The 144,179-nt window shown below is 39.0% G+C and overlaps 1 protein-coding gene across 1 annotated transcript; it reads left to right on the top strand.

Annotated features, from left to right (window-relative positions):
* Positions 1-33,170: 33,170 nt before the first annotated feature.
* Positions 33,171-142,264, top strand: NYAP2 (neuronal tyrosine-phosphorylated phosphoinositide-3-kinase adaptor 2). Its single transcript, XM_022567829.2, has 4 exons — positions 33,171-34,162; positions 76,344-77,438; positions 112,306-112,515; positions 140,237-142,264. The coding sequence occupies exons 1-4, from the start codon at positions 33,709-33,711 to the stop codon at positions 140,368-140,370; spliced, it is 1,893 nt and encodes a 630-aa protein (XP_022423537.2). The 5' UTR covers positions 33,171-33,708; the 3' UTR covers positions 140,371-142,264.
* The last annotated feature ends 1,915 nt before the right edge of the window (positions 142,265-144,179 follow it).

The following is a 144,179-nucleotide window of genomic DNA, read 5'->3' as shown; positions in this document are numbered from 1 at the left end:
TAAAAATGAACCTTTTCAGGTTTCATTCAGCTATTTTGTCATTGAGTAGATAGCACTGGAGAGTAAATCAGTATTTCATTTATAATTCAAATCTCCTAGTCCAGCTTTCTGGATATATTTTTCACAATACTGAACTGATTTCCCAATGAGAAACTGAAAAATACACTCATCCCAGTCTCTAATATAGTACATGTTTAGAATGTTCTCTGGCATTAACTGTCCTGGAGAACATGGTACCTTATCGAATGTAAACTCCTCTTTTACAGTGAAAGGAAAAGAAGAACCTGGAGAGGTTAGGTGATTTTCTAATAGATATGTGGGGCTAGAACCTGTTTAATGGAAAATTTCTTAATTTGGTGATTCTAGAGAAGATCAGCATAGATTCAGAGAAAATTTGAGTACAGCCTAAATGAATTGATGAAAACCTATAGGGTAGGTTACTTTAGTCTCAATAGATGTCTGAAAATGTTTTTACATAAAAATATGCCAGGTTTGTGTTCATTGTAGGAACATTCTGTTTCTAGTGTCTTTAGCCAACCACGTGCTGGTAAATGTTTAGCAGGCTTCTTTAGAAAAAGAAAATGTATGTAAGTATATATTTTATGATGTACTTTAAAAATTTTTTAAATTAAAAACATTTTTTGTTTCTGTTTTGTTTTGTTTCTTAATTTTTTATACAAAATTGAAAGGTTACATTCCATTTAGTTATTACAAAATATTGGCTATATTCCCTGTTTTGTACAATACATCCTTGTAGCCTATCTTATACCCAATAGTTTGTGCCTTCCACTCCCCTACCCCTATATTGCCCTCCCCTCCACTGGTAACCATTAGTTTGTTCTCTATATCTGTGAGTCTGCTTCTATGTTTGTTGTATGCACTAGCTTGTTTTATTTTTTAGATTTCACGTATAAGTGATATCATACGGTATTTGCCTTCCTCTCTCTGACTTATTTCACACAGCATAATGCCCTCCAAGTCCATCCATGTTGTTGCAAATGGCAAAGTTTTATTCCTTTTTTATGGCTGAGTAGTATTCCATTGTGTGTGTGTGTGTGTGTGTGTGTGTGTGTGTACACATATACCACATCTTCTTTATCCATTCATCTGTTGATGGGTATGACATACTTTTAAGTTTAATCTGCATTATTATCCTTTTCTCCATCGCTTTCCTAAATCCATACAATGAAAACAATAAACCAAGCCCCGATTTGTAGCATTTGTGGGTTTCCATGGCATAAATATTATCGTAATAACTGATATCAAGCAACCAACCAGAGGTCACTCAATGTAGAGTTGCAAAGAGATAATACACATTGCTGTAAAGTATTATACCATGCAGGCATAATAGTTCTAAATCACTTCAAGATATTAATAGTAGAATGAGTAAAATAATTGGGAAATGATGAGTGTTTAGTGTGTTACTTTTGTCCACAATATGATTTGTTTGTGAGTTTGTGTCATTTAATGTTTAAAAATGGCTGTATTTAACAACTATCTCAGAAGCTTACTAAAATTTTAATAATTGGATTTTGCTAGCCTGTATAAGCAAGCTTTAGCAATCACTGCCTAAGTCTTTGGAGGAAAGGAACTGTAAAAAAATTACACAATGTATTATGTATCATATGTCTTACACATCATATTCAATACTTGTGAGGTATATATATGTGTGCTTTTAGAAGTATAACTCTAAAGCAGCACTTCTCAAACTTTAATGTGCATATAAATCTCTTGGGGATTTCGTTAAAATGCAGACTCTGATTTGTAGGTCTGAGATTCTGTATTCTAACAAAATATATATATAGAAATTGATACAGATATATAATACATGCACATGTGTGATATGAAAGGGGCCACTCCATATGCCCAAAACAGAACAGCATGTAATTAATTGTCATTCTGTAGAGAAAACAGGGAGAAAAATGAGAATTGGAAAAGTTGGGGTTGGCCTAGTGGAAGAGGAGGAACTGCTACTGAAGACAAGTAGGATAAAAAATTCAGGAAATAATTAGAAAATAAAATTTAAAGGCCTGAAGTCAAAGCTTATCAATGCTAGTATTAAAGAAAATGTTTAAGGAAAAACCAAATCAGTTCAAACTTGATGAAATGTTAGGACCTAGGGGGATAAGAAAACCTTGAATTTCAGCCAGGGACATTTGAAATTAATCCTGTAGGCATTTATAAGAACATAAGTGATTAATAAAAAATATATATATATTATGCTCTAGGAAGTTTAGTGTGGTGCTATCCAGATTGGAGACAAAGTAAACTTGGCACAGAGAAGTTGCTTGTCATAAATTGGGGTAAGTGGTCAATGTCTGTGCCAGAGGGTGGAAGAATCTAGGAAGAATCCGGGTCCTACGATGGAGGATGTAGAGTATGACATACTAAACCAGAATGACTGGGGAAATGATAGGGCAGTGATTAAACAGTAGTGCTGGGCGGAGCAGGAGCCAGTCTTTCTTTTCTTTTTTTTCTTTTTTTTAAGTTGAGAGTAAGGCAGAAGGCATTAACTTTGCTTATTAATCCATGTTCCTCAAGGTTAAAGTGATTCAGAGGCATAAATCATGGCAGGTTTAGAAACATGATAATCAGTAAGTTCATGGTTGTAAACCTCATGAACTTGTGAGAAATCTTGTATATGTATTACTAGTTTGCCTCTTATAACAAAACAAATTTTCTGAAACAAAACTAAACGATGAGTTACAATTTTAGCCTGGAGGTGGGGATATTTATTTCTAATCATTTCATTGTTTATATTGTTTTTATTCTAAGTGATATAACCCTAAGTCTTTTTCAGGGGTAATCTGGGTATTAAAATAGATAATCATAAACTTTCATGAAAAGCAGTGGTTTTGAAAGATTCAGGAAGGAGAGAGTAGAGTAAAAGAAAAGCATATTTTAAACCCTGACATAGAAAGCATTTTTTCAAACAATATTAGAGGGAATTTCAAAATAGCTATTTTGCCTTTTTTAGTACAGAAACATGGTCTACAAATAGTAGAAGGAATGGAAGATGACTTTTCATGGGCAGTTTACAAGGAATATGTTTGAATAGTGAAGGAAAGAGTAAAGAAGTTTGACTTGAATTTAAGATGCCATCAGGGAATCCAGTTGTTGTAAAGAAACTAGAGATCCGGCATTAGGGTGACAATTTGTTTTAAAATTATGATAGCAGATTGAATATTGATTGAAAGAGATGCCTCATAGGTGATTCAGGGAACAATGGAAGAGTGGGAGCCAAAGGAGAAAACAATATGAAAATAAGGAAGAATTCATGGGAGAGATATTGAAGAAGGAGTAACTCTTCCGCAGCCAGAAGAGGAATTCAGTTAAATAAATCCACTCTTATCAAATCTATCCCTTTGAATTCAGTATCATTTGCATGGGAATTTCTAATTCTTACAAAATCAGGTTAGTTAGTCTTAATTTAAGATACAAGTTGTCCTAAATTAATACTCTACCTCGGTGCATTAGAGTATCCTGATGTGATCTACTTATTAAGTGAATCTCAGAAAGAATTCTTAATGAAAAAAATCCAGACAATTTGAACTACCCTAAATGACCCATCAGGATAGTTAAAAGCCACTGTTTCCATATGCATATCAAAAGTTCCTTAATAAAATAGCATGTCAAGACAAAGGTTCAAATGTCCATGGGTTCTGGTAATCCAGCCAAAATAATAACCTCTAATAGCTTTTTTGGATCTGTTACAATGCATTATGAAAACACTTAGATTTCCAAAGTACCATTATTTTCTTTTCCTTTTTTAATCACCAGCAATGGACAAAGGTTATTTTCTTATGCAGTCACCTTGTATCGATATATCTTGTAGTATGATCAGCATTTCCTTAAGGGCAAACTTTAGAAGAACCAGAGGTTAAATTTGGCTAGATTGTTAGAATATGAGAAGCATCTCAATTTTTCATAATATGTATTCAAATTTCATTGAATGTTTCCCTAAGTGACTTCCTTCCCCCAGTCCTGTTTTCTACAAAGAATCTTTCTTAATGCAAAACATTATTCCATCTCCATGTTCCTCTCTTCAGTTTCTAACCAATCCCAAAGGTGAACATATATTAAGAAATTCTAGCTTTTCGCCTGTCTACCGGCAGTGTCAGACTTCACCAGCCGTTCAACCTTGGTAGAAGTTAAAGCAATCAAAATATGTATGACTTTCTAAGGAAATCCAAATTACTCTCATGTAAGTTCCCAACTTAGTCATTTCTGATAGTCTGAGATAATTTTAAATTTTAGAAAATCTTTTTCTAAAAGCTATGTCCTTTTTAAGATAAATTTTTAGTTCCACAGACGTTATTGAATGTCTATTATGTATGGGTATCACGACGGTTGTTATTGAGGGAGTGGGTGCAGAGAAACTCTAGAAATTAAGAAAAGATGATATCTTCCCCCCAAAACACATAAATATACAATAGGGAAGATAGATATTCATATGGAAATTCTAATGCAAAACAAAATGTACTGTTACAAATTGGAGGCATAGTGGAAACATGGAGGAGAGGAAGGTGGTGGCCAACTAGGCAAGTTTAAGAAATATTTCTTAGATGAAAGGGCAGTTGATCTAGCCCTTGAAGAAATGTATGTTTTCAGTAGGATGGGTGAAATGTATGTTTCAGTCCACTTTATTTGAGGTGGACTTGCAGGGGAAAGGAAATAGCATGAAGGAATATTGAGGCCCAAGAATGAAGGTTTTGTAGGACAAGTAGTTTGTATAATTGGTGCATAGTACATATTGTGGTGCTGTGCATGACAAAGGTGGCCCAGAGAATATCAAGAAGGATGTTGAATGCAGAACTGAAATGAATGGCAAAATAGATCCATTGAAGATATTTAAGCAGAATTGCATACACAGGGCTGTGCTTCAGAAGATGACTTAAAACTTTCTTTGTATGATAAGAACAGTGAGAAGACAATCTGGTTTTCTCATATAGTTTATTGATTTTTTTAATTAAAAATTTGTTTTAAAAAAGAGTTGCTATAGTGTTGCTCAATAACACAGCCCAGGTAAAAAGTATCTGCATTAACAATCTTAAATTTAGAATAAACAATCTTTCTGCTTATTTATAATCACTTCGTTTGATGCAAGACTGTCTTACAATTCAAGAGACCTAAAAATGGAAATTTATCTTTTTCTTCCTATTTCTTCCCTTAAGTCGATATCTCTTTGAAATTTCAGAATCATTCTTAATTTCTGCACCATGAAATCAAAGAGAGAAATCAGGGGGAAATTGGATGATAGCTATTGATCTCTATTTTTTCTTTCTACAAGAATGCCTTTTCTACAGAAATATTTGTCAGTTAAAAAGTATTGCCTTATATATAATTCATCATCTCTCAGGAAACAATCAGGCTATCTGTATACCTCTTGTAACTTTGTTTTGTCAAGGTTTTTATCAATGGTCAGACTCTCTGCGCTAAATGGGAAAGTTATGATTATTATTTCTTTTCTCCAATTAGCTACTGTCAATTCACCGAATGTCCACTGTGTTCACTAACAACTGCTTTAGAATGAAAATGTTGCCTTAAATGTAGTGACAATAGTTTTGCTGCATTTACGTTTCTGTTCTAAACTTCAATGCTAATTTTTGGATGCAAAACTTTGTGATGTCCTAATAAAGAATTGAATGCATTAAGAACAAGAATATGGAGCACAGAGTTTTGGAGCCAGTTACTAATTTATTGATTTTTCAACCTCAGCTGACTGATTTAAATGGATAGTGTTTACTTGTGTGTCATGTCTCTCCCTGAAGGAATGATGTAAAGTAATATGTCTCAAAACTTGAAAGTCACTGAATCTTTTCTATACTGGGGATCAAATATATGAAATAGATAAAGTTTGTGATGTTCTGGTTTAGACTGGCCCTTTGGGGAGCAAGATTGCACCCTCTTAGGCATTCACTTATCACGTCTTCAATAAATATTTTTGATTCATAGTTTGGCCAAACATTGTGCCCAGTGCTGGGGATTAAAATGAGGCAAACTCAGAGCCCCTGCAGTTTGTGATTTAAATTGAAAGAGAGAGACATCGAAATAGTTACAACAAATACACACGCACAAGCAACCGATAAAAAGCAATGATACATAGAACTTGAAAGAGTCTAATAAGAATAAAATTAAATAAAGCAACAGTATACAAAAACCTCTTACCATTACATGGTAATAGTGATAATTCCTTTTCCATTTTTTCTATCTTTTTAAAATTCTGGTGGTGACAGCCTATATTTATTTCCATATTGATTTTAAAACCGTTTAATCATCACTACCTACAATTTGACAGAAAAAGATCCGTTCAAGATGTTTTCATTACAAAACATCTTTCTATCTGCTTTTGCATATAAAAGTTAGGGGCAGTTCTGTTGGGCTGCTTTTAAACTCTTTGCTTATGTATATATGGTGACTGGTCTGAAAAAGAAAAAAGACTGAAAACAGAATGCTACATGCTGGGGTAGTAGACCTTTGTTCATCCCCAACGCACGCTGGCTCTTTAGCAGAGGTTCTTCTCTTCTTGGCCTTTGTTGCTGTAATTATGTATCATATCAACTATGAAACTATTTAATTTGTTTTTCCTGCTTCACTATGTCAGAAGCAGTTTAAGGGAATTTTAAAGGAAAATGTAGCTTCTAATGATGGATAAATAAGTCATTTTAATGGAAAGGTGCTGTGGATTTTCCTGAGCGGCTGGGGAAATGCACACATATACCCCTTCTTCATTCCCCCTTTACTCAGGGGCAGCAGAAACCCAAACCTTCCAGAATGTTATTTTATGTACTTGCTACTTCATCTATCACCACACCTGTTCTCTTTATTGCCACCCCCTCCTCCCCTTCAAGGTTCATCAGTCCTTTAAAACTCAAGTTCCCTCCTCTAGGTGTCTTAGCTGAAATCCCTAAGGTGGCTCTTTTCCCCAGCTGGCCCTACCTGAGCAAATGACTTAGGTAAACAAATGTGCAGTCTTGCTGCAAATGGGAAAAATAACAGGATGAGAGAAATGGATGAAATGGTGTTTAGAGGAAGGAGGAAGCCTGTGGACTCATTTCAGGGATTCCATGGACTGTTCAGGACTTCTTCAGATAGCTGGTAAATATTTCATCTTTTTTATTGAGAAGAGACTGGCTTATGTTTTCCTTAAAAAATGTGTTGCTATAGTGCACCTGTGTGAATTTTCCATGTTGGTAATTTTTATGCAGATGTGTGTAATGTGAAATCTTTCATTTATTTTTAATTGTTTACAAATTAAGTTAATCCACCGTTATCCAACTTTCCTGCTCTGGTGTGAGCAGAGACTTTAAAAAGGAAAAGTGTTGGTTTTTATGCTTCGCTCTGTTTTCCAGAACTGGGAAACAGTGGGTGAAAACACTGGTCAAAATGCTTCTTTTTATAATTATTGGTGATTTTGACAAAAGTTACTCATAGAAAGGGTATGAAATGTACACGTACACAGATACATACACAACATACACACACTATTAAAATATTATTGAGTAAAAGTATGCCTAGGAAGAATATTGCCTCTCAGTAAATATTCAACTTAGTGCTCAAAATATTTGTTAAGATTTTAAGTTTGACGTGGAGAATGGAAATAATTTTATTAACGTTTGAGTCTCTCAAAGTTTTATATGGAAATAATTTGATAACATAATTGTTAAATAAAGAAAAATATTATAGCCATTTCTCTGTTTCAGGCTCAGGAAAATAACCCTTTTGAAAGCGTACTTTAAGCCATTTTACAAGCTATTGAGGAGCATGCCCTTTTGTTTAGGGAATCAGATAAACAATAAATACATGTAGGGAATTTAAAGTTCAATTTTAAAATAAATATATTTTAAAATAAATGCAGTTTTTAAAATCAGAGGACTCACATCTGCCATGATGTATTTTGGGACTGCAGTTTGCAGGGAAAATTTGAGGGCCTACGTTGCTGTAGATCTAGAGAAAGGATGGTCCTCCAGCATGATTTTCTCCAGTTTAAAAATTCCAAAGGAGTAACAGGACTGCACTGGGAGCATAGCCCTTCACCAGGGCTTGGCCGCTTGCTTCTGTGACTTCAGGCTCGTTGCTGAATAATAAGCCTTCTTACATCCATTCGCATCTAGTGTTATCATTTATTACTTTTAAAAAATCTCATTTAGTAGTATCCATGACACTGTGAAGTAGGTAAGGCAAGTATTTTCTCTCTTTTAAAGATGAGGGCTTGAGGGTCAGAAATTAAATGATTTCCCAAAGACTACTTAGTTCAACTAACTTGTAGTCTAAAGCACACTCATGTCTAGAATCTAGGTGTTATGATATGACATCCTTTACTCTTTCTACTGGACCCTAAGCCTCTTGCTTTATGTTGAATAACTTCATGTTGAATTCCCTCAAAGAGTTATTGCTAAGGTTAATTCCTGCTTTAAAATGCTATTTGTGAATCTTAATGTTTGAACATGAGCTTGGGAATCAAACTTGGTGCACCTAGTCCAGTGGATCTCAGTGTGTGGTCCCCAACCATCAGAGCCTTAGCACCACCTGGGAGCTGGCAAGAAATGACAGTTCTTGGGCCTCACACCAGATCTATCCAATCAAAAACCCTAAGGGTAGGGCCCATCAATTGAGGTTTCAACAATCCTCCAGGTGATTTTGAGGCTCTCTGAATGAAGTTTAGGGTCACCAGCCTGGCCTATTCAGACTCACGTTGATGCTTGCCACAGTGGGTCACTGACTCTCAAAACAGGTTAGTTATGTCTCGCCTGGTTTAGGTGTATGCTTGCTTTGGCCCAGCAGCTTTTTAAGAAAGGTTACCGGGGAGGGAAGCAGGGTGAGATGTCTCTAAGATTAAAGTGCTCTATTTAGTTTCTGGCTTCATGATATTTTCCAAAGCACTGTTTAAAAGCAACAATGGAGTGGGGAGAAGTAGATGGTATGTGGGGTATTCGCTTGGCCAGGGAAAGCACCTAGAGTACATTTGAACATAGCTCCCTCTCATTGAATCCCACAGCCCTACACTCAGGGCAACACTGGGAAGGAGAAGATGGATATTTTCCAAATTGCTGTAGTGAGGAAATGATGGGCATAAGAGGAGAGCAACATGTCATCGCCTCGAAAAGTTTCAGAACTCTGAGATTATGTTATCTCAGCAGTGGCACAATTGCTGTCTTGGACTGGATTACCTTTTGCTGTGGCAGCTGTCCTATGTACTGAAAATGTTTAACAGCAGCCCTGGCCTCTACTCACTAGACGCCAGGAGCTAACCCTGATGGCATCATGACAGACAAAAATGTCTCCTGACATTGTAACTTGGGCCCTGGGGGGCAAAATGACCTCCACTTTGGTTGAGAACTAGTGCCCTTGGCCATGCCCTCCCTCACTTTCCCCATCTCACAGTGCCAACTTTGAGCAAAGTGCATGGAACCCTGGCTGGAATAGCCATCATCTCTGAGCCTTCCTTCTTTTGGCTATTATTTCAAGAACAATGTAAAAGAGGAGAACAAGACTCTTGAGAAACTTTCTGGTTGTGCATGGAAAATAAATCAGGAGCGAGAGGTAGACAGTAAAGTCAAAAGGGTATTCGCTGTTCTTAGGCTCCTGGTAACAGCCCACTTTGAAAGCATAGCCAAGGGTGGGAGCTAAGGAAGTAGATGAGCTTGAAAACAAAACTTTTAGTGTTCCTGTAGGAAGTAAATGTTCCAGGCTTTGATGCTACAGAGAATTCTCTGAAGGCCTGTGCAAACAGCACAGTGTGTAAGCAGACACAGGCACTGAGCCTTGCCTACTGCTGAGCTGGGCTTCAGGTATTAGGGAGACTCGGTCTCCACTTTCAAATGCCACGAATTTCCTCCATGGAGACATTTGCTTCTCATGAATAACCTTTGAGATAACCTTTGGGTTTTTTTTCCACGCACTGCTCATGTAAACTCATTGTCCCCAGTCAAAGCAATCCTGGCTATTTTAAAATACAGAAGAAGGAACCCCATCAGAGCCCACTTTGGAGGTGAGTTGCCTGGAGATGACGCTCTCTTTCAGGCTCTGATATGGTATTTTCTTGCTCTCCCACCCTGTTCCTCTCTTCATCTCTACAGTGCAATCTCTCTGGCCCTTCCCCTTTGGGAAGATTATCTGACAACTCCTCCCTCGTGTACATCTGAGTTCCAGCTGTTCCTCAGAATCCCTACATTTAAAAATTTTTCGATAGGAAGGGCCTTACCAGTTAAGGGAACGATAGCCAGCTGGGACCAGTTAGGTCCACACAGCTGGAACATTAGCCAGCAGTGTGGGAGAAGAATTGTCCAGGGGTCAGGATAAACGTGACCAGCACTTCTGCAATCACACAGAGACAAAAGCATCAACTCCATCTGGTACCCAAGGCCAGCCTCTGACTTCTATCTCTTCTGTTTCCTATCCTCTTGGACACTTTCTGGGGAGGTCGACTTCTCTTTCTCTCTGGGAAGGAGCATCTTGGCATATTCTCTGTTTTGCACTGGGAACTAATAACCTTTGGCCTGGAAATGATGGGAGGGCACAAGGTACACGCTTGAGTCCCCTCAGAGGGGCTGGCCTCCAGGCCCTGGGAGAACCCTCCCAGCTCCCTTCGCCCTCTGTTTTAGCCTAGAGCCGCTTTTCTGCTTTCTCATAGGTACCCTTCAACTTGACAGAATACGATTTTTAAATTAGTTTTGATAGGCCAGTTTTATCCCACTCTTTAAGATAACCTACAGTATTTCTGGTGGTTCTGTTTATTTACAGGCATTCAGATAATTTGACAGTCCTTTATCCAGTCCTTTTTCCATCACTCTCACATAGACCTTACCCGTCCCCCCCACGCACGCCTACATCTACACTTACAGGAGCAACTGCATTGACAGCATTTTAAACAAATCCTCTTTCTCTGTGTATGGTGGCACATCTGTTGGTAGCACTGGTAGAAGCTTGGCTGACATTCTCAGCGTGCTTGGTAGAAGAGGAAAGGAAAGGCCCCGTTTGGGACTAGAAAAGAAAACATGGACTCAGCATTCAAAAAGCTCTTTTTGTTCTCCTAAGAAGTTTCTTCTGACCCATATTGATTGACCATCATAGGGTTTAAATCAAACTATATGTATTTCCATTCCATAATCCTGCTGCTGCTTGGAAAAAGGAATGACAGAGAAAAATCTTCATTGTTCTCCCACAGAACTTGAAGGAGAACAAACATGGTTGGCAGCATATGCTTAAGGAAACCATAAGTGCCAGGAAAAGAATGATAATCCTTGGCCTTTAAAAATATAATAAACAGATTTTGTGTATTTAAGAAGAAAAAATCAGACCGCTCATTTTGTAAGCCAGTCATGGAAACTTAATGGAATTTTTATTTCATCTCTTTTATATGACTTTTATTTCCCAAACTTTCTGAGCAGGCAGGTTGCTTCTTTGTTATTCTCATAAACGACATTCTTTCAGGGTAGATTTTAGCCCGTTTCCATGAGGGTGTACAGAGCCCAGGAGACAATTGTCACGAAATGAATTCCACTATGATGGTTGCTGAGTGTGAATTTGTCAGTAGTATTGAAACAAGCACTTCCCTTAAAGAACCAGCTAGCTCAAAACCACACAGTAAATAGGGAAATGTGCCATCCCGGTAAGGAAACGAATGCTTTCCAGCATAGCTTTGCTAAGGAACCCAGGGAGAAGAGGGGTTCCAGCTTCATCTACAAAACTATTTACCTCTCAACTGAAATAAAAAGTTTCACTCAGCTGCACACCCACTCCAAAGTCTGCATCATACTTAGTTTTCGTAGTTGTTTCCTCACAGACTACAAGTTCCCCTTTTGCTTTCAAACATGAGTTGTCCCATTTGCCCATAGCTGGTAATTAATCATAACGGACGATAGATTCCTGTTTTCCTTCCTTATTAAAAGTATAATAAAAAATTTATTGCCCTTTGTTAGAGATGAAATAATTACCAGTGTTTACCATGTTCTGAAATCCCCAGCTTTTATGGGGGTAATGAAAGCAACATGGGGTCAAGCAGCCAGGGTCTGGGTGTGTAAGTAAGCAGGCTTTCCTCACCTCCAAAGCATGGAGGTTGAACTCACAGAGTGCAAGGCTTCTCAACCCTAGCTGCCCATTATGAGACCCTGGGGAGCTTCTTAAATAGTAGTGCCTGGGACCTTGACCCAGACCAAATAATAAATCTCTCTGGGGATGGATCCCAACACCAGTGTTTTTTAAAGCTCCCCAGGTGGATCCCATGTGCAACCAAGATTGGAAATCACTAACTACAAGTCCATTCCCCAAAGGATGCTCATAGCTCTATGAGATTCCCAGAAAAACAGTTTGGGAAACACTGCAAAGTGTGAAAGCTTCTAGGATGGTCACAATACACATTCACATATTGTTCATCCTCATGACCTGCAGTTAAGAAAATGACTGAACTACCTTTAACTTGGCTGTTTTTAATAACTTGACTGTGAAACTCTTTTAACTCACATGTCACCCATTAGAGGAACTTCTATTTGTCAGAGCAGTTCAGGAAGCACCAGACTCTAGGGACATAGGGCAGCTTCTAGCTCTGAGGTTCAATTTCCATTCTATCCTGTTCTGTTCTACATCATTCAACGTGCAACGCTGTCCCAAAGGTATCCCTTTGATTACTTACAACATAAAACTCTTGTTTGACTCCCTTAGCAGCAAAAAGGGAGACCCATGAACATTATCCTTTGAAGAGAAATTTTCAAGGCATTTCCATGAGCAAAGTTTTGGAGCAGTGCTTTAGGATGCTTGTTGCTAAATGAAGGGGAAGATTAGTTTTGAGGAAGATTGGGGATTTTCCTTGTAGATGCAAATACCTCTCCCTGACCTGCTTTGTAAATTAAATTTTGCAAGTAGTACCTACTGTTGTGCAGTGAAGTCTCCTGGGTGACAGAAATGTCAAGGAGACTGGGGAAAGCATAATGCTTGAGAAGATTAGGTTATCTCAAACCAGGATTACCAGTCCAGAGACTAAAAGGGGAGTTTATGCAGGGCTGACTCTGAGAGGAGCCCTAGATGGTATGGGTGCTGATGAGACAGAGACAACTAATTATGTAAAGTAAAATTTTGATAGACTTTTGTCTTTTTTTCAAATGTGGACTTGCCAAATTTGTCCTACACTTTGCTATTAGCCAGGCAACCTTGAATACATCTGGGTACTTGTGTGATGAGTCACGTGACTAGCTCCTGTTAAGAGGGGTTGAGTCTCAGATTCACCCACCTGGACCATTACACTCTTGACTGCTTTTATGAGATTGCTTGTTCGGTTTGTTATTTAACCAGTACTTCTTGAAGGAGTTCGTGTTCCAAGTAATGTGCTAGTTGCTGGGGACGGAATGAGGATCAAGAGCGACAAACCTTAGGGTCTTCTGGATGCCATCTAGCCCATCAAATATCCCTCCCTAATGATGTCTGAAGAGTTCTTAACACAGGGCTTTAAAAGGGCAAAAGAAAAGTTTAAATATAATTTCCACATTACAGAAGAAGTATGGTTTATTACCAGTAGCATAAATACATAAGCAGTGAATAAACACGTTCTATGAAATACAACGCAAGAACTAAATTTCAATCAACTTGCTTTCTAGAGAGCTAGTGGTAGTGAATCCCTTAGCTGGGTTGTGCTTAAAGGAAAGGTCCTATTGCTGGTTAAACCCATCTCTGCTTCCTGAGGTACCGTGGTCCTACCATCCTTTATTATGCATGAATCCCATCTTCTGTTGAACAGTATCACCTCACTTGTCTGTGCGGAAATGTTTTCTTTCCTTCATTATGTATTTTAAATCAGAGAATTTAAGTGTCTGTCAATTTGCAATCTCTCAGCAACTTCTTGAAATTCATACTTAACTGTAGAATCTTCACCAAATGGAGTTCTATAGTTTTTACTACAATTATTTGTCTTTGGAAAGGACTTAGTAAAATTTCCCCCTCCTCCAGCATGTGTGTTGCACAGCTGTCTGCTATAGGTGGCTTCTCCCCGGTGGGTTGGGCAGGGGTCTTTTCTCTGCAGTTAGTGATGTTTCAAGCCATGAGAGAAACATGGCTTATAGCCCTGCTGACTTCTGCAGGAGACTTTTCCAGATTGGGTATGACCTCAAGGAGGCTCATCTTCACTATAAAATTCATTGATTCTATGACACTTCCTTTAATGCAATAAAAGATTTCCTAGTCTGTGAAAGCTCCTGACTTAACCCTTTATTTTTGTTATGCATTGGCTGCACATTCTCGGGTAGTAAAAGTTTGGAAACCTATATCATGTCTGGCTGTGGAACAGGAGATGATGAACAGAAATAATGGTGGGATCAGAAGGGTGTGGGTGGGAAAAACCCGAACGAACTTTTGGGCCAAGCCAGTATTTTTAAGACTCTATACTTAGATTTTTTTTTCCTTTAAAAAATCCCCATGTTCCATGAGTCACAAGCCCGTGCACAAGTTCTGGGGATAGGCAGGCCTGGTTCAAAAGCACCTTAGTTTCAAGCCGTAAGACCTTGGGCAAGTTACTTAAGCTCCTTATGACACATCTTTTCATCTGCAAAACAGGGACAATAATCGTCCTGAATTCATAGGGCTGTTTGGAGATAATTCACGTATAGGATACTGTCTTATACGTAGATGATTATAATTTTATTACCACTGTCACTATTGTTATGAGTAATTTAATCCATGCACTACGCAAACTCACTAAATGAAGTATCTGGGACCATTAATCCTCAGTTCAAACGTGAGCCATGCGACCCAGCAGAAGAGGAAGATTGTCGAAGTGGTACATTTCAGAATTGACCCTACCAGTTAATCTACCAATCACGGTGTGTTTCTTCATATTCATAAAGCAGGTATCATCATACCCTACGGCATATTCACAAGGACATTGTGACAAACATATCACTTGAGGGATAAATGTGTTTTGTATAAATGTAAAATACTCTGATAATTTAGATGTTATTTCCATGATGTATCCTGTCAGTTTGGTGCAGAGTATAAAGTAAGGTCTGCTGAAGTAGAACATTTTCATAAAAGCTTTTATGTTTTTTAAAAAGAGTATTTAAAATGCATTTTCAAAACACGTATTGGTAAAGAGTGTTGTCATTATTCCCGGTCTCAGGAAGAAGATAGTTCGGTGCAGGGTCATGAACTGGGAGATGCACAGTGATATCTGCTCATTGCCGCGTTTCTCTAGCATGTACAGGAAGGCCAACGTAAAGGTGACGAGGGATTTTACACAAAAGTACTTTTGTACTTTCCCAACGCAACTGGTAGTGTTGTTTTCTAGACAGCAGATTTGCAAGGAAACTTCTTCCTATCTCCATGGTTACCACCCTAATCTGGGTCACTGGGGGTCTCCCCTGGATTTGTGCAGTGTTCTTCCATTTGATCTCTCTTGCTCTGTTCTTACCTCCTCCCCCAATTCCCATTATTAATTCAGAACTTACTTCACATCATGTCACTCATTTTTTTAAAACAGCAAAAACTTTAACAATCACTTTTATAGGGAGAAAGAAAGAGCCTTGATTGGTGACATTTGCTAATTTCCCCTGTGTAAATATTTCCACTGTGGCCGATTTCAAGCTACCGATGTGAAGTCACCTTGGAGTTGGGAAGATAAGTGCAGGAGAGGCTCTGTCAAGTTGGTGTGATCAGCTCCACAACTAGAAAACTCCCCAATGACTGCCCCAGCCAGTCAAAGTGAGGTCCTTCCAATAACCATGAATAAACCTCACATTTCCAGTTACCTTTTTAATCTCACTTCCAACTCTACCCTCTTCTTGTTAGTTTCATTTTTTATTACTCACTTATTTAATTTGCAAAATGGGGATGCATTTGTAGGGACATATCACATGAAAAGTATGACAGCATTCAGCACTCTATAGAAGGCAAATATTTTATAAATCCAAGTTGGTGGGAACAATGGCAGTTCCCTTAATATGAGGGAATATGACACACAAATCACTGACATTCATTGAGCCAGACAAATTACTCAATGACCGTGTCTCCCCGCCAAACTGGATGTGAACCAAAGTTTCTGTCACCAGATTTTCTGTGAATAGTCTCTAGATCTCTGTGCGAAAATGGGAAGTATTAGTTTGCTCGATTTGGGGGATGACTTCAAAAGGCAGAAGTGAATCAGTTGCCATGATGCATTTAGTCACATCAAATCCTGTCCGTTGTGTAGCTTCAGTCACTAGTACTTTACTTTGAAGTGACCATTTCGGCTGGATTCACATTTTTGTCTCAGCCATTCATTTCTGCTCCAGAGCCTGCTTGTGGCTTATGAAGGAAGATATCAGAAATCAAGATACGAAATTTCACTCTTCCCAAGAAATTGGGTCCTACAGAGGGTAAAAGAGGTTTGAAAGAAATGATTTGCAAATAGGTCTTCCACATGTATCTGTCAAGGTATGATTTTGTTGTTTTTGTGTTTTATCTGAACTTGGTCATATTGTATAGGGGAATGTTATTTACTGTTTTTGTTACTGATGCTTTGGGAATTGAGGTAGAGTGGGGAAAAAAAAAAAGTTGAGGTAGAGTGGAGTAGACTGATTTCTGCTCATAGAGCTTGTATACACAATGTAATCACATTTTTACCTCCATCCTTATGGGAGGGTCTTGTTTGCCTGAATTTCACAAGAATGTTAGTTGTAAGACAAGAGAAAACTATGCAGCTTGTTTATGTCTGTGTTTCTTATACCTTTATTGGTAAAAACTAATAATACCAACGCAAAACAATGCATTAACTTTATCTAAACTCTTTAAATTTGGCTGGGAAGAAATTCAAAATACTTTATTTGCTTATTATGCAGAATTAAATTACTAGTGCTCATGTAACTTCTTCAATGCATAAAGTCTACGCATGTGCTTCTTTTGATAATTTATAAGGACGTGTTAGTAGGTCAATTTTTCTGTCAAAATAGTCTTCTAAATGTTCAGGACTGTGCTAGGGCCTTTGGGAGCTAAAAACAAACATAACAAACAGCACTGATTCTCTCTTCCCCACTTTAGGAACTTTTACTTTATTTGGCAACAAAAAAAATCAAAATTATGAAATGAATTGGAAAAAAAATCTGTTCTATTTGCACTTCTGAGGGCTTAGGAAGTAGACAAGTTTAGAGAAATCTGCTGTCAGTGAGAGTAAATTGGAGGGTGAATTGATGGTGTATTTTAAAGCATATGTAGAATTTGAAGAAATGAAAAGAATATCTTCTACAGAGAATGAATTATTCATTCATCCCCCAGTCTAAAGTAGGTCCCCTCCACTTTCCTCTTTCACATCTACTTTCACATCTATCTTTCTCTTTCACTCTATATTCTTCCTGGCATTAGTCTTAATCACCTGGCTCTGCCTCTAGTCTCTAAGTTTGGGGAAGATAAATATCTTGTTCTCTGTTGAAAAACTAGGACCTAGAACACTACCTGGCACAGATAGGTCTTCAATAATTACGGGTTTAATTAACTAATTAATTAAGTATTAATTAATCAGGGGTCTGTGTTTTTGAGGGGGTTCATCAGCAAAGAATGGATATTGGGAAATATAGAAGCAGAAAATAAGTTTGAATGTGTATGGTGTTGTCACATTAGAACATATTTTAATATCACATACTATTTGAGATATTTGAGCAAGGGAGTGTTCCCTTCAATGGATCTTCAGTAGACTGACCTAGTAATGCTATGGCAGAACCGTGAGAAGAGAAGGCTGCAGACCAAATCTGGTGTGTTGCTTGAGGTCATCTGTGCATGTGATGAAGACAGCCTCCCCTGCTAATAACTGGAATTGACTCATCATGACCTCTGCATTTGACACTCCCCTGTTCATCACATAAATACTACACCACAAAGACAAGGGTGTTGAGGGTGTTTGCCATGGAGTGATAATAATGACTGATCATGAAACGTAAGCTGCATGCAGAAAGACAAGTTTTACAACAATTGAGGAGGAACACAGAGGAGATTGCAAGACAATGCATAAGAGGTTTCAAAAAAGTGTCAAAGGTAACTTGAGATTAAGCAAACAGAGGTAGTGAGCCAAAAAGACAAGTGTCAGCAGTCAGCGATACATATGTTTAATATTAAGGTAAGGGAAGGAGTTAAGTTATTGGTAATCAAAAGGGTAGGTTCTGACTATGAGAGAGGTGGCTGAGATAGGAAGAAAAGAGGTATCTTTGAGAAGATTTCAAAAAATTGAGTGGCCAGGGAATGTGTGTATATTTCACACTGTGTCTTAACGTATTCTTAAATTAGCCTAAAACTTACCAACTTTTCATCCTCCATTTTTTTAAACTAAATGAGTTGCAATGTAAATCTCTTTTGGTGATTCCAATCTGGAATCCAAGGTTTGCAAACGCTTTAAAAAAAACTGAAACAGATGCCCATAAATGACAGTTACAAATGGGGGTAAAAATCAACCTTTGCCAAAGAATCATTAAGTTAATTGTCTTCCTTAAGTTGAACCATTCTTCAGTAAATAAGAAACTCCCTTCTCAGTAAGGCAGCGATGAAGTCACATTTCCCTGCTCCCCTTAGAAGTGTGTAAGAAAGGTTTATTTTAATAGGGTAGATCTTAAATTCAAATGTGCTCTCCATTAAACGATAAACCCTGAGGGCTATGTATCTTTCACTACTGTGTAACACAGGCAACAAATAACAGACGATAAATATTATAATGAGCCCAACTAAGATACCGCATCCATTATAACTGGAAAATTGTTTCTTTTTATTTTAAGATGAACTGTGGGCATTAAAACTGTTGCTAATCTGTTGGGATAATAGCTTCTAATTTGCTATGAATAAAGATGTGTGGGAGAGGATGAGGTTTGATCAAAGGCAAATTTTTAACACTGGACCCTGAAGCCCTTAAGGGCTGCACCTTGAAGTGAATAATCCAAGTGCATGCATTGACATGGTGTATTAGATTCAATCATTTTGTCTGAAGGAAACCAATCAGGGAAAGTGAACTGTTCCCAAAAAGTCATCCTAGAAAAACAGAGCCAAGCTTCTGGCCTCTGCGTAGGCAGTCCGTGGCATCTACATTTCAATCTTTTATGTTACTACATTCGGGTGCATTAAGCAGATGTACAACCTGTTGTGTATAAAGACAGCACATTGGCCACTCCATTTAGGGTAACTGATGCATCTGTGAATGAGCGTTTAGTTCTTAAGCAGTATCTCTAGCGATTCACATTTACATGTCACTCTGATTATATGGATGAGGGATGGAAGGTTGGATTTTGGAATTGCAGGCATTTATTTTTTAAATGGACTTCAAAAATGTCAAGGAGTGCAGTTCCCAGACTTACCGGTGTGCCAAGATAGTGTGTTCAATAGAAAAATAGTTTCTGTTGTTAAATAGGAAAAACACTTCATGAATATAACCTGACCTTGTTTTACACTCACATTTTAATGTCACAAATATCCTGAGGGATCGTTTGATGAGGTATTTCTACCCTAGTGATAGATGAATGAATCTATTTAGAAATGATTTCCCTAGAGGTCATATGATGATGTACGAGCAGAGCTAGAAACAGAATCTCCTAACTAGGGTGGAAAAAGCATGTGTTCTGTGTGTGTGTGTGTGTGTGTGTGTGTGTGTCTATCTCTGTGAGATCTATACTGTCTCTCTTTCTGTAGATGTAAAGATTATAGATTTTTTCCACTTTACCAGTACTTCCTGGAAAAAAAAATGGCTTGACTACTTGTTCAATTGTAGATCTTGAGCTCTGTCTTCTTTAGAGGTTGGGAATTTCTGGATGACATAATGTACTTATACTCTATATTTCATTTTACATCTTCACTTCCTTCCAAACCAAACTTCTATTATTATTTTTAATTTTGTCTTCCAGACATTAATTAAAGCAAGATTTCTAGACAGTTACAATCCTTTAATTTAATATATACCTAGAAATAATGAGTTAAAATAATTAACCATATATTCATTTTAATTATTGTCTAAATTTACTTTAAATCCCTGAACACTGACATGTTACTTTTTATGTGCAAGGAAGCATACCAAATGCTAAGGGAGATAAAGAAATGTACAAAATTTGATCCCCATCCTCAAAAATTCTAGAATCTCATGTTTGTGTATGATAGCTATAAGGCAGAAAGTGACAAACAATACACAAGAAATTCAAGCTAGAGGAGAGAGAGTATTGATAAAAGGTTCAGGGAGAACGTGGCTTTCAGTTTAGGTTCTGATGAACATGAAATTTATTTTTTTCAAGTGGAGGTATAGTTTGAAGAGGAAGAGACCCCAGGGAGCCAGAATTATGTGAGTGGGTGGAAAGGAGGTTGGGTCATACATACAAAGCCTGAATTGCCTTATGGAAAAAGTGGACTCTATTTTGGGTAATCCTGAAAGCTCTAAAGAAGGGAATTGAGGTAATCCTATTTCTTTTTTCAGACTATTTCTTCAGGTTAATGAATAGGGAAATTGAGATTGAGAATCCAACTAGGAATATCACTTAGTAGCCGAGACCTCGTAGATAGTTTGGAAAACAGGAGACAGATGTGATATCAAAGGAGACGAGGAAGGATTTGTTGACCAGTGTGTACATAGGAAGAATGTAGATGTCAAATTACTTGGGGGTTTCTGTTCTCTGTGACTGATAGCATGAGGATGCTATTGAAGACAAAGTTTCAATAGAGGGAAGTGGGAGACGATGCTGAGTTAGTTTTGGAACATATTGACCTTGAGTGTCAAAGGGACATCTATTCATCTTAATAGCATATTTCAAGTTTTTAGAAAGGGTGAAAGCCTTATGTTTAAGACAGAGCTGACACTAAAGCGTTTTTATTCCAGTTCTCTGATTTTGCTTGGCAAATTATGCCATCTGTCTTCTAGAAGGTAAATGAATAGGTGGCTATGTACTTGGGAGCTTTACAGATGCAAGGAAAAATCCTTTTCCTGGATATAAAATCATACCAGAAATAACTTTGTGTATACTAGTCCTTTTCTGCCAGTATTTTGGATAATACAGACTCTGAAAAATGGGATGCATATCTTGCTAGTTTTGCACACACAACAATAGCAGCAGCTTTCAAAGGTGATGTCAGTATCTAATGTGGCATCATGGATAATGGTCAGGGCTGGGAAAGTCACTAGGTACCCAACTTCTCAAAAGAGAAAATATATTGAAATGGTACTGAAGAGCATGGCATCTGCTGCTTTCTTGAATTGTTTAGTCCTTTCCTGAATTCAGGGCATTGCTTTGTATGTTATCACCACTAGGAAAATGTGTTTACTTCCAGCACCCATTTCCAAAGTGCTTTCAGAATATAATTGCTCAAATAATTTTCTGTGAGTAAATTAACATTTTACATTATTTAATTAACTGTACATAATTATACCTGAAGAAAAATTTGACTTTCTGTAGTTCAATGGCTATCTCTAAAAAACTTCCTTTGAATCAATGATCTTGGAGTCTTTGCTGATAATTTAGTGGGATTTTTTTTTTTTGTAGGAATGAAACCAACATTTTTGAGACTTATTGAGCCTCTACTGTGTGCCAGGCTCTCTGCTAGTTGATTTTTTTTTATAGAATATAAATATAGAGTATCTAGATCTAATACAGTTGGGACTGATTAAACAAAATATTTAAAAATTGGAGCAATATTAAAAAAAGAAACACATAAGCACATATAAAACTCTTTAAAACTGTAAAGTTGTAAATATGCACTGTTTACCAAATTTGGCAATAGAGTCTTTTATTTGTGTGTGTTTTCCCTAATTGGATTTCCATATAATCTTTATGCACAAAACATGTCCATTAGTTTTCACTTTTTAATTCGGTTTCAGTTTCCTTAAAGCTGAGCCCAAATTTAAAGACATTTGGAAAAACAAGCAAACAAACAAACATAGTTCAGACTCCTTTTAGATTTAACAGATTTACCGTAATCTCACCACATCCAACCAGACCATATATTTTTTTAGTAAACCTCCTTTTATTGAGTATCTTCCAAACCACTGACATAGTTTTACAACAGAGTTTTCAGAGAAATTCTCACTAATTTTTCAAACTCATGTTTCTTTGATTTATATACTATTTGATAATATGATTACAGCAACAAGTGCAATTGACATGAGCAGTTTTGAGAGCAAACTTAACTATCGTCAGCATACAATTCAGTCTTCTGAGCGTAAGTGAGGGAGCCTGCTATCAACCATGGGCATTCAGAATGCCATGGCTGTTGATCAAAATGTTTTACAAAGTTAAAGAAGAATTAGATCTAATCTGGGGATTTGTTCAATAAAAATTAGTTTAGAGGTTTCCACTGCGTTATCTCAGGCATCCAGATTGTCTATAAACATATGACAGGTAGCTATTAGAAGGCTCCATTTTGTTTCAACAGTGAAAAATAATTATTGGATACTTGAGTCACATAGTGTCATGGCAGCTTTTCTTTCTAATGGTAGTTTGAAAATGCCTAAGTCAAAGAGTTTTTAAAAAGAAAGGCTCTGAGGGGCTTCCCTGGTGGCGCAGTGGTTGAGAGTCCGCCTGCCGATGCAGGGGACACGGGTTCATGTCCCGGTCCGGGAAGATCCCACATGCCGCGGAGCGGCTGGGCCCGTGAGCCATGGCCACTGAGCCTGCGCGTCCGGAGCCTGTGCTCCGCAACGGGAGAGGCCACAACAGTGAGAGGCCCGCGTACAGCCAAAAAAAAAAAAAGAAAAGAAAGGCTCTGAAAATATCAAACAATTTTTCGTGGATCATATCTTTCCCTCCCTTCCATTATCTCTACTTACTTTCCACTTGCTGCAAATAATTCATGGTCTGTCCCTCAAGCAGCTCACAGACCAGAAGAGATCAACTCACAGATGACAACCGTAGAGTGCCATAGAGGAGGTGCTCTGATATGGAGAAGGACAGAGCCCTCTGGCAGCCCTGACAGCCAGAGGCCTGGAGATCAACCTTGAGAAAGCCTGGCTGATAATAGAAGCCTTTGTCAAGGAAACCACATCTGAATTAGATCTTTAAACATGATTTAGCCAAAGGAAGAAGCTCAAGCAGACAGAGCAGCATGACTGCTGGCTGAGGTCACAATTTAACCTGTCTGTGTCCTCAAGACTCATTGCCACCCTTTGCATACAGTCAATCTTGAACTTTATCCCTGAATCAACAATCTGGAACAAAGTTAAAGTGGGAACGTGTTATATTAGGGTAATTTTAAGTTCAAGGAGGGAGAATGTTGCAGATAAGACTTGGTATAGGATCCAAATCTGAAAAGACCATGAGTGTCACATAAAAGTTTGGATTTTTCATCTGAAGAAATAGAAAAGCTATCAAAGGATTTTAATTTAGGGAGTGACATGAGCAAATCTGCACTTACAAGGATAAATCTGGCAGCACCGTGGAGAAAGATCCGCTAAGAGGCAATTGCATTAATTTAGCCCTGAAATTATGAGCACCTAAACCCAGGCAGACCGGGGGAGATGGAGAAGAGGGGATTAAGCTGATCCCTGCATTCGGATTACTCTTATAACAAGGACAAGAATTAACAGTGCGCGAGTATTCTCAGATTTTTCCTTTCTCCTTCATCATAAACTAAGAAAATGGCAAGTGAAGGAAAGGAGGAAATTAAATAAAACTATCAACTGTCCTGGTGCTTAAGAAACCTGGGAGTTTATTCTTGAATTATGCCCAATCATATATACAGCTCTCCATTCATTTAGTTAATAAATGTTTACTGGGTACCCTCTTTGAGCCGAGTACAGTTCCAGCCACTGGAATTTACAAGACAAACAGGTCCAATGAAGTTCTACCCAAATAACTCTAATTTCTCAGTTTCTCTCGATTCCAAATGTCTGCACACACATTCTCTTCTCTCCACTTCTCTCCTTTACCTGATTAAGTCTTACTCATGCTCTGCATGAGCTGAAAAGCCACTTCCTCTCCCATGGGACTTCCCAGACCCTCAGCCGTGGTTGGGGCCCCAGGACTTGTGCTTCCATTGCACTTGCCTGGTACTTCCTCTGAGAGAACATCTGATCGCATGGCACTTAAATCATGCTGTTTCAGTAGCCTGTGAGGCCCTGAGGACACGGACCCCTCTGCTTTGGTCACTGCCCAGCAAGAGTAGGCATTCAAATACTTTGTGAATAAATGGTGAGTAAATGAATTAAATGCCTCAACACAGGGAATTGTTTCTTCCTCCATAAAAATGATACTTTTAGAAAGCCAAACTCATCACTATACTTTAAACTGGCATTAAGGTAGCCTTCTACTCAGGAAGTTCAAGGCTGTTATATGTTAACATTCTGTATTTCTAGCTTCTACTTCTAGATTGAGAAATGAGCCACATATGGTTAGCTAAACTCATTTGTGAAAACTTGGCATGTTCTCAAACCATATTCAAAGCTTATGTTAGTTTTGAAGACACAAATAAAAAAATATATTTTCCAGAACCTCCCCTTCTTTGGTTGAATTTTTGGAAAAGATCTCCCACGATGTGAACTTCTGTAAACTATATTCTAAGTTGAATCTGAATATCATTATAGGATTTGAATTTTCCATATACTGTCTCTTCTTCAAGCCATGACACTTTAAGGAGTAGAGAAGTATTATTTGTATATAGAAATGAGGAATGTTTTAATTTTAGATTCCAAAATACCATAGATAATAACATATGCTAATCTTAAAAGCACTCGACATGTTTCAAGTAAAAATAAGACTCTTAAAGATGTCCCATAGAATTTGTTCTGGCTTTAATAAACATTAGATTTCAGTTCCATCTCTCTAGAGATTAAGAAGTGAACAATAGGAACTTTGATAAAGGTTAAAAAAATCTCTCTACTCCCCACTCTAACCTCCTCACTTTATTTTATGACTAAGCATTAACTCAATGGGCTGCAATATCAACTTCAAACTCTTGGCAATAAGCACTTATGATAAATAGTGACATATTTGTTTCAAGCATAACTCTAGCCATGATTACCTTAAGCCCTAACTTTCATAAAAATCTTGAATTATCATGGAGTTTTGACAGAAAAAAACCATAAAATCCATTCAAAAATGTGCCCAACTCTATATTATACCCACAATTATGACAGAAAAGATAAATTATTTATTTTTGTTACTTTTCCTTCGTTTTCAAGCAAGATCTTTTTTCTCCCCTAATTTGGATTTGGAAGTGTATTGCCTGACAATTATTGTCAAAGCCCTCTTACAGAAATAAGCAAAATGCCCTTATACTGTTATTTTTTCTTTTATGGTGCCATAGGTTGGAAATTTATCATTAAAATGCCCTCCTTATAACTGGATACGGAAAGGTAAAAACTGTTACAAAGTTGCCTGGCAAACCAGGAAGTTAGGGAAGGCGCCTTAATATTTGTCTAGCCTCAACTTGGATTGGACACCTTCCTAGGTGTCTTTGACATTTTTTAATCTTATTTTAATTTCTTATAACAACTCTGGAAAGTATTTCCCTTATATAAAGATAAAGGTAATGGAAGCTCAGAAAGTATGTGCCTCCTACATAAAATCAGATAGCTACTCAATGCTTGATTACATATTTAATATTCTTTCTGAGACACCAAATTTTGGGCAGAGTTGAAGTATCTTAGCAAAGAGAAATAATACAGTGCTTAAGCATATCAATTTTAAATATAACATCTGGAGTTAGAAACTGAATCCCTTCTCTTCGGGACAGGTTTCTTTTTTCCCATTGTTTTGTTTTATTTAGTTTTGTTTTGCTATTATAGTTCACCACAGCAGGTAATAAAAAGATGTGTAAAGATCCCATTTTTAACACTTGTCCTTAAGATCCAAGAAGCACCAATAAATAGCCAGACGCCGGAAATTGATGTCTGGAAAAACATGAGGAAGAGTTAAGATATTAGGAGCACAAAAGTAGAAAATAGATATCATGGAGGATATGAAGTGGTGAAAATGAATGTTTGTGCCTAAGGCAAGAAATCCACAGGTTATGGCTTTGAATAAGCAAGTGGGGCTCAGGGAAGAAATTGAGGGTAATGGTGAGTGAACAATTTGGAAGAAAATATGAACACAGTTTAATGTTACTGGAGCCAAGTTTCCACATCAAAGTGTACTGCATGATCAAATATATATATATGGGGCAAACCTATTCGACACTTAATTATTTCCACTTATACTGTTAAAAAGGAAGGATATTTTCCAGCAATAAATAAGAATGATGCACTCATTTCCTGCCCTGTGTCATTCCTAGTCCTTTCCTGATATCAACTGCATTTTCTGACATGTTAGCCAATAATATTTATTTAGTAATTGCTGCATTGTATTGGCTCATTTAGGACTGTATGCCAATGTAAGTGCCAGAAAACCCAACTAAATCGGGCTTCAACAAAATGGAATTTAGTATTCGACAAAACTGAAGGGCCCTAGGATTTACCTAGCTGCAGGCACATCTAGATCCAGGTCTACGATGCCACAGACCTGGTTCCACTAGTCTCTCTTTGTAGTGGCAAGAGGGCTGGGGCATTTTGAGATGCTACCCAGTGCCAAGGTTTACTCTGATTCACCAGTTTGCCAGTCCCTACAATAGTCATGGTGGCCAGGGGGACCTAGTGATTGATTGGCTGAGTCTGTGTAACATGTTAAACTGAGAGGAAGAAGACTGATCTCCACGTAGGAATTATCATTGCCAGAATTAGGGAGAATGAATACCTTGGAAGCACAAGTGACAAGTGTCCACAAAATTCTCTAAGCCCTCTATCATCTATCTATCTATCTATCATCTATCTATCTATCTATCTATCTATCTATCTATCTATCTATGTACCTATCTATGTGTGTATGTATCTATGTATCTATGTACCTATATATATGTGTATGTATGTATCTATCTATGTATCTATCTATCTAATCTATCTCCAAAGTGGATTTACTTCCTTTCTTCATTTTTTTCCTTCATAAAACAAGTATGTTTGAGCACCTATAATGTGACAGTGTTTATAATAGTGAGCGAAAAGACAGGACTCCTGCCTGCATGAAGCTCAAGGTGAGTGGATGTGATGTGCCACTTGTACTCATCAAGGCCTAATGGGGCTGGGATGATGAATTGTATGACAATTTCCATCTGCCAAAAATCACGGAGGATGTAATGAATCACACCTCTCTCTCAACAGTCAGACTATGGGTTGAGGCATATTGCCTGTCAAAATAGGAAAAAGTGTAACATACTAATCTTTTGGCTCTTTCTATGTATAATTTTTCACAAGCACAGATTGTTTTAGCTGGAAATGATACCAAGAATAGGCCAGTGTTGAGGGGGGAAAGGGCAAGTTCTAGAGCGGGGGTCCCTCTGGTGAGTGGGCTAGCGGGACTCACAGGGCAGCATGGGGTCATCAGTGTTAGGTCTTGCGTATTTGCAGAGAAGGCAAGAGGAAGACAGCATCAAATATAAACTTTTTAAGTAGTAATTTTAATGAATAAAATCTCGATATTGATTTCCTTCTGCTCATTCATTGTAAAAAAGCCTAACATGAAAATTTTGAATACTTAGCAGATGATAGCAGATTACCCACAGGTAAATTTTATTATCTCCTTTAGAGATATAGTCTCCACCTCCCTTTCAGATTTACCCCATTTACTTTATGATTGAATAATCCCTTACCCTAATAAGAGATAAAGACATCTTCTTGAAAAATCAACAGAAATTTTCCAGGGGCTTCAGAACTTTGCAAAGGTAAAAATATACTGGGTTATGCATGAGTGTCAGAGATGGATTTTTGAGCTTAGCTTCACAGAACTGTTACAAAAAAAAAAAAAAATTCCAAGCAAGAAGCAAACTCCTAGGTAACAACACTGTTTGTATCCCAACTTCCTAGATATCCTTGAAAGAGAGTACACATATGAACCGGGATTCTGGTTTTTTTTTTCCAGTGGTTCCCAGGAATACTCTACTATGAGATATTGGTATATTTGCTTCAAAATGACACAGAGAAGCAGTGCCTCTGTCACTTTTAGAGTTGACATCTCACCTTAGCAGCTCACCCTTCTCAGGGGTTGCGTTTCCATCTCTGAAAGGAAGCATTTCTCAGAAGAAGACATAAAACATTAATGTTGATGGATTTTCAAGAAGACAGCAAGACAAGTAACAATCTCTATTGAATAGCATTGTCGAAGCAGCTCTGAAGTTCTTGTTTTGTACCTTTCTTTGTCAGTCCCGATCAATGGGTACTTAAAAAAAATCAAAGCAAGTACTGAAGAAAGTTAAGAACATGGAGACTATGTTTGCCTAGATTATCTTGAGTTAAATGTAAGATTCTGTTTTGACTTTGTGCACAGTTTTTTGAGGTTACATGGTACCATATGCCACTTTTTTTAGAGATATGGCCTTACATTGCACATTATGATCCCATAAACAGAATTCAGGAGGACAGGATTTAAAAGTAGGAATTGTAAAGCTAAAATTATTGACTGCATATGATATGTCAGATTCCATGCTAAATGCTTCATATGTAGCATTTCAGGTAAACTTGATAACAATTCCATGAGGCTAATACTACTATTTATCTCTTAAGGAAATGGTCTTTGGGATCAGCAGCTAAAGTAGAGGTGCTAAATAGTGGAGATGAGGATAGAAACCACAACTCAGTGATTCCAGAGCACAAATGTCCAGGTCTGTTCATAAGCCAATAACTTTTTTGGAGAAGTTTACAAATATTTTATCAATTACTTCTAGGAAAACAACTTACATTGATTTAAGTAGTACTTTATTTTTTTTAAATTTTATAATAGACAAACAAACCAACAGACAACTACGTCTTGCAACATTACCTTCATTGTGTGAGAAAAAGTGTACTTCTTTAAATTCAGGGTTATGAAACTTATTTTTATTTTTATAACATGAGATGTGTCAGGCTTAATCTATCTTGAGCACTAGAGTCTTACTGCAAAAAGACTCTGCTTTCTTCAGCCCACGTAATTTTCACTTCAAGCCAACTATTCCTATAGTGGAGTTAGTTCCTACTTTCCCAACCAGCATTTAAATACCCAGTCTGAAGCAAGAGACTGTCCTATTTTCACAGGCATTTCTTATTTCTGGGGTCTCACTTTTGTTATTAGACTTTCTCTTTCTTGCTTCTTTGGTTTCTGAATGTCATAGATTGTATGATCGTTCCCAAGAATGTTTGTTCATGACCTCCAGAAAGCAGATACCAAGATAGATGAAATTTAGAGGGAGAGATTTATTGAGGAGGATGCCTGGGATAAGGAGGGAGCAGGAATAGGCAGAAAAAGCCTCAGACCACAACGTAGCATGACACCTGTGGAAGGAGAAGGGGAAGGAAAAATAATTGGATAGGAAGAGCTTCAGACCATGGTGTAGCTATGGGCAAGTCTCAGCCAGCCCAACAGGGAAACTCAGACACAAGCACTCCCACACTGGGCAGAAATAGCCAGGTCCCATACCTCATATGCTCAGCTGTTAGCTAGGAGCTTTCCATGGGCAGAGTGGCCTTGACCTAAATGCTGCATCCGATTTGAAGACTCTATGGCTGGTGGCTGTCAGCTAAGTGCTGTCCTTAGAGAAGTTTCATGGCTGCTGCAATTCACCCCTTATGCTCAGCAGATGCTCTTCTGCAGGTTTGGGGACCAGCTCTTTCATGGATCCTGTTGGATGCTTCATGAGGGAAAACTTACGAGGGGACAGTTGGTGTGAGAAACTATAGCTCCTTTCACTGCAGTTCATATGGGGGTTGCAATTGATATGCATTATCTCCCTCCTCCCACACTTATTCTAAATTCACCTCACTCTCAACTAACACCTCTGCTGGTCTCAGTGGCTTGCCTGGTGGTGAGACTAATTTAACGAGAGGTTGGAACATCCGGTCAACCTTCTTGGGCCAGCTTGCTGCAGGTGACCTTTCAAACTCACAGCTGGGCAAGGGAGTAACCAGAGGGGTCCCATACATTTTTCTCTCTGAACCATCTTGTAACAGCAGCTCCGCTTCCTCCTATTGATCAGGGTCCATGATCTCTTCCACAATGGAGACCTGTCTTCTTGTCTGCTGGCCACTATACAAAGCGAGCTCAAATTACTTAGGAGGCAGCTATAGCCTTGTTGTTCAATGGGACCCTTACCGTATCTTCGAGAAAGAGTATGCCCGCTTTGGAGACCAAGACTTCTAACTAGGTAGAGACCAGAATTATGGGGGCAAGAAGCACAAAACCCCTCAATGTGTCACTAGTTGTCAGCTACCTTCATTCCTAATGTCAAGTTCCCTCCTGAAGGGACATCTCAGAGGCATATGCTACAAGTGCTGTACCTGTATTTGGTCCCCTACCTGGAAGAGGATTATGCATCCCCACATATTGTCACGTCACTTGCAGTGATTTCCTGTTGGAAGAGAATCTATCCCCACTCCATTGACATCAAACTTGGCCATAAGACTGGTTTTAGCCAATGGAATGTGAGTTCAACATTACATGCCCCATCTGAGCAGAAGCTTTAAGAGACACTGTGTGGTTCCGTGAGTGCTTTTCTCTCTCTGCCATGAGAACATATCCCAGTAGGGGCTAGATCCGAGAATGAAAAAGGCATGTGGAATACAGCCACAGCTGAGCACAGCTGACCCAAAGAATACAAGCAAGAAGTAAACCTGTGTTGTTAAAAATAACTAAGAATAGGGGATTATTTGTTACTTCAGGGTAACCTAACAAGATCTGACTAATACATTGTACCTTGTCTTATCTGTGATATTTTGCCTGGTCTCTGGTAAGTCTCCTTTGTCCCACTTTCTGATAACTCTGTTTCCCTGGCTGTTTCTAACTAACAGATGTCAGCTCATTAATGTCTCTAACTATTGTTCTTAATGTTTCTGGGGGTTTCTGGATTGACTACATCAAAAACATCTGGATAGGGGCTTCCCTGGTGGCGCAGAGGTTGAGAGTCAGCCTGCCGATGCAGGGGACACGGGTTCGTGCCCCGGTCTGGGAAGATCCCACATGCCGCGGAGCGGCTGGGCCCGTGAGCCATGGCCGCTGAGCCTGCGCGTCCGGCAACGGGAGAGGCCACAACAGTGAGAGGCCCGCGTACCGCAAAAAAACAAACAAACAAAAATCTGGATATAGTTTTTTAAGAAACTCATTAGTTACAGAGCATGGCTAACTGGCTACAGAGATCCTGATTCAACAAATATGATTAGGTATTTGTCCTTAGTATGGGTCTAGGAATTTTTAAAAACTCCACATGGTGCTATCCTAAATTCAGGAATTAGTTGTATGCTATGTTTCATAATATTCAATTTCCTTTAGATTAATCATCTTTACTGGTCTCTTGAACCTAGGTGTACCATAGCCTTTATTGCTTACCCTCAGCCTTGGATAACGGCCTTTCTATCCAACTTACCATAGCCCCACATCTTCATCCTGCATTCACAGCCTGGTCAAATTGAATTTGTACCTGAGACCTGCCATTGTTTAAAGCATACACTGAATTTCTCTTTGGAAAAAGTGTTTGTGTGTGGTGTGTGTGTGTGTGTGTGTGTGTGTGTGTGTCTATGTGTGTACACATTACATATATGAACAAAAGGATAAAGAGTTACAGGAAATTGTTTTATGCTGAAAAAATGTAATTTTGAAGCAGCAGAGCTAATTATCTGTCTGGGAAAATGTGTAGGCCCCTTTTAGGTCAAAAGTAACAGAGAAATTGCTGATACAATTATTCCTCATAACTCTCATAAATGCCTATGTGCATTAATACATGCATAAATCCCCTCACGTGGATATGTTACTGGGAATGACTGTCTAATCCTCAAAGCACCTTTTATTCAGTAATATGGCAGCAGAAATAAGGAAAAGACATGCAAAATGATTGAGGCAAATTTAGATGAGATCAAATATTTCATCTTCTATGAGAAAGATTGTCACAATCATCACCAATCAATGACAAATCTTCCCATTCCATCACACCCTGATCTCACCTCCACCACACCATTCTGCCTTAAATGCTTACTGATTTTTCACAAACCATTCCATCTGAATTTATTCTAGTTTAATTTTTTGTTGATGTTCTTGAAGAAAGCGCAGAACATGAAATAGGTGAAAACACTACATGGATTTAGGATACTGACTACTACGATGTGAAAACTTCCACTTAGACATTTGCTTGATTTCATTCATGCTTCTAGGTATCCACTGCTCCAGTTAGTGCACTGATATTTCTTCATTTTGCTTTGCAAAGATAGTATATCTAGTACCTGAATATCGACTCATAATACTCAGAAAAAAAATGAAATAAATATAAAAAGAAAACATTTGTGGTTGAATAGCAAGTTGTGATCAGAATTAAATACCAGAATCAGAGTCACATATTCTTGTTGAATCCTTTCTGGCTCTATTCACAAGGGTCATATAATTGTCATAACTCCTTCAGCGAAGGGGGAAAAACAAATATTTACCATGATTTTTCCCACTGGAATGTAAAATGTATGACAAACATTAGAGTCATGAAAGGTACAATAAAGAGCCAGCTAAAATTAAGATTTAAAAAAGGCCCACATAAATTTATATCTGGAAAGGTAGATTCAACAGGCTTCCAAAATTCATATACTCAAAGACACTTTTTTACTTCATACATGTCTAAGAAAATCAACCCAATATTTCTAACAATTCTTCTTTTTGTTTCCTTTACTGGTGAATGAGCAAAAATGGGGAAAACTCTAGAAAAACCTCTCTTAAAAATTCATATTGACATCCATTTCCTTTTTCTTCATAGAGTCACCATTACTTAATAGAATAGAAAGGTGCCCAACAGTCATTTCCTATATGATTAACTGAGCTTCAAGCTGAGAGAGTTTTCTTATATATTTTAAAATTTCTGTTCAAACTTTCCAATGTAAAACTTAAAAACCTTACATTTGGAAACCTTGCATACTCTGAATAGGACTATCCTAGGATCGGATGAGATTTTAACTCTGGATACATCTCTTTATTAGATGCTGCTATTTGATTCTGTGAGACTAATCTATTAGTAGAACTAAGTTACTAGTGTAACCAAAGGATTCTGGAAACCCGAGAGAGATTAACAATTATTCTGTTGATTTAAGCAAGTATTTTCCCCTTCCTTCCTTCCTTCCTTTTTCCTTCCCTCCTTCCCTCCTTCCCTTCCTTCCTTTACCTCCTCTTCACTTCCTATCTCTCTCTCCCCCCTTGTACTGGTAACAGAACCCCTTTTGTTGTTGTTGTTGTTTTGTTTTTCCCTCTATATTAACTAGGTAAAAGTAAAAAAAAAAAAAGAACTTGATGAAGTGGAGAAGAGTTTCAAATGCTGCCCCCTTGACCTCAGTCATGTGTCAAAAGTCTATGACATATATACACTACTATATATAAAATAGATAACTAATAAGAACCTACTGTATAGCACAGGGAACTCTACTTAATACTCTGTAATGGCTTATATGGGAAATGAATCTAAAAAAGCATGGATATATGTATATGGATAACTGATTCACTTTGCTGTACACCTGAAATTAACATTGTAGATCAACTATACTCCAATAAAAATTAAAAAAAAAAAAAAGGCAGTCTACAATTCATTGTCACAAGGAATTCTTTTTTCCTTTTTAAGCCACGGACAAGATTTACCTGAAAGTAGAGAAGAACAATTGAAGATGACATGTGCTACGTGGTGGCTTTTTTTTTTTTCCTTTAGAATACTATTTTGAGAGTATGTGGATACCAGGATACCAGAATTTCTGACTATGATTAAATTGTATTTGCTTTACTGTCATATTGAATGCAAAAGCATAGAATATTTTCATGTTATTGGAAACGTTTCTTCACCAGTGTCAAGTTAAAATGTGAACTATCAACAGTTATAGATATGCTTGTGCCCATGATCTTGCACATCCTGGCTCACTTGGCACGGGTTTCGTCTTTCTTTTACAGCATAGGTGGAGAAGTAGGGCGAGGCCACGAAGGAACTTACGCGGGCAAACACTTCCGCATGGGATTCATGACGATGCCCGCTCCTCAGGACAGGCTGCCGCATCCTTGCTCCAGTGGCTTCTCTGTGAGGTCGCAGTCGCTGCACTCGGTCGGGGGCACAGACGATGACAGCAGCTGTAGCTCCCGGAGACAACCACCCCCCAAGCCCAAGAGGGACCCCAGCACCAAGCTGAGCACGTCGTCCGAGACGGTCAACAGCACGGCGGCCAGTAAGAGCGGGAAAGGCCCCGAGCGGAACGAAGGTAAAACCCGCCAGGCCCACTTCACTTAGAAAGAAACTTCAGGTCACGTGTCTGGGTCCGCATACTAACCAGCATCTGCCTTCCTCCCTGGGTCGCATAGTCCTGTCTCCCTCCCCCTGAGTCTTAGAAAAGAGGAATCCAGGGGGGATGGCTATTTATCTGGGTGTTGTCAAGTGACACCCAGAAAAATGTATTTAATTTATAGCATCGGAAAAGGAAAGCAATATATGAGTTTTCCAGCTCCCTTTAAGCTTTGAATCATTAGAAAATTATCTTGCCTAGCAATATGTCTAAAATTTATATTTTCTTGCTTTTATTAGTATTATCTGTATGATTATAGAAGTATCGTGATCATTAGGGAGCTTTGTAATGCAGGAAAATATAAAGAAGAAAAATTGTAATCATCTTTAGAAATGATCATTTTTTTAACATTTTGCTGTACTTCCTTCCAGTGAATATGAATTTATGCATGTTTGTGTGTACGTTTGTAGTATACACACACGTGTGCACGTATACGTATTAAAGTCTCTACTTCAATCTCTATTCTATTTCTACCTATATTTATATTTTTCCTCAGCCATGAAATACATAAATCAAATATATCTTAGTCTCCTTGCTGGTCTATGATTATAAATTAGGTCCGGTTAACACTATATCTCACCAGCTCTTTAGCCTTGCTTGAATAAATGTTTCAGCTTTCCTGAGTTTTTCCTGAGAGTCCCTTGGTGGGAGAGTAGTTGCAAGTGTGTTTTGATACAGGCGCATTCAGATTTTTGTGTGTCAGTTGCGGAAAATGCTTCAGGGTGTCCAGTGCTGCCAGTGGCCAACTTGAGGGCATGGCTCTATGAGGTCCCAAGGTCTTTCTCTTACCCCGTCTGTCCCTGACATTCTCCCCAGTTGGCTTCCCTGAGCGCCCAGTGTTCCAAGTTTCCCAGTAGCTCGCAGCAGAGAGTGGAAGCCAGGTGGTCCTTTCCTCAACTGGGTAGGTTTCTTTGTCACCTGGGCTCGCCAGCCCCTCACAAAAGCTCCCTCATCTTCTGGTCTAATCCTTCTACCGAAGCTTAAACCTAGTCCATGAGACGGGTGCCCAGGAAGCATGTACCATCTTTTCTAATAGCCTCATCTCTCCTTTCTCCCATATTGGTGTCCAAGTGCCTATTTAGCCAAAAAAAAAAAAAAAAAAAAAAAGCTTCAGAGTATATTGAAGAATACAAATAAGTGCCTGGAGATGGAGCGAATCCATGCATTCTATAGGGAAAATCTCCACTTATGCTCAGTTTTTTCCTACTTCACATATATGTGAAAATACATCATGAGTGTGTGTTTGTGAGATTATATGTGTGAATAATGTGTATATGTATATTTACAAATTCGAAATCCTAGTGTATAGAGTTCTGTGTTTTATATTTTCAGTTATTTTCTTGTGACTATTTTCCATGGCATTCAGTTTGTTGGGAAACACCATTTTTAGGAGGGGCATATACATCATGATACTTTATTTAATCATTATCTCTTTGATGAAGTCTTAGGTTGGTTCCAGTTTGTTTTGCTATAATGAATATCACTGTAGTGAAGATGGGTGTGTGTCTGTGTGTCTGTTTGTTTGTGTACCTCTATTGTTCCTCTGATGTCTTGGAACAGATTAGAATTCTGAGCCTTTTTACTCATGAGTCAAGGTCATCAGTATGTCCTTCAACTTGTAACACATTGATGTTTTAGAGACAATTTAGGTGTTTCATTTACTTGTTAATAAACTAAAAGGCTCTAGAGATCTGCCTTCTGTAAATTTTAAATATTGTTCCTAAGTTTCCTCTGCTATTGATATATGGTGCCTTTCATTTCTCTTTATATCCTGTGATCTTGTTTCCAAAAATCACCCCTTTCCTACTTTTACTGCCAGAAAACTGCATAATTATTTACATTAGATTGTTTTCAAAAGCAGGTTACTGGTTTGGAACAGTGGTCTCTGAATGATGAGGGCCTAGAATGATTCAAGAATAAAGAGGAATAAAAGACCCATTGGAAGGGGAGGGGAAAATGAAACAGACAAGGCAAACAGACAGTAAGGAGTGTGTTATCAGGAGTGTAATGCTCCTGGAAACATTCCTGGAAGCAGTGTAATGTATACACTTCCGAATAGCACCCCCCAGGAAGGGGACCTGGGGCATTCAAAGTAGACACATGTGGAAAATCATGATTGTCCCACAGAAGAAACATTTGAGTGGTGATTCAATTGTCTTAAGAATAGAACTTATTATCATTCATCTGAGATGCTGTAGGTAGCTAATTCCTGAAGTAGAGAAGCTCATAATTCTTTCAGATCCCTTCACCATCTAAAGATCTAAGCCTCTAAATAGCTAGTTATCAAACAGAAGACAGCAGCTCTGTTATCTTTATTCCTTCTGAGGACAGAAGAGGAGACAGTGAGTAAATTACAGCAGCAGCAAAGACTTATCTCAGACTTGGAAAACTACTTTATGGTCAGTGAGGCTTATTAAACATTAGGTTCAAGTTCAACATCTTTCCTCAGAAGGACCTCTAAGGATGGGTTGAGAAGCCTTAAGCTGTAGTGCTTCTTTGAGGGTGGCCAGTGGACCAGATGGACTATTAAGATTCAGTGCAGAAATGGTCAACTTCTGTGGAAGAGTGATTCTCAATGCAAATTTCACCTTCTCTTCAGAACACTTAATCAAAAGACAATTGCAAAACTGGATATATTCAAATCTCTTCTACCAACTTATGACTTCAGTAACAGGAGAGAATCAGGGCTCAGTTGAGACATGGGAAAAAATTCTTGAGTCCAAATGCATGCATGCATATGTGTGTACTTAAAGCCAAAATTATATAAATATGTAGATTGCTCTTTTATGAATCCTCAATTCTTTATAATTGTGAGTTAACTGGAGTTCATTACGGAACATATGTTTCCTTTACAATTTTTCTAGCTATCAAAATTATAACAAAGATGAAAAGTGACTTTTATAAATCTTGGTCTGTCTTTTCTTTTTACATTAAATGTCAGCAAAATCAAAATATTGATTCAGTGGCATTAGAATGATTTCCATGGTAACCAGCTTCTATTTAAGTAGGGGCTTATGACTTCCTTGTGGCTAAAAGTAAAAAAGAACTGGACCTGTAGCAAAACAGCTTTTCAGAGTAGGAAAAAAATAGTTTAGTTATGAATACAACCAAAACTCACATGCCAAGAAAATTATAATTTAGCTTTTAAAAATTGTAATTCTGTCATATTGAAAATATATATTTACTATTCTATTTTAGGATCTTTTATAATAACACCTTTAAAAACATGTACAGTAGAGAAGATAAATTGATCATAAATATGTGATAAATATTTTAATTGCCCTTTGTATTGCTTCAGTGTGATGCCTGCTTAGTTTGAGGAAAGATCAGATGAAATAATGGGAGTTAACTAGAAAGGAGGAGAGGCCTGAGAAGCTGTGTCTTGTGTAGGATACAGAAAAAGCAGGAACCGTGCAAATTCTCATTCTGCGTTCCCATTGCTCAGGTCAACACGTATCCCATTTATCGGTAGCATCATCCCTAGAGATGCTCTGTGGTGCAGGCAAAAGAGGCTGTACTTAGAATCTACAGACCAACATTGACTTTGGGCCAGTGACCTAATGAGACTCTTTCTTTACCTTTAAAATGATTATAAAGCACTGAAAACTGATCATACTGCCTCCCTCACAGGCTTATGACAAGCCAGTGGGCTAATGGCCACAATGGGGCATGATAAAAAGAAATTGCTATACAAATGTAAGTTCATACAATTTTAAATGTGTACTTACTACCTATTAATAGGCTTGAATAACATGAAATTTTAGTTTAGTGTAGAATATATATTAAAAATAAATAGGAGATATAAGGCCTTTATTATGTTGAGGTTGGTTCCCTCTATGCCCACTTTCTGGAGAGTTTTTATCATAAATTGGTGTTGAATATTATCAAAAGCTTTTTCTGCATCTATTGAGATGGTCATATGGTTTTTCTTCTTCAATATGTTAATATGGTGTATCACGTTGATTGATTCACGTATATTGAAGAATCCTCGCATCCCTGGGATAAATCCCACTTGATCATGGTGTATGATCCACTTAGTGTGTTGTTGGATTCGGTTTGATAGTATTTTGCTGAGGATTTTTGCGTCTATGTTCATCAGTGATATTGGCCTTTAATTTTCTTTTTTTGTGATATTTTTGTCTGGTTTTGGTATCAGGGTGATAGTGCCCTCATAGAATGAGCTTGGGAGTGTTCTTTCCTCTGCAATTTTTTGGAAGAGTTTCAGAAGGATAGGTGTTAACTCTTCTCTAAATGTTTGATAGAATTTGCCTGTGAAGCCATCTGGTTCTGGACTTTTGTTAGTTGGAAATTTTTAAATCACTGTTTCAATTTCAGTATTTGTGACTAATCTGTTCACATTTTCTATTTCTTCCTGGTTCAGTCTTGAAAGGTTATACCCTTCTAAGAATTTATCCATTTCTTCTAGGTTGTCCATTTTTTTGACATATAGTTTACAAAACAGAAACAGACTTACAGATATCGAAAACAAATGTATGGTTACCAAAGGGGCAGCGAGGATAAATCAGGAGTTTGGAATTAACATACACACATTACTATATATAAGATAAATAACCAACCTACTGTATAGCACAGGGAACTCTACTCAATATTCTGTGATAACCTATATGAGAAAAGAATCCGAAAAAGAATGAATATATGTATATGTATCACTGAATCACTTTACTGTACACCTGAAACTAACACAACATTGTAAATCAACTATACTCCAATTAAAATAAATAGGACAGGAAAAGAAATATATTTAGTATAATGAGGAAAACATTTTTATTAAACTTCAAGTACTTCTAACACTTTAGACTCCTTTAAAAAATTTAAGTATTCTTTTTTTTTACTTTTTTAATATATTGGAGTATAGTTGATTAAGGGCATTCTTTTTTTGAAGTATAATTAAGGTATAACATTATGTTAGTTTCAGCTGTATAACACGATTCAATATTTGTATATGTTGCATAATGATCACCACAATAAGTCTAGATAACATCCGTCGCCATACATATCACCTATTTTTTGTGATGAGGACTTTTAAGATCTATTCTCTTAGCTACTTTCAAATATGCAATACAGTATTATTAACCGTATTCACCATGCTGTACATTAAACCCATAGGGCTTATTTATTTTATAACTGGAAGTTTGTTCCATTTCACCCATACCTCCCAAACTAAGTATTCTTAACTTTCATTTGTTTTAAGCCATTCTCAACTCTTAATTTATGATAACGCTTCATGATTGTCTTTACAAAACAATGAACTGGGATAGTTCTCCTGGTTTCGGAGCACAGGCTCCGGATGCGTAGGCTCAGTGGCCATGGCTCACGGGCCCAGCCGCTCCGCAGCATGTGGGATCTTCCCGGACCGGAGCACGAACCCGTGTCCCCTGCATCGGCAGTTGGACTCTCAACCACTGCGCCACCAGGGAAGCCCCTATCTCCTGGTTTCTGATTTCACCTTCTAGAGATGTTTGGTAGAGTCGTATCTATGAATTAAAAATTGGAATACCTGCAGGAACATTTGGAATCTGACTGTCCTCAAAAACTTGAACTGTGTGGTTGAGCCAGAACCAAAGCAAGGCTAAGTTCATTATAGAATCACTGCCTTAAAAACAAAACCAAACACAAATCCCTCTCTCAAGGTTACCAAACAAAGTAGATTACAGCCTTCAGCAATGTTACTTTTCATGCCGCCATTTATTCTGCCAATGCTTTGAGTGCCTACCTGGTCGTACTGGAGATCCAGTGGTGAACAGAAGTGGTCCTTTCTTTCATGTTACTTACAACCAATTTTGTTTCCAACTCGCCTGCTCGGCCTGTTTCCCTCTATCCATATCACAAAGCAAGCACTGATGTATAAGAATCTTTTCTAGAAACCAGAAAATCTGGCATGATAACTACGTGAGCATCCTCCATGTAATTAGTTGTTTAGCTCTGGAAGAAACAGCTTAACACATTTTAATAATGTGGGTTTTTTTTTTTTTCCCTACAAAGAATATTTGTTGCTCTTTCGCTGTTCAGTGCTAACAGTTTAAAGGTGCCTGAATCTGATTTTGTACCAATGTACAGCTTCGTAAGCAACCTGTGAGCATTTGAGGAGAGAGGAGGAGAAACAAGTTGATTATGCTTTTTACTGTGGGGAATTTACAGGTTTACCAGGTCAGAATTCCAGTTTGGGAACCTGAATCAGCCCTAGTCAGGGCCAGCCATAAACTTGATTTTGCTTTCTCGATGACTAGCCCAGATTTCTGACCCTTCCAAGTACTCATATAAAAATTTAACACTTCCCTTTATGACTCAGCATGACATATTAGCAAAACGTGGGCTTCAGAGGCAAACAGACGTATCAGTGCTGCCCACATTTAATACGGGGTCTCTCACAGCCTCCTTTCCCTCATCTGCACAATGAGAATAGCAATCCTGGTCTTAGGTGGTAGGTGGAATCTTGTCCAAGATGTTTATTCAGAATTCCCCATTCCTTGGTATAATTCACCCTGGATATTCCCTGGAACTGACAAACCATCAGTGGCCTGAAGATGGAAGGGGCCATGTGGCATGGAACGTGGGCACTCTCTAACAGCCGAGAGTAGTCTCTGGCTAAAAGCCAGCAAGGAAACAGGGACTTCAGTTCTATAACTACAAGGATCTGAATTCTGCCAACAAGAATGGGCTTAGAAGTGAATTTTCTTCCAGAACCTCCAGACAAGGACCTAGACTGGTTGCCACCTTGACTTCAGCCTGAGCAGAGAACCCAGCCTTCTGGGTTCTGGCCATGCCAAGACTTCTGATCGATAGAACTGTGAGCTAATAGAGTGGTATTGATTTTTAAGCTGCTCCATTTATGATAACTTGTTACACAGCAATGGAAAAGTAATCCATTTTACCAATTTGGAGGCAAAAAAAGTGGGGCAAAATCCATTAGCAGAGCACATAGCTGAGAGCCTGAAGAACAGCAGATTCTCAGCGCCCTCGCTGCCCTTCCTCTCAGCACTGGGCTGTGTTTTCGGATAGCAGAGGGCAGTTAAGACAGTGCTGGTAGCGTTCCAGATTTCCCGGACCCGACCTTGAAAGTGAATGAGACGATAGAAGCTCAGAAAATGCTGACATATTCGGCCTCTCGAGTATCTGCTTAGCTCTTTCTGAATTTGTTTGGATCTTGTCTTGAGAGGGTATGTCCTTCCTCGCCAACAGTGTTTGTTGTTTCAAAGGGCTCAGCGATGGCTTTTCAGTGGTGTTTTCAATGACCCATTTAAATGACTGCAACTTGCAGGCTTAGTGCCTTTTTTCACATAACAAGTGGCACTTGTACGTCACAGTGTGCTTTCTAGAAGTGTTCAAAGCCCCATTTAGCACCACACTAATAAAACACAAGGGAAGTGGGAACAAGCTCTCAAAATTTCCATCGTTTTGGCGTTGGGTAGTGTTCTAGTGTTTTGTTTTATGGGATGAGACATGGGGAATTGTCATCGAAGGCCCACATTCCTGGGTTTCACTTTCCAGGTTGACAGAATCAGAAGCTGCTAGGCTTCCTGGTGTAAAAGCCATCTGTCATACCAGGCTGCTCAGACGGAGACAGAGCTGTACATCTAGCGTGTGATCTTTTCCTAATGTACCCTGGGACCTATGAATAAAACCGCTTGTAAGTCAAATCATCTTTCTCTTGGTCCTGGCCATGGCTATTGATTCTAGTCCAAAGAACTCCCCTGCCTCTATATAGTCTCACTCAACACCCTTTTAGTAGCAATCTGGATTTGGCCTCATTTGTCTCAGTGTCTTAGATTCGCAAGAGAATTTTTATCCATGTTGTTTGGCACAGATGGATTCTTCCGTGAGAAACCAATAAGCTCAAACTTCCCGAGTGTCTGTTGTGATCAGGGCATTAACTGTGGAGGTATTCTATTGCTGTACAAGTTGGCACAAATCTTGTGGCTTAAAATAATACACCTTGATTATTTCACAGTCTCTGGGAGTCAGGAATCTTCTCAGGGTCTCCCAAAGCTGCAATCCAGGTGCCAGCTGGGGTTGGAGTCTTGTCTGAGGCACAGGGTCCTTTCTTGCTCATGTGGGTATTGGCAGAATTTATTTCCTTGTGGTTGTAGAACCCATGACATCTTACTTCTTCAAGGACGGAAGGAGAAAGTGTCTCTCTCCCTTCAGGGAAGGCCTACATGTTCTCTTAAAGATCTAACCCAGGATAACCTCCCTTCTGATAAAAGCAGAGACAACTGATTAGGCACCTTAATTATAGTAGGAAAATCCTTTCACCTTTTTCCATATACTGTTACTCATTCATGGGAATAAGATACCATCATATGCACAGTGCTGCTTGCACTCCAGGAGAGGGAATCATACAGGGTATAGGAGTCTTGTGGACCAGCCTAGAATTCTGCCCACTTGGGGTGATATAAAGGAAAATATGCATATATTGCTTTCCCGGGAACTATCTAACTGTCTAGTTAGATACTTAAGAAGTCAACTAGTGGAAAGTTAATTAGCAATGCGAAAAGCAAACTATAATTCAATGGAATAATGTAAATACCACAAGACATCTAAATAATTGGTAAATAAAAAGGGCAAAATATAGCTCCCTTCCCCATTTCTCTCTTTGTCTTTCCTTTTATCCAAATAAAAGAAGTCATCCCTGCTGCAAAATGCCTGAATTATTATTTTTGAGTTGAAAGTGAGAAAATCTCATTTCTCTTGGCCTCAGCCTTACCAAAGGCTCACGGAAGTCTTTCTCATGGAAGACATGAGAAAATATACTCCTCAGTCTGGCAGCTCCCAGGCCAAAGGAATTCTGGAACATAAAGATCTAAGTAAATTATTGACACCAAAATGGTGCAAATATGAAAAATTGTAGTGTGTATAAATTTCAGTCTACTTGATCCTCACTGCCGATTTTCCCAGCTGGCGAGCTCTTTTTTTGACCCAATGGTCTAGCTTGACCCAGCACAGTTACTGTCCCCTAAAACACCTGATGGATGTGGGCTAGATAATACACAGCATGTTTGATGTGGTGAGGATGCTCCCCAGGGCTTTGGCCTGTTGATTCATCCAGGACCCCAGTATTGTAGGGATTAGCGGCAGTAATTCATACTAAGTACCTTCCTGCCCTCTGTCTACCTGTTGAGTAGCATTTTGATGACAACATGAGACTATGTGTTCCTAAATTATGCAACTTCTGAATTGCAACAATATCATCAATTTCCAGTTATGGGTAAATAGACATCAGAAAGCATATGTCCTCAAATGAAGAAGAAAGTACTAAATGTAATCCTCATTGCAACTTTCCTCATGGTCCCTGTTTTTGTTGGGCCTCAAACTTGGATAGAGATTTATCTCTTCTATGCATTTATACTGAAGCATTAGAAAGTAATATAGTAAATTCTTAAATTACTAATTACTAATATTTTGTAAGGAAAGTGAAGGAAAGGAGTTGATAGCCTGCCTTTCTTAAATGGTCTCTACCTCCTTTAGCTCTCTTCTCTACAAAACTGTCACCTCTCCTCTGTTTCTCTAGACTTCAATCTGGCCACTGAATCCTGAAGCTGAGAACGTCATCCTTAGAAGGCAATTCAGAGCCTCCTTGCACTTAAATAAGCATGTTCCCTGGGAGTTAAGTCAGCCCTTTCCCTATCTTTCCAACCTCAGTCAGTACCCTTCTGAGGGTATTCCTGATAAAAACATCTTCTCCCATTTGGTTACATAAAGCATTTGATATTTTACCAAACAAGTTAAAATGTAATTTTTGTTTTTAAAATTGGCATAATCTCCTTTATATCTATACTGTCCACTTCATAGATTTAACAGTAATGGGAAGGAGTCTTTCCAGTGGGTGAACTTTCCTCAGGGCATGCTGGAAATTGGATTAGCTCATTTCAGAGGAATCCAACCTTGACTACTAATCTTACCTACTTCTAACCTCGACCCAGTGGCCTCTTCAGCCACTGTCCTGCACGTCTCCTTCCTTGTTCAGCCAGGTTCTAAAAGGCCTTCTGCATGTCCTTGCTCCACGTCCGCAATGCTCATTTGCACCAGATCCTCACTTTATTACCGACTCCATCTTCACTGTGCCACTGAATCCAGTCTTGGTTCCCATCTCAGTGGCTGCCTGCTATGCCCATCCTTTGCTGTTTCTCTTCAGCATTTTAGACTATTGATCGCTCCCATATTTCCTAAATCCTCAATTCCTCTGTTTTTCATGCACGGCTCTCTACTGGTTTTCTTTCTCTGACTGCTCTCTAAATCTCTTTGAGGGTATCTCTCTCTTTTTTTTTTTTTTCGGTACCTGGGCCTCTCACTGTTGTGGCCTCTCCCATTGCAGAGCACAGGCTCCGGACGCGCAGGCTCAGCGGCCATGGCTCACAGGCCCAGCCCCTCCACGGCATGTGGGATCTCCCCGGGCCGGGGCATGAACCCGTGTCCCCTGCATCGGCAGGCAGACTCTCAACCACTGTGCCACCAGGGAAGCCCATCTTTGAGGGTATCTCTTGTTCTGCCTGATTCTTAAATGATGATGTCTCCAGACTCTGTCCTTGGCTCTTACCTTCTACTCTATATTTGTTGAATAAGTAAGTGATGAATTCTACACACTCTCCGAATGTCTGACTGCATCTCTGGACCCACATCTGTCTGTAGATGTCACAGACTCTCCAAACTCATCATATCTACATTGACCCAGCAGTTTCCTCGATGTGTCCTATCCTGAGACTCAGTTTAGAAAAGCAAGAGCTTTATCAGATTGCTCTCCTGACATCTAATCAGTTATTAAGAGTAGCCAGTTCTGCCCCTCATACCTCTTCTGTCTGACCCTCTCCATCATTTGCACTCTTGCTCTCCTATCTCAGACCATCATCATTTCTCACCTGGACAACTGCTCGGGCACCTCATGGGTCTCCTTTCCTGCAGTGTCACCTTCTCACATCCATCCTTTTTACTACCTCCAGAGAGGATTTTCTCACATGCCTGCCTGATCATAGCACTATTCAGCTCGTGATTTCATCAGCTCATGGCCTGTTCCTTATTTACCCGATAAAAGCACAACACTTTAGCATAACCTTCATCGTCTAGCCCCCTGCCAGTCCCCAGAGCCACATCTCCCACCATTCATGCCTCTTGTAGCATTCCCAAACTATATAATTTTCTCTGAACAAGGCAAAATTATTCCTGCCTCTGTGCCCTTGTGTGTGAAATCCCGTCTTTCTGGAACGCCTTCTCCAAATTAGTTTCTATGGCAAATTTCCACTCATATATCAAGATACCAGTGTAACTGCTACCTTCTCTGTGACAATGTATATAAGCACATTTTTTCTGTGTGTACTTTGTGTATAACTCCAGTATATCTATTGTTATATGTTATTCTAAGTATTTGCCTAATTTTTGTATCCTAATGAGTCTAAACACTCCTTAGAAATGTGGACCTTTTCTTATTGTCTTTGCACCTTCAATGCCTACCACAGAGTAGGACTTAATATTAAGGTAAAGTTGAAGGAGTACATTTTTAATAACATGCTATTTCATAAATGAGTCTTCCAGGAGGCTAATTGATACGAAGAGTCGTTGTACTTTCAAGCATCTTTAACGTAGAAAGAAGTTTAGGCATTTGGAGAGCTTAGAGGAAAAGCACAGTGATTTGTGATCCTCAGGGAGCAAGTACCTCGGCCATCCATCTACACTTCAGACCCAGCTTTGTGTACGATACAGTAACCAGTCTGAATGAGTTAAAAGATGAGATGGTTCTGCTTGCTCCTAGGTTTGTAAAACCTTATAATATACTTCCTCCATTGTTTTACATTTCTGAATCTTGGTAGGTACACAAATTAATTATGGGCAGTGGCAAAGAATACTGTTGAGATATGTTATTGTCACCATGTACCCTTTAGTTTATCTTCATGTTATAAATCAAAAATGTTCTGCCTGTGCCCTTCAGATAAAGTTTAAAAAATCAAGTTTCTCAAGACGCAGTAGAGAACTGAGATTTCTTTCCCTTAAATGACTTTTGGAAGGTGTTTTCATCTTTCCTATCCTTAAATATTTTGGGATTTCCCTTAGCCATTTACGTTATAGTCTTAGAGGCCAGGTATGTTGTTCCAGATTAATTCTGTTTTTCCATTCTGTAGGCATCTATCTTCTGAGCAGTTCTTCACTCTATTGTGAGGCAGAGTATGTAAAGCCATTTTTTTAAGGCAGAGTGACTGCATGTGTGCATAAATCTTGCCTTTAATTGACCTCGACCAAGCACATACTTATTGCAGAACGAGTGCTTTGACTTTATGGCCCTGTGTCTGTACTGAAAGCTTCTATAATATGTATTGCCTTCTACATTTTTTCTTGTTAAGTGGGAGGGTAGTGATTTAAGACAAGCTCTTTTAAATTTTTTTTGCTATTAATGTGTATTAAATTAAGTTGATTATATGGAGCAGAACGTGGGAACACATTGCCCTTTGGAAATCTCTGCTTTCTGACAACTCCATCTAATGAGAACAGCTGAAACCTAAGAAGAATAAAAAAAAAAGCTTAGGAGAGCCAGACTCCTTCTCTCACTAAGGCTTGTGAGTTTTATAGCATATCAATTACAAGGCTTTGTTTTGTTTTTTTTTTTAAACTTGGTATAAATTTGTTACTAGGAGCAATGAATAAGCCTGGAAAAAGGAAAAGCAAGGACTGTTTTACTGATACTAAGGGGAGAGAAACAAAATTTAAAGAATTTATATATTTCGTATCAAGTCAAAGAGCATCAAAGGCCTTGATTATAATTAGCCTCGTTTTACTTTCAGTGTTAGTGTGAGAGCCCTGAGGATGTCATTCGTAAACAATTATTTATTGAGTATGTGCCATGTGCCAGGCGCTATGCTAGGTAATAGGGAAACAGGACAAATATGTTATCTTCCCTAAAAAAACTACAACCCAGGGAGGGCCACTGATAATTAAACAGACAGTCACAGTGAAGTGCGATCAGTTTCCTGGTGGGGGAAGTACAGGGCCCATTGTGTGAGCATAGATCAAGGGCACCTACCCCAACTGGAAGAGTCAGGGATGGATTCTCAGAGGAAGTATCATCAACTGCTGAAAATAAGGGTGCAAGATATTTTAGAAATATTCTGTATGAAAATACTTAAAATGGAAAAGTGTATTGCAACTGAATGAGAATGTTCTTCTTCCTCCAGAAAATGTGGCAAAGCAAACTGAGTTACATCCTTGTAGTTCTAAATAACCAAAGTTCTACTCTCCATATATAATCTTTATTTGGGGACTTCAGATGTTTATTTTATCTTGTAGAATCCTCCATCTCTGTGAGATGTGAAGGGCTGGGTTATCTTTAAGAGAAAGCTAAGCGTAGACAGAGATGAAATTCAAATTGAGATACTCACTTCACAGAATAAATAGACCTTGCACCCATATGTGAAATAGAAACAAGAGACATGAAAATTAGACCTGTCTTATTTTTATGTATTTCAATTTTATTTCCTTTCTCCTAACCGTGACTAGATAATTTGGCCATGATTGTTCACATGACATATAAGCTTGGGGGATAAAAGGAAATGTATGCTCTATCTATGTGCCATTAGATCAGAGAAGCCAGAGCCATGTAGCTCTGTCCCTTAGCTGGGATGCTTTATCCTATTCCTAACCAAAAATTAGATTTCAGTGGCTGCGGAAATCTTTGTTTTAGCAATGTGTGCACACCAGCTTGACAGTGAATACTGGATTAAATATAAAATTAATTGCCACATTCAAAAAATAACCAAGTAGGAAGTTGTTGATTTGGTTAAAGTGGTAAAACGAATTCGAAAGTGTTGAGACAACATTCTTATATGGTTGTAGAGGAAAAGCTGTGTCTTTAGGGCTGAACATATAGTGATGAACAACTTTTGCAATTTGTAGTCTAGGACTAGTGGAAGGATTACCGTCTCTCTCAGTCCCCAGAGGATATGGCAATGCTGTCTATAGCCACTGGAAACAAGTTAAGTTCCTCCATTATGGGCCGGTATGTTCAGAGAGGCAGCTGCTTGTGATCTGTGAGACTGTTCCTTCAACAAATATTTATTGAGTACCTACTATGTGCCAGGTACTGTTCTGTGAGTTTGAGATACATCTATGAGCAAATTTTTGAAAAAGGTACGTGACCTGTAAAGTGTTTATATTCTAGCAGGAGTAAGCAATTGATAAACATTAGACATAATAAATCCATAAATTGGCTAGTATGTTGGAATGTTATAAGTGCTATGGAAGAAAGAAAAATCTAGAGCAAGGCAAAGAGATCCAAAAGGCTCAGGCACATTTAAGAAGAGAGGGCAGAAAAGACTTCATCCTGATATTTGAGTTAAGATATTGGATCAGTCTAGATCCAATCAGGAGAGAAAAGCCATACAGTTATTTGAACAGGGAATGTTTACTGTGAAGAATCATTAACTATAACTAAAGTAATGGGTCAGGTAGTAAGAAGTCAAGAAGACTGCAAAGACTACAGGAATTGAAGATATTAGGAACAGCCACTGGTCCCAGGGCTGAGAAAGAGTACCTCCCAGCCTGCGTGAGATCCATGCCTTGTTGGGAGGCATAGTTGTGGATTATTGGATGGCAGAGGCATCGCTGTGGTGGAACAGTGCTCTTGCTGGAAATCCATCCTTTGGAACTTTCCGAAGAATCACGCTTTAAGGTGCTGTGGAAAACTACTCACAGGGTTTTCTCATCAGAGGTACTCCACTACCTGGGGTTGGGGTTACTGCCGGCAGCTGATCGTTTCTGGGTGCTTCAGGAGCCAAGTGCTCCTGAAGCTGCCTGCTTTGCAGGGCAGGAGTTAGATATGGAAAAGCCACCTGCATTGCAGGAGCTTGGCTAGTAAGCCCTGGAACCAGGAAGTAAAACCCTTTTGTGTTGTAACGTCTCTCCAGCATCCTCTACAAACAAAGCTTAACATTGTGCCAGATGGCCCAGGAGCAAATATTTAAAGGTCCCAGATCCCTTGTCACAAACAAGCAAAGAGGATGCATTTGGAAGTGAGAGACACTTAGTTGATAACTCACATGGACAGTGGGGAGGTAAGGATGTGATCTGGGGGGGAATCTTGAGACCTCCACTGTTCCGGGTGGGGAAAACAGTTGCTGCAAAGACCCAAAGGCAGGAGGTGTATAGGAAGGAAGTCAGTTGGGGATGGGGAACATTGTGGGTAAAACAGGACAAGACCAGGAAGTGAGGTCAGAAAGGAAAAGAAGGTGAGACCCTGCAGAATCTTCCTTGTAGGCCAGCTTAGGGCATGGCATCCAAGGGATCCGTTGCAGGCGATGGAGCAAAAGAGTGGCAGGGTGTATTTGTAAAGAATCTTTGTGGTGACTGTGGTGAGGATAGACTCATAGGGGGCAGATATAGAATCAGGAAGACCAGGCAGGTGGCTACTGTAGTCATACAGATGAGAGAGGATAAGTGATTAGACCAAGGTAGAAGTGGAACTGGTGAGAAATAGAAAAGTAATCCCTTTTCGGTTGGAACGGTTACTCAAAATCCTACCCCCATTCCTTCCTTACTAGGCCTATAGATATAAATGTAGATATAGATCTGGATGTAGATATAGATACGGATGTAGATATAGATATCTAGATACATTTAGGGTATACTTGTCCTATGTGTGAAAACGTTTCCTTGAGAAAAGGATGCTAGCACTCCATATAGATGAAACCTCATTAAATGTGTGCTGTTGATTGCATTTACATTTTTTTCTTGAAACCTGATATGTTGTATGCCAAGAATGAGTTTCAGTGAAAGATCTATAGGTGGTTAAATTATAAACATAGCACACACAGTGAGTTCATCAAGTAAATAAATGAAAAAGGTTGTATTTATCGTCTGTGTTTCCAAAACACAAATTCTAGTTTAGAACCTATAAGATATGTTCTAAAGGCCACCTTCTAGGGCAGCCACCAAGCCCTCCCCAGCCTTGCTTTTCTGACCCTCAGCCCAGGCTCTGTCCACAACCTGGAGCTCAGTGTTCCCTCCAGCTCCCCAAACACACCCCCTCCTCGCTGCTCCTGGCCATTGCTCTTAGCCTTACCTGTATTGAAAAGCCGGCCTACTTCCATGTCCTGGCTATTGTAAATAGAGCTGCAGTGGACATTTTGGTACATGACTCTTTTTGAATTATGGTTTTCTCAGGGTATATGCCCAGTAGTGGGCTGGGTCGTATGGTAGTTCTATTTTTAGTTTTTTAAGACACCTCCATACCGTTCTCCATAGTGGCTCTATCAAATTACATTCCCACCAACAGTGGAAGAGGGTTCCCTTTTCTCCACACCCTCTCCAGCATTTATTGTTTGTAGATTTTTTGATGATGGCCATTCTGACCGGTGTGAGATGATATCTCAACAGATGAATGGATAAAGAAGATGTGGCACATATATACAATGGAATATTAGCCATAAAGAGAAACGAAATTGAGTTATTTGTAGGGAGGTGGAAGGACCTAGAGTCTGTCATACAGAGTGAAGTAAGTCAGAAAGAGAAAAACAAATACCGTATGCTAACACATATATATGGAATCTAAAAAAAAAAAAAAAAATGGTCAGGAAGAACCTAGGGGCAAGATGGGAATAAAGAGGCATTCTCTCTCTACTAGAGAATGGACTTGAGGATATGGGGAGGGGAAAGGGTAAGCTGTGACAAAGCGAGAGAGAGGCATGGACATATATGCACTACCAAACGTAAGGTAGATAGCTAGTGGGAAGCAGCCGCGTAACACAGGGAGATCAGCTCGGTGCTTTGTGACCACCTAAAGGGGTGGGATAGGGAGAGTGGGAGGGAGGGAGACACAAGAGGGAGGAGATATGGGGACATATGTATATGTATAACTGATTCACTTTGTTATAAAGCAGAAACTAACACACCGTTGTAAAGCAATTATACTCCAATAAAGATGTTAAAAAAAAAAATCATAAAGCTGAGGCCAAAAAAATAAGAGAAGCCAGCCTGGCCTACTTTCCCCTGGCCCTGGGAAAATTCCTGACATTCTCTACACTCCTGCCCCAAATCTCTTGGAGTGAAGATCCACCCTGGTCCTCCCAGGACTGTGTTTTTCTGGAAAGTAAGCACCCTTTTTTATGTATTCCCTTCCACACTTGGCATTGCTAGTTTTTTCTGTATAAGAAGCCCTCGGGGCAGGACAGGTATAAAGATGCAGACGTAGAGAATGGACTTGAGGACATGGGGAGGGGGAAGGGTAAACTGGGATGAAGTGAGAGAGTGGCATGGACATATATACACTACCAAATGTAAAATAGATAGCTAGTGGGAAGCAGCTGCATAGCACAGGGAGATCAGCTCGGTGCTTTGTGACCACCTAGAGGGGTGGCATAGGGAGGGTGGGAGGGAGACGCAACAGGGAGGGGTTATGGGGATATATGTATATGTATAGCTGATGCACTTTGTTATAAAGCAGAAACTAACACACCATTGTAAAGCAATTATACCCCAATAAAAATTTAAAAAATAAAGCTGTGTATTCTTAAATGTCTTACTTGTCTTTGTACCCCTACTAAATTCCCTGACGCATGCCATGTTTAATAAATATATATTGAAGTTGACCTTTATTTATTTGGAAAAAAAGCTGTAGAGATGAAAATTAAATCTACTAATTAGAGATACATTATCTGATAAGAGTTGAGATCATTCTCACAAACTATTTTCCACCCTTACATGCCAACTTAGGTCTGTGACCAGTAAGTACATACTCCACCAGAGTATTTATTGAACCGGGGAGTAATTCTTTGCAATATTCAGTTGTATCTGTGGCCTTTCCCACCCCCTCCAGGTACAATAAAAGACTTACTTAATCAGTAATTTTAATACTTTTTCATATCAAGCACCATTATTTTCTGTTAACTCTTGTACTTCCAGGGACTATCACACTAGGTGGATGAAATTGTCTATGATCCTTAATCTTTTAGCATTTCCTGAGTGAACTATAATACATGAAATATGCACATACCTTTATTAATACTCAAGTTGTCACCGAATGTTAAGTGCTTAAAATTAAAATGTCTGTGTTTTAAGCAATGTACCTCACTATTCAATTATGTAACGCTCACGTGTCTCCAGAGAGTAGGAGGTTTACTGGGGATGTCAAGTTTCCTGCAACTCTAAAATTATGCTAGACTGGAACAAAACAAAAGTGCAGAGAGAAAGCAATTAAGTGGGTTTTATTGCCGTATTCTGTAAGAACACTGAGGGGGAAATAAAGACATCTGATAAGGACGGGAATCATCCAAATACAGTGCAACAATGAAAATCCACAGCTTGACAAAAGTTTCTACATTAGGAAATGCTTCTGAAAACATTTATTTCGAACCTAAGTACTCTCCCTCCTCAGGGATAATTAATTGTGAGCTAACTTGTTTGATTACCTTCATGTAATAAGCCAAGTGAGATACTGAATGGTTCCTGTAATAAGAGCAGATTTTCTCAGAACTTGGCCATTTGAAATAGTTTTCCCCATTTCCTAGAATAGTACTGGAATCCTATCTGTTTGCTTATAGACATATTTTATCTGGTCTCTACCGTCACAATTTCCCAGTTGTGTTGTAATTATCCCCTCACATCTGTTTTCAGCTCTAAGCAGGGAACTCCTGTAGGACAAGAATCATATTAATCCAATATATGTTTGGTGCTAGTAAGTGTTCAATTAAATGTGTTGAAAGAATAAGAGAATCGAACATAACTCTTATGCCTCTAGATTGAGTAAGTGAATATATGATGGAGTTATTACCATGATGGGAAAGATTAGGAAAGGACTGAGTTTCAGGTTGATATGCTTGAGAGATGTTTGTCAGATATTCAAGTGGAGATAAAAAGTGAACAATTGGATATACTTCTCTGGGGAATTGAAGTAGAGATATAGATTTGGTGGTCATTAGAATAAAGATGACATTTAGCCACTGAATTCGACAGAATCACCTTGGGAGAGAAAACAGAGGAAGATCAGAGGGTTTAGAAACAACCCATGTGTAACTCAGATGCAGTTAGGTGTGAGAGAGGTCAAGAAAGGAAACAGAAAAAGTAGCCAGTAAGTTAGGAGGAAAACATGAGGGTAATTTAAAAGCCAAGGAAAAATAAGGTAAAAAGATATAGTGATGAATGGCAACAAGCCATTGAGAGCTTAGCTAGGTTGGGGACAGAAATGTGCCTATTAGATCTGGCAATACAGAGGCAATATAGAGGCCAAATGTGCCCATTAGGACTGTCCTATTAGATCAGGACAAAAAGTAATTTGGGGACTGGAGGAGGCAGAAGCTGAATTGAAAGGGGATTGAAGAGAAAATGGACTATGAGGAAGTGGTAAGAGGGCAAATGTAATTTTTTTGAGAAGGTAGGCTATGAAAAGAAGCAGAGAAATGGGGTGGTAGCTGGAAGGAAATCAGGGATAAGGGTAAGATACGTGTACATACTGTGTGGATTATGGGAGGAATAAGAGCATGTTAGAATGGTGTCGAGCGGGATCTGGAAGAGAGGGAAAGACCACAGATGGTGAGAGAGGAGGTAACCGAAGGACGAAAGTCCCCCTCCAGTTGCCAAAGATCTTGCATGGGATTAGGGCTTTTTCCTCTGTCCTCAAAGAAGAGAAAATGAGGAAATGGGTATAAGTTCTGGTTTGTGTCTTAGTTTGGTCCTGAGACTATGGAAATTTCTCTCCCGTGGGGTTCCAGTAATCTTTGGCTACGGAGCAAACCACCCCATGGCTTTGTGGCTTGACAGTGGTTTATTATTTCTTAGTCTGGGGTTTGACTGGACTCAGCTGAGTAGTTTGGCTCCATGTAGTGTAGCTGAGGTCACTCATGGTACTGTTTTCAGCTGGGAGCTTGGCAAGAAGACAGTCTTTCACCCTTCAGGGTCTTTCTTCACGTGGGTTCTTACGAGCCTGTAGTCTATCATTGTAGCATGGCAGCTGGCTTCTAAAAGCAATTATTTCCAAGAGGACACATCCGATATTCAAGTATTTATACTGAGATTCAAGTATTTATCTGCTTGCATCATACTTGTTAATATTCCCATTGACTAAGCAAGTCTCATGGTCAAAATTAGAGTCAAAGTAGGAGAGACTATACAAGGCCATGCACGCCAGGAGGTGAAGTTCATTGAGAGCCACTTCATTTTCCATTCTCATGGACATAACCATTCTTTTAAAGGTTCTAATATCAAAAAGTGTCTATGCCTCCCATTTTGGGCTTTATAATGAGGTGAAAATTGATCAAATTTTATCAAGAATTTTAAAAAAGTGTTTTATAAAAATGAATTTTAAAAAAGGCATTTAATTAGCCTATGATAATCTGGTCCTTATCCCTTAGGCTCCACTGATGTTCCTTCTCTAGGAAAATTTTCAGTTTTCAGTGGTAATAAAACAATAAGCTAAGCAATACATATTCTAAAGTAGCCCACGCTTTTCTTTCAGTTGTCCTCCTATGACCTTAATGAAATTATTTGTAGCATAGAAATATTCCCCAATCCAAAAACATCTATAAAACTGCCATCCAAAAACATTTATCTTAGGAACAGCTAATGCACAGATCACGGGAATTTTGAGCACCATTTGTGAAATAATCACAGTTTGCTAACTGTAGTATTATAGCAGCTTATAGAAACTGCAAGCATTTTCCAGTTTTCCTTCCCAATTTTTTTGTCTTTACTTATTTTCTATGGAAAATATGTTAGTGTTTTTGGAATTGCTTTTAGGGGATCATTTGTAGCCTGAAATAATCATGTGCAAGCTTTATTCCAGAAGGATTTATGTTTTGACCAGGCATTCAGAAGGAGGTGTGAGCAGACAAAATAAATATAGGCTAGGGTGGGAGGGGAAAGAGAAACATTTTCTTTCTTATGTTTTAAAAATACATTTCATGCACCTGAGTTGGGTTTTTACTTTATTTCCCATTCCTTCTCTTTTTCGAATTATACCTAGAACAAGGTGGGGTCAAATTTGGGCCGATCGGTGAACAACCTTCTTTTCCCTTTCCTGGGCCTGATCTTTTTAGTATTGCCCTTAGAACCAAAGGTTCTTTGTTGTTAAGATCTTTTAGTCACAGTCTTAGGTTAGTAATAACCTCTTTGATCTTTAGGGGTCACCAGAACCTCCAGATTTAAGGTCCATCCATCTAGTTATCAGTGGTAAATGGTATAACTAATAGTTCTGGCACATATGCCAATGGATGCCACAGTAGGCTTTTCTGAGGACATGGAAGTATGCCTGCATCCTATCCTCAGAGGACCACTTCCATACAAACCATCCTAAACCTGATTAGTCCCCTTTTCTTCTCTGCCTAAAAATAACAACAGGCAAAATCATATAGAGCTGATGTGAGTACAACAGGAACCCTAGAGATTCTAGAGTCACCCTGCCAGCTGGTGCGGGATACAGATGGAAAAGCTTGTTTGGGGATGTTCCTCTCTCCCTCCATTTCCGCTCACCCTAGGTAGGGAACATCTAAATATTAGTTAAGTATGTACCCCTCCACACACACAATCACACAAATCCTGATACCACAACCCAACGATCCATACCCTGCTCTTGGTTTCTATGAGCAGTTATTACCTTCTAACATACGATATAATTTACTTATTATGGTTATTTATTGTCTGAGTGTTATTAGTATAAAAACTCTCTGAGGGCAGGGATCTTTTCACTGATGGATCCTCATGAGCTGGAACATCTACAGATTTGTTACATTTATTCATAAGGATGAATGTAAAATGTTATAATACTGGAGATCTAGCTTTTAAAAAAATGAACATTCTCTTTTGAAGAACAGTCTCTTAAACAAACAAAACCTTTTCTCTTTCTGAAATAATAATCCTGTGCGTTTGCTTTAATAATTAGGTAATGCATATACTTTTGTTGCATGTCAAACGCATTACAGAGGCTAATAGCAGAGGCTGCAAACTAAATTTTAGTGGCTTAACAAAATAGAAATTTTGTTCTTGCTCATGTAACAGTCCAAATGTGGGTGTTTATGGTTGGGTGTGGCCTCCCCACATATGGTAATTCAGACCACCAAACTTCTTCAATGTATGGCTCTCCTGTTTGTGGGACTCCTCAGTCACCAGTGTCCAGCTGGGTGGAGGAGAAAGAGATGGATTCTTAATCACCTTGGACTTGAAGAGACACACATCACTTCCGTTGATCCCATCCCTTTAATCAGAATTGTCGCATGCCTCTACCTGGGCACAATACAACATGTAGCCTCTGTTTGGTCAGCTCCTTCCTAGGGACCGCTCTATGCTATGGGAGGGGAAGAATAAATTTTGATGAATTGTTTACTATCTCTGTTACATTTCATGACCAAGTTCTCCTGTAGCATGCCTTCCCATTAACAGGCTGTATTAATGAGGTTTACTGTCATCCTAATGCATGATAACTTAAGGAATATGATGGGTGACAACATTGCCTCTGGCTCTGTTCAACTTCAGGCCATAAGTCAGGTTCAGGTGTGCCCCAAATGTCTCTCATGCTGGGACATAAGCTAAGCAGCAGCAGTCCTGGGGGGCAGATTTTCTCATGAGCGTGATCGAAAAAGGCCATGTCAAACCACATGTATCTAAACCCTCTTCTGAGGTATAGAATAGATTAGGTCTGCACTAATTTCATTGACCAGTGCAACTCACATGGCTAAGCTCAACAATGTAAGGAAGACTATTGCCCCCATGGCATGTGGGGTGTGATAGGGAAGTAAATGTCTGATAACAAATTACATCCCCACAGGTTTATGTTGAATAGATTCAAACATAGAACTGGAGTTTAATATGGCATCTCAAATGGTTTCAGCTGAGTGTAGAGGATGCACTGAAGTGAAGGATGCTTAACATTCAGAGATCACAGGTTAGGAGAGGCTATTTTGAATTACCAGTTCCCAGAGCCAACTTCTTATTTCCTTATATCCTGATATACACAATAATCCCAGCTTTTCTACTGTCCAACACTGCCTTTGTACTCCAGTCTTTTCAGGCTAGTTCCTGTGCTCTTCATACACCAAAATCATTCTCCACTCCAGATTTTGGTTGGTGTTATTATTTGCATGGGGACTATCACTGGGAATTCTTGCTTCTTTCCATCTTTCTTTATAGCCCTCCCATTGAGGGCTTATGAAATCTCACCATTTCTTTGAAGATTTCTTTACCTTCTGGGCATTGACTGTCTTCTTTCCTCTCTGCTCCATCCATCCATCCATCCATCCATCCATTCAACAATATTTAATGCTGCCTAATATGTATCAAGCATTCTTTTACAAATTGGGGATATAGTGTGAATAAGATAAAGAAAAACTTCAATTTCCTGCAGTTTATATTTTAGTGGAGAACATAGATACATGAACCAAAACACAAATACGGTTTTAGATAGTGCTAATACTGTGAATCAATGGAAATGGGGAAGTGTGACTTGTGGGGGCAATGAACAACATGGGTGGTCAGAAATGACCTTCTTCAATATTTGAGCTGAGAACCAAATGTTGAAAACAAAACAGCCCATGCAGCTGTAGTCAAATATGCAATTCTAATCAGAGTCAGCATACCAAAAGAACTTGTAAAGTATCTCCTTTTTCCCCCCTGTCATCCATTTATCATATTTAAGTTGTTGGGTGAATACAAAAAGGGCCAAGTAGAATAGGCTAGGCTGATTGGCCCGGTCTATAATTTGTTCAGTTATTTTAAGATTAGGTGAAATTACCTTGTTTGAAGGGCCTTTATTTTTATAACAAAGCCACAGTTGAGCAAATATGGTAGAATAATGTTGCCTAATGTATTAACATACTAATTTAAAAGATCCAGGGAAAAACGAACAAAGGTCATAGTTTATATTACTTCCTTACCCTGGTTTTCTTGCCTTTTGTACTGTTTTTGGTGCTGGCTCGTTTGATGGTGTGTGATTCTCCAAGGGGATGATCTGACAGTGGAGGGAGGACTAACTTTTCTCCACCAACACTCAGGGTATTTTGGATTCTAATTAAGAACTAGTGATCTTGATAATAAAATTAGGATTTGAGATTTCCACCCGTGGCTTCATATTAGTTTCCTATTGCTGCTATAACAAAATACCACAGACCTAGTGGTTGAAACAACATGAATTCATTATCTGATAATTCAGCCTGACATGAGCCTCACTGGGCTAAAATCAAGGTGTTAGTAGGGCTGCATTCCTTTCTGTAGGCTGTAAGGAGTTATTCCTTTCCTTGACTTTTCCAGTTTCTAGAGGCCACATAAAGTCCTTGGTTTATGATCCCCTTCCTCCATCTCCAAAGCAAGTAATAGCTGGTTGAGTGCTTGTGACACATCTCTCTGACCAACTTCTGTCATCACATTGCTTCCTCTGACCACAGCCAGTGGACAGCCCCGCTGTTTTAAAGGTTCATGAGATTAGATGCACTTACTGGCTAATCTCTTCATCTCAGAGTCCTTAACCTTAATCATATCTGCAAAGTCCCCTTTGTTGCGTAGGGTCATTAATTCATCATTTCCAGATTTTAGGACATAGGCATCTTTGGGTCTGCCATGACTCTCCCTACTACAAGTTTGCTTGAAATTTATGAGTGATGTCCATGAATGTGGGAAGCCTTCCCAGATAGAGCCCTTCTTCACTGATTCCTGGGAATGCATAAGGTTAATGAAAGTGTTTTCTTAGCACTGTGACACCACTCAGCTTCTGACCAAGACCTCTTTGTGACATGTTACTGGAAAGCTCCCACTTGTTTGGTTTTTGTAACTGGAATTTGAATCACACTTTGAGGTTGTTCTATGACAGCTGGAGAAATTGTTTTTTATTATATTGGGAGGTCGAGGCTGTCTTTCCCCACCCCACCCCCCGCATTGTTTATGTTTCAGCATCATCCCCTTCTGTCCTTTGGATGGATTCCAAATTGTTCCTGGGAAGAAACTCTGGTGATAATTCTAATTTCAGCTGCTCTTTCTCTGGGGACTGATTTGGGCCTTGTATTCTCTAATCATAATCCTGACTTTCTGAATTATGAGTGTCAGTAGAGAAAAGGCTTGCCAACCCCTCATTTATTACTGAGAGGATGCTTTTAAGGAAGGTCTTAAATGAAGACATTGTACAAATGCAAAAAAAAAAACAAAAAACAGGCACTATGTCTAGGGATTAGTGAAAGCTTCCCATTGTCTGACCTCAATTAGAAAAAGCAGAAACATTTCTAACGATCGCTTTCGAGACTCCTAAAGTGGCTGGCTGTATTGTAGTTAACTCTCCTAAGCTGACGCTCTTTGCCATTAGTGATCTAGTAACCTCATTCCTTTACTTCTTTTCAGAAACTCCTCATGAATTGGTGTAGGGCCCTCTCCTCAGTGACTATGATTGGATTTAAATTTGCACTTACTGGAAGTAAGGAGGAATAATTATGTGCAAAATAATGGAAGGGATTTTAATATTTCTGAAAAGATACATAAACGTATGATTAAAAATTTTGGATTGGAAAGAATTGGGGTTTCTCAACCATTTTCTCATTATGACCTCTATAAAGAGTCTTCCTAGATATATTCTTCCTCACCAACCACCATCCCATGACATTTTAATACCACTGATACACTCTATATATGTTGATGTGCTGTATGTATATCTGTGCTTTATACATGAAAAGAGTAAGATATTTTGCTCCTGCCCCAAGAACCAGTGTTTATCTCCTTGAGGAAGATGTTGCCGTGTTGTAAATGCATGATATAAATTGAAAGGGTACACTTAAAAAAAATTCTCCTCCCCATTTTTATGATAGTATAATTATTTTAAAAGTGAAACCTGATTATGATATGAATATATACGTATGGAAAAGCATATACATATACATATGTTCTTCCATATGTATATATGTACAGCCATACTCCCCCAAGTCAAAGAAAAATAAATATACAGTATACAATATATACAAAAATATAATTTTGTAAACATGACCATCCTTCTATGTCAACAGATGTATTATCACATTATTTTTATATTTGCAGAGTACTGCATTATGTAGCAGTAACGTCTCATAATTTAGGGGCACACTGCTGTGTCGGATATGTATGTTGTTTCCAGCTTATTATGACAGAGACAGCACTGTGTTACATATAGATTCTTGTATGTATCTTTTCATATATGACTGGGTATTTCCTTGGGATCCATATCTACAAGGGCAGTCTTCCAGCAAATGCACTTTCCAAGGCTTTTGATACAGGATGCTGAATTGCCCACCAAAACTGCCTGGTTCCTTTCAAAAGGCCATAATCGTAGCAAAATTTGGATAGGATCTGGGTAATTAAGTGGTATCTTTCCTACCAATAAAATATTACATTCATAGCCAGATGATTGGGCATATTTTTAGAGGGTGTAATCGTTCAATTGGGACAGAAGCTCTTGCAAGCAGGGACTGGAAGGAGACTTGTGATGTGTTCAGAATTTTCCGTGTGTAACTCGGCTCAGCAAAACTCTAGGGGATTTTGTGGAGAAAGGGCCAGGAAAAATGATTATCATCCATGTTGATTTTTGTTTGATCCCTTCTAATGTCCTTTCTATTTTTTATTATTTTTAAAACTGTCTACACATTTCAGCTCAGCTTCTATGAACAGATGTGCTGTAGAAGTTTGAGATGGCAGAGAGAGATGCAGGCTACAAAAGAAGTACCTTCCCAAGTGTTTTGTAGCTTCTCATGACTTACCAATTCAACAAATATTTCTTGTGCACCTAGTAGATGACAAGCAGTTCTGCAGGCCTGGAGGATATAGCAGTGCCTACAAACAGTCCCTACCATCATGAAGTTAATGTTTCAGGGTGGGGAGGCAGACAATAAGCCAAGTAGACATAAATAAATAATATGATGGTAGTTAATGATAAGTACCCGAAATCACTATGTAGTTATATAGTTATATCACTATATAGTGATATAGTTATATCATCACTATGAAGATATAAAGAAAGTGAGCAGTGGTGAGGGGGGTGAAGAGGCGGGGGATGACTCTTTCAGATATACAGAATAGATAACCAATAAGGACCAACTGTATGGCACAGAGACCTCTACTCAATACTCTGTAATGACCTAAATGGGAATAGAATCTAACAGAATGGATATGCGTATATGTATAGCTGATTCACTTTGCTGTACAGCAGAAACTAACACAACATTGTAAATCAACTATATGCCAATAAAAATCATTCCTCCAATAAAAAAATAGTAATAAATAAATAAATAAGAAGGTCAGAGAAAACCCTTTGAGAAGAATTGAAATGAAGTGATGGAGCAAACCTTGCAGATATCTGGAGGAAGAACAGTCCAGACAGAGGGAAGAGCGAGCACAAAGGTCCTAAGATCGTAAGGTGCTTGGCAATTAGGAATAGGAAGGAGGCCACTGTGGCCGGAGCAGGGTGAGCAAGAAGGACACGGGTAGGAAAAGAAGGTGGAAAGATAGACAAGCGTCGGTTAATGTACGGCATTACGAAACACAGTGAGTAAGCACTCCACAACATCTCCAGTTTTGAATCATTACAGTCATTCATTCAACACATATCTTAAGCTCCTGCTATGTCCCAGGGCCTGGGCTAGACGCTGGGTATGTAAGGCGATGAAGGCAGTCCGGGCTCCCATGGAGTGAACATTCCGGGGCAGACACAGGCAAGCACAGAGGCAACTGTGTTTTACTGTGATAGTGCTGTCATGGGTGAGGGAGAGGGTGTTAGCTAGAGCTCAGTAAAAGTTCACCTAGACAGCTGAAATATAAAGATCATTATATATATATATTTTAGTGGTAAGCAGTATTTTATCTTTTTCTATTTACAGAAAAACTTTTTAACATCTTTTTTTTTTTTTTTTTTTTTTTTCGGTACACGGGCCTCTCACTGCTGTGGCCTCTCCTGTTGCGGAGCACAGGCTCCGGACGCGCAGGCTCAGCAGCCATGGCTCACGGGCCCAGCCGCTCCACGGCATGGGGGATCTTCCCGGACTGGGGCACGAACCCATGTCCCCTGCATCGGCAGGTGGACTCTCAACCACTGCGCCACCAGGGAAGCCCTAACATCTTTATTGGAGTATAATTGCTTTACAGTTAAACAATATTTCTCTTTTAGTAGCCTGCATACATCGTTCTGTTGTTGCATGCTTATGTTATTTAGAAATATTACATCACCTGCTGACCCCAGTCATCTGGGTCCTGGACTGAGGGACCACATCTTTTCATCTGTTTCCTTTAATTCAGCTCTATGTCTGGATCAGGCTTTCACCAAATTCATGGCAGTGAACGTACCATGCAAAAGACAGAATTAAAGTCTGGCTTCCTGTCATTGAAATGTTCTGGACCTAACTGGACCTTAGTGAAAAGATTAGAGGGTTATGAAAAACTCACCAGAAATCTGCAAGACCTGGAAGACAGGGTGGGGCAGGAAAGGGTGGGAGCAGCAATTTGGATTTCGGGTGCTTTTCCTACTTGTTTTGTCAGCTGTGAGTCTCACTTGCTGGTAAATCCTTAGAAATTATATGTGTTTTGTTTCCCCTTTAAATGGTAAATTCACGGGGTGGGGGGCGAAGAACAGTTTCTGCTATGGCTTTGTGTGGGTGTGTGACAAATGATACATAAAGGAGGAAAACAATTCTTATCCTTTGAATCTGTTCACAGAAATACATAGGAAAATTTTGAGAAATCCAGGGCATGTGGCTTCCTGCTCATTCTAAGGGCATTTACCATATGTGTCCAACGTCTCAGCTGTATCCGTGACTCTGGAATTTTGGTTATTGTTTTAAGCAGCGTGCCGGCATACCCACTGGAAAGCTCTTATTCTCTGCTCTAAGTGCTGTGTACTTTAGGGTGATTGTCAGAGGTTTTTAGGACATGGGTTTGATTGCAAAGAATCCTTATCTCCAAGGTAACACCGACATTCCTATTGGCTGAGAACAGTGTGTCCTCCCTGTTTGGGTCTTTGTGCTATTTGAATAGCATCGTAGGAGCAAATTTACTTGAGAGCGTTCAGAGTCCAGGAAATGGAAGAAGCAGCACTGTTCCCAGTTACCCTGTGTGTTTGTTCTATATAGTTTGTACCTGCTGAGTGACCCAGGACACCACCCCAAACCTTGCTCAAGGTTGACTTCTCCTCACGTAATCTCCCCTCTCGCACACCCCCCGGCCCCGAGCTCTTTTGTAGTTGTCTTATCTCTACCTAAACTACCATCTTAGCTTTGGAAAAACTTGGACCACATTTTTCTCCTGTTTTAATTGAGACTGCTTTTGCTGCTTCTCATACTACGATTAGTTCTTTCTACACGGATCAGAGATAAGATATCTGATGATGAGACAAGGTCTACCCGCTTATCTACTTCATTGCAAAATATCTTTGAAGTGAAATGGATAAAAAGTATTTAGAATGAATGAGCACTATGAAAGTTTACAGCTTTTTCTTTGTGACTTTGCAGAAATTTTAATTCTCTTCTAAAACAGGCACTGTGCTGGGAGCTGGGGCTTCAGAGGTGAGGAAAACAAACATGATTTCCTATCTAGGGGAAAAGGAGGATATTAAACAATCAGTAGACGTGCACCTAGAAATGAGGACACAAAAAAGAGGAGGGTTCCAGGGGAGATTATTTCTAGATTGAATTTCCTGGAAAGAGGTCCCTGAGTGAAAATTAAACGAAGACTTAAACTTGAAGTAGGGGATGGCGAGGGTTGGAGAAGGTTCTAGGAAGGGCATTCTGGGGGTAGTGAGTCCTTGGCGGGGAATCGTTGTCTTGGTCTGAATCACTGAATCATTGTGGCTGCAGCGAGTTCTCAAAGGGGCAAGCACTGTAAGCTATGGCTGGAGCAAGAGATTTGAGCCACGTGGTGGAAGGTCTTATTTATTGTAATGATTATGAGTCATCATTGCCAGGTTTTGAGCAGGGGTTGGGGAATGAGTTCATGACATGTTCAGAGCTAATTGATTATAGTAATTACAACCGTATATGTAAAGGATCTGATCAAGCATTTTCATTATCACAAAGCAGGGCATTTCTGGGTGTACAGGGAATAGCTAGATAGATAGACTCATAAATGTATATATGCTACATGTGTTTGATACACGTATATGCGTGTATATATGTATACACGCATATACATGTATACATACACATATGTATGTGCATGTATACACACGTACATAGGTGTATATGTGTACACACACACATAGAAATTCAAATTTGAGTTTGAAAGTACACTTTGAGACTAGGATTAGAGCATTTCTTTAGATTCCCATTATTATTGTGCAAAGCAACTGTGAGTGGAAGTTTAATTTGTAGATTAAAATCCAAGCTGATGGGCTTCCCTGGTGGCGCAGTTGTTGGGAGTCCGCCTGCCGATGCAGGGGACATGGGTTCGTGCCCCGGTCCGGGAGGATCCCACGTGCCGCGGAGCAGCTGGGCCCGTGAGCCATGGCCACTGAGCTTGTGCGTCCGGAGCCTGTGCTCCGCGACGGGAGAGGCCACAGCCGTGAGAGGCCCGCGTACCGCAAAAAAAAAAAATCCAAGCTGATATTTAAGTTAGATGTTTAAGGTGTGACTTGGAGATAGAAAAAAGACTCACAGGGAATAATCTGAGGACAATAATCTGAGAACAGTACAGACTGGGCAAACCATAATGTCTCTCTTTTCTTACATTTTAGGTTCAGAATTCATGTCAACCTGATGACTTTATTGTAAAGAAAAGATAACAAACCTAAATCTAAAACTGAAACTGCAGTCGTCATACTGTCTGAGTAATAAAAGGCTAGGTTCACATATAGCCCATGAATTTATCCAAGATGAGGAAGGCTAAAGTCTCCTCTGGGATGCTGCTTCCCATGGCCCACTGTTGGCCTGCCTGTTTGGAACCCCAGCTCTGAAATTACTGTGGATTGAACAGAATTGCCAAATAATAGGAGAAATAAGAGAGCAAAGCTGATTTCTGAGGCCTCAGGTCCAAAAGTCAATGTTTATGCTCTCCCATTGTCCAATGCTGCTTCAGTCTGTGCTGTGTTTTCAGTGATCCTTAAGAATTCAGAACCAAAAATGACCAGTATCTGTTCCTCCTGGTCAGTGAACTTCTGGCATGGGTCATACCATCTGGTCCCAAATACAACCATTTTCCTCATTTGAATTTATAGAAAGGTAAATATGGAACTTGTACAAAGGACGTGCTAAAGAAGAAGTATAGGGTCATCAGGGTTAAATAAAAATTGTGCACAAACAAAAAGAAATCCTTTCCCTTTTCCAATCCCAGTCTGCAAAAATGGAGGGTAGACTACACAGGGATAATGGAATATCTATAATATCCCAAACTCAATGACATAAATATTATGCAATCTACATGCTCGTTACATGCATAGAGCATAAAACAATAGGATGTTCTTGAGATGAGCCACCTCATCTTTTAGAAATATTCTTTCTCTTTTTTTAGAATCCAGTCACACTCTTCTTGAATTTGAAGCACAGAAAACAGCTCCTAATGTCATTTTGCAAAACCTAAAGGGTATATCTGTGGTTTGGAAAAAGGAGAGTTTGAATAAAAAGTGTTAATCTGTTGAATTTTCTGCATTGCCACACACGTGCTGTGACTTCCATCCTACATTTTCTCTTTTGCTTTGAGTTTAATTGCATTTTTAAATTAAAACTCACTCAAGAAAAAACATCTTTAAAAAAGTTAAGATGAAAAGAAGCTAAGAGTGCCAACACCGAAATGATGATGCCCAGAAAATTCCAAAGCCTATATATCTCTAAAGGAAGGATTACATCTTCCAAAATAAATTCACTTCTATTATGTGGCTATACATAAGATATAACCCTAATACCAAAGGAAACTGAAATATTGATCTCATAGTTCAGTGAACATAAAATCTATATTTATTTAGGCAATCACTCATTTTACAGTTTCCCAGAACTGGTAGGCTCGCGGGCACTGGCACCATTAATTTTGATAGCTCAGTGCTAAATAAATGTGAAGTATGCATGGAAGCGTACGCTCTCATTACATATCTTCCAATGTAGAGAGATTTTTGATGAATACTGATAATAATTGATAATGATATTGGCTTTACTTTTTAAGCCCTTCCTATGGCCCAGGCAGTATGCCAAACACTTCAGGTCAGTGTCTTTTTAAACCCTCACAACATCCTGTGAACATGCACCATTACAGTCACTTAACAGTTGAGTTCAACAAGGCTTTCAAAGGTTAGAGTTGACTTTCCCAAGGTTATACAACTACTAAATTGGAATTGGAGTTCAGGCTAATCGGATTCATGAAAGAGTATTGGTACCGTTTTTTAAAAAATGTTTAAAACCCCCTTAACTATATATTTGTAAAACAAAAATGCATCATCATCTATAAAGGCAAATTATTCTTTGACTGTATGGCAACTAGAGTCAGATCACCTGGGTTCAAAGCCAGTTTCTACCACTTGGGCAAGTAATTTAATTTCTCTATAATGTAATCTCAGTGCCCATAAAACAGGGTTTATAATAGCATTTACCTCCTAGGGATGTTGTAGGTATTAAATAAAATAGTCTCCCCAAAACACGTTGCCTGATACCAAAAAATGCATTTGATACAGGGTAACTATTCTTATTCTCCTCCTTCTTCTTCTCTTTTTCCTCCTCTTCCTACCCCCCGCTTCTTCTTCCTCTTCCTCCTATATTTTCATTACAGACGTTAGAACACATCAACACAACTTCAGTGAACTTGAATGAAATGTTTTATTGTTCTGTCATTTCATGCTGCTTCCTCTGTGATCTCAGATACTTTAAAAGATCACAGACATTTCTATCTTCCTATCTCAACCAGAACAGATTTACAAAGGATAATCCTCAGTAAACTGTATCTATGGAACTGCAGGGATTTGGCTTCCACAAAGTTGACTGCCCAACGGACAGGGGAAAATGTTCCAACCGTTCATCGGATTTTTCTCCCAACTTAGTTTTCTTTAACATTGTACCCTACTGGGTTGAATCTAAATTAACTGAGCTTCTATTGGTTTCTCAGCATCACGCATTTTCCATGGCTACTTTTTTGTTATCACATTTTTTTCGTTCAGGACTCAGGAAGTTAACTTATTTGCTTACTTCCTTTCTCTTCCTTTCTCTCTGGCTTCAAAATATTTGAGCAAAGGGATAAAGAGTTATAACCAGTGGTTTAATAACTCAGCTATGCCTAAGTTTTAAATATATGTATTACTTTCTCTGACTTGGCCTTCCTAAGTATCATTTGATTGGCCACTATGTGGAGGTGATTGGTATGCATAGATAAAACCAAGAGAGTTTTTGGTTTGGGGAACCTGTAGTAATGTAGACATAGAGTTTTATTTAGGTTGTTTTTTAAAATAAGACTAGTCTTTAAGATTAAGTACACCTAAACACTCTAAGGAGATCAACTTCCATTAAAACACATTGAAAATGGAGGGAAGAAGGATGAATATCTGAAGGAATGTATGAGAAAGAGAATTGAAAAATTTACGTCATTATGCTTACATAATAAACCAACTGAGAAACAAACAAGAGAAATATCCAGTGTGATTAAGTACTGATTGGATGGTCATGGAAGACTTCTCTGAAGAAGTGAATTTTTTTTTTTTTTTTTTTTTTTGCTGAGATCTGAGTACTAGGAAGAAACCAGCCATGTATAACTCAGGGATGTCAAACAAAAGCCAGAGCTGGACAGTAAATGGTAAAACTAGATTTTATTTAGGACTATTGCAATAGGGGAAAAGAGACCTCAGTGTAGAACTGAGGTCAATTCCAAATACATTACGGGGCAAGTGGGAATTATTAGAGCTAGGAAGCAGGGTGGGAGTCATCGGATGGAAAATTACTAAGAGGAAACACAAGGGTAAGGGGGGATTTCTGGCTAAACTGACCTAAGAGGATTCTTGCTGAAGACAGGCCAGGATGGTCAGACATCACTGGGAGTACGGTGGAGGATGCGGAACCCAATCAGATATGAAGGGTGATCAGATATTGAGGGTGGGGGTTTCTGGGTAAACTGGCTTTGGCAGGATTATTACAAATAGTGGGTTCTACAGGGAAGTGCATAAATAGGCCTAGAGGAAGGTTCAAGAGCCCAACTACTGTTTTATCAAGAAAAGAGTTTTTGTCAGTTGTGGAATCTAATAGTTTAGCATCCTGTCTGACAGAGATCATCCCTGCAGGATGGTCTTTCTCCCTGATGGATACGTTTCCTCCAGTTCTTTTCTCTATTCCTTCTCAACTTGTGTAAAGTTTGGAATGGCAGGTGGAGTCTGAGAGGCTGCAGTAGTGTAGCCAAGGAAAGGCCCGCAATACAGCCACTCTCTGTTCTTTCCAAGTGGGCTATGTCTAAAGGGCATCCCATGACTAGAGCAGGGGGAGACTGGGAAACAAGATTATTTCCCTGGGATGGAAATATCAAATTGGATATTTGTGATCAACTTTATAAATAGAGTCATGTCTCTTTAGGAATGCTGGCTGCCTGTCTGGACAGATTCCCATGCAATGGTGTTATTGTGGTGAATTTTCCCTGGTAAAGTATTGGCTTTTAATCTATAAACTCAGAAACTCCATCCTTAGATGTCTAGAATAACCAAGATGTCAAAGTGGCCAGGCTCAAAAGAGATGGGTGCATGTTTCTCTTTAGGCTGCTATAACAAAACACCACAGACCTATAAGCAACAGAAATGATTTTTTCACAGTTCTGGAGGCTGGAAGTACCTGACCAGGGTGCCAGCATGGTCATGTTCTGGTCAGGTTCCAGGCGGCAGACTGCTGACCTCTTCAATGTCCTCACATAGCAGAAGGGGCTGGGGAGCTCTGTAGGGTCTCTTTCATAGGGCCATTATTCTCCTTCATGAGGGCTCCACACTCATGAACTAATTACCTCCCAAAGGCCCACCTTCTAACACCATGACATTGAATGTTAAGATTCCATTATATGAATTTGGGGGTGGGGAGGACACAAACATTCAGACCATAGCAGTGTATGAAACCAGAATTCCACCTTGCTGGTTTCTAATGTGAAATATATGCGTAATATTTTGGAAATCACTCTTATTAAAAAGTTTCTTGATGAAACTGAAGTTAGAGAAGGAATGACTCGTAAGAGTCATATAGGTCAAAGCTTTAGTTTCTATCAGCGTGCTCGGGCCATCCCCACACAGGGATATAACAGATATAGACCAGATCCCCTGGGCATTGCTGTGAGTGTCCACCATCTTTTGCTCTGTGAGTTTCCTGGTTTTATAATCCTTGTGGCTAAAAAGATCCCCTCTGTTTGTTCTTCCTTTACATATGTTAATACCTTCCCTCTGATTTCAATCCAGTCTTTTTGACCAGAAAGTATGTAATCTCTTTTTATATCTCTTCTCTGAATCATCCTGTGGTGATTTTGTAATACTCAGAAGGCAAGCTTACGTCTTTAATTTCCCTATTCTGGTAGGATGCTTTCTGTTTCCTCAGGGTGCACACTGTACCCTAGTTCTGTGAAAAAAGCAATAGCATTTTCTATGAGATAGCTACACAAAACAGGAAATTAATATTAGGATTTTTTTTTTAGTTATCTATGCTGTGCAATAAACTGACCCAAAATGCTATGGCTTAAAGCAGTAACAATTTATTACTTATTGTTTGGTGAGTTGAGTTGGCTTGTATAGGTAGTTCTTCTACTCTATGTGTCATTGGTTGGGGGTCTCTCATTTGGCTGTATTCAGCTGGCAGGCGGGATGGGTTAGAAGGTCCAACAAGGCTTTACTCACATTCCTGGGCTGTCTTTCTCCTCCGTGTGGCCTCTTTGCAAAACTAGGTTGAGTTTCTTCATAGCTTTTTGGTCTAAGAGGTTTTACATGGCAATTGGCTTTTCAGATAGAGGAAGTGAAAGCTGTCGGTTCTCTTAAACTCAAGACTCAGAATATCACTTCCGCCACATTCTGTTGGTCAAGGTAAGTCACAAGGCCTGCCCTGATTTGAGGAAAGGGACATAGACCACCTATGGAAAGGTGGAAAACACACAAGGAAGGAAGGACGGAATTAAGGGTGGCTCCCTTGGAAGACTGTCTATCACAACTTGCCTTCAAGTCCCAATATTTCCAGTAGGCAAATATTGCCCAAAAGTTTCGTTGCATTACACCATCAGCTTGAAATCCAGGATTTCATCATCTAAATCATGCCCATGTGGCATGTTGAGTGAAATTCCTCATATGCAAAGGTCTTTGAACTAAAAGTACAATTTATCTGCCCTACAAAACCTGACATAGACTGGCAGGTCAGGAGCAGGAAAACTGCAGGGTACAGTCTTGTTCAAAAAAGTAGGAGCGGGCTTCCCTGGTGGCGCAGTGGTTGAGAGTCCGCCTGCCGATGCAGGGGACACGGGTTCGTGCCCCAGTTCGGGAAGATCCCACATGCCACGGAGTGGCTGGGCCCGTGAGCCATGGCCGCTGAGCCTGCGCATCCGGAGCCTGTGCTCCGCAACGGAAGAGGCCACAACAGTGAGAGGCCCGAGTACCGCAAAAAAAAAAAAAGTAGGAGCTTGAGAGAGGGGAGTCCCATAGAAGTCACTGGTTTATACCAATTCGGAAATCCAGTTGTGCACATGTGCCCAGTTCTCCCTATTCGGGAGCAGAATTTATTGATTAGGGCCCAGCTTCCCCCAGTTTTGGTTCTCTGTGGTTCTTAGTTTTGCTCTCTGAGTGCTTAAACCTGTCCTTTGAGTCATCTTTTCTTGTTCATAAGAAATGCCCTGTATCTAATTTAAGCTAAGGCTTTTTCATTCCCACTCAACTTTAAGACCATAGTGTTGATCCAGTCCCATGTCTTACACTGTTTCCATCCACACTTTGATCTGAATTCTGTGTTTTCATTGCTAGCAGATCCAGGATGGTATTACAGCACAGACACTACAATTCCAAATCTGACCCTCTTTGCACATTATCACACTTTCTTGGTCCCACTGTAAGCAGACCAAGGGTATCTGTAACTCCTATCCCTTTACAGACACCTTAATTTAAAAACTAAAATAAAATAAGAAAAGAACAATTTTGTGGATGGCATTATGGGGCTTGTGACTGAAAATAAAAATATTGCTCAAACCTCTGGAATTGTGAGTTGTGAAAAGAGAGTTATTGTGAGCACGATTCTGCTGAAAGTGGGAAATGTGCCTCTCACTTTCTAGAATCAGCCAGTTCAGTATCACAGAGTGTGGCCGTTACTCCTGTTCACTGGACTCTTATTTCCCAGTTTGAATTACATATTTAAATATATCTCTATAACCAGAGCTCTTTAAGTATACCTCTATAACCAGGCCATGCGATAATACCACTATAAGCATGGGTGAGAAGACCTTTTAAAATGATACTTTATGCCATATACAAAATAATGAATTACAGAGCTTTCCCCCCTTATTTCTTTCCTTTGTTTTAAATGTTATAAAAGATTGAATTGACATTATGAGGTTTTTTTAAAGTAGTTGATAAGGCATTTATATTTCTTCATCAGTGATATATGGAGTTTGGGTTGGATAATCTCTAAGAGTCCTTCAAATTCTGGGAGTCTGTGACCAAAGAGACTTTCCATCAGGGGAAATACCCACCTGTGATGTTGTCTCTTTTTTCACTTCTTGGGTCAAGAATATTCACAGACACCAAAGCCTGGTTTTATAGTACACTTTTTTTTTTTAATAAGGAAAATATTATTTCAGAAGGATAGCTTGACAAGCGACATGGCAGATTTCCAAAATTAACTCTGAAAGGCAGATCATCTGGGCATGACTGAAAGCCATGCATTACCTTTGTGCTCAGATATTTCGTTTCAAAAATGTCACTTTCTGCTTATTCAATGCTACTGTCATTATACTATTTTAAGCATGAAATTTGTGTTCTGGAGCTGAACAGGGATTATTGCTTCTATCTTTGGACTTATTAGTAATGATTTAAAATTCATTTAAGAGCAATAAAAATCACCTTTTTATTGTGGTTGAATTTGGTTAAGTGTTGAAATTTGCAATGCAATTTTTATTGTCTTTTATTAGCAGTAGTTCAGCACCTATGTATGTAGATCAAGACTATTTTTAAGCACCTTGTAAAGAAATAACTTTTGAAACATGAGTTTTCCCTTAATTTTTAATTCCCCAGGGTGATGTTAAACTAGAATAAATCATGAGGCAAAGTTGCTAAAAATTTCAGACTTTTTCTCATTTGGGTAAACAAAAAACAAACAAAGCAGATATGACAGTTGAAACAAAATTTCATATTTACTCAATACATGGAATAAGGTGAAACCAGATGATGTCGCAAATGCAGAGAAAAATCATTTCATTAGAGATGAAATTATTCCCTCCTCTGACTTTTCAGAGAGAGCCATGAGATTGCAAGGAGGATGTGGAATGGGAACCAGATATTGCCTGGAAGAAAAGTCTCCCAATACTGAAGGAATGAATCTGTTTATTCATCCCGATTGGCTGTAATTTACTTATTGCTTTACTCACTAAATAATCCTCAGTTCTCTCATTTTAAATTTGTATTCATACAAAGGAAGGGGAGCAGGAAACAAAATGTGTTTGAATTATATGAATCTGCCTGCGTTAGGCTCTTTTCACCACACAGGGAAGGGGAGAGGGAAGAAGCTTGCCCAGATAATGAAGGATTTGCTGGGCAAGGTTGGCTGGAGAACTGCTTCTGATGGTGGGCAGCAGAACATACAAAACCTAGTGGAGCAGGGAGTCTATATGCCAAAGCAAACAACTACAGAAGACAAAGAGCATCTAGAAAATGGGTCTAATTAAATAATATGGCATGTGCCTTGGCACGAATCAGAAGTTGGAGCATCAGATTAAGAAGAATCAGAATGACAGGCAGTGTGGTGGAAGGATGCTCCTGGGTGTACCTGGGATCAGCATCTCTGTATTCAGCTGTAATATGCTTTCTGTGATGTGGCTTCAGGGGTGAGGAGGTACCGGGCAAGGGAAGGTGCTGGTTACATTGAAAAGACTGGGAAAGAGTTAAATTAATTCTTCAAGTAGCAAAGCTTATTAAAGTATTACAGTGCCAGAGGATGAAAAAGTGGGTGCTCAGGAGTTAGCTTTATAGGGTCTTTACATAGGGCTCAATCAGTATTCTCTTGTCTATGTCATCTCAAGCTGACATAACAAAATTCCACAGACTGGGTGGCTTAAACAACAGACATATATTTTCTCATAGTTCTTGAGGCCAGAAGTCCAAGATCAAGGTGCCAACATAGTCAGTTTCTGGGGAGAATTCTCTTACTGCCTTGCAGATGGCAACCTTCTCACTATGTCCTCACATGGTGGAGAGAATAAGACAACGAAGATACCCCAGTGACTCCTCTTATAAGGGCACTAATCTCATCCATCATGAGGACCCAGCCCTCATGACCTCATGACCCAATTATCTCTCAAAGGATCTACCTCCAAATAACATCACATTGGGGGTTAGGACTTCAACATATGAATTTGTGGAGGGGACACAGTTCAGTCCATAGCAACTGTCAATTTCGATTACCTCAGAGTCATCATAAGAGTCACATATTATACTTAATCCCACTCGTCAGATAATACCTGTACTTGGTTTGGTACTGAAGTTGTCCTAACAGTTCAAATAAATTATCACAATTTCTTCATAATGAATAGTTACCTTAATTCTAACTATGTTGTGCTCTAGAATAGAACCTTTTTCTTTCTTCCACATTTCATAGATACGGTGGGTCTTTATTTCATTTTTTTCTGATCTTTTGGCAAACAAAGTTGCATATTCTGAGCGCAACCCAAACATTGGTCTTGCCTATTCCAAAGGCCACCTTCTATTCTATGTGGGAAGAGGGATGTTGGTTCCAGGGAAGAGGCTGCTGCTTCCCTGAATATCATGTTACTGTCAGCTCTACCACTGATCTCTAACTTCCTGGGAATCCTGGGTTATGGTCTTCCTTCAATGCAGTGTTTCTACCTAGGCTTGGGCTCTGCCTGTCCTGTTATTTCTGTCCGTACAACAACCCAAGTCATGTTTAGGGAAGGGTCAAAGAAAACGGCAGTGAATTATAATTTAGGAACCAGAGAAAAATGAAAATCTTATTCTAAGTATAATTTTAAGCATATAATGAAGTTATCCATCTCATGGACACACATTCGTTCCTAACTTTTGGTTAACTCTCCATTTACAGAACACCTTGCTACTTCCCACACCATCCAGCTCCTAGAACTCAATAGTCAGTGGCACATATTCCTAGAGTGTGAGTTACTTAGCCTAGGATGACACACTGAGGTGGAGCATGGCAGGAAACAAGCTTCAGAAGAATAATCTGGATGGACTTTTGTTCTAGGTCCTGGCTCTTTCAAAGTCCCTCCAGTTCTAAGTCAATCTCACTCATTAATTTATGGGTTTACTTTATTTGGGCTCCAATTTTTGTATGTAGTCTGACGATCTATTCGAATCATATGAAAATTAACATACATGGTAGATTTCAAAGCCAATAAAAATGTATGACCGGTAGGAGATACAGAGAAGAGCTATTGGTCACTTTGGGTCCCGCCTAAAGAATTATCTGGATAGTTTTCATTCCATTATGTCCCTAGGCTTTTCCCTTTTGACACTAAAAGGCTCTACTGCTGTATCGTCCCCCTGTAAAATGGCATCTAGTTTTTTCCTATTGTAAGTTAAGGAAAAGTCGACATACATTAAGAAACTTCCCTTCAACAAGCTGCTTGATTGTAGTGAGTGAAACCATCACCATGGGTACAATGGAGTAGAATATTTGAAAGCAGGAATGACCTAGAGAAGCAAAAGATATAGCCACTGCTAGAATATTTGATGGGTTCTCTTTCTCTGAAGGCATGATTGATGCATAAAGCAGCCACCTAACTAATCTTTAAGCACTTGCTTCTCCAATAGTAAGTTTTAGAAAAGCTCCTATGTCATAAGTTTTGCTAGTTGAAAAAAAAAAACCCAGAAAATTTGGGGTGTTTCCTGGTTTGCGCCTTGAGACGTCCCCTCCCTTCAAGCTGCAAATTATAGAGAAGCCTGTTCTTTTCTCATAGGTGTACACCTATAAGCCATACCGTCAACTTACATTATATGCTACCACTTACCACAAGCAACTACATTCTGCCACGTTGCGTAAAAATGCTAATCATTGTAATCATATCTCAGCACAATGAGATAATATCAGGACTCCAGTACTTTCCCTGCCTGCTAAACAATTGATTGCAGTCACAGACACGTTGCCAGCCTGTTCCAACCTACTAGATGGAGTCAGAAGTTTACGTTCCATTACAAGGGGGGCTGTGGGGTGTACTTGTATGCATATCTGTTGTGAGTTTTCAGAAGTTATTCTTGAAGCTTACACATCATTCTCTGGATTATTCTCTTGTAAAACTCTCCAGGGGGTTCTGATGTGTCAGGGCAATAAATTCATTCCAAGACAGCATTTGGGATATCATAAGAGATCTTATGAACTAAAACAAATACACCATAATCAACAATACCTGGAGATTTGGAGATTAACTTGTCTAGCCTCATAAAATGTTCACATCAATTTCCCCTGAAGAATCAGACCCATCTGTATAAAAGTTATTTATCTGAACCAAGACAGAGATTAAGTCTAGCAGACTGGAACATTTTTACCCCAAATAAAAGCAAGATGTGATCATGTGTAATAGCCACATCATTTAAAGGGCTCAGTCCCCATGGTATTTTTGTAACCATTTGTACTAATAGAAACTCTAGATTTTTTCCCCTAAGTTTCTTTGTTGCTGAATTCTTAGAAGTTGATTTTTATGAAATGTGTGATTGTTTTTATCCAATTGTGTCATCTGAAGTTTCTATTTAGGAATTCTAAGACAGAGGGATGAGTAAGTCCTGGTCTTAATGCATTTATCCGTGTTGGATTATTTATATTAGTTTGAAGATACATATTACTACTGTTCTTGCATCATATTTTTCTAAATATGGAAATGTTTGACTTTTGTTGGATTTGTAGTCTACGTCTCCAGCTTGAAACGCAGCATTACCCGTCCCCTCAAATGTTTAGAGCAGTAAATCCACCTGAAAGTCATATTTGAAAGCTTTCCTGTGGTACTCATCTGTTTTACGTTTTCTTTTTTCTCCTTCTTCTTTTAGTGTCAGCCAAGCCAAGACCCCACAGTGATGAATATTCAAAGAAGATTCCTCCTCCAAAACCAAAACGGAATCCAAACACTCAGCTCAGCACATCTTTTGACGAAACGTATGTCAAGAAGCACGTGCCCCGGAGGACCTCACTCCCTCGGGACCCCTCCCTCTCCCAGGTCAGCAGCCCCTCAGGGGGCCCCGAGGAGGAGGAACCCGTGTACATTGAGATGGTGGGGAACATTCTCAGAGACTTCCGGAAAGACGACGACGACCAGAGTGAGGCCGTCTACGAAGAAATGAAATACCCCATTTTTGACGACTTAGGCCAAGATTCAAAGTGTGACCTTGACCATCACAGTTGTTCTTCGCAGTGTGCTACTCCCACGGTGCCTGACTTGGACTCGGCCAAGTCCTCAGTGCCATGTACCCCGAAGGGTTTGCTCTGTGACATCCCTCCGCCCTTTCCCAACCTGCTTTCTCATAGACCCCCGCTGCTGGTGTTCCCCCCGGCCCCTGTGCAGTGCTCCCCCAACTCCGATGAGTCTCCGCTCACACCCCTGGAGGTCACAAAGCTTCCTGTGTTGGAAAACGTGTCTTACATGAAACAGCAGGCCGGGGCGTCACCATCCTCCTTGCCGTCCCAGGCCTCCGGCCACCCTAAACTGGAGAAAGACCAGGCCGGAGCCCTGGGACCCGTTCCTGCTGCCTCGGTTCTCTCCTCGTCCCCTCCCCCGCCTTCCACTCTATACCGAACGCAGTCTCCCCACGGCTACCCCAAAAGTCACTCTGCCTCTCCGTCACCCGTCAGCATGGGCAGGTCCCTGACCCCGCTCAGCCTCAAAAGGCCCCCGCCCTACGACGCCGTGCATTCAGGCAGCCTCTCCAGGAGCTCTCCATCAGTGCCTCATTTGACCCCCAGACCGGTGTCGCAAGATGGGAGCAAGATGGTCAATGCCTCGGTCAATACCTACGGGTCGGCTCCAAGCGGTTCCCGGTCCAGAACACCCACGAGTCCTTTGGAGGAACTAACCAGCCTCTTTACCTCGGGACGCAGCCTGCTGAGGAAGTCGTCCAGTGGCCGCCGCCCTAAAGAACCTGCAGAAAGTAAGTGCACAGACGCTTTCGTTTGTGACTTGAGGGCAGTGAACCCCATGATGTACAGATAAGGCACGTAGTAGTGATATTTGGTCCTTTGAGTTGAAATCTCAAGATGTGTGATTTTGCTTTTGCCATATCCAAGGAAACAGTGCGTTCTCATGGGTCCTTAAAAGTGAAAGACAGAGGCAGGGCGGTCTGAGTCAGAGAGATGAAGATGCTGCCCCTCTGGGTTTTGAAGATGGAGGAGGGGGCCATGAGCCAAGAAATCAGGAAACCTCTAGAAGATTGAATAGTCAAGGGAACAGATGCTCCCCTAGAGCCTTCAGAAGGAATGGCAGCCCGGCCTACAGGCTTCATTTTAGGCAAGTGAAACCCATTTCAGACTTCTGCCTTCTAGAATTGTAAAGTAATAAATTTGTGTCATACTTTTAAGAAACCAAAAAGAAAAAAAATAGGAGATAATGCATTCTGAGAGGACTAAAAGTGATGGTCTGCACAATATAACATATTAAAAAGAATCAGTTTTAAATTTAAAATAAAGTGTAAGATCTAAATTCTTCAGGGGCTCTGGGAAATCTAACAAAGGAAACAGATCACTATAAAATTTTTAGGTACATGTCTCGATTTGGGGGGGAAATTATACATTCAAACATGGAATTGGTTAAGTGTTAAAATTATCTTGTATTAAGAGCCTGCTTGAGCAAATCTGTATTAGAAAGCCTTTGCTGCAAAGAAAGCAATTCGAATAGAATCATTACTTTTTTAAAAAACAATGAATGATTCTTTCCACACACTTCATGTTGTTACATTCTTACTTTCCTGCTAAACTAGAATAGGCTCACTATTTCCCTTTTAAAACCCTTGGTAATTAGCATCTTATTCCCATGGTACTCTTCCTATATCCATCAATATATAAATTACAGAAAGATCACTAAGTCATAAGTAGGAGGGGAACATTACATTTACCCCTGAATTTCAAAGGCCAGGGAATGTCTCTATCTGAATGGCTAATCCTTTTGTGAGCCCCAAATCACTGCCTAATGATATCGTAAAGTCAAAACAGATCCCAGTTTTCTCAATGTTCATTTCATTAAATTACACTGCTTTCCTTTATTTAAAAATGCCTTAGGGCATCTAAGCTGAAAATTAATCACTTACATCTCAAATGATCCCACCACAGGATTTTATTATTCTACTCATACAGTTACATTGAGGACCTTCTTTAAAGGAAAAGAACTCTTCAACATGTCTGATGAAGATGACGATGACACTCCTTAGATAATTAATATTCATTGGTAGTTGAAAGCCATTTATCTTGTCTTTTTTTCTCTTTAACCAGAGAGATTTATGAAAGCATTAACCACTTAAATAATTCTACTCCCTCCCTCCCCAATAAAAACATTTCATTTACCTGACTGAAAGGCAAAAACTTCTCATATTTTAGACATACCTCGAGTTAAATACATACATGAATACACTAAAATATTTTTAAAATTATTTTAAAAATTGAATTAAAACTAGGAACCTCCTATTTCTAGAGTGGTGGTTCTCAGCTGGGGTGATTTTGCCCCCAGGGACATTCAGCAATGTCTGGAGACATCTTTGGTTGTCACAACTGGGGATGCTACTGACATCAAGTGGGTAGAGACCAGGGATGCTCCTCAACAGCCTACAATGCACAGGGCAACCTGCTACAAAAATTAAAATAAACAAAAGCAAAGAACAGAAAAAAAAAAGGATTATCTCATCCACAATGTCAATAGTGTCAAGTATGGGAAACTCGGATCTAGACAATTTATTAAAATTGAAAGTTTTTTCCATATGATTGATTTGGTTTAAACACAGATAAGTAAGTTTTTGGAAAAAGTTGAAAAAAAAATAAAGGAAAAGATTTTACTCTCAAAATACGTGATGGTTAGTATGAAATTAGTAGAAGTTTCATCCAAGAATTGGTGAAATTAGCCAATATTCTCCCTACCTACCAGTTTCTTTGGAGGATTCTTAGCAGCTCCAGCTGGCAGCTATACCAGTTAGCTAGAAAAAGTATATGTAAAAAAAAGTGATTAACTAATGAAGTTATTTCAAGAAAAATCCATCTGTTAGAATCACTCTATGTGCTATATGTCACAGACTTCTCCATTCGACTCCAAAATGAGCTTTGTGTGCTTCTAAAACCAAGCTTGTACGTGGAGAAGTGACCTAGGCTCTTTATAGCTTTTTAGGGATCCAAGGATTAAATTCCTTCCCATGGGCTATTAACTGTGTATCAACCCTTCAGAGGAAGGTCATGCCCTGGGTTATATGAATTCCAATATTTTACTTTACACAAATGGAAGGGAGGAAAAATGCACATAGTGTTTCTAATGAATAATCCAATGCCATTTACTTTTGACTCTGGAAGAAAATAGAAAAACACTATCTGATGTTGACAAAATCATAGGGGCTCTCGGAATCTTCCTGTAATCCAAAATGTAGATCCAAAATTGTTGATAATTGAAAGTTAACCTACAATTACTGCTGCAGTACACTCGGTGATACAACTATCCCCGTCACTCTTGACAGATAGGATTCGTAGATACCTGCTGATAACAAAGGGACAAGATAAGTGATAGGAAGTAGTATAACATTCATGACCCCTGAGTCACATTTGGCATTTTTTTTTACATTTCAGAGATAAAAGTAAGACTGGTATTTCTGTGCTCCATACCCCTCTAGGTTTACTGGAAATGTCAATTTTTCGAGTTTTCTGGTATTCAATTCAAAGCAAATATAATATTTCCACTTTAATTGAAAAACCTATGTCAAATAAAATTTATCCCTTCAACTTTTATTTTTAATAACCTATAAAAGATACACCTAATTTAATAATTTCACATCTTAAAGGCTTATAATTATTGATGGGGATTGCAAAATAGGAAAGAGATAAAATAAGACAATAGTGGTAGACCATGAATCAATTTCATTTTGCTTCACCATTTTCTAAATACAGCCTCCATATTAATTGTTCTAGGAAGCAGGTTTTTCCTAGTTGATGTGACATTATTATGTTGTTTAACTGTATATGAGTATACTAATGATAATAAATTTATTTGAATTGGTTATTATTAATATTTTTTTAATTTGTGCAGAGAGATAGAGGACATAAGGCATGTAAGAAGTGATCAACTTGTATTTTATTGCTGTAAATTTCTGTGTCTATATGAGAAGTAGGTGAAGTACAAATATGTTTTGTGGTGAATTGGAGACTCAAATGATAATTTTCTACCTATAATTTTTATCTTCCTTTTACACATTTTTATTTTATATATCCTTTGATTGGAATCTTTAGAATACCTAAAGATTTCATGATGGGCCATGAAATTATTTTATTTTAATAAATCAAGAGCCATGGATCATAGAAATTATTAGCCAGAATCAAGTGAGAAAAAACTCTTTCATCCCATCAGATAAGAAATATTTTAAAAATAAACTTTAGCCTCTATTTAATATAAATGCATGAATGTATGTTTCTATGAAAATGTACAAGGCATAATGAAGGATATAATTAAATGTTATAATATACTTGAGAGAGAGAATGTGATAGAAAAGTTAAAAGTGGAAAATGGTAAAGAGAAAATTAAAAAAAGAAAGAAACATGAAACATCAAAGAGAAAAGACTAATTAAAAAACTGAGGCACCAAGAAAAATACACACACACACACAATGCACACATAAGGTCAAATGGACATATAAACAAATATAGGTGCCAACATATGAAGCACATACAAAGGTACACAGAGAACCAGAGAAGAAGCACCAAAACACAGTAGGGCCAAAGAAGGATCAAAGGGAAAAAAAGATGCAAGCTCACTTATCTGGTATTGCCATATATATATATATATATATATATATATATATATATATAAATTATGGGTTGGCATTGCCAAAGACCTTCATCATACTCAATAATATTCCACATTAATGGAGATACACAATTTTCTGCTGTTAAATCTTTCAGCCCTTTAAAAAGACTCCTATTTAAGACTTTGAGATGTTATGTTACATTTTTACAATTATAGATATAAATGTGTCCTATAGGACTGATGAAACACAGTTGGGAATCAGTTGTAAACTTTGCCTTTCCATTCACTTGCTTAAGAAACAACAGCAGCAAAAAAAACCAAACACAAAGACAACAACCCAAAACAACCATCAAACAAACAAAATAAAACCAAAAAATTACCCCATGCCCTCCATGCTCTCACACACATACCTGTCTCAGTTTTCATGTAACTTGAGGTCCAGCGATGCCTAAAATATTAGGCATTGCTGGTGAAGCAACTGAGCCAACTTACTCTTACCAATTTAATTAAAAAATAATTTTAAATTGAAAAAACGATGATTTTGGAAGGAAATCTCTTAAAACTCATTTCTGTATGTTTATAGTATCCCACTTTTAGGAAAAAGGAAGGGTATGCTAACATCACTTAGCCGTCTTTATGATTCAGGGTCACCGTTGTGATCATCACTGTGTGTGTACTATGTGCTAATGCACATGAGGCGTCCATCACGGTGACCTGAATAGGGGAGGCCTCACACAGGGGTGGCTATGATTGTCCTGTCATCTTTAGTAGCAGTGCAGCATTGATAGATTAACTGTGATACTGGGGTGTCCTCAGGAGGGCTATTTGAGGTTGTATAGCTGACTAACCCTCTACAGATCTACCATTTAAGTTCACTTAAATTCTTCTGTCTGTTTCTCATGGTTTTCCTGCCTCGTCTCTTTCTTCCAGGTAGCTCTGTTGATGCACCCTCCCCTTCTTTCCTATTCTCCTTTCATGCTTTTCCTTATTGTATTGTATTATCACACCATTAATCAGTTGTGGACCAAGAAACTTGTCTGCGGAGCCTCTCATCTATCTAAAGTGTGTGACTTCAGGGTAGGGACTTTGTGACCTTGACTTCCAAATGCCACTTGAATCCATTTACTAAGTTGGATGAAGTTCTTGGATTCATGTCTGAGATGGTCAGGGATATTCACTTCCCAAGAACTAAGCTGTCCTGGGAAACATGGAACGAATGTTACTTTATTTTAGGAGAACTTACACTTTTTGTTTAGCCTATTGAAAATAAGTTTTTTCAGTAAAATCTAGCAAACGCACTAGCTAAGGACTTTATTTTCTCTCCTTTTTATTCCTATGAAAGCAGAAACTGACAAGGAGTGGGTAGGACAGAAAAGCAATGGGGATGGGCAGGGAAGAGAACCCAGGAGTCTGGATCTTTCATTTGCTGTGGGGAATGGGTGAGCCTTCAGCCTGTGACTGCCCACCTCCAAGCATATTGAATTTGAGCAGAACTTCTGGGTGTGTGGTGACTAGAAGCCACCTGGCCAGAGTTGGGGGGAGGCAGGATACTGAACCTCTGGAACACACAGATCCTTCAAAGGCATTTAGGACTTGAGCTACACCCAGAATAACTGAAGAGACCAAGGCAAGACCAAGGCCTATAGGTTCTGCTAAATTTCTTAAATAAAACCATGACTCTTGTCAGGTTCTTTTCCTGCTGTTTATTGCTTGCCTTCCTGCTCAGAGCCCCACACTGTGGCCTCAGACTGGTTTCTGCCTTAGCAAGACTCCTTCTAGTAGCTCAGAAGGAAAATTGAGCCTGCACCTGGGTTATGAGGATGCTGTCAGGCCAGGACGCTGGGGACATGCTCCAGGGAACATCCTTGGGTCACTCAAAGCAGAGTGGGCGGGGCTTCCCTGGTGGCACAGTGGTTAAGAATCTGCCTGCCAATGCAGGGGATAAGGGTTCGAGCTCTGGTCGGGGAAGATCCAACATGTCCCAGAGCAACTGAGTCCGAGCACCACAACTGCTGAGCCCGCGCACCTAGAGCCCGTGCTCCGCAACAAGAGAAGCCACTGCAATGAGAAGCCTGCGCACCGCAGTGAAGAATAGCTCCCGCTCGCTAGCTGCTACTAGAGAAAGCCCACGGGCAGCAACAAAGACCCAATGCAGCCAAGAAAAAAAAAATTTAAAAACCAAAAAAAAACAAACCACAGCAGGCAAAGGACCTCCTGCATTATATTCACCTGCCTGTTGTTAAAAATACAGATTCCTGGGCTTTATCAGAGATTGACCTGTTCAGTGAGAAATCCTGGAGGTTGGACCTGGGATCATGACTTTTTAAGGACAATCCCCAGTAGTACTTATGCCTATTATCTAACAGTAACTCAGGGGTGTACTGCTAAATATTAGCAACACCATTTACTTGTGTGCAAGAGAAACCTATAACACATTGCTTTCATCTAACAAAGTCAAAAACAGAATTTGTATAAGAGAAAGAAGAGGAAGGGGAAAAAGTCAAACTCAGATAACTTGAAATGAGGGAATATTGTTTCCTTTCCTTAAGTAAGCTACTGATTAGTTGGCATCTTGCAAATAAACCGTCAGGGTCATCTGGTTGGATCAGCAGGGAGAAGTATTTCACTACCTCAAGATTCTTCTGGAGACCTTGAGAGTTTAACCTTGTATCACATGGTGGGCAATGTGTGAATAATGTCCATTCTTGTTCTTACTTACAACCTTCATCTAGGTCTGTGTAATTTACTTCATCAGAATTTCTCAACACTTCGATTTGAGAACCACTGGTAATAACTACTTCAGACAGGAGTTGTTTCTGTTCTTCAGACAGGCAGGGGAACTTGAGACTCAGGCCAACAGCAGTTTTTAACCCCAGAGGTCTGTTTAGATGGGTCCAGGTCATTTAAGTGGGAGGGCTAGCCAGAGCAGGGCGGAGCCCCCAGATGGAGCCATGATGCAGAACAAGGGCGTGCTCTTTAGAGAGGATACCCAGCCCCATGATCTAGCCAATGTAGGAGAGCAATACAAGAGAATGGGAGTCTTCCTTGTGGGATGCTGGAAGGAATGATGAAAGCAAGGAGGAGGTCTAACTGTCATGCCTGGGCCAAGGATCTCAGTAGTTAGAGCTGACAATGCTAATGGGGAAATGAAGTGATGAGGTTCTTGGAAAATGCTTCTGCCTCAGACAGGTTTACCTCAGAAACAATTTCAAGTCCAACTAAGCCCAGAGTGGAATTCATCCAAGAAGTAGTGGTAAGGTCCTGGGGAAAGAATGCAGCCCCAAGCTTTTCCTTCAGAATGCTTCCGTAACAATAGGAGCATATGTCAATACTTACTTTTATGCCATTTACTTTCTGCCAGACACGGTTCTAAGCATTTTGCTTGTATTCCACCCCCATAGCAATACGTGGAAGCAGGTGATACTAACGCTGCTATTTTAAAGATGGGAGAAACGGAGGCACAGCTTACCCAGGGTCATATAGGGAGTAAATCTGAGACTTGAACCCAGTTTGTTTGGCTTCAGAGTTTCTGGTCTTAATGATACTTTATCTAGACTTGACCAGTCTCCCTAATTTCTTTCCCCTCCCAATTGCCATTAAAATATACCAGTTACCATCAAAAACTCTAATGGCTCATACTGCTATCACTCCCAGAGATATCTGCTGGATCAAAGAAACCTGGATCTGTACCTAAATAGCATGGACCACTTAGTGGTTGTCATCAACTTAGGAAGGGGCTGGAAATCCTTTTCAGAACCCTCCAAAATTCACTTTGGAATATCCTAGTCACTGCGAGGGGATTTTTCTGGACCTCAGGCTTCTGAGCTGCCCCTGAAGGCATGTGGTCTGCCCAGTGGGCCTCACAATTAAATGACCTGGGCAAAGAGGCTGTGAGTGTTCCTAATGCTTTTAAGCATAACTTAAGGATGTATGGGCACATTCCTTTGGTCTGAGAGGTTTGCAATACTGAGCTACCAAATAGATGATTCATCCTCCAGGGATATAGGGCTTTTGTCCACAGATCCTTGAATCTTGTCCATAATTAAGCAGTGTCTTGGTGGCCCAGGGCTACCCCAAGAGAAAAAAACACTCCGTGCATAAGAAAAAAATAAAAAATCAGCCAGTGCCCAAAGGCAATGAGAGCCCTAGCATCACTAACCTAGAAACTGATCTAGTAAAACAACAAAAGCTCCAAAAGAGCCCTACGCAAAATGCTTCTTGGCATCACCTCTTGTCTCTTTAGATTTGTGTTAGTGTGTACTTGGCAAAATCAGACGCCCATCTTTAAAACACACACACACACACACACACACACACACAGTGCTTCAAGATCATGCTGGCCTATTTAACTATTATTATTTTTTAAAGCTAAAAAATATTTTTAGGATGATGAGGTTAAATAGTGTATAAGTAAAATCCCTTGATTTTGAAAATGCGTGTGACTCCTTAGTTAATTGGGACCATGACATTGTCTGCTTTCCTCATTCAATTTCTCTTAGGATTGCAACATAGAATCACTGAAGAAGACATAATTTCATAAATAATTGCTCACCTTTCTCGGGGTAGACTGCAGCTGTCTTTGATTGATGCAGGCAGACGTGTTTATCCCCTGTGTTTATGTTCTCTGGCTGCTGAATCTTTAAGTGCAATTTCTCGTCAGCAATTTAATCAGCAATTTTCTCCATTAAGAAGAACCTCCCTGCTTTAGATTGAAATAATTCAGAAACATTTTCAAACATTTTCAGACATAAAGCTACACTAGTCTGTTTTTTTTAAAACCAAGATTTCCTCAGTTTGTATTCAATGTACTAGGGCTGATTTCTTTTTCTCCTGTTGAATTACCTCAAACAGGAAATTCAATTTCTGATTTGTATTTGACATCATGTGTTTTCAACAGTTTGACATCTATGAGTAATTAAATATTAGGTATAAGAGGTTCCTATCAGTCATATCATAGTTCCTTGCATTTGTCCTACATTTTAATATGATCTAGAAGGTTTGGACAGGGCCTGGATATCACAAGAGATGCTTTTCATCTTGGCTCAACCATTTAGAAGCTTTGAGACTTTGGATAAGTCAGTTCATCTCTTAATGCCATAGTTTTCTCACTTTTCAGATGAGAATATTAAGTGCTCAAACTGTGAATCTCTTCCTTCTCTGTTGTTTGATGCATCTTTGGATTACCGAATGAGCTGTAGATCCCCAAACAAATGGCCATTTCCTATTTCTGAAGCTTTCTGTCTGACCTTGCTCTCCCTTGCTGAAAGGACTTCCCCAGTAACTCCATAAAACAAAGTCTAAAGCTTGGATCCCCGTTTATATTCCACCTCCTTCTTCATCGAGTTGTTTTGTGCTGTTGTTTACATATAATCTCTCCTTCAAACTCTGGGAGCACTTTATACATCTGTAATGGTATGTGTCTTATCCTGACCTACTGTAGAGGTTTTTTTTCTCTGTCTTATTCCCCATTAAGACATATGGCTAGGGAGATCAAGGGCCATATCTTTTCATCATTTTTTTTCATGTAGCACTTGGTTCAATGCAGTCTTCCCCAAAGTTGATACGTGGTAAGTATTTACTGAATTTGTTGAATTCATAGGCAGAGAGCTATTGCACTTGAGGAAACAAAAGCCATAAGAGAAATGTTTGACTATTAAATAAAAAAAAAAAAATCGGATCCTACAACTTAGAAAATTCTACACTGAAATCAATATAGTCATTCAGCCAAAAAAGGAACTATGCTGAATGCTGAATTCATTGCTTTTGTTCTTAAATGTCCTGTTTAAAAGAATGCCCATTTCATTCTAGGCAGATTTATTAGGGGAAGGATATAAAGAATATAGCCATAAAGCATTTAAATGTGGACCATTTTGTAGATGTTAAATTGTCACCAGTTCCTGAACAAACGAATAGCTGAGAAAATTGGTCATTTCTCAACATTTGGAGATAGAAAGATGCATTTTTTTTCAGAAGAAATAATAGAGACTAACATTTTAAAGAAGGAATTCTACTGTTTAACATTGTGCATTATTGAACTCAAATAGTCAAGAGAATAAGAACACATTCAAGTCATTTAACCTCCTTGGTGAAAAAGCTCTGCAGAAATCCAGAGAGCTATTACTATGTAACTGGTGGTCTTAAATGCATGTGTTTCCAGGTAAAAATGGGTTTAAGTTATAAAATACTTGAAAAACTTTTTTAATTTTCAAAAATATCAGTTTTCAGAATTCAGGAAATGGATGGCAATTATGAATTTAATGAAGTGTCTTTAGTGGTGCATGGTGTTTCTCAGTTGAAGCCAACTCATTATTGTTAGTTGATGGGAGCTAGGTTAATTAAACGTTCCACTCCTGGTAGAATAACCAATCAGCTGAAGAATCTGGGCTATTGCTATTCCCAAATGAAAGGAGTAAAAATACTGTAAAGAATCTAAGAGGGGAGGAAGGAGGGTTAGTAACATGGATTTTGAAGCAGAATATCCTGCCTAGCCAGGTATACCCAGAACAGCTGAACTTAAAGGAAAAATTTCAAATGCAAAAGTCTGTAATAGTCTTCTGACAAGTGAAGGTAGAAAGAATACTTTCCCCTACCTTTTCTTCTGGTCAGGTTGCAGTTATATTCAATAAAATATCACTTGAAATTTTTTGCATCTATTCCCTTGTTACAGATGGAACTGATATAATTAAGTCAAGAAAGAAAAAGGATAGAAAAACAGTAGAAAGAGTCAGAAAGTAGAGATTGGGGGCATCCGTGTGTTGTCCAACCGTAGATCCACACGCATTGCTATGGGTGGATAATTCAAATGTGGGTTTTGTTCCCATAACACAAATAAGAAATCTAGATTTCCAAGAACTCAGAAGCTGGGACAGAATTTAGATGTTAGCAGCCCCCAACAGAAGGATCAGAGCTGAAGCAAAGTATTATTCTCTTTACATTCAGATTCACATTCTGAATCTCAGAGTTGCCTCTTTCATTCTCTGATTAATAAGTTATTAACCACTTAGCTATGATTAACAAGAGAGCTATGTCAAAATGAGGCAAGCTATTGTCAAAGAAACTTGGCTGAGCTTTTGTCTAAGAGAAATTTCAAACCTAGGAAATTAAAACATTGCCTCAGAGTGGTCCTTCTGTGGTTGAGTGATAATCTCACTTGAAGCCTGCAGAACTCACTTTGGCTTCTAAACCATGCTTTATTTATGATCATTAAATATAAATGATAATAAAATTGTCCATTGATGTTTCAGAAAAAAAAATTCTTGACTCTACACCCAGCCATGATTTTCCACTTCCTTTTTATGGCCAAACCATTCAAGTGAGTGTTTGCCTGCTGCCTCCATTTCATGTCTCCCGTCCCAGCTTTAATTTCCTACAACCTGGCTTCAACCTCTTCTGCTCAGTCCAGAGTCACGTAGGGCTTCCTAACTGGTCTCTGGCCCTTTCCTTTTCCTCTCTTGGAAGAGGAAACATCACAAAACATTAGACATTGTTGATTCCTCCATCTGAAGACGTTTCTCTTGGTTCTCATGCATTGTGATATCCTTATTAACAATCCTTTTTGAACTTTGTCCCTTCTGCTTCCTTTTTGGGGAACTCTGCTCCTCTATTTACATAAAAAAGTTCTTTGGACACGTGACTGACATAGTGCTGTGATTAGCATTTACCTGTTTGTCTTTCCAACTAAATGGTCAGGACACAGTAGTAAGTCTTTTATTTTTTTCCCCCAACAGCTAGCACGTTTTTCTGGCACAGAGAACATGTTCAGTAAGTGTTCCTTGAATGATCAAGTGACTGGCTAAATTGAATGAATGTGTATCCAACCTCCACAATTGAATGGTACATTTTTGAGAGCAAAGACTATATATTTTATTTAAGTACCCATGGTTTCTATGACTGTATTTTACACAATCAACTTATATTTTTGGATTTACTGATTTTTCCACCGCTAACATTTTTTTAATAGCCAAGTCCAATAGAATTACCATGATTACCAGGTATTGATAATAATCTGAGTTCTGCATAGGATGCCAAGATCAACACTAGTTAAAGTACTTAGGAACCAACTGCTCCAAGGAATATCAATGGAGAACCCAGGTTCAGATGATTTTTATATACATAAAATAGTCAGGAAATCAGTCCTGTTACTGATTGATAAAACCAGGTAGCATTCAGCAAGGAAAATGAAAGGAAGTACTTATAATCTAATCTAAATATTTTATAAAAGAATAAGAGTAGGGAGCATGAAAAATAGCATAGCATAGATTTTCAGTAAATGGTTATGGAAACAGTATTAAGATATTACATTGTAGATAGAAAACTATCAGCTAGATTATACATGGTACTGAGTGGAGCCCATATACTGTCTAACTTCTAGAAGATGGTAAGGAATATTAGACAGTATCTTCATTTCTATTTATATTTTCATTTCTATTTCTATTTCATCTCTATTTTCTATTTTTAAAATTCCTTTGTTTGACCAGCTTAAAAAAATATCATTATAATGGAAGGTAGATTCGGGGGGGGGGTCACCTGATATAAATGAATAGAAAAGACACAGAAATCAAATATCGTAGGGTCAATAGATGGATTTGTCACTGAACAGCTTCACTTTTAGGGCAAGTCAAACTCTCCAAGTATCAGTTTTTTCATATTCACCTCAGAGTATTGTGTAAAATGAAGAAAATTGGGTTCAGGAAAAGACTTTGTAAAATATAAATGGCTATGTAACTATAAGAGGTGATTGTTTGATTTTTAGATATCTGGGGAAAGAATAAATATTTTATTTTAAAAAATGCAGTAAGGTAAAAAATGAATTAAATTTTCAGGGAGTCCATACTGTTCGCACAGCTCTCTTCAGTTAGGCTTGGGTAAAGGATCTGACATCTTAAGCGGATCATCCCCTACCTGATTCGAGGAGCATAAAGCACTAGGCAGAATGTCCCCTCAGGAGGCAGGCTGTTTCTGGGTTGCTGGATGATATCTAAGCCTGGAGGGTGGAGAGACATCACACCTGAGAGAGCACAGTTTCCCTGACCCTATAAAGAGCAGCTCTGAGAACAAAGAGCCCATCCTCATTGTACAAAGGGCCAGGAAACATGGCAAGATGATTGTCAAAGATGATTTATCAGCAAAGGAAAAAATGCAATACAGCTGGCTGTTGATGTGTTTTTCAAATGTAATGAATGTTTTTTTCTTTTTCTGGTTACAAATGTATATTTTAAAATAAAAAGTTTGCTCCCAAAAAAGGTATAAGTATTAACCAATGAATTAGGTAGAAGCCTAAGATCCAAAGTGCTTAAGATAAAAAAAATATTTAGTATGTAGATGGGGGACCGTTAAAAGGATGATTTGTGAAGTGTCATTTCTAAGCAGATTCAAATGGAATCTCTTTTCCTTTTAACGTGGTTAGTCAACATGCAAACAGATTTGAAGTTTAGCATTTGAAAAAATGCAACATCAGAAAAAAGCGACAAGAAACACTCAAATTTTGTATAAAAGCGTGTGCAACCCCAGATAGAGGAAGAATGCCAGCCTCCTAAATACAGATTAACTGGCATAAATAGGCAAGGCATGAAGTGACCATCCATATACTTTGCATAAATAAAAGGCTACAGACACAAAAATAGCTGTTGAAAGACTTCATTGTCAATTTTCTCATTTTTTATTAACTTCCATGGCTTTCCTAGTAAAGACTTTATCCAGATGCTAATTAAGCAGAGGTCTGCTTTGCACATCAATTTTTAATATTCCGTCCACATAGTTAAATGAAACCTGCAGCGTGAGGCTTCTCCAGTTAAAAGCAGTCCTGACCTACTTCCATGTGAAATCAATGGATGACTTAGAGAGACTCATGCGTAGCTGACATTTAAGGAGGCCAGCTCATAATCTGTGTTGTGTAAAATGTATGTTTCCTTGGGCTTCAGCGTTCTTTCTTTCTTTATTAATTTTAAAAGTTCTTCTAAGAATAGAGAAGACCGTGGAAGCTATTGAGCCAGAGAAGTGAAGCCAGACCTGTATTTGGTGCCCCTGGGAGATTGTGAGCTCCTGGGTCAGTTACATCTGTAGTGGCTTCAAATGAACAGAAACCCCTAGGTCTGGGACTGAGGAAGGGAAAGAGAGGCCTAAAAGGCACCCACTTGCACTCAAATATAATCCACCAAAAGGAAAAGTTGAAACCACCAGAATAAGGTCCAATTTTGAAAGTAAGAACCTAGGGTGTATAGCAAAACTTTTTGAAGACTTGTATGTTAGGGATCTGAATTGTAAGGCACGAAATAGGAACAGGAATCAAAACCAGCTTGTCAGAGGATCAATAGTCCTCAGGGTGTGGTAGAGCACACTGGGTCTCCATCTGGAGAGGGGCTCCTATTAAAGATCAGATAAGTTCCTGTCAAGTGTTAACATACAACCACATAAGGACTTGCTGTGCAACCTGATGGAAGTGGAGGGTTGGCCTCACACTAAATTCCGGAATACTAAGCTAGAGTGGGGAGAGCTGGTAAAATTGATGGAAGAAGTAATGTTCAGTGTGCACGTTTTTTACTTCCTTGGTTAAGTTTATTCCTAAGTATTTTATTCTTTTTGATGCTATTAATGCCTAAGTGTTTTAACCATGTATATGCATTCGTTCAGTCTTTCATTCATTCAGTGAATGCTTATAAAATACCTACTCTGTGCCAGGCACCATTCCAGGTGCTAGAATCTTTATTTTGAAGTGTCGAGCAATAAAACCTAATAATTCAAATGAAGACGAGAGGTACGTATATTAATGGAGAGGGCACCTTCTGGGGGAAGACTTGGCAATTCAAAACACATTGGTACAAAGGCATAAATATCGATAGTAAAGGAGACAGGTAGATTTAGAACTTAGCATTTTACAAAAATGCCTTCTCTCTCCCTTGCCTCTGCATTGTACCATTCTGGCACTCCTGGCCCATGTCACAACAGGTCCTTAGGTTTCGAAGCTCACAAGAGCCTGGGCATTCTGGATTCACTCCAGTGGACTGGGTCTGGTGACCCTCAGGAGACACGTGGTTTTTGTTGGAGGCATACAAAAGAATCTAGTGTTGCAAATACTGCTCTGTCCTCATCCTCCTGCTACCCCTTTTCTTTTTGCTTTATTTCCTTCCCCTCTTTTAACCCATGAGCCTAACCCAGATCGATGGATATCGGAATTCTCTGAGGCCTTATTCATCATTCAGATTGCTTTTGCCACAAAGAAGTCCGCTACCAGATAACTTATGAAACAAGAGATCAGAGTAATAAAGAGTATTGGTTAACATCAGAAATAAGGAATAGCATCCAGGTTTCGTTTCTGTTTTTTTTTTTAAATTTAATTCAAAAGAAATGAAAAAGAAACACCTCTGTTCCTGAGGTACTTTGTGATTAAACAGTTTGTACCTGCTTCATATGTGTGTTTATGTGAAAGAGTGTGAAGAAAAGGTGATGACGAGAGTTGAAAAGAGGGGACGGGAGTCAGACTTAAGCTTTGACGGCTGAGGCATCCACTTCAAAGATGGCTGCCTTGCGTAGGCGTAGTGCCAGCCCTGCCCCCACCAAGCTCCTTTGTTTTAGAGTTCTTGGTTAATTTCATAACTGACCATTTGGACCCACTTGTTTTTTCTCTTTCCGGGCTTCAAATTCCTCCTGCTATGTTTCATTTTTTTATTTCTTATTTTTTTAGTTTGTAGATTTAAAAAACTTTTTAATATCATTTCATTTTTTAAAAAAATTTTTGGGAGTATAGTTGATTTACAATGTTGTGTTAGTTTTAGGTGTACAGCAAGGTGATTCAGTTATACATATACATATATCTATTCTTCTTCAGATTCTTTTCCCATTTAGGTTATTACAGAATACTGAGCAGAGTTCCCTGTACTACACAGTGGGTCCCTGTGGGTTATCTATTTTAAATATAGTAGTATGTACATGTCAATCCCAAACTCCCAATCTATCCCTCCCCACCCCCTCCAGTAACCATAAGTTTGTTCTCTAAGTCTGTGAATCTGTTTCTGTTATGTAAATAAGTTCATTTGTATCATTTTTTTTAGATTCCGCATATAAGCGATATCATGATATTTGCCTTTCTCTGTCTGACTTACTTCACTTAGTGTGGTAATCTCCAGGTCTTTCCATGTTGCTGCAAATGGCATTATTTCATTCTTTTTAATGGCTGAGTGATACTCCATTTTATATATGTGCTACATCTTCTTTATCCATTCATCTATCGATGGACATTTAGGTTGCTTCCATGTCTCGGCTATTGTAAACAGCACTGCAGTGAACACTGGGGTGCATGTATCCTTATGAACCATGTTTCTCTCCTGATATATGCCCAGGAGTGCTGCTGTGTTTTAAATTCACCAATAAAGAGTGAGCCCACAAAACCACAGGCCCTCACCCTCAACCCCAGGCCAGTACGTACTCCTTCTCCCTCTGTGCGGTGCCATGCACTTTCCAGAGCCTGTGAGTAACAAACCTTTTTTTATTTTCCAAAGTTTCCTGATGGTTATTGCTGAGGAAATCTTGCAATCATAATAAGAACCACAAGAGCTGGTCCAACCACAATACTGGTTACTAGATTGGCTGAGACTGGCACAAAATAGAAGGAAAGGGAGTCAGGGAGGGAGGGAGGGAAGGAGGGAGGGAGAGAAGGAGGGAGGGAGAGAGGAAAAGAAGAGAAAGGGAGAAAGATTGAAAGATGAAATGATGTTGCCCATGAAAGATCCAGAGAAGAATTTTTGTATCTTACCTTCCTTGGCTTCAAAAAGAACAAGTGGAGAAGTAAATCATTGATTTCCTACTCTCTGTCTTTAAACCATGAATCACGCAGTAGAATCTCAATAAAAACTTGCTGGGCCTCAGAAATATTCTTGTTAACTCCTTTATATTACAGAGAAACTGAACTATAAAGAGATTCAGTTACTTGAGCACAAATAGAACGTTATGTAGAAACATAATCTGAAAAGAGTTTCAGCTTTCCTAAGTGTCCTCTACATATTAAGTTAGCAACATTTAAATATATTTCTACTAGTTTACTTTTAGCTTTATTTCACCTTCTTGACTAACTTCATTTAAAATAACATCTTGGGGGGAAAAAATCAAATCTAGTTAATTGATAATATCCCCAAACAATTTTTTTCCTTTCTTCAAATTCACATGTATATTTTTTCCCCAAGAATACTATGAAAAATTCCAGATTATCCAACAATAATTCCCAAACACCATTCCTCTCTTTGTGTTTATCTAAAGAATCTATGGTTTACTATCAAGAATGTACAGTATGCAGTCATTTCTGTAGCCATCAGTTATATTATCCCTAAAAGGATTACTATTCCTGCCATGCTCTTCTTATGAAACTTTAATAGCTGATTTCTTTAATCCCCCCAAATATGGTTATTAGTAACTGTGATTTCAACAATGTTAAGTTTTGCATTTACTTTCATAGAAATTAATTATCCATATTACCCTTTGTGATGGAGAAACTATTCTTCTTAATATTTAGTGTTTGCTTCAGAAACGTTTATGAATGTGTTTTCAGAATTACACCTTTCAGGAAGAATGGAAATGATATTTTTCTTCCCATGCATTAATATTTTTAGTGCCTGAATGCCTCTGTTACTTTAAAAGAAGATTGAAGCATTTTTCCATCTGCCTGTTAAAATGATTTGAGTCTTAATTAAAGTCGATTGCACCTGTGCATATATTCAACTACCCACACACCTCCCACCTACTAGTGGAAAAGCTTGTCTCTCCTTCAGAAATTAAAAAGGGGAACTATGATCTTTTAAAAAAAATCATAGGCATAGAAAGACAACACTGAGGAGTAAGTATGATGTTTTTTGGCTATCTTAGATCAATGTCTTTTTAATCTTCTAATGATTGCGGGTCATATAAATAAGTTAGTTATCTGCCTTAAATTGCTGATTTCCTTATCATTTAAAAGGCAGCCTAGGGCTTCCCTGGTGGCGCAGTGGTTGAGAGTCCGCCTGCCGATACAAGGGACATGGGTTCGTGCCCCGGTCCGGGAAGATCCCACATGCTGCGGAGCGGCTGGGCCCGTGAGCCATGGCCGCTGAGCCTGCGCGTCCGGAGCCTGTGCTACGCAACGGGAGAGGTCACAACAGTGAGAGGCCCGCGTACCGCAAAAAAAAAAAAAAAAAAAAAAAAAAAAAGGCAGCCTAGCTGAAAAAGTCAAGAAAAGGAATAAAAATTCAACAACAAATTCTCACCCACTCACTGGTTGCTTTTATGTGTTTTTAGCTTTGGCAGTTCAATCTTTCCTTATTTATGAAGATGGGGAATAATCATAACTGAAAGAAAGAAACAAAGATAGAAAGATAGAGAGAGGGAGGGAGGGAGGAAGGGAGGGAGGAAGGAAGGAAGGAAGGAAGGAAGGAAGGAAGGAAGGAAGGAATAAAGAAAGAAGAAAATATGATGGGGATCATCTTAAAACTTGATGTGATCAAATATTTTTCTCCTCCACCTACAAAATTTTTTTCAAAGAATTCTAATAAATATAAAATAGATTCGTGTCTTTTTTTCCGGCTCTTTTTCCTTTCTCTTGGGTAAAGAAGGATAATTAAAATGCTTTTAGCTAAAACAGGGAAAACTGGGGAAATAAAGGACCGTGCCAGTCTACAAAAAGAATAATGAAAAGTATGTTAAATATTGCTTAAAAAAATTCCATTAATTATAGAACAGTGGTTTTGTACCCCAGCTTTACTTTAGAAACTCTTGGGAAGCGTTTAAAAATGACTAGTGTCTCAGCCCCACCCTCAGTGATCTAATTTAATTGTGGTCCAGGCATTGATACTTTCTGAAGTCTCTCCAAGAGTTTCCAACATGTGGTTAGGACAGAAACCTCCAGTATAGAATGTGTTCTGGTACTTATCAACAGAATCCTAAACCTGACGATCCTTGAGTCCAGGTGCCTCATTTACAGATAAGCAAATAAAGGCTCAGAAGGGGAAAGTGATTTGCTCAAGGCCTCACAGTTAATTAGGGGCTAAGTCCGAACTGGCACCCAGCGTCTCATAACACAAAGACGACTCCGTTTACACTGTAAAATGCTGTGGCTGGGACTTCCCAGATGGTGGCATTAAGAGGTATGAATCCTCTGCACTTGGTTTCCAAATTGCTGATATGAATCCATGCACTGCATTATTAGTACTGATTTTATATCCTCCAACAACATCCAGGCCATTTCTGTAAAAATGTGGCAATAACCCATGCAACAGGAACTTCAGTATTTTTTGTTTTTTTTGTTTTTCTTTTACAGTACGCGGGCCTCTCACTGTCGTGGCCTCTCCCGTTGCGGAGCACAGGCTCCGGACGCGCAGGCTCAGCGGCCATGGCTCACGGGCCCAGCCGCTCCGCGGCACGTGGGATCTTCCCGGACCGGGGCACGAACCCGTGTCCCCTACATCGGCAGGCGGACTCTCAACCACTGTGCCACCAGGGAAGCCCTGGAACTTCAGTTTTGATCCCAAACGTCTAATAGTAATTTCCTGTGCACATTAACTCAGTCTTGAGGACACATAAAAATGTTCTACATTACAGAAGTCCTCCCAATCTTTATATGTCTGGTAACAAGAGTATTACATGGATCTTGCTAGTCATTCTTTCTTTCCTATTGTTCAAAGGGTCATTCTGACATAACCACTTAAAAAATAGATAGAAATAAATGGTAAAGGCATCAATAGAATTCCACATTTTTGTTTCCTATAGAAGAAAAAGTTAATTTGGATTCCTTGCCTCCAGTAGATAATTGGTCTACTTTCTCCCAATGGCCTTAGTAAGCAGTGCTTCCGCTCATAAAGCCACAACCTCTTGAATATCTCATAAAAGGGCAACTCAGAATTATAGCCATGGTTTCTTTATTCTGCGCATGCCATTGTTACTTCTCCTCGGACTTGACATCATTTCTTCTGCATTTTGGCTGTGTGATTGTTCATGTTGTCAGCAGCACCTAAGGCTATTTTGTATGTAAAACCACCCCTCTTCTGTCCTGTGCTAAGCTATCATTAGTTTGAAAATCCCTTTAAAGCAGGCCAAAATTATAGTTTTAAGAACATTGTCCTTCAGTAGTGGGCCACTTTCATCAAATAACATTTCTGTAGTGTATTTAGGTGCACATGAATCCCATTTCACTTTAAACTGAGGAAAGAGTGTAAGATTTTAAGTTTTGGCCTCTTCTTTTTTTCCCATAGAATTTCAGATCCAAAAAGCATCTTAGAGATGCTATGGTCTAAATCCCTTTAGACATGAGTACACAGAAGCAGACAAAGTAAAACAACATACCCAAGTGTCACCTGTATGATGGCAGAACCATTACCAGGGTCAAGTTTCCCAAATAATTAAATCCAGACATCTTTGTACTATGCCAGTCTCTATTCAGTATTTTACTGTGACTGGGACAGTAGGAGGAGAAAAATGTAAAGCTCACATATGTTCATGTCCCTACAGCCTCCTTTCTTCAAGAAGATTCTTTTTTAGATTGTTAGCTTTATGTTAATTTGCTGCCTTGTGTCCTACTTAAGCATGACACTAGTGTCAGGTCTTCTATAATTGTTTGCATATGATTTCGGAATTTGTCAAAAAATGTAGATATCTTAAAACATCCTAAGCCAAAAATGTGTGACTGATCCAGGTTTAAAGATTTTATAACCCTAAAACTCTTTATTTTAGAATTGTCAAGTATTTTAGTATTCTTTTTGTCCCACTAAGAGATTTTTATTGGTAGCTTCTCTATCAAATTCGTGAAGAACTAGAGGTAGAGGGAGGTAAGATGAGCTGCAGTCCTGTCATTTTAAATGGGAAAGAAAAACAAAAAGGCCACCATTGGCATTATGGGGGCTGTGGGCATAAATATTTAATGTGGTAAATTATAGGGAGACATTTGCATTTTATGCGCTATTTTGAAGTAAAAAGGATTGTCGAACAATAAGGACACTTTCCCTAATTATGTTCCATTTTTAATATGCAGAGAATTGACTCTGGGTTCAGGGCAGTTATTTAATGAAATCTCAATGTAACCTTGTCTGATATTTTTCTCTCTAAATCTTGACATCAGATTAAGACCAGACAATGAGGTTGGTTAATAAAAAATGATTATCTTGTCATTGAACAGATGATAGATTTTGAATTCCCCCCCCAAAAAAAATGATCTTCATCTGTCGATAGTCACAGGTTCATTTGCATTGGATGCAAACACTAAAAATTGTTTATAAAAAGATATGCAACTAATATTTTATATTTCTGCACCTTTGTATCTATGTCTGTAGGATACAGTGAAAAGGATGTTTAAGAAGTTGATGACATCAGAATGTTAAGGTAGTGATATCAGGAGTTCTGGGGATTTCGTATGTCCAGAGATAAGATGGTGCTGATAATAAGCCACTGGCCTGGGATAACTCCTTACACTTTGTCCTCCTGGTTCTTGCACACTTCTCCTGGGAGAATCTTCCTTTAATACTGATGACATCACCATACTCTACTCCTCAAAAATAAGTACAAACTCTGAAGCCTGTCATACAAAACCCTCCTTAATTTGTTTCTCCCTTTCTATGTAAATTCAGGTCCCACTCTTTCCTAATATAAAGCCTTTTTTCTAGACAGTCTGAATGTATTATAGAACCTGAAGCATCGTTCCTCTCTACCCTTTGTTTGAAAGTATTTGCTTGTGCTATTTTGTCAGGCTGGGGATTTGTTGTTAGGATCAGTCTGGGGGAAGACACACTCAGGGAAAGAGCCTGGAAACCAGCTTGGGACTATTAACACAGGAAGATCTGGCGTTCAGGGTGTATGAGGAAAGGTCTAGAAGGAGAGGATGCAGTTTCTGGATGGACACAGGCTCTTGGCCTCCTAGACTCCTTGCCCCATGGTGAGGCTGCATCAGGAGGAGAATCAGAATGAGAATCTCCAAAGTTCAGTGCCCAGGACAGGGGCCCTGGTTGCCTCGGGCTAAGGGTGACACTGTCTTTATTTAAATTTGCTCCAAATAAAAGATATGAAACTCAATCATATAAAATGTAAATAACAGCATAGTATTTGATATTTGGAAATGTCCTTAAAAGTGATCTTATATTGTACGATACTCACATTTTAAAAATAAAGAAATAGGATTTCAGAAGGAAAATGTGGCGTACTGGAGTCAGGCAAATTGGGAGTCACATCTTGGCTTTATTGTTCACCAGCATGTATTGGTTTCTTCATCAGTAAAATGAGAATTTTGTAATCACAGAGCAGTTAGTCGACAAACATCTGTTTTCCTCCACTCATTTCTTCATATTTCTCCTTACCTTAATTAAAATCTAGAGAGTAGCAGAACTAGATTAAGGTTTCATGTACAGTTGTATGTTAGTCTGCTAGGGCTACCAAAGCAAACTACTACAGACTGAGTGGCTTACACAATAAAAATTTATTTCTCGCAGTTCTAGAGGCTGGAATTCAAAGATCAAGGTATCAAGAGGTTTGGTTTCTCCTGAGGCCTCTCTCCTTGGCTTGCAGATGGCTGCCTTCTGACTGTGTCCTCTCATGGCTTTTTCCTTGTGGGTGTGCATCCTTGGTGTCTCTTCCTCTTCTTATGAATAGGATACCAGTCATATTGGATTAGGATCCCACCCTTATGACCTCATTAACCTTAATTACCTATTTAAAGGCTGTATCTCCAAAGACAGTCACATTCAATATTAAAGCTTCAACAAATGAATTGGGGTCAGGGAGATGGCACAGTCCAGGTCCATAACAGTGAGAAGGAAAAAGTAAATAACTGGAAATTTCAACTGCATACCACGGTTTTATTTTTTCTCCAAAACTATGTTATAGAATGGGATTGAGTCTGAATTCCAACCTCATCTCTACTAGCAGCAGGCTGTCAGGGGGCCACCCATTCATTTTCCAGAGTACATTCTGTGTAGCTATAGAAGCCATGAGATTTTTCTTGGAGTAGGGAGAAACAAACAAGCAAACAAACAAATGCCCTAGAGAATAAATTCAAGAAACTGCAGATTATATCAACCTCCTAGACAGGCACAATGTACAAAAATTTGTTAAAGACTTGAAGAAATCTTAAGAGAACAAGGCTGTTTAACTTTGTGTAGCCCAGCATTTTCCCAACTTATTCAACTGTAAAAGCATTTTGTGAATAATACGTATAGTCCATTAAGAGTTGTAGGTGTTAATGCCATGCAGAATTTGCCTTTCACCTATATGAACACATTAATTGATAGACTTTGAGGTTTCAGCAAGCTGGTTGGGCTTGAGATGCAGAAAAGAGGGAGCTGGACTAGAAGCAAGTTTTTAGAATATATTGTGGATGGAAATGCTGGGGGAACATTATATCACTCCATTAGGAAAAGTCTGGAAAGAACCAGTCAAAACCCTCATTTTCACGCATTTCCCTCTTCAGATTTTTTATCAAGGACAAATAAGTATTGGGTTGGCTAAGACGTTCATTCGGTTAGTGAACACATTGTTCAATAAAGTTCTTCGTGAAAATGAAAATGTGTCTTTTTTTTTTTTTTTTTTTTTTTTGCGGTACGTGGGCCTCTCACTGTTGTGGCCTCTCCCGTTGCGGAGCACAGGCTCCGGACACGCAGGCTCAGCGGCCATGGCTCACGGGCCCAGCCGCTCCGCGGCACGTGGGATCTTCACGGACCGGGGCACGAACCCGTGTCCCCTGCATCGACAGACGGACTCCCAACCACTGCACCACCAGGGAAGCCCGAAAATGTGTCTTTTATTTTTGCTTAAAACTGAACGAACCTTTCAGCCAACCCAATACTTACAAGACTAGACATCAGTCCCTTCTCTACGCTGCTGCAACTAGAGTGATCTTTTAAAAGTCAATATATTTTTTTGGTCTATCGCTGTAAAAAACATTCAGTTGCTTTCCCTTGCTCTCAGAATTTGCAATGAAGCCCTTGCCCCAAGGAGACCTTGTTTATCTGACCCAGCTCTATCTCTCCACCTCACTTAGTACCTCCCTCCTCTTCCTCTCTCTGCTGTAGTTGGGCAGACCCTCTTTCTCTCTTCCAACTTGTGTGTACATTGAACAGTTAGTTTTCCCGGGCTGCAAAACTCATGGAGCCCATCCTCAGCCTCCGCTTTGTCACTTGTTGAATCACTATTCAATCAAGATTTCTTGACTGCTCTACTAGGAAAAGGAGCTGTTAGACACTTTCACTATACTCCACCATCTCTCCTTGTTTTTGTTAGAGCTCAAATACTGACTGTATTATTTCATGTAATTGTTTTCTCTCTTTCTTAGAGTAGGAGCCCCATGTGAGTAGATGTCATGGTGTTTTAGTTCGCTGTCCTATTCTCTCACTGTCAACAGTGCCTGGCTTGCAAGATGTTTACACAGATGGAGCGAGGCATGTACATTTTATCATTAATTGAATACAATACAGAAAAAAATATATAGTTTTCTTCACTGGCCATTTATTTTTTCAAAGCAATCCAAAAAAGTATTTTTGAGTGAACTGCTCAAATCAGTCTTAGAAAATGCACTTTCTTGGTTTTTCTGACTTGTTTCAGTGTTACTGATAAATATCTCTTGATACCTATGGTTTGGATTACACAGTATGCTGCAGGAGTATTAATCCAATCTACTTCCCATCTGAAAACTACTGTGAACTTCTTTATAATTTGTGTGTTGATGTGTCGCAGAAGCTGAGTTGTTTGTAATTTACACTATTTAGATTGACAATTGATTTCTCCCAAAGCTCATCATATGAATTTCCTGTTTCTACAGTCTGAGAAAGTTATTGATTCTTTTTAAATAAGGTAAATAATCCTCCTTATACGAATCTAAACAAAAGGAAACCAAGCAAAACAAAGCCTCACTGCTGTGGCTGTTTGTTCAGAGAGACCCAGGTTCAAATCCAGACTCCTCCAATTGTCCACCTCCAACTGGCCTTGGGGAGCTTATTAAGCAAGAGGACCGACCCTCATTTTTCCTTAGCAGTAAAGGAAATCATCACACCTGCCTGGGAAGGATTGGTAATATTATTTGTAAAGAGTCTAATGCAGCCTCTGACCTATTGTAGCCACTGATTACGTAGAAGCTTAATTCAAAATGTTGTTGCTGGCGTTATAAGACATTGTAACTGGCATTCCCGCCTTTCCAGTAGTGACTAGGAAACATTCACTTTCCTTTTTACTGACAAGGGAAAACATTGAGGGTATTATCTGTATTTTTTATACCAGGACCCTTATTTTCTTCTAATCAAGTGTTAAGAAAAAAAAATTGGATTCTGGGTTTGCTGATGATCCTAAACAAATCATTGGTGCTTTTAAAGAGCTCACTTTCTCTTATTTATTTTATAGTTTACTGTGTTTTGTTTGGAAGAGGAATTATTAAACTACAAAAATCACCTTGAAGACTGTAAAACACTGAAGTATAAAGTGGAAATAAATATTTCAGAACAGATATAATCATATTATTGAAACCTCATGAACTATTTTGCTTTTAGTAGGAACTTTAGTATCATAGATGTATAAAATTTTAGACTTAGAAGGATACTTAGAAATAATTTATTTCAAATCTGTAATTGTATCTGAGAAAACCAAGGCTCAAGAGAGCTGTTTTATTGAACTGACCTGAGAATGGCTTCCAGATCATCTCAACCCCATTCCACAATGGTTTACTGCTTTGATAGTTCTGAGAAAAATATTTTAATTTATTTAGAATTTTTTTCTAAATGTATCTATTTATATCTAAATTATTTTTATGTTGAAGAAATGGTCAATATTTTCTTTGTGAATATTTAAAAAATAATCTTTTTAAAAAATTATTTCTTAGAGATTTTGTTCTTTGCTACTCTTTTGGATGAAAAACTATTTGGAAAAGAATTGGATGACATCTTCATTCAAATTAATATCAGTAAAATCTATAAGCTATTCGAGTGATGATTTCAGACGCTCATCCACTTGTACATTCAGCACATACTTACTGAAGCCATAGTGTATAAAATATCTATTTCATACTCAATAAAGATGTATTTATCAGTTTTGTAAAGTGTTTTTATTATAACTAGAGCTAAGAGAGAAGCATTGCTTGCTGAATTCCTTTACCGTATTTGGCAATTTAACTTACCTTTCTGCCCTTCTTTTTTCTGTCAGTATGCCAATACAAATGTCCTCATTAGAAACGCAAGGATTTTATATTTATTTTTTATTATTATTATTTTTTGGCCACGCCATGTGAGACTTGCAGGATCTTATTTCCCCAACCAGGGATTGAACCCGGGCACCAGCAATGAAAGCGCTGAGTCCTAACCACTGGGCCATGAGGGAATTACCAAGGATTTTATATTTAGAATATATTTTACAGGAGAGAAAATGAGAAATCCTATGTATTGAAATCTGTAGTAGAGTAGTCCAACTGCTATAGCAAGCGACTCCACAACCTCAGTGGCTTCATAGGGTACAACTTATATCTTGTTCACGTCACAGGCCACCACAGACCACCACGTATGTCACAGACATGTGAATTAACGGGCTCAGTGGAAAATAGACTATTCTCCCCTTAGTTATTGGGGATTTTCCATCTGATGGCTTTTCCAGCATCTAGGACCTCAGAAAACCCCAACCAGCTGGAAGGGGATGCAAGAGGATGAGGTTTTGTGGGAAGTTTCAGGACGAAACTTGGAGGTGGCGTACATCACTTCTACTCACATGCTAATGACAAGAAATCAGTTGTATGGCTCTTCCTGACTGCAAGGAATACTGGGAAGTATGATTTTTCCAGGTGCTCAGAGAGAACAAACAGTTTGGTCAGCATTTAACTGGTCTTTGCCCACAGGTCCTCTTGGCTTCTGCCTTAGGAGAACAAACAAAAATATAGATTGTGTTCTTTGAGAAAATTGTCTCTCATCACCCTGCAATGCTAGAATTTCTTAAAGAAAGTGTTACTAAAATATTTCAACATTTGAGTTATGCCTGATGACTTCAGTGAAGGTTTTTTAGGTAGAGAAAATCTCTTGAAAAAAGCAAGTAGTTAAATCATGTGGACATTTGGTTGAGAGTTTTTGAAGACCAAACATGGCCTTTAAAATTCTATTTATTTTTCTGCCCTATGAATAAGCATCATCCTTTGCAACCATGAAAAAATAACTTTTGAATATAAGTCAGTATGTGAGTTCCTATGTCTTAGGGTGAGGGTTACCTGCTGGGTGGTGGTCAGGAAACCTTTATCAGGTTTTTACTAATTGTCATTTGTGTGACCTTGAGCAAGTTGTGTAAAAGCTCTGAGCTGTTTTTAAATGTGTCAAATGACAGGATTCTTTGCAAAGTCCATCCTACTTCCGTGTGCCTCATCTGTTTTATTATTTTATTAAATAATGTACCTCATTTATTTTATTAAAACCAAGGTTTTACTTTATTTGCCTTCTTAACACAAACCTGGATTTTCTTTCTGGTTTTCTTTAAAACCATGGAATTTCTAGATACCTGAGCTATTGTTCTTTATATATATTTGAAGAGAAGGCATCCCTTAGATGTTGGAATTGACATAACGGACCCCAAATGACAAAGTTCACACGAGAGAAGCAATCATAAAAAATTTAAAAATTGCCCCTGCTCCCTGGTGCCCTTTCATTGTGCAGACAGGGGAGCCTTTGCCCTCTTTTCTCTGGGGACTCGGGAGGTGGAATAATGGAAGTGCAAAGGGAGGACCCGAGCGCCCACCTAGACTCCTAGGTAAACCATGTCAGGCTGTCTGGCTCTGATCAGCTCTAGACACCAAAGTTTTTTTGGTTTTTTTTTTGCTGTACACAGGCCTCTCACTGTTGTGGCCTCTCCCGTTGCGGAGCACAGGCTCCGGACGCGCAGGCTCAGCGGCCACGGCTCACGGGCCCAGCCGCTCCGCGGCACGTGGGATCCTCCCGGACCGGGGCACGAACCCGTGTCCCCTGCATCGGCAGGCGGACTCTCAACCACTGTGCCACCAGGGAAGCCCGACCCCGCAGTTTTAAAAGACACCATCACATGCAATTATTGTCCAGGCCAGGGCGACCAGGAGAGCGAGAGTTCTAGATTTGTGTTCTGAAGGTGACATGACCAAGGGGAGACAGACTCCCTGACTCTGGATTCTAAAGGGTGTTTACTTAAACACAGAATTAGATTAGTTCTCTGAGTAGTTCCAGAAACAGGACGACCAACAACCAACAAATAGTGGTGCTTGCAGGGAGGCCGACTTGAGCACTGTATAAAAGCTTTCCAGCAATTAAATATGTTCTCAGTTGTGTCCAGCTTTCCCATGAGATGGGAACTCCCCCTTCCTGGGGCTACCCTCCCAAAGGCAGGCAGACCTCATCAATTACATACACTCACACCTTGCTTTTGATGAGCTGTTGTGACTGGGATTTCTGAGGTCTCTTTCAGCTCTAATACCCATCTGATAATGCAATTTAGTGCAGTGCCTCCTTTAGACTTTAAATTTCTCTTTTCTGCTTAATTAATCTGCCTTGATCACCTTTCATTATTTCCATGGTTCAGCAGTTGGAATAGAATAGAGAGACTTTGATCTTGATGATTATACCGATATGAGGGGACAATCCTGAAGCATTCTTTACATCCGTAGGAAACTCGAATTCTCATCAGCAACATGAGCTTTGGTCCCCATATTGCCAGGCACAATTAAGTCCATATTTTGTAACCAAGGGACCCCTATGTGAAAGTGTGAAATTTTTAGTACAACAGCAGTCACAAACCACAAATATAAAAGCCTCTTGTCTAAGTCATCTGAATCATGTAGATGTTCAGAGAAGCAATTAAATGACAAGGTAAATTAATCCTGTTAAATATTGCAGAAAAAAGAAGAAAGGAGAATGCAGTCTTATGTCCCCCAAGAAATCAGTGTTACTCCTCATATTTCCAAATAATACTAATTTTCCCAGGTAGATCACTTGTTTTCTGGTCTATCATTCGCAAGTCAATTAGAAACATGTATGGGTTAACAAAAAAACAATTTTGGCTACAGTAATTAGCTTATGTTTGTCAGTGAGGGTTATTGGTTCATGCCATGGCCCATGTGCCGGGTGAGATTGGAAAGGTTGGAGGGAAGGCTGTGAGTCGTGGCCTAAGATAAGGTTACATCCAGGGGTAAAAGCTAATAAGCTCACTGTCCTGAGTGAAGCAGGGATGACACATTCATTCAGTTGATTTTCACTGATATCAGGTATTAAGTACCAACATGAAAGATAAAGTCTTTAGGCTTAAGAAGCTTATGGTCTGGTGGGGAGACCAGACATATAAATAAATAATTGCATGATCTTTCCAGCCAAAAAAAAAAGAAACATCTTTGGAGAGAGGATAAAACATTTTTAATCGGTTGTAGTTCCCCAGACAGCCATATGTAACGGTCCATCACTGCAAATTGTTTTCTTTGTCTCTAGAACTTGAGAGGGATTTTTAGGTCGTGGAGATTTATAAGTGTCCTCAGTACTGTTTCATTGTTGAGAGAGTGAATCAAAGACACTGGGGAAAGTCAATGTCTGGTGGGCAGCAGATCTGTTGCTGAAAGCCATGACACCCACCTGGGGAGCCAAGTGATTGTAGGTGGCCCAGGGCAGGAACAGAGAGAGAGGAACAAGTTAGAAGCTGGGGAGACAAATACAGACTCACAGACAGCATAAGCAGCAGGAAATGGGAAAACTTTGAGAAAGGACTTCACAGCATGAAGTGTGATGGATTGGCATCCTGTAGAGAATATGTTGGTCATAAACAGATGACTCCTGGTCTCTTATCCTTACTTATCCGTCTTCAACTTAAGCACTGTAAAAAGTTTAAGACAGTGATACGTAAAATGCACAATATGAAAGACAAGTGCAATACAATAATACACGCTTTTTTCATAGCAAGATCAGATTTCAATGTGAGAATACGATTATAGGTCAATAGTCAACACTCCATGGTAGAGGATGAGCAACTTCTTCGTGGTTTGCCCAGTTCTACATACTGGGGCTTAACTGTGAACACTGAAAGGGCTCAGTTTCCACGTAAAAATGTACCATGGTCGCTTCCATGTCCTGGCTATTGTAAGTAGTGCTGATTCACTTTGTTACACAGCAGAAACTAACACAACATTGTAAAGCAATTATACTCCAATAAAAATGTTTAAAAAGAAAAACATACCGTGGTACCTAAGATTGATCTTGTTCAGGAAAGTTTGTTACTAAAAATCAATTTTTGTTTTCAACAGGCTTCAAGAAAACATTGAGATATATGGATATGGATAAACACATCCTTATTCCTCTGAATAGATTTCTCTGAGCTTTCAATATGTCTTATTGTATGAATTTCTTAGTCTGATTGTCCACTTTCCATTGGTCTCTTTTCAACAGCTATTTTAAAGTTTTTCGTATTTATTTTAATTAGAAAATGCATTTTGTAGGAAGCTCTTCTTGAATATCACGGGATACCTGGTTGATTCCCCAATAAAATGCTCAATAATACATTTATGATTTTCTTACAGATTTTTCAGCTCTGCCTTCTGTTTAGGATGTGAAGGTACACCGGCACAAGTCTGAGTAGCATGATTTGTGCAAACCTTTTGTTCAGGTTTCTCTAAATATACCTGCCAAAACTCACTGAAGGCTAACCTCTGGGACTTGAAAACAAAGAAAGAAGAAAAAAAAAAAAAAGACTCCTTTTTGTTCCCAAAGCTGTATTGGACTTTTATTTAGTTGAGATTTGAGACCTAAATGACACTTCCCTGGTGTGTGTGTGTGAGTAATTTGAATGAGAACAAAGAAACTGAGGTTGGTGGGGAGACTTTGACATCCTCAGCCTTTCATATTTAAAATAGTGTCCGAATCTGCAGGAACAGTATTGGACCCAGTGTTAAATTAGAGCATTTTTTTTAGTTTGGTTAATTTCAATACCAGTGGTAGAAGACTCTGTGTGTTTGTGTGTGTGTATGTGTGTGTATATGTGTGTGTGTGTGTGAGAGAGAGAGAGAGAGAGAGAGAGAGATAAGAAAAAAATTGTAACTGCTTAATGATGGCAGTGGGAATAAAACATAGAGGTCGATAATAAGGCAAACATCCCAATGGTTAGTTTAAAATCTGGAAGAGAACGTGAGGTGAAACAGATGGGTCATTAGGTTCTGATGCTGTGACATTTGGAAGCCAGAGCTACATTTTCTTTGAAACTGTGAATAAACAGCTCGGATATAGTCTAGGATGTTCTTTTCTGATACTGGTTTTATTCCATTTGACTCAGGGCACAGAAAAGTAAGTGTTGGTTAAATTGTCTTGCTATAGTTATTTGCTGGAATGTATTAGTTTAAAATATTTTTACTTATATTTGATTTCAGTATAACTGGGACTTAAGCTTGGGATCTTTCTAAGATTGTTCTTATGGGACTACCCTCCTGGTTTAAGTTCTGTCTCATAGAATGATATTTTTGACATGTGTTTACACAACTGCATAGCACCTGGGAGCTGGAAGGAACCATAGCAATGTGGAAATAAACGAAGAGCAAACAAATGAGAACACGCAGGGCTATTTCATCAGGCCTTGCTGAAGGAATGCAGTCAGCCACCACATTTGGCAGAGACTCAAGGCAGGGAGAAGAGTGGGAAAGCTTTATAGTGAGAAAAAGGGAAGGCTTCATTTACACCCCCAGTGAAGGCTGTTGGCATAGGGAAGCTATAGGCAGGCTAACCAGAAGCAGGACATCCTATGTCGTTGGTTAGGGGAACATATTTGACTTTCTCTGGTTGATCCTATGCTAAAAGCAGGGCCCAAAACTGGGGAAGCTGTCAGTTTTTAATCAAATCCTGGCTGCTTTGGGCCAATTGTTATACAGGTTATTATTTGCTAGAGATAGTGGTCTGAATTTCTACAAGTCTGAATTATAGATTGTAGGTTGGCTTTCTGGGCTGGTTATTGTAGATAATCAGCTAGAATTCTATTTTTCTATGTGGTCTGGCAATTTTCTATCTGTGTCTTCAGTCTCTCAGTGATTATCCAAAACAAATGTAGAAAGAATAAATAAATTCATAAATGACAAATTACTACAATGTTTTAAATGAATGCTACTTTTTGCATGTGTGGCCCTGTTTTGTTTTTAAAATATTTTAAAATGTAGGATATTATTAGATCCTTCAAATTAAATTGGGAAAGTTAGGCAGGGCTGGTATTATCTCCATTTTGTAGTTAAGCAAAATGAAGCTCCAAGTGGAGAAACTAAGGGCTCAATGTCATGGGCCACCAGCCATATGGCCACAATGGCCAAGGCTCCCAGCTGGGCCTCTCAGATCCCTCACCCAGCTGCGTACTATATTATAAACTATTCTGTCTCTGCCCCACAGATTTGGATAATAGGGAACCAAAGTGTCTTATCACACTGCTCAAAGGTGATGAGTGTTTGAACTTACATGCAAAGAAAACAAAATACAGATTCTCTGAACCATTTCTGTCATTTTTCACTATGGTCTTTCTCAAAGATCTTTATTTGAATTAAACTTTCAACCTGGTGAATTTTACAACTTGTGATTTTTAGGTAACCAGATTTTTGAAAATACTATTAGCTCTGTGCCACTTCAGTACATTTGTAACACTGGCTTGATCCTCTTGTTCCATTAAGAATGTTGTATTTTCTACACACATCAGAAAGATGCCGGAGGAGTTGGGAAAAGTACTCGATAAATGAATTGGTTAAATACCTACTGAGCAATATGCTAAGAGCTACAGGCACCAAGTGGAGAAAAAAGCAAAAATCAAAACTCAGGGCTTCCCTGGTGGCACAGTGGTTGGGAGTCCGCCTGTCAATGCAGGGAACACGGGTTCGTGCCCTGGTCCGGGAAGATCCCACATGCCGCGGAGCGGCTGGGCCCGTGAGCCATGGCCACTGAGCCTGCGCGTCCGGAGCCTGTTCTGCAATGGGAGAGGCCACAACAGTGAGAGGCCCGAGTACCGCAAAAAAAAAAAAAAACTCAGACCCTGCCTTTAAAGAACTCCGGGTCTTTTAAGAAGAACAGGTACACAGAAAAATGATACAAGACAGTGTCAGTGCAGAGATGACTTTATCCCAACATGGGCTGGATATATGGGATGGGGAGGCCTCAAGGATACTTAAATTAAGTAACCTTGACTGAGGAAAGAGTTCCCCAATTAAAGGACAGGATGTAAGGGTATTCAAAGCAGGTGAGATAGGAGATGGTAGCTATAGAAACCAGTGTTGTTTTTCTTGGAAGTTTTTGTTGGAAGTGGAGTGGAGAAGAGGAAGCTACAGCCAATTTATTGATATTTCTTAAATACAACGTTCAGGTAGGAAGTAAAAAAGTTAGAGAGGCAGGAAAGAGTGAGATGGTGGAGAGTCTTGTGGGTTGTAAAGGGCTTAGACATACTTCTGTGGGTAACAGTGGGCTTCTGGAAGGATTTTAGTCAGGGTTTACATTAAGAACAGATTTGCATTTTTTTGTTTTTGTCTCTAAACACTTATCTATGTGCATTACAGAATGGCTATCACATCAGTTCTCTGAAATAACATCGTTCTGAATGTAACAAGTGGATATCACTCCTAAACCACGTCTATTTACTACATGTGCTTTTTTTTTTAATTAGGAAGTGATTTTATTTAAAAAAATTTTCCCATTGGCTATTTTTTTAAAATTGAAGTATAGTTGATTTACAATGTTGTGTTAGTTTTAGGTGTATAGCAAAGTGATATATATATATATATTCTTTTTCAGCTTCTTTTCCCTTATAGGTTATTACAAAATATTAAGTAAAGTTCCCTGTGCTATACAGTAGGTCCTTGTTGGTGATCTATTTTATATATAGCTGTGTGTTTCTGTTAATCCCAAACTACATATGCTTTTAAACACTTCTGTACATGCCTTACAGAACGGCCATCGCATCTAGTCCCTGAAAAAAACACTTGATCAGATTTTCATTTTAAACAGATCACTTTGGCAGTCTACGGAGCTTGTATTTTGGGGAGTCAAGGACAGAGTCAAGGAGGCAGGTTGCAATAATTCAAGGGTGATGATTAGAGCTTGAGCCAGAACAGTTGAGGTAGACATGATACAAAGTGCAACAGAAGGGAAAACAAGATATTTAGAAATAAAATCTGTAGAATTTGCAGACTGATGGATTTGGAGAGTAGTGGTTAAAGAAAGAGACAGATAAGTTTCTAGCTTGGATGTTTGGCAGGACAGAAGGAACCATTAGTTTAGTAAGAAATGGTGTCAGTACAGTACGTGAATGTTAAATTTGTGTTATCTAAGGGGCATCCAGATGGACTCATCCAGTAGGCAGTTGGATAAATGAGTCTGCAGCTCAGGAGAATGTTCCAGACTTCTGATAAACTATTTAGAAATCACTAGCCATCAGACAATTGCTAGTTGAATCCTGGAGGATGAAATCACAGAAAGAATATATGTAGAGCGAGAACAGTGGCTAAGCTAGAACCCTGGGGACAACCAACACGTGAGGGACTCTCGGAGGAAGAAAAGGTATGAATGACACAGCAGTGGTGTTAGCGAGCACACCACAGGAAGATGGCCCATCAGTGAAGCCAAGAAAATTGAAGATATCAATAAGAGAGTAATCAAAGAGTAATCAAATGGCTTAAAAATGTCTTCTTAATTCGCCAACTAAAAAGCACTAGGTGATTTAAGCAAAAGCACTTTTAGTAGAGTGGCTGGGCTAAATTCATGTCACAGTGGGTAGCAGAATGAAGAGAAGATGAGAAAGTAAAGAGAGGGAATGTAAAGTGCTCCTTATGAAGTTTCCTTGAAGATTAGCAGAAGGGAAGAGTTACTAAAGAATACTGAATATTCATTGAGGTTCTCTACTTCCGAAGAGATAATTATTTTCTGCTGATAATAACCTGCACAGCTCAGAAAAAAGACCCGTGTGATCTGTCCCTGTTTTATTTAAATGTAGTCTTCAACACAAGTCTAAGTTTCCAAAAATATATTTAAAATATTTTAGAAAATCATTCTTTAATATTTAAGGAATCTGGGAAGGATTTGACTCTTGTTTAACAGAATATAATTCTGGTTAATACACAGAATCAGCAGAGGAGCTGAAAGTTCGGAGCCACAGCACGGAACCAATACCAAAGTTGGACAACAAAGAGAGAGGACATCATGGGGCATCTTCCTCCAGAGAGCCTATCAAAGCTCAGGAATGGGATGGAACACCTGGGCCACCTGTGGTCACCAGTAGACTGGGAAGATGCTCTGTGAGCCCCACCTTGCTAGCAGGAAACCACAGCTCAGGTAAGAAAGATAATGTTCTCCTGGACGGTAAGTCCTCGGGTGTCTAGAAACTGCTTTTATGAAATTATCACTTAGAAAACCATAACCACAGATATCTCTGTCTCTACTCATAGAGACAGTGTAAATAGCCCTGCACACAAAAGGAGGTGACAGCATGTGGCACACTACAGGGAACATTCTTCACATGGATGATAGAGAAGTGAATGGTGCTTTTCGGAGCTGTGCAATGCAGTAGGCCTTACAACTCCAACTGTCTTGCACTAAATTTCTTAAAAAAAAGAATCCTCGGGGCTCATCTAAAGCAGTTTTCATTTATAAAGTTGAAGTAACTTAGAGTTTATGCCTCCTTTGCTTCAAAAAAATTCTAGACAACTGGGAAAAAATGAATAGGAAGTAAAATTGAGGATAAAAATGTAGCAAAGACGATATGAAGGCAGTAGAGAGAGTAAATATTATGAGACAGTTGATGTATCAGTAATAAGCTGAAGACAGTAACTGGTCATTGGGCAAGGTACTAAGTTTCCCTGTAGGTCAAAAGAGCTGGAAAATTATAATCTAACACACCTTTAAATTCACAAGTGGAAATTAAAATCTGTGATGCAATTTTGCATTGTTAATAGATAAATATTATTAAACATCAATTTTTAAAAGGCAGAATATGTGTGCTTTGAACTGATTGATCTATATGGTGGACTCAGGGAGCTGTCAATTGAAATAAACAGCAAATAATCAAGCAACTGCCTGTAGTTTTCAGGTTTCTATACCTTAAGAGTGTTAGGGCTCTGAAGAAAAGACCAATTCTTTAATGTTTTTTCAACTCTGATATTCATCTTGGAAAGCAATTAGCATGAGTTTAGCCTGTGGTCTCTCTGACAGTCACGCACAAGTTAAAACTGGAACAGGGGGGCTTCCCTGGTGGCGCAGTGGTTAAGAATCTGCCTGCCAATGCAGGGGATGTGGGTTCGAGCTCTGGTCCGGGAGGAACCCACATACCGCACAGCAGCTAAGCCCGTGCGCCACAACTACTGAGCCTGCGCTCTAGAGCCCGCGAGCCACAACTACTGAAGCCCACGTGCCTAGAACCCATGCTCCGCAACAAGAGAAGCCACCGCAACGAGAAGCCCATGCACCGCAGCTAGAGAGAAGGCCTGCGTGCGGCAATGGAGACCCAACACAGCCAAAAAAACAAAAACAAAAAAAACTGGAACAGGATGAATGATCTCTATATTGGGGAAGGGATGTCTCTAGAACAATACCCAGGCAGAGGTAGAGCAACAGCTTCCTCAGACTGAAAATGTAACTAGAAGCTTTGGTGATGGAGCCATATCATGTATCATATGGGTAATCAACAGCGTGAGTTCAACTCGCAGAGAAGGAACATTATGTGAATTTATCAGAACTCTAAAAATATATTTTTGGTAGTAAAGTATAAATATCTATAGGTATATGAGAAGAAGATATCTGTGCATTTTGTCAGAAAGAAAAAAAAAAAACATAGGGAACAAATAGCATTTTGTAGAAATTAAAAAAGCCACTCCCAAAGAAGGTTGACATCACTATTCAGTTGGGAATTGTGATTAGTTTTAGGTTTATTAGTAGTATATTTTTAATGATTATCTAAGTTTGTACCAGTTCTCTCCAAAAAAACCATGAATAGTAGCTGCTCCTATTGTGACCACGGGTATTTTATAAAACCCAGAAGCATTAGCTGAGTGTTTATTACGTAAAATAGCCAGTGTTCTAGGATCTGTGAAAACAGTGATGAGTAAGACATCCTCATATTTGGGGACTCAAAGGCAAGTGCAAGACAGATGAATGGATCATTGCAATAGAATGTGTTGTATACAAATAATGTGCAACACAGAGGAGAAATTAATTTTTCTTGGGAGGGTGTGACTTCAGGAAAAACAATCAGAGGCTTTTGGTGGATTGATAATCATTGCTTGAGGAGGTAACATTTTGAGCTAGAGCTTGAACCATCAAGAGCTGCTCACCTGGAGGACACAGAAGAAATAAGTCAGCCTTCTAAAAGAAAATCTAAAACACTACAGGATGGAACCTTTGCTGTGAAGGGTTGGGGAAGGTTGAAGAAACTGCAAAGTAGGGTGGGACCAGATAGCAAGAATCCTGAAGGGCCTTGTGCATTAAACAGAAATGCTTTCAGTCACAGAGTACCAATTAACAGTGGCTAAAGTAATATCGGCTTCCGTTAACTCTCCATAGTGCTGGGTCTGGAGGTAGGCAGTTGCAGGAGTCTTGTAACTGTTTAGTGATATCATTGAGGACCCAGGAACTTTCTATCCTTCTAACTCTTCTCTTCTGCTACCCTTGATGGTTATATTTGTGATCACAAGCTGAGGAGACATTTCTGGGCATCATGCTCCTTCAGACGCTCTCTTTGATCTACTTGGCCAGATCTGGGAAACATCATGGGCTTGTAGAGGGCCTTTCTTTCCCTTAAATCAAGGGAACTCTGCCTTATACCTGGAAATGAAATCAACAGCTTATTTGCAGGGATGGGGATGGAGTGTTGCATAAGCAATGGACAGTTATCTGCCCCATCATGGTTAGGTTTTGAACATTATGTGGTGGACTTTTGTAGTCATTTGAATATTTTTAAGACAGATATAATATAATTCAGTTTTCATCATGAAGGATCCAATGGTAACTCCAAGGCTTCAAGCATGGGTGACTGGGAGACCATTTACTCAGACAGGGATAGTCAGCATTGTTAATGAGTCCAAGCTTTTACTGCTCACTGCACGACAGGCCAATAAATTGAGAGACGAGGTGTTGGGGCAAGGGATAATGACTTTATTTGTAAAACCAGCAGACCCAGAAGATGGTGGACTAGTGTCCCAAAGAACCATCTTTCCTGAGTTAGAATTCCAGCTTTTTTTATCCTAAAAGGGGAGGAGTTGTGGCTGGTTGTTGGAAACTTCCTGGTGCCAGAATCCTTTGTACCTGCAGCTGTACAGATAGGTCTGGTAACAATGTTCCTATAATCCTCCAACAAGACACATGTTATTTTCTGTTCTGCAGCTTTTTACCTTTGTCTGAGTGGAAAAGTGTTATCAGAGCCTTGAGAATGGGCTATTTTATTCCAATTTTGAGGGTAAGAGGAGAAAAGGCAAAATATTTGTGTTATATTCGCAGTTTTAATTTTTCTAAAAAGAAAGAGCTTAAAATGTGCCAATTCTATACTAGAAAATGGCATAGTTTCACTAGCAAAAAAGGTATAATATTGATATTTGAATATAAAGTTCACGCACCTTTGGGGTTTTAAACAAATGGTGTACACCCTAAAGAGTAACCCTCATCAGTGAGATGGGCTTTGTCCAGACTAGGCAAATAACTATGTGAAGAGAGCATTTTGGACTTGCTTTTTTGGAACAAAAGAGAGTGAGTCAGTATTTACTCTTTATCTCTCTTCTCTTCACACTTCATTATTGTTTCCTTGACACGGGGCCACTGGACTATGAATCCCCTTCCTACACTACACCAGAACTGCGACCGATAACCCTCTTACCTAAACAAGGAGGTACCCAGCTCCACACCTAATGCTCAAGACATAAGAAGGTTCCCCCAGTTCCACTTTTAAATCCCCCCTCTCTGTGTCCATCAACTTTCTGCTTCTGGTTCTTTCTCTGTCTGTTTCACTAACACATACACATAGACACACACACGCATACAAAGGCACACCAACTGCTACCAGTCACAGACTATTTGCTTTAACAAAAGTAGTTTAGCCACTTGAAATGGTTGTTCTCAACAGCTCTTTTGAGGAATGGAGGAAATGCTGAAGTAAAGTGGGTGAGCGTGTCAGGAGATCTCAGCTCTAATTAACAGCGAGTGCCACTGTTTGCTGTGGCACTTTATTCAAGTCATCGTTGTTTAGTAAAGCAGAGATTCCCCAGGGGGAGAGTCTTGAAGGTGGTGGAGGACTGGAACCCAAATGCTCATGAGAAAAAGTAGAAATTAGGGGCTTCCCTGGTGGTGCGGTGGTTGGGAGTCCGCCTGCCGATGCAGGGGACACGGGTTCGTGCCCTGGTCCGGGAAGATCCCACATGCTGCGGAGCGGCTGGGCCCGTGAGCCATGGCCGCTGAGCCTGCGCGTCCGGAGCCTGCGCTCTGCAATGGGAGAGGCCACAGCAGTGAGAGGCCCGCGTACCGCAAAAAAAAAAAAAAAAAAAAAAAAAAGTAGAAATTATACCAGTAATATTGTATTAACAAAAATTTAGATTTCAATTACCAAATCAATCAACAAATAGTTTGCAAGCTCGTATCCATCTCTGTTATAGTTTCTGGGGACAAAAACACACACACATACATACACACACTATAGGGTATATAAAACATAAAACATGGTCTCTGCCACTCTACGATATTACTATGCTTCTTTATCACACAAAACTATTGAGCCTAAATGAATTAGATTATAATTAAATGTATTATTTTCATTATTATCTACTTTTTACTATACATTTAAAATCATTCAGAGAACAAAAAATGAGGGCAGGCTGGAAAAAGGATGGAGGGCTTAATGGGAGACATTGAGTCTTTAACCAGGATTGTATCAGGTCTGTTTAAAAATCATTTATTATTATTATTATTGTTATTATTGATTGCGTAGAAATATAGAGGGAGAGCTTTCTACATGGGGTGAGGAAGATGAACAAAGGCTGAGGCAGACCTCTCCTCACTTGGTCCTGCCAGGCCTGCCTGACAGGAAAAGCAATTTTGGAAGTAAACTCAGAGGCCTTGCCTTAACACTATAAATGAAACAATCTTAAAATGACCTCAGTTTCTGTGTATTCAGCCTGGTGTGTTTTTGCTCTCTGAGAATGTCCACCATGGGATGCAAACTGAGATGCCTGGTGACAGGCAGGTAACATCAGTGAGTGAATTAGGAGAGGTGCCTTCTTCAAAACAGATATGTTTTGCTTATACATTGCATACATAGAACTATTCTTTGCTCTCACAAAGGAAAATATTTTCCCCATTTTTCTAGAAACTTGAAGTTCTTTTGGTCTCAGTTATGTATTTCCACATTTGTTAGAAGCATAAACCTGGAGAAATATTTTGGCATTGCAGAGGAAATCTATTGCAAACTGACAAACATCAGGACGGAATGATGGAGATGCAGGTGACCTGGAAAGTACCGAAGCATCTCAAGGGGACAGAAGCTACTCAGTACCAGTTGATGCTCGCCATGAGAGAGGCTCACCCCGAATTCCCAGATTTAATTACTGTAACATGAAATCTCTCAATTTTTCAATAGAGCTAAATTTTTAAAAAACATTGAATCAAATAATTTGCTTCCTCTGGCTGAGTAAGACATAAAGGATGTCAATTTGCATTTCTGGTTTGTGTGACATGTACACACTACTATATTTAAAATAGATGACCAACAAGGACCTACTGTGTAGCACAGGGAACTCTTCTCAATATTCTGTAATAACCTAATGGGAAAAGAATTTGAAAAAGAATAGATATATGTATATGTATAACCGACTCACTTTGCTGTACACATGACACTAACACAACATTGTAATTCAACTAATATACAATATAAAATAAAAACTTAAAAAATAAATTCAAAAAATAAATTAAAAAAACAGAAAACAAAACAAAATAGAATAAAATAAAGTAAAATCAAGCGATGACCAGTTGGTGGAGGTGTGCAGTTGACCCTGAATCACAGAGAGGCTGGGTTACAGCAGAAACAGCAGGTGCCAGTAAATATCTTGTCCCCCTGTTTTTATTTTCTAGAAACTGCAGGTCCTTGAGAAGGCTATGCTGAGAACAGGAGGGGCGATTAGAAAGAGGCATGTGACCCGTGATGGTCAAGAAGGGAGGGAGAATTTCTTAATTCTGGAAAAGGTACAGAGGTCTGGCATTCCATGAATAGTAAGGACCAGTGGCCTACTCCTTTCTCAGCATCCTGGCAAAGTGGCCCAATCTCTGATTGGGAGGGAGGACAGTGAGGGTGAAGTTTCCAAGGGGTTTGCAGTGAGGCTGGACTTTCTGCTTTATGGTTCTGAACTCCAGAATATGGCATTTTATGCTTCAAGGGGATAGTTATACTTGGAAGACAGACTCCAAGCTTCGCACGCTGTTTACCAGTGTGGGATGAAGACGAAAGGTGCCATCTTATACATTCTGATCTGTAGAACATTCTGATCTGTAGAACAGCCTTTTCGTGATCCATTGAAGGAAAGCATTTTCCACCACCATTCATGGGTCAGCCCTTCATATCCACGAGGAGTCCTGTGCACACAAGTTCAGAGAAGTGGAAAACATATGAATTTAATTTTAGTTGAAGAAAACAGAAATACACCATTTTTTGCACACCGCATTTGTAGAATAATAGAGGAAATTTTATATTAATTGTAAATGTGTGAATAAAGTATAATATAGTCATTGAGCACTGAGGTTTGGGCATCCAGAAGATCCGGATTTAAATCCAGACTCTGTTTTTATTAGTGATGACATCGGGCATGTCCTGTCATCACTCTGACCTTCATCCACAAAAGATGGATGATAATAGTACCTAATTCATAGATACTACTGCAAAGTAAAGGTGAGAATTAAATGAGATAACATATTAACACACTTAGCATGGTGCGTGGAATACAATGAATATTAAATAAATACTTGTTATTAGTATGATCCCAGATACCTTTGCACGTATCTTTGCAGGAGAGCTTAGAGACTCACTCGTCTGTGGTAATGAAGGAAAGTTTCCTATGAGTAGTGGCATTTGAGCTGGACCTTGAACTGAGCAGAATTTAAACAAAGAAGGTAGCAAGAGAAGTAGAAAGGAGTCATGGGTTGTTTTGCTGGGAATGGTGAGAGCTCTGTCTCCAGCATGACATTTAGCACACCTGCACCCCAAACTATGGTTCATAAAAGACATTTTCTACGCTAATTCATATTCTAACCATGCCTTTTAAGACTGGAAAGGTCACAAAGATGTTAGGGTGTTAGCTAAAGACCTAAGAGTGGATCTCTGGGAAGAAGATTTGGCAGAATGGGGACCATTTAATAAAAGCAGCAGAAAACTAGGATTCAGGAAAGGGAACTGCAATTGAACTTAAGAGCCTAGTCTTTGAAAATTGATAATTACCAGTTGATTCATGAAGTTCTGAAACATATTTACCATACTTTACTTGATAACCTGGAATGACTGACTAACTTTGCTGATAAACCTCCTGGCAACCGTAACTCAGAAGTATTCATATCCAGGAAGACTCCCATGTGCACAAGTTGGGCAGCAAGAATGAAAAACAGGCAAGAAGCAGGCATTGGGCAGTAGGACTGGGGATTGTGGAACAGTACTTATAACAATAATTCCTGGCAAACCGTAATAAATCAATATAGTTTTTCTTTTTCTTTAAGTAAGTCATGCTTTATGACAATGTTAATAAATTAACATTTTGGTGCTAATAGCTTGAGGAAATTATGTAACACGGCTGTGCCCCAGTTTCTCTATCTTTACAGAAAAGATAAAGGAAATCTCACCATGTAGGTTATTATGAGGATTAAACTCAGAAATGTATACGAACGTCTGGTACAAATCTGACTTGTAATAGCTCGTAGACCATGGCTTATTCCGTTCCCATTCAATTTTACTAGAAAGGTATCTGATTTTTTTTCTAGGACTAAGACTGAATATTTCCTTTGGAAAGCTCAGCGCATTGCAAAGATAAGGTTTTCTTTAGTTACACAGAGTATAAATTGGTTATAAGGCCACTACTAGTGCAACAACCTGTGCTTCATTTATTTGTACATTTTCCAACCAAGTTTTTTGGCCAGTGTAAAGGCCATTTTTGGATTCTCTTCAGTTTGCACTTGTGAAATTTGGAGAAAATATCAGGTGCAGGCTTTAGAACTTGGCTTGCTGCATTATACGTAGCTATCAAAGAGCAATCTTAATTTCTCACAGTGTTTCTTTTCCACTTGGTAGCAATGAATGGATTTAAAACCAGGTTCTCAAGGATATGGGTGTCACAAGAAAATACCGATATCCACAAATGTGTACATTTCTTTAATAGATACCCAACTTGACATTCATTCATTCATTAATTCAGTCATTCACACTGAATTCATTAATTCAGTCACACATCCCTTTGTGTTTATTTAACAAAAGTTGATTCAGCATCTACTTTGTGCCATGCAGGGACTAGGTGCTGGGGGTGCAAGATAAACGTGATAGACCAGACCCCCCACACACACCCGGAGCTCCTGGTCCAGCAGGGAAGACAGAGAATAAAATAACAGAGTCTTATAAATGATATGAGGAGGAAATGCGGGGAACAATCACATGATTTATTCACTGTCTGAAAGGAAGGTAATTCAGACAGGCTTCCTGGAGTAAGTGATATTAAATTTGGTACTAGCATGATGCGTAGGAACCAGGCATGTAAGAGGGGATAGAGCGTTCTCTACAGCTCGCTCACTGAAGTGTGGATGAAAAAGATTTACTTTTAGAACCTGATTAACAGTAAACATTAATATGGCTACATAATTCCCAAGCACTCTTCTCATTTCCGTCTTCCATTTTTTCACGTGGTCTGGCACCTTTGGGATGCTGTAGTTGCAGTAATGGTCCCAATCATTCCCCTCTCCTTGTATCCGTGCTCTTTGCAATGTGCTTTAATAGCTCCTTATCAAGGAGTAAGGTCTATTTCCTACCCCTTAAATCTGGGTTGGCCTTGAGTCTTGCATTGACGGATAGAGTGAGATGGAAGTAACTGTGTGTCAGTTCTGAGCCTCAGCCTCAAGAGGCCATGAATGATTATGTTCACTATTTCCAACCCTACCTCCACCACATAAACACACTTGAGCTAGCCTGTTGGAGAATGAGGTATGTACGGAGGAAAAACAAGAGTCCTCAGCCTTCAGCCAGCCAACCCCCAAGCATGTGAGAAAACACAGCATGAAAGAGCAGAAACATGTACCTGACCCACAGCTGACCACGATGCATGAGTGAGCCCAGTCCAGTCCAGAAAAACTACCCAACTGATCCATAGACTGAAGGACAAAACTCAGCAAGTGTCTTTCTAACTCACCGAGTTTGGGCGTAGTGTGAAATCATTAACTGATTATAGCTGCCAAGGTCTATTTGAATTTTGCTGGTTTTCCATCAGATGAAAATATTTTATTATTATTTGACTGAAGCATGCTTATTGAAAACCCAAAAGTCAAAGAAAAAAGTGAAAACCCACCCTCCCGTCTTTTGCTCCACCATCCCACTTTTCAAAGCAACATTTTTAACTGTCATGGTTTTAACCGATTGATAGAGACTGTCATTTCTGTTATGTTCATTGTTATAATGCAACAGGAACCACAAACCAGTTTGATAGGATTCAGGCCCCAAGGTAATTCAGGCTTCGCTGTAGGATATCGACTAACTTCCTGCTTGGTTCCGTCCGCATTGCCGCAGGCAGCTGTGGGCTTCCGCATCTACGACCCTCAAGGCTGTCATTCTGTACCCTCGGCTCAGGCACCAGAACTCGGTTTTCCACATCTGCTCTTCTTCCCAGTTCTAATTGGATGCTGGGTTATTTCCTCGGCCAACACTGGCCAGATCCAGCTCTAGGTTCTGCTCACTAATTTCACACTCTAGAGTTTAACTCTCCCTTTCTGAATTCTAGTAGTAAACACATAACAGAATTCTCACGTGGAGAGTCTTTGGAGAATAATGTAAGTCATATCTCCAATCATCCCACTTTGACTTCTAAGCAGAAAACTGCCACTTCTGGCTGCTAGAATTTGTGTTCACCAGAGAAATGGTTTCATTGGTGTTTCTCCTGGTACTGGTGATACGGCTTTGAGAAACAACCAGAAAAGGAGAACTTGGTCTGAACCATTTTAAGAAGCCAACGTGTGTCTTTATGGGGTTTGGATGTAAACCAGCAGGGTATAAAATGCGGCAGGCTAATTACAAAATGATAGGAGGTGATTACTCCCACAGTCCAAGGCAAAAAGCTAGATCACAGAATGAGAATTTGCAAAGGAGGTGATCAAAGTGAATGTTATTGTCCTTAACTGAACTCCCTTCTCTAGCCTAGGAAAGGGGGTAGAGGCTGAGAGGCTAGAAACCAGCTATTAGAGACTCCGAGATAGACTGTGTGTGTGTGTGTGTGTGTGTGTGTGTGTGTCTGTGTGTGTGTGTGTGAGAGAGAGAGAGAGAGAAAGAGAGAGAGAGAGATGAATCTCCATCCCTCATAGAGGAGGGATGAGAAGTGAGAAATGTCTCCGCCAGTGAAAAATCAAGTGAGATAGACTTTCACGGGACCACCTGGAAATCTTGTTATTTGTTTCTAGTTATTGAAGGGACACTGTTAAAAAAAAAGTACAAGAGGTTAGCTGAATAGCCTATGACCACAGAGCAGACAGCTGCTTGGCAAGTCACTCTCCAGCTACAGCTGATGGGTTAAAGATGTGTATAAAGTGTGTTTCCCGTGGACCAGGTTAGGCCATGGAGAGAAACCCATCAGGAGAGAAACACTGGAGGTGGCTTAGGTCATGTGACTGCCAGGAATGGCAAGGACTCTGCAGGACATGGCTCAAGGTCCATCCACAGGATGCCCAGTGGACAAACAGCCAGGAGATCTTCAGGTGAGAGATAGCTAACCATGAGGGCCCTTCAGGGTATACTTGAAAGCACCCCAGGAAGAGAGTATCAACCTCTCTTTCCTTCCCTGCTACACCAGAGTGTGAGACACGCTGGCTCATGCTAGTGCCAGGCAAGAAGACCTTTCCTACCCCTCACCTCTCCTCCTTCCTTCTACCTCGGCCCTTGTGAGGGCAGACTTGGTGGGGATCAAGCTGGGGGCAGCAGGGTAAGAACCTAGAGACAGGCAAAGAGAGAGAGGCCGCCTCCTCCGTGTACCAGGAGCAGGCCTGAATGGGCCAGGAGAGAAGAGTTTCCTTGAAATAAAGTTCAAAATTGTAATCAGTGTAAGGAACTAAGCATTTAAATTATTACTTCAATAAGACATTTTTGTGACTTGAAGAAACCAGACGATTTTAAGGTCCTTTATGTTCAAATTAACAGTTAAATAAATACACAGGCAAAAAAAAATCTGATGGAATTACAAAATTTGCTCTAAGATTATTGCAAATTATATTTAGCCTGAATTATGGAATTGAATTTTATCACCTTTGTTGGTTATCCATTTAAAATAACGCCTTATATTTATATACCATGTGTTAGCTTTTAAAATAAGTGCTATTTCATTTGATCTTCACAGAAACCTGTGCGTCTGTGGGCTGGTGTTATGATCTGATTATTTAGGTGACCAAACAGCTGCTCAAGAGGAACCAAACGGCCCAGACTCATTGGTAATTGGTAAACTCAAATCAGGAAAGGGATTTCAGGTTCCTGACCCGTAGTACAGATCTCTTCCCATGATTGAATTAGGTTGAGTTTCCCTTTTTCCACCTCCATGCTCAGGAATTCATTCATCTATCCATCCATTCATTTATTCTTCTGTTTTTTCCAATATAAAATTATCAGGCACTGAGCACATACCAGTGGAGGAGATTGCTATTAATCACAAAAGCTAAAAGTATAACTACAGTCTGTGACAGAATCTACCAAGGAAAATGACACCGCACTCCCTCTGAAGTATGTTACACGGCCTCCTTATCTCTGGGAAACTGAGATCCCAGGTGACTTAGAAGAAGGAACAATCCAGGGAGGACCCAGGAGGTGTGATGACCCTGGGACTTGAGGGCACATGTGGGAGAGTAGCTGAGAGCAGAAGTCTGACAGAGCCAGGCTGAGCTGGCTGCATCAGTGATTCGAGTCTTACCTAAAAGTGCCAGGAATCCACTTATGGATTTTAAACTCCCGGGATTTTAAACTCAGGGATCAGGTTTACAAAGTCAGCTAATACATTATCATCCTAAACCACGGGAAACAGAATTATGAAGATAAATATGCTGCCCCAAATTCAAAGAAGTGTTTGCTGTCTAGCCCATGAAATTTCTCTGTTCTTGTAACTAACTGAGAGTCGTTTATAACTGATTGTTTTGATAGATCTAAAAATTAATTCTAGAGCACCTGAGCAACTGTGTCACACATGTGCTTTTCTTCCCCTAATAAAATAGCAACATTGTACATGCTTGTCTTTCTTTGGTTCAGCCATTTACTCATTGAGCAGACTTGTAAGAACACCTGTCTTGAACAGCACCCTCTAAGGTGATGACAGATGTCCTCTGCCTTCAAGGAGCCTATGCTCTCCTGTGATGGTGCTTGATTTTTTACTGTGAGAGGACATCATTGTCTCTGATTCAAAAAGAAGGGAGACTGGACTTTGTTTTCCTGTGGTTTGTAAGGTTTTTTCTAAAGTATTTATATACTTTTTCCCATTTTTCCCTAGCAAGATGATTGGTTAAAGCTGTGAGAACAGTTCTGGAGTCAAGGAATTTGGTGATATTAACTGGTGTGGGGTGTGTGTGTGTGTGTGTTTATCTATAGCTACTTATGGATTTTAGGCTTGGGTCTTATGTGGTCCGATCTGCAGTCAGCTAACTTATCATACTCTGTACATAACTATATGTGTGAGTATACACACACACACACAGTCCCTTAAACCTGATTTCTACTAAACACATGCATAGACCATGACGTTCTATACTATACAGGTACCCTGAAAGCTGCTGGAAAAAAAATACAACTTGATAGTAATTTCATTCTTGGTAGAGAAATTCTGAATTTCCACCTACTCTCTGATTCTCTTGGGAAAAAATAATTAACCAGGCATAAACAATTCAGATAATGCGAAAGGTATCTTCTCCTTACTTGCCTCTCAGTAGATTAATCCCATTTGAGAATCATGATGACAATATGCTTGAGTTCTGACTGTAGGGCCAGCTCCTTGTATCTTTCACTGAAGGGAACATGACCCTGCCCTGTGCCCTCTCCAGGAGGAGTGGGCTCTGACATTCCTCCTAGTTGGCAGTTGTTGGCTTTGTTTGGAAAGGCCCTATGGGTACAGCACACCACCACTATTCACAGAGAATGTCCTTTCTGTTTCTGTGAGAAGCCATGGAAGACATTACAGAAAAGAAGGCTCTGACTGACTTATGCTGGGCATATACAGAGACTAAGTCTGGAAGCTTGTAAGCAGACCAGAATACATATCAAATCGTATTTGCATTGCCATCTGTTGTCCAAGACAGGCATTGCAGTATTCCCCATCTTGATTCTTTTAATGTTAAATTCAACTAAAATTTGGTCAATGTATTTGCTGGACTCTTTGGGAAAGATGAAGCAATGGAGGAAAACATTTTTTTTTAATTAGAAATATATAAATCATTTATGTTTTACACTGGCTTCATTCTTTAAAATTTGGTTTAAAATAATTCATTTAATAAAAACTGCATGAGTCCTCATCAAGGATTAGTTATGTTACTCAGGGGAAATACAGTGGGGAATGAGATGGACACGGCTCCTGTCCTCAAAAAGCACGCGGTTTGGTAAAGAAGAGAATGGGAGGAAGGGAGAAGGAAGGAACAAGTGCGCCAGGCAGAGTGAGTGGCATGATTAAAATCCTAGAGTAAGAGAACTCATGGGGCTTTAGGAGAATTTAATGCAGTGTGACAGGTGCAAAACTGCAGGTGAGGCTGGCTCTGTAAGCTGAGCCATGGGTACCATCGTGAGGAAGCAGTTTAGACTTCATTATAAGCAGGGGAGCTGAAAGATCATATTTGCCTTTAAATAATAACATAATAAAAATAGCTAACATTTCTTGAGGTCTTATGCTGGCCACTGTGGTGAAATCTACACTTATTATCTTATTTAATTCTTACAGTAATTTTACAAAGTAGCTACCTTTATTTCTCCCATTTTACCTGTGAACAAATGGAAGCTTAGTGAGGTCAAGGAAACTGTCCATGGTCATTCAGCTAGTCAGTGATGGGAGCTTAGTAGCTCTCATGAAAAGATAATACCTCTTTCCCAAGAGCTCCAGCAGAAGAATGAAGGCAACTCTCATTGGCTGACTTGGGCCACATGTTCAATCCTGAGCCACTCAGTGAAGCCAAGGGGATAGAATGATTGATTGGACAGGTCTGAATCACATGGCCACTTCTGAGCTGAAGTTGGGGTCAGCCCCTAGTATGGAACCATGAAAATTGAGATTACTGGTGATATTGTTCTCCAAAGGAAGTTCAAGCTACTGTTCCAGAAAAAAAGAGTAAATGGATTCTGGACAGGTGAAAATGACAGATGACCATTACCCCTCCTAAATTTTATTTTTAAATAATTTTTATTATGTTTAGCCATTTACTACCAAAACTTGCACCAACAATTTTAGAAAATTTTAGCAAATAGCAAACTTGAGTTATGCATAATCCTACCAACACTGTTACAAAAATAAAGCACAGGAGTTACTCATTTCTTCCGAATCTCTCCATATGTACATGTTATTAAACTTTTTTTGGAAATAAGTATCTAAATAAATAATAAAGCACAAAAAGCAGACCAAGAAGGAAGAGTAAAAGCAGTGATCTTAGTAAACTAGCTCATGATCAATCAATAATATTTTTGAGGTCATTTCAATGATTCCAACAGATTTAATTTATGAACACCTAAGAATCAGCGAGCCTTAGACGTTGCTTCTTATTACAAGTGATGAAAAAGTAACCTGAGAATCTGGATGGTTTCCCTCAGGTCTCACAGGCAGGTAATAGCTTTTCTTGGACATTGCTGTTGAGATTTTCCTAGGGCAGCATTTTACAACTGGTGGTTTCAAACTCCTCTGGAGTTTTCAAAGGTTTTCCCATGTTTCTTGTGCTTCAACATGATATTTTCTTCTGTTTCAGTTTTTGTTTTTCAAATACTCAATTGGCAAATTAACTGGATAAAAAGTTACCCTTTTAAGAAAACTTTGGGGGCTCAGAGTCCATAGAAAGCAACAGTTCTTAAACTCTTCGGTCCCAGAACTCTTTATGTTCTTAAAAGTTATTGAGAACCCCAAAGAGCTTTCCTTTATTTGGGTTAGGTCTAGTAATATTTCTCATGTTAGAAATTAAAATTGAGGGTTAAAAGTTTTCTATTCATTAAAAATAATAAACCCATTATATGTTAACATAAATAACATTTTTTTCATGAAAAATGACTCTATTTTCCAGAACTGTAACAAATGGTTACCAGATTGACATTGTTTTACATTTTTATAAATCTCTTTGATGTCTGACTCAGTAGAGCATAGCTTCTCATCTGCTTTGGATTCAATCTGTTGTGATATGTTGCTTTGGTTAAAATGTATAAAAGGAATCTGGCCTTATACAGATGCATAGTTCAAAGGGGAGGAATATTTTAATAGCCTTTTTATATAATTGTGGATATTCTTCTTTAATACTTTCCCCAAACTCAACAAACAGCAGTTTGGTAAGGGTTAGTTACATATCAATAAGCTCACCATGCTCTGTTACATTAAAATCCATTGGTCTATCTTGGACTTTAAGTGTATTTTTACCCATGAATGATTTTTTTTTGTAGACAAGTCATATATTTTCTTTAAAAAAAGCATGATCACTTATAAAATGGCAAAAGTAAAAATTTGCTTACATTTTATTGTTATTAAAATTATATAACAATAAACACTAAAATACAATATTTAACAACATGTTAGTCTAAATTATTATTTTTACTTCAACTTGCTTCTCCATATCACAGAAAAAATGTGATAAAATAAAATGATTAAAATTACTAAGGAGGTTTTAAAGGTTATATGTGTTTTTCTGGGAAACAAAATCATAAGACGAAAACGATTGGGGAGCTTTGATCTAGAGAACTGTTTGTTCCTTCTCTATAACAGCATTCTTTATGATCTGGAAAATTGCTTTTTAAAAGTCTAAACAAAGTCTTAATGTTTATCACACGAATAACTCTATTCAAAGAAATCTGTTAGTCACAAATTATTTCCCTTTGCAAAATCCCTCCTGCCTTTCTACCATGAGAATATACTTAATAAGATATAATTTTCATGAGCTTGCCAGGTGACTCCCACTCAGGCAATCCACCTATCCTCTGGCACAGTGATCATGTTTCATAATCAGCTGTTTTACCAAAAAGAATGGCTAGTGCTATTCTATTTTGATTTGTCCATTGGATCCAGGGAATCCCGTATATTTACTGCTATTTACTTTATTCCAAGGCTGAAATCTATATCCCTAATCCCACAAGGCAAATACTTGCCAATTATCATTATCAACAAGAAATAGGAAATGTGGGTGACTTAATTTAAAACCCTCCTCACTGTGGGGAGGAAATAAAACAGTTCAAAGCATATACTATACCGCAGTTGGTCAATGACACCAAATACTGTTGTGTATTTAAATGCCTTTGACCTGATTGCATTAAAAGACTATTTTTTTAATTTACTTTCTATTTTTATTATTTATTTTTTGGCTGTGTTGGGTTTTTGTTGCTGTGCAGGCTTTCTGTAGCTGCGGCGGGGGGTGGGGGGCTACTCTTTGTTGCGGTGCGCGGGCTTCTCTTGTTGCAGAGCAGGGGCTCTAGGCTTAAGGGCTCTAGAGCGCAGGCTCAGTCGCTGTGGTGCAGGGGCTTAGTTGCTCCGCCGCATGTGGGATCTTCCAGGACCAGGGCTTGAACCCTTGTCGCCTGCATTGGCAGGCGGATTCTTAACTGCTGTGCCACCAGGGAAGTCCAAAAGACTATTTTTAAAGTGGGAAACTTCCCCAAAATAGTGAGGATGAAACAAGGAAGTGAGTACTTCTACTGTCCTTTCTGAGCAGTTTGTTTGAGATGATAATCAAATGAGGTCATTGATTTTCCAAACATTCTTTTGCTTTTAATACATTTCATAAAATTTATGATTGGTTTTAGAGTCATTTACTCTTTAGGTCATTTTTTTGACTCATCTAATATCTTAGTTGTACCTTTACATACATTGTGAATTTTCTTATTTGTACTTAACCTTTCTAAACATATTTGTAAAAATGTAAATGTTGGATCACTTGCTGATAGGTACCAATATCTCTATTAGAAAATATTCATTCAAATTATTAGACTAACACAAGAAATGCAACTGGCCTTCCCATCTCCAATTCCTTGTGAGACTACTACACCCCACCTCTAAGTGTGTAGACTACCTTATATCTACTACACTTGAGAGCCCTTCACATGTTACTAGGTCTTAGCAGTTGCACAAATCCTACTCCAAGAGACAATGTAATTGTCCCTATCACAATTCAAATAACATTCAAATGTGTAAAATGATCAACTTAAAAAGGAAAAATGACTCCCACCCTTTCATTCAATGTGAGTTCTCACCTATTTCAACCATCATTACAATTGTATTCAAAAAGATGAGGAAGGTTATAAAGTTTCTGAAGAGAGGACCTGTTTTCTCTTAAGAAAACATAGAGTGGAGTTCTTTCTGGTTTAGGCAGGTGACATAATTAGGGCAAGAATAGAACCGGTGAGAATGAAAAGAAAATGGAGTTTGGGAAGGGAAAAATAAGTCAACAGGCAGGTGATGAGGCAAGAGAGACTGTAAAGCCATGGGATAAAAATGAGTGGCATGAAAGGATACACTCAAGGACCCATCCAGCCCACAAGGAAAGAGGTGGACTCCCGCTGCAGCGCACTCGAAGGGTGCTCAACAGTCTCTGGGCATGTGTAATCCGTTCTGCATGACGAGGCTTTAAGAAGCGCACAAGCTGGTGTTTATCTCCCAACATGTTTCTTCTGACAGGAAGGATCAAGTATCTCTTGAATAGTGTGCCGTGGCACAGTTTGGCTCAAGCCGTGCACATGCTCAAGGAGAGAGAAAGTATCAATGAGTCGGGAACGAATGGCATCAGCCCGGGGCAGTTGCATGTGTCCTACTGGGTGATAAGTGGCCATGTCTTGGCCCAGGCTCTCTTCTGCCCACTCAGCCCTGACTTCACTCCTCCGCCTCCGGCTCTGACGCGCCCTGAGCTCGGCTCTCCCCACGCGGGCGAGCTCAGGGTCGGCTCCCAGTGCCGCAGCGCCGCACATCCAGCTACTCCAGGTCCCGTCCGCTCCCGGGTTCCGGCTCGCCCCGGGCCCACCCCCTCCCCCATGAATGATTTATAACACAGTGCTTTTAGAAAATATCGGTTCACTAAGTCATGCAAATCTTCCATATGTTGACACATTTTGTTTTAAAAATCAATACAACACATTTATTAATATTGCCACTGATCTCCTAAGAAAAGCCTTTAAGTATTAGAGTGCTGTCAAGCTCACAGTGTTTCAAAATTTTACTATTTGCTTGAAAGCTCAAACGTATCATTGTCGATAAATACTGCCCGTTGTCTTTCTTAAAGCAATAAGCTCACTTCATTCATGTTTTGAGAAGGTGTCTGCCAAATGTGCAAGTCTGTGTGGCAGTGAAAAATACCTACTTAACTAGTACAGTTTGGTGCTATTGCTTTGATGTGCTAAGGTATCAGCAGATTTATCCAGTCTTGTTTTGGGACTTTCAGTGCGTTTGTCAACACAGTGGAAAAACAAATAATGTCTTAGCATTTTTACGAAAATAGTCTTTACCTCAGGTCACCACCTCCCAAAAGCGTCTTAGAGCCCTCCAGAAATTCTGCTATAGAATGAATGAACATGGCCATTACTGGAGATCAGATTGAAGTCCCTGTCCATGTATAGTCTCATATTGATCTTATCCCAAGACACGTATTGCTTAGTTTATGTCTATAACAGACAGTGGTTCAAGGCAGAATCTTAAGAACTATAGCTATTGTAATAGAACATGCTACAAGGACCATACACAATTTCAATATCTGGTCACATTTTGTCTCAGGATGTTTGCTCTTCAACAAACCACAAAGCCAATTGTATGAAGAGGAAATATCATTAGTGTTACGTCCAGTTTTGAGTGTCATTTACATTAATAAGGTGAGTGATATAAAAAATTTGTCTGGCATTTCTTTCCTTTTATTTGTTATTTAGGAGTAAAATGTCATATATTTTAAATACATGTTAACTTATTTTTGCCATGTATCCATTCCTAATATCAGGGGATGAAAGAGTTTTGTTCTACTTTTTGTTTGTTTATTCTATTTTTGACACCATAACATGAAGTTAAATTTTTCTCCCCATGGTAATATACATTTGATCCTGATACAGATCATATGCCTTTTTCTGTATATTATGGCAGATGAATTTTTTATGTAATAATTTTTAAGATAATTAAGGAGCATATATTACTTGTTAAATAGATAAAAATATGTTCCTTTATAAACATATACTTTAACTCTCTTTTAATGTGGAATCAAGTATTTTTTGAAAAAAGCACATTTTCATATACAGCTAAAGTGATGAAGATCTTAAGGGCATTTCAGAAATGATGTGTTTTAATAAAAGAGGCTGTCAAATTTAAAAAAAAAACAACTGTTGATGCTACATGATGCTATGTTGCCATGTAAGAAACTAACCGTGCATTACAGCATCAAGGGCATCCCTGTGCAGTAAGCGGCATGATTTATATTCTCTCTACATAAGAAAGTGGAAGGCAAGGGAAATCCATGGCCTCAGATATTTAGAAGGAATACAATGAGTACTCCTAACCCCACATGCATGTGCTTCTCTTTCTCCTCTGTACAATGCATTCTTTAATTCTCTACGTCTGTCATTGGGTCATAAATTTCATCCACCACGTTGCCACCTCATTTTTCTCTGGGTTTACCAGAGAACCCAGATCTTTACCAGAATTCCAGTATTCCCAAGGAGAATGACCAATTACTCCAGCATCAGTAGTTTTACTATCTGACCCTTCAGATGACACTAGGATTTGTACCATAACTGAAGGATGCTTGGAGTCATTCACTGCCACATAAGTGCTACATCCGCTGCTTCCTTAGAGGTATGTCCCATGAAAGGCTGGAGAGAGAGAAGTATGTCTACTCCCAGGGTAGAGTTTTGCATGTGGCTGATTTTCTTTCTCCAGGGTCACAAAATAACCACAGCAATGATCAGGTGTTCGTCTTCTAGCATCATAGTGACAGTGCCTAGGTCTATGGGCTTCTCAAGGATCTATAAAAATACTTGATATTAAAAAATGAAGCACCAAAATTTCAAAAGAAACTGCCACATTAACATGAATGAACATCTAACTAAATCTATACAAAATGTGACATTAGGTCGATTTAATTAATTATTAAATTTAGGATTAAAACGGTTCCATTACATCTGAAAACAGTTTCTAGATTAGATTGTCTAACTTGGTAAGTATTCCTGAGTGTGCATGATTACTGTCTAGAAATCACAGCCAATCATGAATTAATTGGATTATTCACAGTCCAATAATTTCAAAGCAAAATTATAAAAATGTATTCCGATTATATACCGAAAAATTTACATTTAATGTGGGACATTAGGACATCCTATATGTTTGCAAAATTATAAAAATGTATTCCGATTATATACCAAAAAATTTACATTTAATGTGGGACATTAGGATGTCCTATATGTTTGCTATGATGTGTGATGGAAGCTTTCAAACAAAATGTTTGGAATCTGTGAAGGTTTTAACACAGTCCTCGCAAAACTGCCCCTTATTACTCAGGCATCAGTTTATCTCAAATAGCATGTGTGTTATCTCAAAAAAATGCCTTTCCCAGAAATGAAAGTAGAGTTTGCAATAAGCATACCTCAGTGTTTTAAATAAAAGGCCTTTTTTGTGACCTCCATGTAGCCCTAAGTCATGGATTAGAAACTTTCAGCAGCATGATTGACTAGGGAAAATCATAATATGTCTCTGCTAGCAGAGAAAAATTTTACGTATTGAAAAAAAAAACAAGATGGAGAAAAATATGTCTCCCCAGAATTTGATCTTATTTCTTTGATGCTAGATGAAAGTGTTTTTTTTTTTTCGTAAAAATACACTAATCTCTTATTGCTGTGTAGATCCAGAGGTTGAGAACAATCATTTGTCTTTGCTTTCTGAAAACAAAGAGAACTCTAGTACTCATAATAGTAGCTGTGGGTGCCTTGGGGATTATCCTGTAACAATACCAAGGAACATAATCCTGAACAGAAATTCAGTTCACCTTACAGGGAAGATGAGAAATGATGGAGAAATTGCCATCCTTAAAAAAAAAGCAATGAAAGATTGTATCCAACAAGAATAAAAAGAGAGAAAATAGTTCTTTCTAATTGACAAAGTTCGATGGGCACTTACTTAATACGAACTTTAAGATGATGATGAATTATTACCCTGGAAAGATCACATGATAATGTCTTGATGATGGTTTATTTCAAGGAATTAAAATTAATGTCTTCTTTCTTCCTTCTTTCCTCTCTCCCTCCCTCCTTCTCACCCTCTCCTTCCTTCTACCTTTTTTCCATTCTTCCTTTTCCTTTCTCTGTCTCTCTGTGTTTCTCTCTCTCCCGCACATTCTTTCTTGTTCTCTTTACACTTGACCTTCACTGAAATTGCACAAACAACGTCAACTTTTACTTTTAGGATGGTTATTGGCAGTTTATTACACAAGAAGGGGTTTTTCCTTGGATGTAGGGAGAATAGATACTTTCTAGCTCATAATTAATCTTTTAATGGAATGAGTTTTTCTAAGGGGAGGAAGCCTTATCTTAACTAACTTTTGAGGCATATGTCCATCGTTTTTGACCCCCAAACGCCTTGGCAATTTTTATATTAACAAAATTTAGGATGAAAACTTACTGTTTTTAGTCTTGTGGTTCCTAAGCCTCACTATTTAAGGCTCAAAGCATAGTGTATTTCTAAAGGTAAGTGAACTGGACGATTTAACTTTGATGTCACAGCCCTAGAGACTCTCTAAGAGGCTTGGTTATAAAAATAGAATCTTTTCTAGGATTTTTGAGACTTTTTAGAAAATTCTTTTGGCCAAAGAAACCTTGGTGGATCCAACATCGTAAGGATTTGTTTCACCAACTAGGTCCCACAAACACCATAATAGATTCCAAATGTATTTAAGTCAAAGACAAGGTGAAACAGAAAAGAAGAGCTAAATGAGTATGATAAAGATAAACCAAAACCTCACAATTAAAAAAAATTGTCCTTATGACATGATACCATCAAGCAACAATGTTATGGAGTATGTATGTATGTATATGTGTGTACACACACACAAATGTGTGCATTTTCCACCTGCCGGTGTATGCATGTGTGCATAATGAATTCATAAGTAATCATCTCAGCCTGCCACTGCAGGTGAAGTCATAACCATATGAGCCATGTTGGGACTGAACAGTCGACCGCTGGGTGACCTGACTTTAAAGCTACAGGGTGGCTGGCCGGCAAGGTCAGCCGCCATGTGTGATGAGTGGTTAGTGGTTATATTGCAGTCCCTAAGGGGGTGGATGAACCAAGACACGATCTGGACCACTGTCCAATAGGGGTAAAGCAAGGCCTTTGTGGGTCACGATGAAATTGGGAGTTTGCTTGGATTTTAGTAAGTCTCAGTCTGTGCTTTAGAGAAATCACTGTCTATGCTTGGAAGAGGCTGATTAAGTCAGAGTCTGACTGGAAACCTAGCAGGGGAAATTAATCCATAGGTACATTGGGTAATATAAAAGGCATTGGATTGTGTCACTCATCAGATAATCTCTTCAACATACCCTTTAAAGGAACCTCATAGTAAAAAAACATTATTTGCCATCCTTTTCTAGGAAAAAATGTTGAATTTTCTCCATGTGACTAAATGTGCTAATTCAATAAAGGTATATATGGAAACATTGGCTTATTATGAAAACATGTCAACCAGGATTCTGATAGATGTTTTACGTTTATTTTATATAATAAAAGATGATTCCTTAAGAGATGCTAGGATTTATGCCTCCTGGGAAATTAGGTTCATTTGTAAATTAGAGTGATAGGTTATGTCATCATGGGACACATTTATATTTGAACACTCTTATATTTTCAAGAGTGGGTGGGTAGATACTAGAATCACCTGCACAAAACTTAGGGAGAGTTTCCCTAGAAAATCATGTACCCTTGAATGAGAATCACTGCCTTGGTAAGTCGGGGAGCCAGACCTTGAACCCAGGCCTTAAAACATATTCTATGTTACTGTCATTGCCACAATTTGCTTTAGAAGTTGCATTGACGTTTTCTAGGTTAATTTGAGTGTCTTCAGTGAAAGAAAAATCATATTAATTGAACACTTACTCTGTGGTCCTCACCAACATAAATACTCAGAGCCACAGCCAGCAGTGCAAATGGTATATAAGTGCTAAGGCTATTTGGAAGAAAGAGGTAAACAAGGTTGCAGGATGCTTTACAATATACGTGCACGTTGAAGCAGGCCTTAGAAAATAGATAACATCTGGTCTGATGAAAGGCCATGCGTGGGGACACCTTGTGAAGGACAGAAGCAGGGTAAGATGTGGAGACTGAGAAGAGATACTGAGTTGTCTATGCTTTGGGGAGCAGACAGCCACAGAGAGCACAGTGGATCAGATCAGATGGGGCCAGATCACAGGGGGACCTTTGAATATTAGCCAAGTGAGTTTGAAGTTTTTATCATATGAAGTGGGGAGTAATTTAAAACTTTTGAATAAGGTGTGTGATCTAAAAGCAATTTAAGAAGTTCCGCCTGGCATTGTGTACAAGTTAGTTTTGAGCAGAGAAACTATGGGTATGGGGACCAGCAGGTAGATTTTACATATATATATACACATATATATATACACACATATATATATACACACACATATATATATATATACACACACATATATATATATACACACACATATATTTAACGATATATAATTATAATTATATATATTACCTATGTTATATATAAAATTATTTTTGGCTCAAGTTGTTGAATACCAAAATTGTGGTATTGTCTGTGAGTTGAAATAAATCACAAAGAAAGAAAACTACCACAGGGCTAACTTTATAGAAAGAGGAAAAGAAAGCTCTGAACATAAAAAGTAAGCTTCTAGGAAAATGGAGGTAATGTTCCACCTATAAATAGGAAAATCAGAAGGATACCTAAGATGTTGAGAAAAAGCTATCATTTGGTCCTTGTTTATTATTATTTTATATATAGTAATGTGTATATTTTAATCCCAAACTCCTAATTAATCCCTAGTCTCTAGAAGGCACTGTGGCTTAACATCAAGCAAGGAAGGGTGTGAAGAGAGGACAGACCTGTAGAAACCTCCATGTGACCCAAGAGGGAAAAGATGATACACAAGAAGCCATGACAATGCACATGTTCTGAGGGAGAAGGTGCAGAGGGAGAAAGCAAAACAAGACAAAAAGACAAACAGAAAACAACAGAGAAGAGGGAGGTGAAGCCATAAGCATCATAGGTGGAAACGGTTCCATCTTTTATCCATCATTAGCTCACCTATCCCCACTCTCCTAGATACCAGAATATGTGATTCATTATTATTTCTTTATACTATATAAGCAATAAAGTGAATAAAAGGAATACATCCTGAAATAGTTTTGACTTCTGGGTAGGTTGGAAAATAAACCTAAGCACCCATGGTCCTCCCTACTTCAGCTTTTACCACCTGCTCAGCACCATTGGCAGGTGTGAATTATCACAGCGTTTTTTTTCTTTAAATAATGTAGATCTCTATTTTGTACTTGTCTTCTTAATTTTTTTATTGAAATGTAGTTGATTTATCATGTTGTGTTAGTTTCAGATGTACAGCAAAGTGATTCAATTATACATATATATATAAACATATATTCTTTTTTTTTTTTACATTCTCTTCCATTATAAGTTATTACAAGATATTGAGTTCAGTTCCCTGTGCTCTACAGAAGGTCCTTGTTGGTTATCTCTTTTATGTATAGTAATGTGTATATTTTAATCCCAAACACCTAATTTATCCCTCCACTCCATTGCCACTTTGGTAAATAAGTTTTTTTCTATGTCTGTGAGTCTATTTCTGTTTTGTGAAGAAGTTCATTTAGATCATCTTTTTAGATTCTACAAACCATAATTTGAACAGACACATGCACCCCAACGTTCACAGCAGCCCTGTTTACAATAGCCAAGACATGGAAGCAACCTAAGTGTCCACTGACAGATGAATGGATAAAGAAGATGTGAGATGCATACACACACACACACACACACACACACACACACACACAATGGAATATTACTCAGCCATAAAAGAATGAAATAATGTTGTTTGCAGCAACAGGGATGGACCTAGAGATTATCATACTAAGTGAAGTGAGCCAGACAGAGAAGGACAAATATCCTATGATACTACAGCTCTTTTAGGGCCCAGCCTTCCCTAGCTCCCAGAACACGAGGCATGTCTTGATCAATGATACCATGGCACCCTGTACTTCTCCTTTCTAATTTTTCTGAATTTTCAGGAAACCATTTTAGGCATACTGTTTGTCTCCCCTGAGTAAACATAAACCTCATTAAAATATGGGAAATTGGTGTCTTCCTCACCCATATTCTTAGCATCCACTGCAGTGCTTTGCACGTGGTGGGCCCTTGATAAATGTTTGTTGAAAGAGCAAAGAACAAATGAGCTCTTTAACTTTTACTGCCCACAAAGTAGATGTCAGCATCCTTCTAACACCTGTTCATTCCCCCAGCAAATGTTCTTCTACCACTGATAATTCCACCGAGAGGGCTGGTCACAGCTGCTTTTATATAATTAAATGCATAATTTGTTGCTTAATATCTTTGCTCCTGGATAGATTGTAAGTCTCTCTTAGGGCAAGAGTGGGTTTTTGGTGACCACACTCTGTACAGTCCCTGGCACATAGTAGGTATAAAATAAATGGATTCTGAATAATGAGTAAAGGATTATATTCATTTGTTTTGAAAAGAAATAAAACTTAAATGATATGAAAAACATTTTCTAAGGTCCTATAGCTAGTGGAGTCATCTCATAGTCCAAAGCCTGCTTATTGTCTTTTTTTTCTTGCTAAATCAGAAGCACAGAGTAAAAGACTATCTAATTTGCCAAGAAAGGCTATTAGTACCCGTTAAGATAATTATTCTAATATGGACGTGAGGCATTAATAGTTTGAAGCAGGGGTGGGAGAGGAAGGGTGTTGTGTGGGTGAGGGTGTATTGAAAGGTCTCTGTGTGAATGGACGCCAGCTTATCTTATTCTTTGTATCTGTATCTGGTGTCTGTGAAGGATGGGGAGAGAATGGCCAGAAGGCAGTTAGCAGAGGCTGAAGTTAGCCATAGGTCATGTGATGCAGACATAGCAAAGCTTTTCTCTGAAGAGCAGCTTATATAAAAGTGGCATAGGGCTTCCCTGGTGGTGCAGTGGTTGAGAGTCCGCCTGCCGATGCAGGGGACACGGGTTGGTGCCCCAGTCCGGGAAGATCCCACATGCCGCGGAGCGGCTGGGCCCGTGAGCCATGGCCGCTGAGCCTGCGCGTCCGGAGCCTGTTGCTCCGCAACGGGAGAGGCCACAACAGTGAGAGGCCACAACAGTGAGAGGCCCGCGTACAGCAAAAAAAAAAAAAAAAAAAAAAGTGGCATAAAGATAGTGTTCCTATCCAGCACAGAACTTGTTCTCTAGCATCAGCTTGCCACTGCTTGGTAAATTAGTGATGTAATATCATTTGAAGCCACTAGTTCAGAGAGTTTCATCTTTAAGTCAAATTTATTAATATAATGAAAGGTTTTTTTGAAAAGTGCTTGTGTATTTGCAATGCAAATATTAACCTTGCTGAGCCTCAGGTTTCTAATTTGTAAATTGGGAGGATTTATAGCTAATTCATAACTCTAAAGATTATCTTTAAGATTCGAGATAATTTAAGTGCAGCCCAAACAGAAGCTGGGATATACTAGGCACTCAAAAACTGACAGCTAATATAAAAGTTTGTGGCAAAAGCATAGATGTCAACTTTTCTTTTGATGCCTTCTTCTCCTTTATAAATACCTTCAGATATGTCTGAAAATCAGTGTCGTCTGTATACCATAAATTCTGAGCTTCTTGAATGAAGGGAACTCTTTCCATTCCCCAAATTGCAGTCTTCAAAGTATCTTGATAATGACCTAGGCAGCCTATTTAGGCTCCTTAAATAGAGGAAGAGTTAGGGGAAGGCTTTTTAATTTTGAAAAATAATATTATTATGAAAGATGTCAAAAGTCTTCGAAGTGGTTATACAATTCAAAGCAAATGAAGTTAAATTAGAGAAATGTTACATCAAAAGCATGGTGAAAGTAATCAGCACAATATGGACTTGAAAATTAGAAAGTTAGGAAAAGAAAAAGAAGGAAAGAATAAGAGAATGAATGAAGAAAAGAAAGAATGAAAGAATGAAAGGAGGGAGGGATGGAAGAAAAATTTGGAGAGGGTGGAAAAGACATTTTAGGACACAGGAGACCCTTGGACCAAGACTGAAAATGAAGCACCAAAAATAGTCATGTCACTGGCTTTTTCCCCAGTGGGATTTTGTTGCTCCAGTAATCGCTCTATAGAAACCCACTCTAAATAGGGTAAAGTGTGCAAGGCAACAAGGCGTGGAACTTAAGTGGTTTGTTCTTTATTCCCAGGAGCTGATCTGTGAACAAGGCTCATTTTAGAATCAATTGTTATGAAATTGTTTCATCACCTGCCAATGATTAGTAAACATCAGGAGAATTCAGTGTATTAAAAGAACATGTAGCAAAACCAGAAGAAAGCCTGGAGTCCGGTTCATCCCTGCAGACTTTGCTCAGCTAATGCTCTGTCTTTCCCCCTTGTTCACAGAACCGAAAGTAAGCTGCAAACTAGGCCGGTCTGCGTCCACATCAGGTGTGCCCCCTCCATCCGTTACTCCTCTCAGGCAAGCCAGTGACCTGCAACAGAGCCAGGTACCATCATCGTTAGCCAATCGTGATTGACTTCCTGTGATGCGACATGCCAAACGCTTTCCACCTCTGTCTGTCGTGTGTTGCTGTAACAACTTTTGCATTTGCTTTTATTTTTCTGTGTGTGTATGGGTGGGAGGGATGAGCTGTGGCCGTCTGTGTTTTCATCCAAAAAGGAAAGTCTTTCTTCCTTGTGATTGGTGAAACTTTCTTTGCTGTTTGCTACCAAATCGTTTTTGTCTCTGGTTTCCATCATTCTGTAATATAAATGTAAACTTGTACTATATGTATTGGCTTAGTGGTTATTTTTTTAAAGTTCTTTCTCTCTTCCGTGTTTTGTGTACTTTTATACCGTCTCCGAAAATTTATCAACGTTTGATAAATTTACCGACTTTGTTTTATGTAGATTTCTTTTTAAATGTTTTGTCCACAACGCTTGCACAGATGTTGTCAACGAATTTGTACATATTGTTTAGTTCTTATCTTATTATACTGTAATATTTGTGGCCGTCTTACTTTTATTTTTATTTAACTTGGAGCATGATTGTAAGACAGTGAATATTGATGTCCTGATAAATATTCATATACCAACTCATTTGGATTGAACATGGCAGCTAGTCTTTTTTCTTGGCCATAAAGACAAATTGACCAACCAGATAATCTAGGTATTTACCCCAAACTGTTGATTAATAACGCAATCTTTAAATGAATGACTTTTCTCTCTTATACCAAAAATATCAGAAATGTTCTCAGTAAGGGAATGTAAGTGTTTATGCATGGTATATGAGATCTCTATTATCATTTGGAGAAAAGATACAAGGAATAAAGGCATAAGCTACAGTATCATTTAATCCTTTATAGTATAGTATGTTGCTCTGATGTTCATTGGTACATGCTTGTGTACGGAGGATATAGTATGGGGAAAAATCACTACATATAAATGCTCTATCTATAATTCATCCAATAGGAATTCAGTACAATGACAATTTGTGAAGCTTAATTGTTGTTGCTGTTAAATGTATTATAGGTGTTAAATAGGATAATACCATCCTGGAGTGGTTTCTCTCTGCTTGTCCCAGCTTTAATGTTCACTTTCATAAAACTCTTCTGAAATTGTAAATTATAAAACTAGCAATGATACCTCCATGGGAACTGTCCATTACTGATTAGCAAATTACATATTCATCAATTATATAAATGTCAAGCTATTTTAAAAACATAACCAGGAAGAATAATTGCATTTTTTCTAATGGGAGACAGGGTGCTTTATAGTATTTTGGTCTGGCTTAAATATGCACAGGATTTGATTCATGAATATATGAGATATCTACAAATGCAATAGATGAGAGGCTCCTCTCAAGAGCATCTCAAGTGCCATTTAGAATTTCTTGTGTCTTAATTTAACATTTTAAATGCTTTGTAACCAAATGAATCCACCTCAAACACTTTTTTGGGTATAAAAGAGGTAGAAACAATAAGACAATGAATAAATAAATAAATAACACAATTAACCTCACTAAGATAAATTGCCACCTTAGTTGATTAAAGCTATTCCAAAATATTACATTTACAGATTTTCAAAGCTTAAAAACTTGAATACAGAAAGGAGAGACCTTTAGCTAGCTGGAGGAGGACTGCATTAATACAATCAATTTTCCAAGTGTATATACCTTGCTATTGCATTACCTCAGTATCTCAGAGAGGTTTTGTGTTCTTTGTTTTCATTTGCTTTTTCTCCTAATTATCTTTATAGTTGTTTCATCCTACGTCCCTTCAATTCTCAATGAAAGCAGTTTCCTGGGGTAACTTACAGACAAACAAGGTGCAACTCTGTACCTTTGCATTATCAGCTCTTCGCTTACCTGGTAGGATGTTCTTCATTCTTCAAAACACAGCAACAGGAGAAAGACCCTCTTGTTACTTAGGTGCTGCACTTTTTCTCTCCAACCAGGAGAAATTCTGGCACACAGCCACATCATAGAAGGGGTGTCGGGGCTGCAAATTAGAATGCTGGCCTCTGAGTCTCTCCCCTGTGGCTTGTGACCAGATGTAGTATTCACCTCTTCCCATATGCTAGCGCTAACGGGGTAAACATGGCTCAGAAGAACCTTGCTCTGCATTCCTACAACTTGGAATTGAACTAAAGGCAATGGGTACTTATTGAAGACCCTCTTCTCACCTAATTCCCACACTCTTGACTGAGATGTCTCCTTAAGTTACAACCAGGATGACACCTCCCTAGGCTAAGTCACCCCAGGCAATGGTGAAAGACATTTAAAAACATTGAATATTCGTACACAAACTAGGATACGGAACACCTAGCATTATGCGACAATCATCCTGGTCACTTTTTTAAAAAGTGTTTTTCCTCCACCGGGATTCCTAATAGTTATTAAAACACAGAACGCTTAATAGACGATTAATAGACTTAATAGACGATTAATAGATTTCTTACTAGGAAATCTTTGGAAGACCATGTGATCTGTTTCAGACAAACAAAAGCAGTCATTGATATAATTCCAGTAGTGCTTATCTATTGAGGAGTCTGGCTTTAAGAAGCCATATTAAGGGACATTTCTGCTCATAGAGAAGGAGCTGTGTTTTTTTTTTTTTTTCCAGGTTGTTCACATCTTATCTCTTTTCAGCTCCCTCAGTACTAGTTTTTCACCCACCACTTCAGATCATGGTTGGAGCTTTCTGAGAAGTATTGCAGGAGGAGACAGAAGGGACGGAGGTTACTCCAGCAGAGATGGGTAGAGCTGGCCAAAAGGGACTGCCGCCCACCCCCAGGAGCCTAGGCCAATGATGATGGACCACCCCTAAAGAATCTGGAGACAGTAGTGATTGACTGACCTGCCGAGGAGCCTGGGGCGCATAGTGACTGCCCACCAAGGGCATTTGTGTAAAAATAAAAGTGGAGGTAATGTTTGCTTGGCTATGCAGTCTGTTTCGGCTTCAGGTAATATAGGAGACACAAGATTTGTAGAAATGTATAGTCTCATCTGACTGGAACTTTAAAATACCTAGGAGAAGACGGGAAGTTCAAGAAAGAAGTATGAGTTCCAAAGCATTTAGAGCTTCTTACACAACGCATAATACCCTCTAAAACTCGGTGAGATGAAAAATAGATCTTTTCTTTCTTAATTCACTCCTGAATAAATAGAGCAGTCACGGGGCAATTAGGGGAAAGTGACATTTCCTTGGAATTTTACAGCAAAGCAGCCACATATTTTGGCATTTGTCACAAAGCAAACCTTTGGAAATTAGATTGAATTTCTGCAGCTTCCATGAGAAAGCTATTTTATTTTCTTATTTATAAAAGCAAAACGGTATAGGAGAAATATTTTGCACTTGAAGCACATCACTTTATCTTTTTTTTTCTTCTGTAGTGAAGTAGAAAGCTGTGTACTCAGAAGAAAGAAGTGTGAGTGCCTCTATAGACAGCAAATGCTGTTCATGTGATCCCTCCATCTCTGGACTATGGTGTTAGTGACCCCCATTAATCTGGAGATGGGGCCATCTCTAGTTTTACTGCAGCAGGTGATGGGATAGAAACTAAGGAGCAGGGCCATGAGAAAGCCAGTCTTTCCTTCAAGGAAGGAGCAGCTAGGGTGTGTCTCCAGAGTGCCAGCTGTCTTTGGAAAAATGTTCCCAAGAAATGTCTGTACTTATTTCTTCTGGGAAGGAAGGAGATGAGAGCCACATCCTCTGACACACACATGCACACACACACACACACACACTCTCCCAGTATACTTATGCACATGAATACACACAAACTCTCACATACTCTGCCCACTCTCTCACACACACAATCACACACTCACGAACACACACACTTC

This window comes from Delphinapterus leucas, chromosome 8 (genome assembly GCF_059928025.1).
Source record: "Delphinapterus leucas isolate spDelLeu-1000000601 "Yukka" chromosome 8, BTC_Dleu_Yukka2, whole genome shotgun sequence".
NCBI classification, from domain to species: domain Eukaryota; kingdom Metazoa; phylum Chordata; class Mammalia; order Artiodactyla; family Monodontidae; genus Delphinapterus; species Delphinapterus leucas.
Note: the sequence above shows the minus strand (reverse complement) of the source record. Positions and strands in the feature narration are given on the sequence as shown.

Coding starts and splice junctions, on each gene's coding strand:
- NYAP2 (XM_022567829.2), top strand. CDS start 33,709: ATGCAAAAGCATAGAATATTTTCATGTTATTGGAAACGTTTCTTCACC. Junction 34,163..76,343: donor AGGCCCCGAGCGGAACGAAG/GTAAAACCCGCC, acceptor TTCTTCTTTTAG/TGTCAGCCAAGCCAAGACCC. Junction 77,439..112,305: donor CCCTAAAGAACCTGCAGAAA/GTAAGTGCACAG, acceptor GTTAATACACAG/AATCAGCAGAGGAGCTGAAA.